General features: G+C 42.1%; 10 protein-coding genes and 2 long non-coding RNA genes across 24 annotated transcripts in view; 7 read left to right on the forward strand and 5 right to left on the reverse strand.

Annotated features, from left to right (window-relative positions):
* Positions 1 to 11,394, forward strand: part of znf318 (zinc finger protein 318) — a 12,636-nt gene extending 1,242 nt beyond the window's left edge. The window contains 11 exon segments of the mRNA XM_037782217.1: positions 574 to 683; positions 1,211 to 1,877; positions 2,010 to 2,714; positions 2,716 to 3,229; positions 3,458 to 3,558; positions 3,705 to 3,804; positions 4,400 to 4,716; positions 5,556 to 5,756; positions 5,989 to 6,082; positions 6,539 to 6,657; positions 7,746 to 11,394. Of these exon segments, the coding sequence (XP_037638145.1) occupies positions 574 to 683; positions 1,211 to 1,877; positions 2,010 to 2,714; positions 2,716 to 3,229; positions 3,458 to 3,558; positions 3,705 to 3,804; positions 4,400 to 4,716; positions 5,556 to 5,756; positions 5,989 to 6,082; positions 6,539 to 6,657; positions 7,746 to 10,700 (5,883 nt within the window). The 3' untranslated portion in view covers positions 10,701 to 11,394.
* A 409-nt stretch (positions 11,395 to 11,803) lies between these two features.
* On the forward strand, positions 11,804 to 12,540 carry LOC119495582. The gene is made up of 2 exons (XR_005208516.1): positions 11,804 to 12,420; positions 12,453 to 12,540. It is a non-coding gene; the product is annotated as an uncharacterized LOC119495582 (long non-coding RNA).
* A 137-nt stretch (positions 12,541 to 12,677) lies between these two features.
* Positions 12,678 to 17,004, reverse strand: LOC119495585. 2 transcript variants are annotated; one of them, XR_005208520.1, is made up of 3 exons: positions 16,691 to 17,004; positions 16,017 to 16,259; positions 12,678 to 12,943 (listed from the first exon to the last, which is right to left on the reverse strand). It is a non-coding gene; the product is annotated as an uncharacterized LOC119495585 (long non-coding RNA). The 2 variants fall into 2 exon arrangements; XR_005208519.1 differs by having other exon boundaries at positions 16,759 to 17,001.
* On the forward strand, positions 16,154 to 25,791 carry ppp2r5d (protein phosphatase 2, regulatory subunit B', delta). 2 transcript variants are annotated; one of them, XM_037782146.1, is made up of 17 exons: positions 16,154 to 16,294; positions 19,940 to 20,062; positions 20,146 to 20,323; positions 20,434 to 20,633; positions 20,818 to 20,928; positions 21,994 to 22,086; positions 22,177 to 22,307; positions 22,403 to 22,462; positions 22,548 to 22,656; positions 22,912 to 22,965; positions 23,073 to 23,243; positions 23,479 to 23,606; positions 24,310 to 24,411; positions 24,492 to 24,570; positions 24,689 to 24,736; positions 25,029 to 25,139; positions 25,348 to 25,791. In XM_037782146.1, the coding sequence occupies exons 1-17, from the start codon at positions 16,268 to 16,270 to the stop codon at positions 25,483 to 25,485; spliced, it is 1,863 nt and encodes a 620-aa protein (XP_037638074.1). In that variant the 5' UTR covers positions 16,154 to 16,267; the 3' UTR covers positions 25,486 to 25,791. The 2 variants fall into 2 exon arrangements, with proteins under 2 accessions (XP_037638074.1, XP_037638075.1); XM_037782147.1 differs by having other exon boundaries at positions 16,155 to 16,294; positions 24,492 to 24,564.
* A 5,927-nt stretch (positions 25,792 to 31,718) lies between these two features.
* On the reverse strand, positions 31,719 to 35,417 carry mea1 (male-enhanced antigen 1). Of its 2 annotated transcripts, XM_037782189.1 has the most exons (5): positions 35,271 to 35,417; positions 33,468 to 33,822; positions 33,167 to 33,278; positions 32,593 to 32,780; positions 31,719 to 32,553 (listed from the first exon to the last, which is right to left on the reverse strand). In XM_037782189.1, exons 2-4 carry the CDS (start codon positions 33,798 to 33,800, stop codon positions 32,599 to 32,601), a joined length of 627 nt encoding a protein of 208 aa, XP_037638117.1. In that variant the 5' UTR covers positions 33,801 to 33,822; positions 35,271 to 35,417; the 3' UTR covers positions 31,719 to 32,553; positions 32,593 to 32,598. The 2 variants fall into 2 exon arrangements, with proteins under 2 accessions (XP_037638117.1, XP_037638118.1); XM_037782190.1 differs by having other exon boundaries at positions 31,719 to 32,780; positions 33,468 to 33,819; positions 35,277 to 35,408.
* A 4,885-nt stretch (positions 35,418 to 40,302) lies between these two features.
* On the forward strand, positions 40,303 to 47,786 carry lrrc73 (leucine rich repeat containing 73). Its single transcript, XM_037782178.1, has 7 exons — positions 40,303 to 40,616; positions 41,998 to 42,316; positions 42,424 to 42,584; positions 43,663 to 43,785; positions 43,991 to 44,091; positions 44,669 to 44,915; positions 47,389 to 47,786. Exons 2-7 carry the CDS (start codon positions 42,045 to 42,047, stop codon positions 47,457 to 47,459), a joined length of 975 nt encoding a protein of 324 aa, XP_037638106.1. The 5' UTR covers positions 40,303 to 40,616; positions 41,998 to 42,044; the 3' UTR covers positions 47,460 to 47,786.
* A 1,575-nt stretch (positions 47,787 to 49,361) lies between these two features.
* On the reverse strand, positions 49,362 to 57,272 carry dlk2 (delta-like 2 homolog (Drosophila)). Of its 7 annotated transcripts, none has more exons than XM_037782159.1 (6): positions 57,057 to 57,272; positions 53,513 to 53,612; positions 52,247 to 52,304; positions 51,034 to 51,164; positions 50,791 to 50,935; positions 49,362 to 50,673 (listed from the first exon to the last, which is right to left on the reverse strand). In XM_037782159.1, the coding sequence occupies exons 1-6, from the start codon at positions 57,060 to 57,062 to the stop codon at positions 49,890 to 49,892; spliced, it is 1,224 nt and encodes a 407-aa protein (XP_037638087.1). In that variant the 5' UTR covers positions 57,063 to 57,272; the 3' UTR covers positions 49,362 to 49,889. The 7 variants fall into 7 exon arrangements, with proteins under 7 accessions (XP_037638087.1, XP_037638086.1, XP_037638092.1 ...); XM_037782158.1 differs by lacking the exon at positions 57,057 to 57,272 and adding an exon at positions 53,868 to 54,392; XM_037782164.1 differs by lacking the exon at positions 57,057 to 57,272 and adding an exon at positions 54,196 to 54,390.
* A 7,199-nt stretch (positions 57,273 to 64,471) lies between these two features.
* On the forward strand, positions 64,472 to 85,922 carry tjap1 (tight junction associated protein 1 (peripheral)). 2 transcript variants are annotated; one of them, XM_037782144.1, is made up of 12 exons: positions 64,472 to 64,771; positions 72,370 to 72,477; positions 73,525 to 73,569; positions 74,726 to 74,885; positions 77,704 to 77,732; positions 78,142 to 78,303; positions 78,916 to 78,982; positions 79,742 to 79,771; positions 80,572 to 80,679; positions 82,186 to 82,269; positions 82,424 to 83,110; positions 83,239 to 85,922. In XM_037782144.1, the coding sequence occupies exons 4-12, from the start codon at positions 74,766 to 74,768 to the stop codon at positions 83,902 to 83,904; spliced, it is 1,953 nt and encodes a 650-aa protein (XP_037638072.1). In that variant the 5' UTR covers positions 64,472 to 64,771; positions 72,370 to 72,477; positions 73,525 to 73,569; positions 74,726 to 74,765; the 3' UTR covers positions 83,905 to 85,922. The 2 variants fall into 2 exon arrangements, with proteins under 2 accessions (XP_037638072.1, XP_037638073.1); XM_037782145.1 differs by lacking the exon at positions 79,742 to 79,771.
* Positions 85,923 to 89,113: 3,191 nt separating this feature from the next.
* dnph1 (2'-deoxynucleoside 5'-phosphate N-hydrolase 1) lies at positions 89,114 to 90,492 on the reverse strand. Its single transcript, XM_037782198.1, has 4 exons — positions 90,118 to 90,492; positions 89,739 to 89,810; positions 89,489 to 89,599; positions 89,114 to 89,294 (listed from the first exon to the last, which is right to left on the reverse strand). Exons 1-4 carry the CDS (start codon positions 90,251 to 90,253, stop codon positions 89,176 to 89,178), a joined length of 438 nt encoding a protein of 145 aa, XP_037638126.1. The 5' UTR covers positions 90,254 to 90,492; the 3' UTR covers positions 89,114 to 89,175.
* A 563-nt stretch (positions 90,493 to 91,055) lies between these two features.
* Positions 91,056 to 94,709, reverse strand: yipf3 (Yip1 domain family, member 3). The gene is made up of 9 exons (XM_037782176.1): positions 94,444 to 94,709; positions 93,160 to 93,369; positions 92,891 to 92,997; positions 92,764 to 92,809; positions 92,544 to 92,636; positions 91,992 to 92,123; positions 91,732 to 91,845; positions 91,526 to 91,649; positions 91,056 to 91,336 (listed from the first exon to the last, which is right to left on the reverse strand). Exons 1-9 carry the CDS (start codon positions 94,525 to 94,527, stop codon positions 91,215 to 91,217), a joined length of 1,032 nt encoding a protein of 343 aa, XP_037638104.1. The 5' UTR covers positions 94,528 to 94,709; the 3' UTR covers positions 91,056 to 91,214.
* Positions 94,710 to 95,820: 1,111 nt separating this feature from the next.
* On the forward strand, positions 95,821 to 106,748 carry ncoa4 (nuclear receptor coactivator 4). Of its 2 annotated transcripts, XM_037782149.1 has the most exons (12): positions 95,821 to 95,892; positions 95,925 to 96,015; positions 101,624 to 101,750; positions 102,647 to 102,787; positions 102,881 to 102,972; positions 103,103 to 103,211; positions 103,304 to 103,354; positions 103,523 to 103,645; positions 103,847 to 104,578; positions 104,705 to 104,989; positions 105,134 to 105,226; positions 105,394 to 106,748. In XM_037782149.1, the coding sequence occupies exons 2-12, from the start codon at positions 95,978 to 95,980 to the stop codon at positions 105,397 to 105,399; spliced, it is 1,797 nt and encodes a 598-aa protein (XP_037638077.1). In that variant the 5' UTR covers positions 95,821 to 95,892; positions 95,925 to 95,977; the 3' UTR covers positions 105,400 to 106,748. The 2 variants fall into 2 exon arrangements, with proteins under 2 accessions (XP_037638077.1, XP_037638078.1); XM_037782150.1 differs by lacking the exons at positions 95,821 to 95,892; positions 95,925 to 96,015 and adding an exon at positions 97,496 to 97,669 and having other exon boundaries at positions 103,523 to 103,649; positions 103,842 to 104,578.
* Positions 106,749 to 107,192: 444 nt separating this feature from the next.
* LOC119495544 (zinc finger protein 135) lies at positions 107,193 to 121,676 on the forward strand. 2 transcript variants are annotated; one of them, XM_037782154.1, is made up of 3 exons: positions 107,193 to 107,584; positions 117,256 to 117,996; positions 118,428 to 121,676. In XM_037782154.1, the coding sequence occupies exons 2-3, from the start codon at positions 117,419 to 117,421 to the stop codon at positions 119,356 to 119,358; spliced, it is 1,509 nt and encodes a 502-aa protein (XP_037638082.1). In that variant the 5' UTR covers positions 107,193 to 107,584; positions 117,256 to 117,418; the 3' UTR covers positions 119,359 to 121,676. The 2 variants fall into 2 exon arrangements, with proteins under 2 accessions (XP_037638082.1, XP_037638081.1); XM_037782153.1 differs by lacking the exon at positions 107,193 to 107,584 and adding an exon at positions 111,943 to 112,080.
* Positions 121,677 to 134,792: the final 13,116 nt, after the last annotated feature.

Here is a 134,792-nt window from a genome sequence, read left to right on the forward strand (position 1 = left end):
CTATTCGTGTATGTTTAAACTTTAATAATGTAATTAAATCTTGACTATTTATGTAGTGTAGCCTAGTGTGTTTATTAGCACCTGTAAACCAAACTCCACTCAAAAAAACTCTCAATTTATCTTGGCTTTGCTCTTACTCTCTTACTCTGCAGTCAAAACATTAACCTTCACTCATGAATGTTCCTGACAAACATGTCAACTATTCGTACATGTTTAACTTTAATAATGTAACTAAATCTTAGTTATTTAGAACACATATTTCCCTTCAAACAACTCTGACAGGATCCTCAGCCATGCACATAGTTTTGGTTTACTATTGTTGTATTTATATTTTATTGTATTATTGATGAATCTGTTAGTAATAGTCCAGAAGCAGTGAATCAGATGATGTCTTCAGTTCACTAAGAGGATGCTGGTTATTGATTGATGAATGGAGGATGGACCAGCAGGTAACCAGGTGCTTCTTTTATCTCTCTGTGTGTGTGTGTGTGTGTGTGTGTGTGTGTGTGTGTGTGTGTGTGTGTGTGTGTGTGTGTGTGTGTGTGTGTGTGTGTGTGTGTGTGTGTGCTGCAGAGGTCTCCGTCACCTCGCGGGTCGGGTCCCATCGACCACAACCTTGTCATCACCGTCGGCAACGAGCTGACCGGACCATCTGGCTCGGCCCCTTCACGCCATCATGACAGGTACTCATGAAAAAAAAGAAATGTGAACACCTGTTAGTATTTAGGACATGTTTGTTTTTATACTGCTGACTTTTATTTAGTTAGCAGAGATGATGGCGGTGTATAAGGGCCACTGGTAAAGAAATACAACCGGGATCTTGTGAATAAAGTATATTAAAGTTGGATTGATTTAAAAAAAAAAAAAAAAAAAAATACCTTAAGAAAAAGTTCTGAAATTATGTCAAAATTTTACAAGAAAGTCAATATAAATTTAAATCAATTTTACAAGAAAAAGCAGATAAATTCGTCATTTCACAAGAAAACTCTTGCGATATTTCTTGTAACATTTTTCTTAAAATATTACAACCTGAAACCTACAATATGTCCACAACAGCGGCCCAAAGTTTAGTCTTTAAAGACATTTATGTCCAGGTGAGAGGAGGGACGACCGGGCCAAAGAAAGGGTTTACTTCAGAACCGATAGAACAACATTCAACATGTTCGTTATCAAGCTCTTCAGTCCAGTTAAATCCGGTTTTTCCTCACAGAGACTACCCTCCTCGACCCGAGTACGAGCGGAGCAGGAGCCGGGGCCAGAGCCGACCTCGCAGCCGGAGTCCGGACCGGAGCCGGGCCAAGAGCCAGGTGAGGAGCAAGAGCCGGCCCCGCAGCCAGAGCCGCAGTCCAGACCGGAACCGGGCCAAGAGCCGGGGCAGGAGCCGGAGTAAGAGTCGCAGTCCAGACCGGAGCCGGGCCAAGAGTCGAGGTCGGAGCCGGCCCCGCAGCCAGAGCCGCAGTCCGGACCGGAACCGGGCCAAGAGTCGAGGTCGGAGCCGGCCCCGCAGCCAGAGCCGCAGTCCGGACCGGAACCGGAACATGAGCCGGGGCCGGGGCCGGAGCAAGAGCCGCAGTCCGGACCGGAGCCGGGCTAAGAGCCGGGGCCATAGCAAGAGTCGCCCCCGCAGCAGGTCTAGGTCTAGGTCCAGGTCCAGAGGGCGGAGCCACGGGCGCAGTAAGAGCCGACAGAGGAGTCGCAGTGGGAGCAGCAGCAGCTCCAGCTCCAGCAGCGGAGACGACAGTGAAGAGAAATCCAGGAAAGAGTTCAAAGAGCTGGAGACGGCTCGGCGCAGGAAGGAGCTGGAGGAGATGCTGAGTCTGCCCACCAAATCCATCCTGAAGAAACGCAACGACTCCGAGGACTCGCCGTCAGTCAGGGTAGGACGTCAACAACCCAACACATATACAGTATATACGTGTATATATAAGATAAGCAGTTGTATTGTGTGTGATGGAGGAGATGATCTTTGGTCCGGAGGCGTCACTCTGCTGTGTTTCTGTGTGTTCCAGAGCTCAGACTCTCCCAGAGGTCCGGAAGGCTCCAACATGTCGCGGGTGGCCGACCAGCTGCTGCAGGCCGTTCGAGGCATGGAGCCTCACATGGTGGCCTCCATGCTGTCAGAGCTGCGGTCCGACCCGCAGATGGCTCGCCGTGTCGGCCTCGACGCCGAGATCACGGAGATCCTCCACCTGCTGGAGGGGACGATGGGGGCCAAGCCTCAGGAGAAGGCGGATGACATCGATGATGAGGAGAAGTTCCTGTACGGAGACTCGGAGGAGCCCAAACCTCCACCGCCGTCCGAGCCGGTCCGACACCAGGGGCTGGACCTGTACGGAGACCTGACGGAGGAGGCGCTGTACGGAGATTACCCCCCACAGAAACACACCATCTCTCAGGCGTACGGCCTTCCCTCGGGGGCCTCGCCTCGCCTTCAGGCCCATCCCACAATGGGGGAGGTTGACATGAGGTACGCGAGCCGGCCCTCCATCAGCCCTGACCAGAACATCACGGTCCAGGTGGCGAATACCTCCTTCCAGCCGGAGACGGAGCCGCTGGAGGAGGGCGAGCGTCAGGCGATGGAGGAGTACGAAAAGATCCAGGACCTGCTGAAGACCATCGGCCTGGACCTGGGCGTGACCGAAATCAGCAAGATGGCCGCCAGGACCAAAGAGCGTCTCCATGGAAACAAGCCGCCTCCAAAGACGCCCACACGCAGGCGGTACTCCTCCGGCAGCTCGGATGGCAGCCGCGGTCGCGGGAGGCGGAGCCACAGCGGCAGCTCCAGCAGCAGCAGCAGCAGCCAGAGTCGCAGCCGTGGACGGGAGGACGACCGGGGGGGGCAGCTGGAGCAGCGACGACGGCCGCAAGAAGAGCTCAGCGACGCCCAAATCTCTCAAAGAGTCGAACAACAAGCAGAGCGCCGCCGCGCCACCACCAAACAAAGAGCCGCCGCCAAAAACCCCTGACCCTAACATCCTCCCCCCTCACCCTGGGGTGCCCATACCCTCCTACCCCCCCTCACAGGTCCACGGCATGATGCCCCCCAACTTCCCCCCGCCAGGTTACGGCCAGTACGGGAATTACCTTCCCTACATGCACCAGCAGTGGCCGCCCATGTACCCGCCCCCCAACATGGCGCTGCCCCCCCAAAGCGGCCCTGAAGACTTCCCCCCCACTCTGCCCTACAAACAGCCCTACAGCAAACCGGCCCCTGAGCCGGGGGTCAAAGGTCGGTCCATTATTACAGCAATATTCTCCCGTTTATAACCTTAAATCATTATTTTAAAGAAACATTAACAAAACTACAAAGAGGCAGACATTCTGTTTTCTATCAGATGAAATTAGGTGAATAATCAACAATTAACTGAATGTAACGCCAGAGAAGACGGTTTTAAAGATGGAGGACTGATTCGACGCTGTTGGTTATTTAATGTAAATGTTGTTGTTTGGTCGTCAGGTTTGGGGAAGACTTTTGTTCAGGATGGTGAGAAGGGGAAAGTCTGCAGCCATGAGAGGAAAGTATCTGAGGAGCAGAACAACGAGAGCCAGAAACAAAAGGTGTCCCCTTCATTCATTCATTCAGTCATCCATCCATTCATCCGTCCATCCATCATGTTCAGTGGTTGCAGCAGAAACAGGTGTTGACGGTGTTGACGGTGTTGACGGTGTTGACGGTGTTGACGGTGTTGACGTGATGTTTTCAGGTTCTGGAGGAGAGAGAGAAGCTGAAGCAGGAGAGAGAGATCAGGATGAAGAAGAAAGAATATCTGATGAAGGAGCTGGAGAGACTCAGGAAGCAACAAGGTGAGGTCACACGCCGACGCCATGAAACGACACGATGCAACGAAAACATGCTGGTACCTTCGCCATCTTGGTTTTGCTTTTGTCCGTCTCCATCTTGGTTTTTGTGACACGAGAGGGTGAAGCTAAGTACAACCGAACGCTGAATAAGACATTTTCAGGCGACCAATAATTTTATAATTAACTTTGATGAAGTGAAAACACACTGTGAAAGGGTTAAAGTTGTAAGACGAAAACACGTCAACTCCCAGACCGGACAACACCGTGGTAGCGACCTGTCAATCACAAGGTAGCCCCGCCCTAAAGCATCCCCTGCTTTATGGTCTATCTGACTCTAAATGGGACCATAATTTACTAAATGAACATCATGCTGTATTGAAGAAGACTTGAAACTAGCGATTGAGACCATAAACTCATGTTCACAACGTTTACTGAGGTAATAAACCAAGAGAGAAGTAGGCTCATTTTCTCACAGACTTCTATACAACCAGAGGAGTCGCCCCCTGCTGGCTGCTTTAAGGCTTCACTTCTCAGAGCTGGAGGTTGACGCCTGGTTTGACCATAAAAACAAAGGTGAACTGTCTGCTGTGTTTTTCAGGCGAGCTGCTGAGGAAGAAGCGGCGGGAGAAGGGCGGCCATAAAGACCCTCTGCTGCAGGAGATCAGCCACCTGCAGGAGGAGGTCATGGTTCAGATCTCCAACCTGCGCAAAGAGCACGAGGCCGCCGAGAAGAAACGCAACGAGATAGAAAAGATAGCGCTCATCCTCGGCCTGATCCCGTCTGACCGGCCCCGCAGGATCGTCAAACCGGCCGAGGACCAGGAGGACGAACAGCCGCCGCCGCCAGAGAAGAAGAAACGTGAGGCGGAGATTAGTCCTGAGCGACGGCAGGAAGTCTGCACCTCCACAATAAAGGTACACACACCTGCAGAGGAGGTAAAACAGGAAATACTACTGAATCATAGCTAGGGCTCATTACTGTATTCATTCATTTATTTTCTCATTAGAAGTGAATGTTGAACATAAATGACTTGTATATTTAGCTAAATATCAGATAAAAGCTAAACATAGCAGATCTTCATTCACTCACCTGTACCGGGCAGGTAGTTGGCCTTTTATTTTATTATATTTGATTTACTGTCATCGTCTTCCTGTCTGACAGGACGCTGTGTGTTTTTACGATTTCATGTTTCCCGTCATTCAATCGGACATATGCTAAGCGTGTGGAGTCAGCAGATAGATAAATGAAAAGTTTGTCAAATATAGATTGTTTGAACTATAACGATTTTTCACCTTACACGCCTGTCAGAAAAGCCCTTTGAGCCACTGACAGGCTTTTAATGTGAAACATCTGGGCAGGAAGTGTTGCGTTGTGTTGACGGTAGTTTAACTGTGATTGATGAACAGAACTGGACGTCATTAGAGAAGTTCATTGGTAAGACGTCCAGAGAAACCGGCAAAACGAGACAAGACGGTCTGATCTTGTTGAACATAGATAGCTCAGTGATGACGACAGGAAGTTTACCACGAACATTGTGAAGTTTGATAATGAATCGGGCTCAAACATTAAAGCGAGTTAGACGTTACAGTCGATATAAAAGCGACTGGCGGATTCTCGTGTTGCCTAACGTCCTGGAGGCTGGAGCTCAGCGAAGGTAAGACAATTCTACATTTTCAGTGTTTTCGTTGGACTGAATCCTGACTGTGTCCACTTTCACCCACCATGTTGATTTTCCTCCGTCTTTGTCTCTTAGCAGACCTCAGCGGCGGCGGCGGCGGCACCGTCATCGAGAGCATCCCCGGACAAGCCGCCCGTCGAGGCTCCGCCCCCGACCCCGCCCCCGGAGCCGTTTGAATACTATGACGCTGGAAACCACTGGTGCAAAAACTGTAACGTCACCTCTGGTTCCATGTTTGATTATTTCACTCACTTGCACAGCAAAACGCATCGAAAGGTTGGTTTTTATATTGTTGTCCTTGAACGCTACTGTTGAAATGTTAATCAGCTGTTACATTCATGTTCATGTCTCTCCTTCATTAATAACTCTTCTAACAGATAAAACCACAATCATTCAGACACCAGATGTTTCATTTACATGTGAAATAGTTTTTGAATGAAATGATTCAAACTTTAGTGGATTCACATCATGAGTTCCTTCACATTTAACCCCGCCTTTCTGTCCACAGACTCTGGACCCGTACGACCGGCCCTGGGCGTCCACTCCCACCAAAATCGCCAAGAACCTGCAGTCAGAAGAGAAGCTGACGAAACCAGCCAAAGGTACTCGCACTGCACACCCGTCATTTCCCTGAGCAGTCATCAGCTCGCTGCTTTTTATCGCCATGATGTCGGTGAATGTTGTTAGCCGTCTTCTGCTTCCAGGTGGATCTCTGCTGCCGTTTCTGTGTCTCTTAATGAAAACAAAAAGACTCTGGTGGAACCACAGAGGAGACTCCCGTCCTCGTCTCTGATGTCTATTCATTAGTTTTTCATGTCTCGTCCTCCTGTGAAGGCTGCTGTAAATGAAAACATCTGTCTGCTGTAGTGTCACTGAGCAGCTAGCTCTGCTCTGTACACCATCTATTCTTTACATATTTATACTCAGACGCCACCTCTCTGACCCTCTCCTGTCCTGACAGGTACAGGAAGTGGACACGTCCGCCAGGTAAACATGATTGGCAGTTTACTTTACGGCCACCAGTGTGTTTAAAAGGTGTCGCGTGTGTTTTGCTGCAGGTTCGGAGTTCTTGCTGCCCGTCAGAGGATTCTTCTGCCTGCTGTGTAAACAGTTTTATGGAGACGCCATCTGTGCAGAAGAGCACGTCACCACACATGCTCACAACGAGAAATACAAGGTATTAACCCGAGGGAGGGTCGAGAAGCTGTCAGGTGACTTCAGGAGGTCCTCCTGGATCTTTAAAAGCCTTCTGAAGGAACATATCAAAGTGTAGCGTATCATGTGTCCGTTGTCTGTGGTTCTTCTTTTGTTTCCCGCTTTGGGTACGAGCTCCTGGAATAACTCAGGAAATGTGTTAAGTTTATTTCAGTATACAGGAGATTCAGAGTACCTACATACACTTTTTCCTACAAAACAGACCAAAACTAGGAGAGACGGAGGAACGTACATGGTACCAACCATGTCATACTATCTTGTCAAGAAGGAGGTTAAGTAACGCTCCAAACCTGCACTCACTTTTAGAAGTAGTGGCTAGTTAGCTAGCTAGCTTGCTAATTCCACTTTCATGCTACACTGGTGAGATCTTGAGCATATGGGAGAAGTCTGCCTCTGCCAGAAACCTCCTAAAGTTTAGGCAACAAATCTACTTTAGGTTAGGTTTAGGAACAGATCATAGTTTGAGTTAAAATAAACTAGGGCTAATTTCTTTAACACGCTAACACAACCTGGGATTTTTTAGGTTGTAGCGGGCTCAGTTTTAAAGCTAGAGTGAAGATACTGGTATCATATGAAACTAGAAAACCTAATGAATCCATTGGTACCAACCATGTCTGATATAATGTGACTGGCATATCCATTTCCAAAGGGGTCCCTAGACCTCTGACCTCCAGATATATGAATGAAAATGGGTTGGCTCATCTAGAGCGATACAAGTTGCAAATTCTTAGTATCGATACAATCGATTATTTACCTTGCAAAACGATTTTAGATCTAAATTGTTTTCCCCGTGAAGGACAACTTGCCGAGTACCTATCGATATAGTTGGATCGTAGGAATATAAATCGATACATCGATGTAGTAGCTGAATCTCCTATCCCACATGACATGAACGCAGCATTATCCAATGTAGATGTAAAACCATTCCCATGTTTCCAGGCACTAGTTAACATTTTTAAAATTATAAGTATTGTGTAAATGTGTTTTTTGATGTTTTGGTCGGTGGTTTTTCACTCTCTTGTCTTTGTGTTTTAATGCCTCTCTCACCAGAAACAAATCTACGAGAATCCTCTTTATGAACAGAGGAGGAACCTGGACCGCCAGGCCGGACTGGCCTCCGACGCCAGCGGGAAGAAACGCAAACATGAGGAGGAAGAGAAGGGCAACAAGGAGGACAAGTCCAAACACAAAAAGGAGAAAAAGGACAAGGAGAAAAAGAAGGAAGAGGACGACGCTGTTCTGAAGGAAGACAAAATTCTAAAGGAGGAAGCGGAGGAGGCGAAGCCGAGCAAAAAAGAGGAGGATTTTAAAAATGCCAAAAGAGAGGAGGAAGAGGAGAGGCCTTCTTCCAGCAAGAAAGAGGAGGATGAAAAGTATAAATGCAGCAAGAAGGATGATAAATACCGCTACAGCCGAGAGGAAGAGGAGAGGGGTAAATACAGGAGAGGAGAAGAGGATGACAGATACAAATACAGCAGAGAAGAAGAATATCGTTACCGCTATCGCAGGGATGAAGATGACCGATATGACAACCGTCCCAAATATGGGCCGAGAGACGAAGAGTATAAACACGGTAAATATTCAGATTTCAGACCCAAATATGACCGAGAGCGAGACGAAGGGAAGCTTAAGACTGAGAAGGAAGCTTTGAAAAAGGTTGAGTCGGGAAAACCAGCAGCGAAAACAGAAATCAACAAGCCTGAACCTCCGCCAAAGCCCTACGACCCGCCCAAAATCCTCTGTGGACCCAGTCCAGCCATGAGGGCAAAGCTCCGCAAGCAGAGCCTGGAAACCGGCAAATCGCCACCTGTGGCCGCGACCCCTTCGTTCGGAAAGTTCACATGGAAGAAGAAGGAAAATGTTCTGGCGAAGGAGGCGGAGAAAGTTGCCGCAGAGTTCATTAAGGATGACGAAGCAGCTGCAAAGCTGAACCCGGTCTCGGTGGAGGATTCTTTTGCAAAATCTATGGCTGTTGCTAAGGAGATCGCCAGCAAGCTGTCGGGCCCCCAAACCACGCCTCCCTGGGTGGCCAACCGCGCCAACCGGGGAAGAATCCGGCCTAACCTCCCTGCACCTGCTGCAGTCCTGAGGAAAGCAGCCATGATGGGTAAACCTGCACCTCTGAATACCTTCCTCTCCATTAGACCCCAAAACACCGGGTCACTAGGTCCTGCTCAAAAAGAAGAACCGTTATTCTCTGATGGTCTCACAAGGGCTTTAAATGCTCAGAACGCACTGCTGGAAACTAAACCTCAGCCACCAAGTGGTGCACCTGGGACTGCACCGGCGGTGTCAGGAGCTGCACCATTTGGGCCTAAACTTCCGCCACCAAGTGGTGCACCTGGGACTGCACTGGCGGGGTCAGGACCTGCACCATTTGGGCCTAAACTTCCGGCATCAAGCGGTGCACCTTGGACTGCACCGGCGGTTTCAGGACCTGCACCGTTTGGGCCTAAACTTCCGGCACCAAGCGGTGCACCTGGGACTGGACCGGCAGTGTCGGGACCTGCACCATTTGGGCCTAAACTTCCGCCACCAAACGGTGCACCTGGGACTGAACCGGCGGTGTCAGGACCTGCACCATTTGGGCCTAAACTTCCGCCACCAAACGGTGCACCTGGGACTGGACCGGCGGTGTCAGGACCTGCACCATTTGGGCCTAAACTTCCGCCACCGATGTCAAGACCACCACTATTTGGGCCTAAACATCCGCCACCAGTGTCAAGGCCTGCGCTGTTTGATGCTAAATGTCCGCCGCCGCCGATATCAAAACCTGCACCATTTGGGCCTAAACTTCCGTCGCCGGTGTCAACACTTGCACCATTTGAAGCTAATTGTCCGCCACCAGTGTCAAAACCTGCACCAGTTTGTAACCCTGCGCCACCAGTTTGTAACCCTGCGCCACCAGTTTCTAAACCTAAGCCTACACCATCTGAAACTACCCCTGCTCCATCCGTGGCTAAACGGGCACAACCGACAATGATAAAGATAGTGTCTGACGTGGCAGCTCCTGGCGTCCCGGAGGGGGAGCAAACTCGTACGGTTTTCGTCAAGCCTCCACCTTTCATGAACATGGCCGATGGAGCTCAGAAGTCTGACAAACTTAAGAGTAATCTGGCTGCAGCCAAAGCCCAAGACTTGTTCAACATCTTCTACAGCAAGGTCGGCCAATCAGGCACGTCCTCCATCACCAAACCAGCAACAGACGCCAGAGCTGACAGGAGCAGCACCAATAAAAGTCAACTTCCTACCACGCAAGCCCCAAAACCTCAACCTCCGCTTCTTACCCAGTCCAAACCTCCATCAGAGGTTTGTAAATCTCTACAACCAGACCCAGCACGTCCCCAAATCCAGCCAGAATCAGACATCCAAATTGCATCTGTTTGGTCCTTGCAGACCTCTCCAACTCCAACACCTGAGGTGGCTCCATCTGCAACACAAAAAACCCAGCCAAAACTGAATCCACCAGGCCAGACCGAGGCTCAGAGTGTACCCCAAAACCAGTCCTCAACTCCTAAATCTGAGGCTCAAATCGCCCCACAAACTAAGCCTGCCGAGCTGGAACCAACACCTCAAACTCAGTCCCAGCCAAAACTGGCCCCTCAAACCCAAACGGAGCCCCAACCAGAACAGGGGTTCCATCTAGAGACCCATACCGATACAGCTCCAGAACCTTCACCCAAGCCAGGCCCCAAAACTAGAGGCAAGGCGACTCTGACAAAGAGAACCCCTCCTGCCCCCCGCCCTATCCGACAGACTAGATCTCAAACCAGATACCAGACCCGGCAGCAGAAGCAGAGCCAGTCCGAGCCTGAACTCGCTTCAGGAGATTCTGACTCGGCAGCTTCGGGGCTTGACATGTCAGATCTCGGCTCTGGGTCGCAGCCGGGGGAGGGGACGCCCAGCGAGGAGGCCCCTCAGGTGATGGAGATCACCCCTGAAACCCTGGGCCTCCCCTCAGACATGACCTCTCTGAACTTTGATTACAATTTTAACTTTGAGTAGGAGTGGACCGGACTGACGGGGGTTTCTATAAAACCACTCGTATATCCAGGAAGTCTTTGATCAATAATTTACTGGACTTGAAGGCAGCTGGTGAGAAAGACCCTGACGGACTTGAGACTTTTAAAACGCGGACCTTCATCTGTTTAGAGGGCCAGTTTGACGTTTAGTGAAGCCCTCTTGTTGTCTGGTGTTTCAGATGGATATCAGTTTCAGTCCAGTACAGACACACGAGTCCTGGACGTCTCTAGACATGATAATCAATAACAAAAACTCCCCTGAAAACACAAAACAACAACATATTCATTAATATTTATTCAAGTATTGCCTTTGAGTTGTAAGTTACTTTATGAGGCCAAAAGGTCCGGGTCTGTTTCACGGTTTGGGCTGGACCCAAAAGGGTCACAAGATCATGTTAAAGGGATAGCTCAGGTGTTTCTCAGTGTGGTTGTATGAGGTTCTAATCCACAGTCAGTGTATTATTACAGTAGATGGAGTTTGGAGCAAAGCAATGTGCTGCTGTGGACGGATTTGAAACACCTACAAAAATCAATATCAGTAGAGGATTGCTGTGCGCTTCAGTGTACGCTGTATTTAGAATATTTTCACCTCTTTACCTCGCTGTCAGACAGCCCTTTTCTGACGGAGAACTGAAGCCGTTATATCGCTCTCTTCACAGCCACCAGACTCCATTCACAAAAACAGTAATTTTACCTCAGAACTCGGGACGGTTTGTTAGTTTGTTTGTGTTATTGTGTGACTTTGGTTAGTTTGGATCAGAAAGTCACACAATAACACAAACGAAACTAACCCACCAATGCAGCGGTAGACCAGCAAGTCCTCTGTTCTGAGAGGTAAAAATGCATTTTTCTGCTGCTCCACACAGCCGCTTTACCTCGCCGTCAGACGGCCGTTTCTGACGGGGAACTGACGCCGTTATATTGCTGTCTTCAGAGCCACAAGATTCCATTCACAAAAACAGAAAGTCACACAATAACACAAACAAACTAACCGATCAAGAAAGCGGTAGACCAGCAAGTCCTCTGTTCTGAGAGGTAAAATTACTGTTTTTATGAATGGAGTCTGGTGGTTGTGAAGACAGCGATATAACAGCTTCAGTTCCCCGTCAGAAAGGGCTGTCTGATGGCGAGGTATATATTCTAAATATAGCGTACACTTACACTAACATCTACTGTAGGTAATACACTGACTATGGAGAAGTAGCTCATACAACTACACTAAGAAACACCTCGACTATCCCTTTAAGGGCTTGAAAGACAATTAACAAGACAAGATTTATTTTTTCAGATGTTCCTACATACATACAATACTTCTTCTTCAGGTGTCTAAAATTACACAAATTATCACTTTTTATTTGTATCCCAAAGAAATATTAAACCGTTTTAAAGGGTCACAGATGAAAAAGGGTTTCATGAAAAATTAGAGAATGACATTTAGACCAAACTGATGTCCACCTTCTCCGCTGACTCTAAATGTGTGTGTGTGTGTGTAAACTGTTCCTTTAAAGATCACCAGGTGTCGACCCCCTGCAGGTAAAGTACTGAACACACCACCTGTTGTTTGTCTCGTTTTCTACTCACTTTAGTTTTCCCTCTTTTAAAACGAGTGAAATAAATAAAGAGTCGGACCAAAAACAGCTCAGTGGTTCCTTCACATGTTAACTGAAGATCCACGAGCTGAAACCTAGAACATCTGATCTGAGGTCAGTGTTAACGTGTGCTGCACTGATCTGAGGTCAGGTGTTAATAGAAACTAAACTGCTCGTCTCGTAAAGTCTGTCGCTTCAAGTAGAGTTTTAATAAAGGTTGGTGGAGAAACCGCAGCAGGTCTGAGTGTTGTGATTATTGTACTTCTATCAGTAGTGGAAAGCACATTTACTCAAGTACTGTTTGAAGTACTTTGGAGCTAACAGACTTGTGGAACCTCGTCTGGAATAGGGAGACCGGGCTCTAGGTACGTGGAACGTCACTTCTCTGGCGGGGAAGGAAACGGAGCTGGAGCGGCAGGTGGAGCGGTACCAACTAGATATAGTTGGGCTCACCTCTCATAGCTCTGGTTCTGGAACTAGACTCCTGGAGAGGGGCTGGACTCTCGCCTTTTCCAGAGTTATATATCTGGTCTGGCCTGGGAAACGCCTGAGGGTCCCCCAGGAAGAGCTGGAAAGCGTTGCTGGGGAGAGGGACGTCTGGGATTCCTGCTAAACCTGCTGCCCCCGCGACCCTGCCCTGAATAAGAGGAAGAAAAAGGATGTTTGAAGTAATTTACTTTCTACTTCCCCTCCACTACATCTCAGAGGTAAATATTGAAGTTTTTACTCCTTTACATTTATCTGACAGCTTTAGTTGCTTTACAGATGACAGTTTTTCTCATCCCCCTTCCTGTCAGGTGAAAATTTATGATGTAACATTCACATTAATGCAGCAGTAATATGAATCCAGAAACATCAGCTATTGAAGGAAAACACGGACAGGAACATTTTACTGATACTTCTACTACTTTAACTAAATATAGATGATAATACTGACATACTTTTACTTCAGAACGGTTTAGAATGCAAGACTTTTACTTAAATAGTGGAGTATTTTCAGTACTTTTACTGCAGTAAAGGATCTGACTACTTCCTCCATCACTGATCATGATCACAGTATAATTACTGAACGCTCACAAGGAAACTGTTGAAATGACAAATTAATAACTTGATATTTTCCAACTATTAAGGGGAAAATAAGGTGATTAATTTCCACAATCACAGCATCCTGTTTTATATGTTGTGACACGTATATTTTCTACAGAATCTGTTGAGATGATGAACGGTACCGTCTGTTTACGATTAATTCAGCAAATAAAATACCTAATAAATCAAAGTTCTTCATCTCAAGGAAGAAAAGAATTACTCAAACCAATTAATCAATTATCAAAATAGTTGGCGATTAATTTAATAGTTGGTGATTAATCGATAAATCGTTGCACTAATTAATGCCATGACTTAGTGTGTGATGAGTTTCCTGATGTTAAAGCAGTGGACATCATGGAGGATGAGTCTCCAGCAGGACGGTAAGACAATATCAGTGGTTCTTCCTCTTTATCCACATTTATATACAGTACATGTTTTAAATTGTACATATTTTACTGCATTTTATTTTGGCAGTCATTGTTCGGCTGTTTGGTGCTCACACAATGTGTTTAACTAAGATCATGATTCTGTAGTGTAATATGTTGATGCACAGCAAACTAAGATGTTTTAGGAGTGAAATGTGTTGATACACAGCAAACTACGTGTGTTGGTAATGAGCTGTGATGTTTTTTTCCCTCCAGATGAAATTAATGAATAAATAATTTTCACAGTTCGTCAGTCTGACTGAAAGACAAACATCATTTTGTTTATAGACATTTTTCCAATGTTTTATTTTGTTCGACCGAAAAACAAAGCTCTTCAGTTTAAGACCAAAACAAACAGCAAATTCTCACAATATGTATATATAGATTTGTATATATTTTTGTATTATCTCAAAGAGCAAAATCATAATTTCTCCGTTTGTATTTTTAAGTTAAACTTTACTTATTTGTATTTATATATTTTATTACAATGTCATAACGTTACACAGCTCTGTTCACCGATTTCTGTCTTCTAGTAGATCTTATTGTTGGATTTTATTTTGGGAGTGTAAACGTATGTTTCCCCAGAGAATAAAGATAAAGTCCTCTGAATAGAGACACAGAGAGCGAACGTTGTTGAATTCATGTTTAAGAACCATTGATTGTTGTATGAAATGTGATGGATAATAAAGTCAGACTGAACTGAGTGATGGAGTGTTTCTGATGTTTCATTGCCACTAATTTGTTTAACGTATTAACGCAATTTGTGATTTTTAATTTGTGGCGGGGTCAGTGAAGATACTGTTTTCATATGAAACTAAAAAACCTAAAGAATCCATCGGTACCAACCATGTCATACTAGCTCGTCAGGAAGGAGGATAAATAACGCTCCAAAGTTACACTAAATTTTGACGAAGAAAAACTGTCATGGCCATTTTCAAAGGGGTCCCTTGACCTCTGACCTCCAGATATGTGAATGACAATGGGTTCTATGGGTACCCACGAGTCTCCCCTTTACAGACATGCCCACTTTATGATAATCACATGCAGTTTTGGGGCAAGTCATAGTCAAGTCAGCACACTGACACACCTACAGCTGTTGTTGCCTGTTGGGCTGCAGTTTGCCATGTTATGATTGGAGCATATTGTTTTATGCTAAATGCAGTACCTGTGAGGGTTTCTGGACAATATCTGTCATTTATCATTGTTTAGTGTTTTTTCCAATAATAAATATACACATACATTTGTATAAAGCAGCATATTTGTCCACTCCCATGTTGATAAGAGTATTAAATACTTGAGAAATCTCCCTTTTAAAGTACATTTTGAACAGATAACAAAATGTGTGATTAATTGTGATTAATCGTGATTAAACATTTTTTAAATGATTGATAACCCGTGATATTATATATAATACATAATGCAATACATAATGTAAGTGCTTATTATAGAGTAAAACACTATAGAATTTAAATAAAGTTCTGAGAGTTTGAACAAAAGAACCTGTGCCGTTAACAAACATTTAATTGGGATTTTCTAGAGCTTTCAACAGCGTATCATGGTCTTCACCAGTGGATGGAGTTCAACTAGTCAAGAATAAACTTTAACACTCAACATGATGAGGATGAAAGTATAATAAATTAGGTTTTATTTATTATTTCTGACTTTTAATGTGAGTTACTTGTTGGGAATGAGTTGCCATTTAAATGCTCCCTCCTACCCATAACTAACCAGTACATTCCCTCCAGTACTAGATAGATAGATATATAGATAGATAGATAGTAACTTTGTTGATCCCGAGGGAAATTCAAGTTTCCAGCATCACAGTTCCATAGTGCAAAACATGTTAGTAAAAAGGCAGTAAAAAAGTTAGTAGTGCAAAGTACAAAAAAATATACCAAATATAAAAATACAAAGAGATGAAGAAAACTGTTAAAACTGAATATAGTGCAGGGTAACAGCTGTGATACACAACTATTAAAAAAGTGAGTATAGTGCAGAAGAGACTGTTAAAACGGAATATAGTGCAGGGTAACTCCAGTAGCTTAGTCTATGAAAGTGCACTGTACTGTACTATTATGAGGTAGTTGTACTTTACTTATAGTATTAGTACACTGTGGTATATATTAAATGGTATATAGTGGTTTATGAGCTGTGGATAAAGGTGTTGTGTTGCTGGGGAAGACTGTGGTCCTTCCTCACCTCCCTTCATCCCTCATCCTCAGCCTCATCACCGAACTCACAGGCAGCCAATCAGAAAATTCCCTCCAGCAGCCAATCAGAAAATTCCCTACAGCGTTGCTAGGTAGAATGTGCGCGTCAGCAGCCAATGGGATGGCCCGGGCCGGGAGCGGAGACAGACCGAGAGAAGCGTCAGAGTCCCGGGGAGCAACATCACGGAGCCTCGGTGGAGACACGGAGCCTCACTGCAACAACCCACTTGAACTGTCAAGATGCCCAACAAGACCAAGAAGGAGAAGGTGAGCCGGCGGCTTCATCACACAGGATCAGTTCACAGTTTATTATAACATTATAACATAACGGCCCTGAAGCTTTAGATGACTTTATGATTTATCAGGTAGCAGGTTAGCTAACATAGCCAGCTAATATAAGCTAACATGCTAAGCTAACATGCTAAGCTAACATGCTAAGCTAACATGCTAAGCTAACCACTAGCAGGCTAGAGAGCAAGCTAACATAGCAAGCTAACCTGCTAAGCTAACGGCTAGCAGGTTAGCTAACATAGCAAGCTAATATAAGCTAACATGCTAAGCTAACATGCTAAGCTAACCACTAGCAGGCTAGAGAGCAAGCTAACCTGCTAAGCTAACGGCTAGCAGGCTAGCTAACATAGCAAGCTAACCTGCTAAGCTAACCTCTAGCTGCAGAGTTGCTAGCTGCATTATGAATGTGTTGAATCACAGTATCCTGTTAACGAACACACCAGCAGCAGCAGCAGCCTCTCTGTGTCCAGCTGTTAGAGGAGCTGGAGGGCTGGAGGGTTAGAGGGAGGCGTTAGCTGTCAACTAGCATCATGCTAACTAACTAACTGATTAACGGGCTGCTGCTGCTGGAGCTGCTGGGAGGAACCGCCGCTCTAACGGTTAACGGTTACCGGGTAACGGTTAACGGTTAACGGGTAACGGGTCAATTATTCACCCAGTAGAGAACAGGCCGATATAAGAGGGTGACTCATTCATTCATTCATTCATTCATTCATTCATGTGTGTGTGTGTGTGTGTGTGTTCGTTTAACAGGACAGATGTGTGATGCTAACCAGCTGTTAGCTCCGATAGACTCTGATTTTATTATCATGTGAAAACCATCTGATGACCTGCTGGTGTGTTTCTGTAGCTGTGCACATGACTGTCTGTATAATACTACACACAGCTGGAGGAAGTACCCCCCATCTTTTACTGCAGTAAAAGTACTAATACCAGACTGTAAAGATAAGATAAGATAAGATAAGATATTCCTTTATTAGTCCCGCAGTGGGTAAATGTGCAGTGTACAGCAGCAAAGGGGTGCAAAAAACAAGATTGCATCAGCTAACAAAGTGTAACAAAAGCAAGATATGAACCATTTAAAATGAAGGAAGTATGAAAATAGGAGTAGTTTATACAGTACTTTATATACTGCTGGTAGTTTAATCTATAATAATACATCATCATTTATTATTATATACTGCTGGTAATTTATTCTGTAATAATACATCATCATTTATTATTATATACTGCTGGTAATTTAATCTATAATAATACATCATCATTTATTATTATATACTGCTGGTAGTTTAATCTATAATAATACATCAGAATTTATTATTATATACTGCTGGTAATTTATTCTGTAATAATACATCAGCATTTGTTATTATATACTGCTGGTAGTTTAATCTATAATAATACATCATCATTTATTTATTATATACTGCTTGTACTTTCATCTGTAATACATCATTTATTATAATATACTGCTGGTAGTTTAATTTATAATAATACATCAGAATTTATTATTATATACTGCTGGTAATTTATTCTGTAATAATACATCAGCATTTGTTATTATATACTGCTGGTAGTTTAATCTATAATAATACATCATCATTTATTTATTATATACTGCTTGTACTTTCATCTGTAATACATCATTTATTATAATATACTGCTGGTAGTTTAATTTATAATAATACATCAGAATTTATTATTATATACTGCTGGTAGTTTAATCTATAATACATAATTTATTATAATATACTGCTGGTAGTTTAATTTATAATAATACATCAGAATTTATTATTATATACTGCTGGTAGTTTAATCTATAATACTAGAAAATAATGTATTATTATATAATGATGGTAGTTTAATCTATAATAATACATCAGCATTTGTTATTATATTCTGCTGGTAGTTTAATCTATAATAATACATCAGCATTTATTAGTTTATTATATTTTATATTAATAATCTGAATCTGTAAAGTAACTAAAGCTGTCAGGTAAATGTAGTGGAGTAGAAATAGAAAGTAGCAGAACATGGAGATACTCAAGTAAAGTACAAGTACCTTCAAATTGTATTTAGGTACAGTACTTGAGTAAATGTACTTAGCTAAACTGATATTATATTATATTATGCACACAGTATTCACAGTTAGCATGTTTGATTGAATGTGTTAAATCTGTTAACTTCTTTACATTCCTGCTGATTATTTTATTATAATTATTATTTTATTATTTATTTTATTATTTTCAATCACTGTTTACATTGATTTTCTTCCTTCCATGCAGCCATTGGTTTGAGATTTTCATTTCTGATTATTCCTTCATAAACGGATTAGTTGCACTGTATAATATTTCAGAAAACAGTGAAAAATGTCCAAGATTATATCTTTAAATGTCCAAAACCCAAATATATATTCAGTTGACTTTGATATAAACAGAAAAGCTAATAAATAAATAGTTGCAGCTCTTGTTAATTTCTACAAAAATCATCTTTAATAAGCTGTTGAACGTACAGTGTTAACCTTACTGACCTTGGAAAATCTTTACTCAAGGTCCATTTACTGTCTTTTTTCAACCACATTTCACCATCTGCACCAGCTGGTTGCATCAGTTTACATTCCTGTCATTGTGTACACAATTCTAATATTTTGTTGATTACCTTTATTGTTTTTATTTAGTTTTATTTGCACTCATTCCTAACAGTTTCCCTCGGTATAAATAAAGTTGATCTGATTGTATCTGGGTGTTGGTGGATGTTTGCTCAGTTGTCATGGAGATGGATGTGTTTATATCAGCGTCAGTCACATGACAACAGACCCCATGTCTCTGCTTAAAGCTAAACGCAGCTAAAGCTAGTCAGCGTTGAGACCAGAGTTGCAGCAGTTGGTTCAGTTACTCAGGGAAAATTAATCAGATTATCGTTAAAGAGCAAAAAAAATACCAAATCTGTGTTGGTTCCAGCCTCTCAGATGTGTTAATAGTTCATATCTTTGGGTTCACTAAAAACACATTGATTTTGACAACTGATTTGACAAGTATCAAACATTTAGAGCTGAAACGATCAGTCGATTAGTCGGTTGATAAGTCGATTAGTCGATCAACAGACAGGTGCTGAATATTCTCTGGTTTCAGCTTCTCTCTGTTTTATATCTCAATGAACTGAATCTGATTGACTAAACAATGTCACCTTGGACTGAAACAATAAGTCGATTAATCCCAAAGAATAATCAGCGACTAATTGATAATTAGAGTTTAGTTAGTTGAGCCCTAATAACATTTTGTCAACGTGTCACAGATATCTGCAGGTAGAAACTAGAGAATCATTGAACTCTTTTTCAACTCTCGAATATCATTTTAAAGTGTTTCATGTTCTCTGGTTGTAGCTTCTCAGATGTGAGGATGTGTTGTTCATATCACAGTAAACTGAATATATTTGTGTTATGGACTGTTGGTCGGACAAAACAAGACAATTGAAGACGTCACCTCGGGCATTTTTCTCTGTTTTCTGACATTTTATAGACCGACTCTGCCTGGAATATCCACCAATTTCAAAATGCTAAAAAATACAGTTTTTAAAATCCTTTTAGTAAATGTTGCTTCCACTTTCCTTGTGTGTAAACAGGAAACAACCAAATGTGCTAAAAGCAGCATGAAGAACAGTAACAGCAGTGGCGGCGGAGGTGGTGGCGGTGGTGGTGTCGGCAGTGGTGGGGGAAAAGATGCTGCTGCAGAGAACTCAGACGAGGTGAGTGTTTAGATATAAAATACATGGTGAGTCTGCAGGTCCACTGAAACGGTCTTAACTTGTAAACCTGTGTTTGTGTTCAGTCCCAGCAGCAGCAGAGTGGCAGTAAGCGTCCCAGTAACAGCACGCCTCCTCCCACTCAGCTCAACAAGATCAAATACTCTGGAGGTCCTCAGCTGGTGAAGAAGGAGCGTCGCCAGAGTTCATCTCGCTTCAGCCTGACCAAGAATAGAGAGCTGCAGAAGCTACCTGCACTCAAAGGTACACTAATGATAACCCGTCACTAACAGGGCTAACTCTAACCCTGTGGCTCAGTTTTAAAGCTAGAGTGAAGATACTGGTATCATATGGTGTTGTCCCGTCTTCCCCAGACTCCCCCCTGATTGAACGCGAGGAGCTGTTTGTCCAGAAGCTGCGTCAGTGCTGCGTCCTGTTTGACTTCGTCAGCGACCCGCTCAGCGACCTCAAATACAAGGAGGTGAAGAGGGCTGGACTCAACGAGATGGTGGAGTACATCACACACAACAGTGACGTGGTGACCGAGTGCATCTACCCCGAGGCCGTCTTCATGGTGAGCACACACACATGCACACCTCTCTCTTCATTTAACCACTCACTTCCTTCACTTAACCCTTTAAACATCAACCTCCCGCAGGCGGCGGGGGGAGATCGTTTGTAGCATTCTTTCTCTGAAAAAACACAAAGATGGTAATACAACAGTACACACACATTCACCACTGTGTGTGTGTGTGTAGTTTTCAGTGAACTTGTTCCGGACTCTTCCTCCGTCCTCCAACCCGACCGGAGCTGAGTTTGATCCTGAGGAGGATGAACCCACGCTGGAGGCTGCCTGGCCTCACCTGCAGGTACACACTCCAGTACTAATACCACCCTGTCAAATACTCTGTATTTGTATCTTGCTTCACCCCTCACTTCCCACGTACACACACTCTAACGATACGATCACACCAAGTGCGAAGCAAAGTTTTTACGTGGCGTGATTACATACAAAGTCAATCCAAAGAGGCGAATAGACACAAATTTGCCACGCGAATGGCGTGAATGACATGATGCGAACATGCAAAATTGGCGTCATTCTGAGGAAATAAATCTTGTATCTGTCTGTGATCACCCAGAGCTACGATAGTACATCATATCTGTACAGATGCATGTATAAATGTATGTGTATAAACCACAGACTGTCTCTGGTAGAAACAACAACGTCGCTGCCATATTTAGGACTTTATGTTGTGTGGTGATGAAGCAGCTGTATAGTCTGGCACTGATCCATCCAAACTCCATTCAGAAAACAAGCATTTTAAAAGTTGTTTGCTTGTCGTCTTGCGGACAGACCCGACAAAGCATGAATTCAGACTTTTTACAAATCAACATCATTATGTAGTTATTTCAGCATCCTTTTGATCCGTTTATTGCAATTAAATCACAGCACAATCTGTTTATTTTGGGTTCATACGGCAGTAGCGACGTGTGGCTGCTCTATATAGTCAGTGCATTGGCACTGTGTGTGAGTACAGCTCACCGCCGGATGATGTTATGAGCCCAGACACAACGGCGTTTGGTTTTCTGACATATCTGGGACTTCTACATGTACAAAGCAGCAACAGTGGTTATTTCTTCCATGGTTGATGGAGGAAAATGAAGGAGAGAAAAGTTGTTAGTATCTATGGAAACAAGCTCCTCCTCCTCTCCGGCGCATCTAGAAGGAAAATACACAAATGATAACGGAGGTCCAACTCGCGAGAGTAGAGTGAGGCGAAAATTTGAATATTCCAGTTTTCTTCTCGTATGTTTGTGAGAGTTTAGGGCTCCATGGCCCGACCTCGCCGTCGTCCACACAGTGTCTCAGTGTTGGTACTATCAGCTGTTTCCTCTCTGAGCTTCCTGCTCTGACGTCTCCTATGTTTCCACAGCTTGTCTACGAGTTCTTCCTTCGCTTCCTGGAGTCTCCAGACTTCGGGCCAAACGTCGCCAAGAAATACATCGACCAGAAGTTTGTAATGTCGGTAAGATGTGGCGTCTGAGCTTGAAAAGCAACGAGCCTGTAGAGTGATGCAGAACATGAGCTGACGTTGGGTTTAATGTTTGCGTTGAAGCTGCTGGAGCTGTTTGACAGCGAGGACCCCAGAGAGAGGGACTTCCTGAAGACCATCCTCCACCGGATTTACGGCAAGTTCCTCGGCCTCCGCGCCTACATCCGCCGCCAGATCAACAACATCTTCTACAGGTCAGAACACCAGCAGAACCAGACCCAATGCGCTGGAGTCTTAAAGCTAACCCCAATGTTCCCAGTCTGTGTGTCTAACTGGTGCTGTTTTACAGGTTTATCTATGAGACAGAACATCACAACGGCATCGCTGAGCTGCTGGAGATCCTGGGGAGGTAACATACTCACATTTACTGATATTATTAATGTAGTGAATGAATACAGGACAGAGGACGGTGTTTAACCATCTCTGTCTCTCAGCATCATCAACGGCTTCGCTCTGCCTCTGAAAGAAGAACACAAGATGTTTCTGATCCGAGTTCTGCTGCCGCTTCATAAAGTCAAGTCTCTGAGCGTCTACCACCCACAGGTCTGTCTGACTGTCTGTCTCTCTGTCTGTCTGTCTGACTGTCTCTCTGTCTCTCTGTCTGCACAATACCTAATAAAAACTGACATTGTGATATATTTTTTTCTGCATTATATTGCGATTAGGGGTGTCACAATTTCGATTCTAAATCGGAAATCGTTTGAAATCGTCTGTCTGTCTCTCTCTCTGTCTGATGTGAACCTGTCTGTTTCTCTTTGTCTGATGTGAACCCGTCTGTCTCTCTCTGTCTGTCTACAGCTGGCCTACTGCGTGGTCCAGTTCCTTGAGAAAGACAGCAGTCTGACGGAGCCGGTGAGTCTCCCCCCCTGTTTCCATGGCAACACCGCTGGTGATGGTTTCCATATTAACGCACAGAGGTTGTCTGACTGGCTGTTGGCCGTGACCTCTGACCCCTGCAGGTGATCATAGGGCTGCTGAAGTTCTGGCCCAAGACTCACAGTCCGAAGGAGGTGATGTTCCTGAATGAGCTGGAAGAGATCCTTGACGTCATCGAGCCCTCCGAGTTCGTCAAAGTCCAGGAGCCGCTCTTCAGACAGCTCGCCAAGTGTGTGTCCAGCCCACACTTCCAGGTACCAGAACCAGGACCGCAACCAGAACCAGAACCAGAACCTAGGGCTGCACATTTAATCCAATATTAATCACCATGTTGTCTTCACACAGTGAAATGAACACGATGGACTGTGACGTTTAAAATGCTCCACTCATATCAAACTAACAGCAGCCGCCATCCAGATGTTTTATATATTATTTATATATATGTTAACCTGATGATGATGATGATGATGATGATGTATGTGTGTACAGGTGGCAGAGAGAGCTCTGTATTACTGGAATAACGAGTACATCATGAGTCTGATCAGTGACAACGCCGCCAAGATCCTCCCCATCATGTTCCCCGCCCTCTACAAGAACTCCAAGAGCCACTGGAACAAGTAACACACACACACACACACACACACACACACACACACACACACACCCCCTGATCAATAACAGGATCAATACATTTTATAATCACATTCATTTGTCTACATGGTGTTGTTGGTGTGTCTCTATTAGAGGTGTAACCATAGAAATAAAACAGGAGTAGAAGCATCATTGAGCTGTCTGCTGTGGTCATGTGACTAGTACAGAAGAAAATGCCGATTGTTGTTAGTTGTCATGCTGTCAACAGAACCCACATAAAGTGTGTGGTCGCAGCTCGCCGGGAAGGGAACGGACGCAGCTCCGGAAACAGATGGCTGGCTAGGTAGCCAGTTAACGAGGTAGCCAGTTAACTAGGTAGGTAGTTAGCTAGGTAGCCAGATAGCTAGGTAGCTAGTTAGCTAGGTAGCTTGTCCCTAGGTGGAGGGATGGTTTACACCGGCTCATCGTTCGGCTCATTTTCCGTAATCAGTGCAGCACCACGGCCTGGCGGAGCAGCCAAAGAGATACCAACCCGCTGTCCGCTAGCTAGGTATCTTGCTAATTCCACCATGCTTCAATGGGGGAACTCACGCTTGTGAACTTTGGTTCCACATTACGTGCATCAATCTACATAGTGTGTATTGTGCGTGACGGAACACCAACCCTGATATATGTGGATAACACGCTGAACGGTGTTTCTCGAATGAAACTCCTGCTCCGGTTCCTCAGGACGATCCACGGGCTGATCTACAACGCTCTGAAGCTCTTCATGGAGATGAACCAGAAACTGTTTGACGACTGCACGCAGCAGTACAAGGCCGAGAAACAAAAGTAACTCGCACAGAAGCAGCATCTGTTTTCACCCTGAAACAACAACATGAAGTATTGATCGGTTTGTTTTATGTCTACAGAGAGAAATACAAGCTGAAGGAGAGAGAGGAGATCTGGCACAAGATAGAAGAACTGGCCCGACAGAACCCACAGGTACCTGTGTGTACATACCGATTCATTTCACCACTTTATTATTTTATTATTATTTGTTTGTGATCTTTTAAATGCTCTTCTGTTTGTTTTATTGTTTTTAATAAACTGTGTTCCCTTCTTTCAGAGCAATAAGCTTCATCCCCTCCGCCCAGGACTCCACCCACAGGATGAGGTCAGTCTGTTGTTATTAGTGTTTATTTAATATTATTAGAGTTGATTTAACATGATTAGAGTCTATTTAACAGTATTAGTTAAACATTATTAGTGTTTATTTAACAGTATTAGTGTTTATTTAACAGTATTAGTTTAACATTGTTAGTGTTTATTTAACATTATTAGTGTTTATTTAACATTATTAGTGTTTATTTAACAGTATTAGTTTAACATTGTTTGTGTTTATTTTAATTTTAATATTTAAATAATATTTTCCTAATATGTGAAAACTTCTGTGTGTATATTTGCAGTACATGTTGTACAGTGATAGTACTGTGGCTGTGTACTCGATGGAAACGGAGACTCCAACAGCTGAAGACATCCAGCTGCTGAAGAAGACTGTGGAGAGCGAGGCCTCACAGGTAATCAATCAGTCGATCAATTAACCAGTCAATCAGTCAAAATACACAACAGTAGACCCTGATCTCCTGACCCTCCTCCCTGATCACCTGACCCCCCCCCCCTGATCATCTGACCCCTCTCCCTGATCATCTGACCCCCCCTCCCTGATCACCTGACACCCCTCACTGATCACCTGACCCCTCTCTGTCTCCCCCCGCCCCCCCTCAGGGTCTGAAGGACCTGAAGAAGGACAAGGTCCTGATGAGGAGGAAGTCGGAGCTGCCGCAGGACGTCTACACCATCAAAGCTCTGGAGGCTCACAAGAGGGCCGAGGAGTACCTGACAGCCAATCAGGAGGCCCTCTGACCGGGGGGAGGCGGTCCCTTCTGAGCCTGACTCTGTCCGTCTCTCTGATTGGAGGACGTTGAAAGCTGTCGTGGTCAGATCAGGACGGAGCTGACGCTGCGTTCAAAGAAAAAACGAAACAACAAACCTTCTCACCTCTGACCCCTGGTGGCCGATAACAAGTAGGACACTGTGTAGACGTCTGTCCCGCGTCCTGTTTCAAACTGTGTCAGCGGTCATGTGACGATGACATCACCTCCAACACCTGCATCTGTTTTCATCTTTACCACAAAACGTCTCCGGGTGACCTGAACGCAGCCTTGGGCACACAAAGACTTAAGGTCCCTGAACGCATCACCAACGGGTCTTTTCCACTTCGGAAACGTAACGAGCTGTGAATGCACGTGTCGTCTCTGGTTCTGTGTTGGCGTCGTTTACCTGTGGCCATCCCAACAAATAATGCTCAGGCAACCTGCGCTTTGGCTCACCTCAAGACGGTCCGAGACCAGGTCCACACCAGAGTACGATTACTGCGTTCGCAACTGCCCAAACGGACAGCACCAGAGTACGATTACTGCGTTCGCAACCGCCCAAACGGACCGCACCAGAATACGATTACTGCGTTTGCAATGCAGAACCTTGTTGGTTCTGGTCGTTATGTTCCTGCTGTGGAAAAGAGCTCCACGTCTGTCCTGTGACACCTGAACGCAGCACAGATGAGTTCACTTACTCACTCAGCAGCTTCACTCACAGAGCCCCTCCTCCTCCACCTGACCCGACCAATCACCTGTCAGCATGGATCTGTGGCGGACTCGAGACTGAAGATGACGACGAGGAGACGCAGTGAATGTAGACGTCCAATCGGCATCCAACATGAGTCATGAGATGTTTGTCCGTCAGTCATGACGTCATCGACTTTAAACCAATGAGAGAAGTCGTTTCCTGTCAGAACGTCGCTTCAGTGTTTTGTTTTTTTGTCGTTTGTCCGCTGAAACGCGTAAAGAACAAAAAACGGAACGTTCTCCGTGTTTCTGTAGCTTCTCTCATCAGGTCAAAGGTCAAACACTAAATTCCCCATGACAGTTAAGGGGTTGTGGGAAAGTATGCAAACTGTAAAATACGTGTTTCCAGCTGATGTCTGGTGTGAAACTACAACCCCAAATGTCATAAGACGAGACGTCGTAACAAAGTCACTTTATAACAAATATTAATATTAATCACATTATAGCTAAATATCAAATTTAACATTTTTAACACCAAAAAACTGAAGTTTAAGACTTTACAAATTAAAAACTACAATCATTCTTTTTTTTAATACATCAGAAACCAGCCAATAAAAACAGTGTTTCCTTAATGTTAAATCTGACGTTTTCTCGTTACACATTAATGTAACTGAAGACTCAGATTTCCATGATCCTCTGCTGTCCGATCTGTATTTCAGTTATGTGCTACGTTTGTTACAAAGATAATCATTTTAAAATCATTTTGTTATTTATAAAGTTATCATGACGTCACACAGAATTAATTAGTTTTGCACGTCGTGAAAAGAATATTTCAGTATTTCAGGAGGTTACGTCACAAAGTGTCAATCAGCTCTGTGTCAACGTGTTGCGACATTTTATTAAATACAAATTATGTCTTAATTACAGTTAATGTCACAAAAGCAGCTCCATAATATTTTGGCTTTTTGTCACAAAAAATGTACTTAATATCACTTAAAAATCTCATAATGTAAAATTAAATGGAGTAAAATTGGGAGACAAAAATGCGATAAATGTCATTAATATTTAATTAATACCAAATTAAAGTGTATTTTTGGTAACGGAAATAGTTTAATAATAGTTAAAGGTCCAGTGTGTGTATTAGCAGAAATGGAATATAATATTCATAACATTAGACGTTTTGGGACCCAACCGTTCTGGTGAGCTCCCCGCCAACAGGAACGCTGAAGCGGCGTTAGCCGGCCGTGGCCACTCGCACGCGTCTCCAGCTGGGAGATCGGCAAGCTCGCTACATTCATTACTGTGGTGGCAGTTTCTGTTAAAACAAGACACAAACCAACGTAACAACTTGTCTTTCAGTGAATTTAATAAAAAAGGTATACATTAATAACTAAAACATCTGCAGATGAACTGCAGATGGACTCACGAGCACAGCCACCTGTTGTGGACTGTGGCAAGTGAGCCCCGAATACAAAGAGTAGTCAGTATTTATACATTTAAAGCATAACACGAAGATAAGTGCAAAGAAGAGAAGGATAGAAAGTGTATCAATGCGTCAGCACACAGCAGACAACAAAGCATCACAAGACATAACAAGTATTTCAGCAATCTGTTGTTTGCAGTTACAGAGATCTAAAATGTCAGGTCACTGTCCTATGGTGACGAAGTTGAACATGTGAGGCCCTGAGATTATCTAAAGGTACAGTGCTAAACTGCAGATATGAAAATTGCCATTACATTACGTTACGTAGAAGCTATCGTTTAGCTGGATAACATGACTTTTATTCACGGAATTTTGACATACTATACTATGACTTTTCTTTACGAAGCAGACCAGAACGGACAAACCAAACACTGGCTCTAGAGAGACTTTCACGTTTTTACATTACCTGAAGGCCACTGTACTTCTCCGACATGCTGGTGAGTGTTAAACCGTGGTACCGCCAGCCGCCGTCTGACTTCCTGTTGCTAAGTAGTGTTATTATGGTATGGATGGCCTCAGAGCGAGGCCAACGGCGTTACAATGGTTTAAAACTCAGCGGCTCATATCACCTCAGTGTTGTTAACGGAGGAGTGAGAGGAGGGGGACTCAGTTGGTTGCAATCTGCAACCACACCACTAGGTGTCACTAAATCCTACACACTGGACCTATAAAGTAAATTTTTCCAACAAAAACTCCTTTAGGTGCATCTTTGCTGACAGAAATCATTTGATAATAGTTAAAGTACATTTTTCCTGAAGGAAGAAATCGCTCAGTAAAGTCTCTAAAGTGCATTTTAATATTAAATAACACTTGATAAATGCAACTTCCTTAATGAATATTCCAGAATAAATTACTCACCTCGCTGCTTCACTAAACTTTAAAGAGCAGCTGCTGCAGAAACAATCCTCCTTATTTATACAGATGGAACAAAATATGTGAAGTATTTATTCTTCATGCACTTTATGAGCCCTTATTGTTGTATGGGGGCTCATGACCACCCCCCACCACACAGGCCACGCCCCTTGTCGTGATGTTTACACCTCTTATTGTTTTATTATTATTTCCTCGTCAGATGCTTTCCGTTGAGTCGCTGGTCGTTGCAAGTCGTCTTCTTCTTGCCATTGTGTGATTCGCTGTCAATCAATCAATGACCATTCCAGTGGTGGGTTAGCCCCGCCCACCTCTCTCTCTCTCTCTCTCGCTATGAGTGAGTTATTTTGTCCCATGGCGACTCGATTTCGCTATCGACACGAAGGTGAAACATTTAGTGAAAGAACACGAAACATCACGGCGATCTCTGACACTAAAACCTGAACGCTGCTTCCCGTCATCCTGTACATGTTGTACTTTAAATAGAACATTACGTAGAATGAAAGTCTGATTTTGTACAGATGTTCATGTATGTACAGAACAAAATAAAAGAAATAAATGGACATGTTTGACAATCATAGTGTCTGACTTTTAACTATACTTTAACTATTTATGACATACTATGACTTTTTTTACAAAATGTTTCGACAAACTATACTATGACTTTTTTCACTATATTTTCTGGACGTACCAAACTATGACTTTATTTTCATGAAATTTTTCGACATACTATACTATGACAGACTATGACTGTGCCAAGATACTAAGACTAAGGCTGCAGATGGTGATCAGGGATGAAGGTCGGTTTAGTGCTGTTCTCTCTCAGACTCCTCAAACTGACACATTTAATCCCTGAAAACTAAGCAAACCGATCAGCTGCTGAACCATTTAGCATTCAAAGAAATGGTGTCTGATTTGGCACAGGGTCCAACGAAGTCTTATCAAGCCTTCAGATTATAATAAATATTTTTTGAGGACTTTTACTAATTATGTGAGAGGAGCTCTAACAGTAAACGTCACGGCGAATCTCTGACACTAAAAAAATGAACGCTGCTTCCCGTCATCCTGTACATGTTGTACTTTAATTAGATAGGACATTACGTAGAATGAAAGTCTGAATTTGTACAGATGTTCAGGTATGTACAGAACAAAATAAAAGAAATAAATGGACCAGTTTGACAACAGTTTCTCTCTTTTACACCAACAGATTCATACACTATATACATACATACATATACAGTATGTATTCATACATACACAGACACACACGATCAGATTAATTAATATACAATCATTAAAGAAATCATTAAAAACAAGATCAAATATTTCAATAAAAGGCTTTAAGGTAACTGTGACTTTATCCTAAATATTTAACTTTTTACACAAAAAGAAACCCAGGATGTTCACAAATCAACTTTTTTTTAGAGTTTCATTCATTTCTACAGAAGACGAGAGCGTCCGTGTTTAATTAATAATTAATGATTATTCTTTTTATGGATCAATCTGCCGATTGTTTTCTCAATTAGTCGATTTATCATTTAGTTTATAAACGTTTAGAAAAAAGTAAAAATGTTCCAACATGTTCGACCAACAGTCCCAAACCAAAGAGCTTCAGTTTTAAGACAAAAAAAAACATCAAATTCTCATAATTGAGACGTTTGAAAAGCGACTTAGAAATAGCCGTCGATAAATTTCCTCTCAATCGACTAACTGTATAAAGTTTCCTCTCCAAACATGCTGTGAAGGACGAACGCTTTTCAAGTTCTGCTCGCTGCTTCAAATTCCAGTTGTTGAGCTCAGATCACAACATTTAGATTCTGTAATCTCATTTAACACTTATTTATCACAGGCGTGAAACATATCTTGTTATTAGTAGAGCTGGAACGATTAGTCGACTAATCAATTAGTTGATCAACAGAAAAATAATCACTAATCATTAAATTTTTAATGCAAAAAATGGCAGAAAATGTTTTCAGCCTCTCAAATATAGTGAGATTTCCTGCTTTTCTCTGCTTTATATCATATTAAAACTGAATATCTAAAACAAGACATTTAACTTGGACTTTGAGAAACTGGGATGGACATTTTTCCCTATTTCTGACTTTTATAAAAAAAGGATCAATCAATAATAAAAATAATCATCAGTTGCAGATCTAGTTACTAGCGCCTTTAAATTGCTGAATTTGTGAACAAATAAGGAATAAAAATGTTCTCAACAAATGACGAATAACTCGAGCGGCTTCTCTTCTCTTCTGTAAATGCAGACATCAGTTGTTGACATGTTGTATTTATAATATTACCTTTCTGGACATTTTAGCTCTGTAGCATGTTAGCAAACATTTATTAGCCAACGTTAGCTATCAAATGTTTGTTGTCTTGCTAACTAGCATTGTCCGGCTGCGGTCCAGAGTCTGGCTTCGGTCCAGAGTCCAGAGTTCAGCAGCAGTCCAGAGTCTAAAGTCTGGCTGCGATCCAGAGTCCAGAGTTTGTCCAGAGTCCAGCTAGAGTCCAGCTGCAGTCCAGAGTCCGGCTAGAGTCTGGCTGCGGTTCAGAGTACGGCTGCAGTCCAGAGGCCGGCTAGAGTCCGGTGGTGGTCCACATCTGACAGAGAAGACCTAACGTGGAGGTCTAATTGTTAGCTGGGGGATTCGTTGAACCAGAACTCAGGTGTTTCTCTGTTTGTGTCCGTTCACACCTTCTATATGAAACTGATCCGAGGACAGAAACTGAAACTAAGACCCCCTTCACACCTGGCGTTAAAATGATCGGATTGCAGTCAGATAGCGCTGGACCACATGACGGTTCAGGTGTGGATGCACCAGAAACACATTGAGGACGGATTGTGATCCAGACCACCTCCGGAGGTGGTCGCGGACGCAGTGCGACCACCTCCGGAGGTGGTCGCGGACGCAGTGCGACCACGTTCAACACAACTGAAACGTGTTTTCAATCCAGTATTTTGGGCTCCAGAGCTTCGGCAGTAATAAACCAGCTCGTCCATCTGTGTGTGAGAGTGTAGACGTACCTCAAAAGTCACGTTGGCGGGCGCCCTCCTTTAAAAGAGCGGCGTTTTGAGGGTGATGATGACGGAGCGATCAGATCTCATTGTGGACACTGGAGACACATTAATACCAGGTGTAAATGTAATATGGGATATGGGAGCAGTTAATCATTGAGTCGACTCACTGCCACCAATTTAACTGTGAAGGAGAAATATTGAATCCTTTAATAATCGACTTTAAAGTAGTTCAAATAAATGATGGACTGAGTCTAAAAATACTGGAATCAGCTTCTAAATAAACTACAACCATAAATTTCCAGAACAAACCCGCCATGTCTCACGGTACGAACATCTCCCGACGGAGAAAACATTCAGTCTCAGCAGCTTCAAGTTGAATCTTAAAGAAAAAACTATTTATAAAGTCACCTTTATCCTCTGCCAGTGACCCTGAAGGGGTCGTGGTGCTTTCAGGGTCAGGAGAGGTTGAAACGGTGGTGTGTTCAGGGTCTGTTGAAGCTGCGGTGGTGCGTTAAGGGTCAGTACAAGTTAAGTGGTTGTGGTGCTTTCAGGGTCATTACAAGTTGTTGAAGCTGTGGTGGTGCGTTCAGGGTAAGTAGAAGTTGTTGAAGCGGTGGTGATGCATTCAGGGTCAGTACAGGTCGAAGCGGTGGTGCGTTCCGGGTCAGTACAAGTTAAGTGGTTGTGGTGCTTTCAGGGTCAGTAGAAGTTGCTGAAGTTGCGGCGGTGCGTTAAGGGTCTGTTGAAGCCGCTGTGGTGCTTTCCGGGTCCGTTGATGCATTCAGAGTCAGTAGAAGTTGTTGAAGTGGTCGTGGTGCATTCAGGGTCAGTTGAAGGTGGTCGTGGTGCGTTCAGGGTCAGTACAGGTTGTTAAGGTTGTGGTGGTGCGATCAGGGACCGTTGATGTTGTTGAAGCGGTCGTGGTGCATTAAGGGCCAGTAGCAGTTGTTGTTGTGGTGCGTTTAAGGTCAGTAGAGGTTGTTGAAGCGGTCGTGGTGCGTTCAGGATCAGTAAAGGCTGTTGAAGTAGTCGTGGTCCGTTCAGGGTCCGTTGATGTTGTTTCTGCGAGGCAGACGCAGGGCGGCGGTGCTCTGCCGGCTCTCCAGTGTGTTCTGGACCATGTCCTTCCACTGGTCGTCTGAGATCTCTCTGGCCCACGACGGCACGCCGAGAGACGGCAACGCCACGGCCGCCATCGTCCTCTTCACCAGCTCCACGTGGTCTGCAGGGAGACAGGAAGTGATGTCAGAGGACAGGAAGCACAGCTGTTTATTTTTCTTCTGTTAAAGTGGGAAGTATCAATGAAGATGCTTATTATTATTATTATTGTTTTTTGTTATTATTATTTTTATTATTAGTAGTATTATTATATTTCCTATTTCTTGGGGGGAAACTGTTGATCAGAGTCAAACAATAGAAACAATAGTTTATGTATGAAAATAGAAAAAGAAAAATTAAGATTTTATCTATCCATCTATCGATCAGGTAGGCGGTGCTTTATAGAGTCGATCTGTTATCTGGAGCAGGTCAGGTGTTCAGCATCAGACTCAAGTAGAGTACAAGTACCTGACGTGTACTACTACAGTGAAGTGTGTACTGAGGTCTGACCTTCGTCCATGGGGATGGAGACTCGGCTCCTCAGGGCCGCCGCCCCCTCAGGGTCTTCCTCTTCTTCTTCACTGTCTGGAGGCGGGGCTTCAGGGAGGTGCAGACCCATCACCTGCAGGACACACAGACAGGTGAGACACACAGACAGGTGAGACACACAGACAGGTGAGACAGATGTTGTCCTTCCTTTAACACTCCTGATACTGACAGAAATATATAAACAGTGATTAATAATCTCCTGGACTTCATGAGCAGATCTGATGATGATGTAACAGTAACCGTTGTTCAGGTGTGAACTCACCTGTATCCTGTTCTGCACCTGCTGCAGCTGCTCGCCGTGGGAGGCGTCGTCCTCCTCCGGTTGCTCTTCCCCACCCGGCTGCTCGCCGTTGTTCATCCCATCAGGTTCCTGGTTCAGAGGCTGGTAGTAATATCCTCCACTGTTCACCTCCTCCCCTTCCTCTTCCTCTCCGTCCAGCTCCATCTCTCCCCCCTCCTCATCTTCACCCCCTCCCTCACTCCCACTCCACACCGGCAGCAGGTTTCCGTCGGCCGGACGCTCCTCCTCCCCCAGCTCGTCCTCAGAGTTCGGTAAGACTCTCTCTGGTCCCATCGCTGAGCTCCCCACTTCCATCCACAGACACACAGCACACCTGAGAGACAGGTAGAGAGAGACAGGTAAAGAGAGAGGGGGACAGGTAAAGAGTCATGTTTGAAAATTTGGCTTTTTGGACTAAATTCCTGGGGGCTGAGGAGCGATGACCCCTGACCCTTGCGGTGGGTGATGTCACAGAAGACCCGTTACCGAATCTCACTCCAAACCAGGCGTCAACCTCCGGCTCTGAGCAGTGAAGCCTTAAAGCAGCCAGCAGGGGGCGACTCCTCTGGTTGTCTAGAAGTCTATGAGAAAATGATCCTACTTCTCACTTGATTTATTACCTCAGTCAACATTGTAAACATGAGTTTATGGTCTCAATCGCTAGTTTCAAGTCTTCTTCAACACAGCATGGTTGCAAAAACATCAACATGAAGATAGCCAAAAACCAAGAAGGCGATGGCTAAAAACCAAGAAGGCGATGGCTAAAAACCAAGATGGAGACATCCAAAAACCAAGATGGTGATGGCGAGAGCTAAACACCAAGATGACGACAGCCTAAATGCTGAACTCTGGCTCTCGTAGAAGTTGATTCCATTGCTCTGGGGACATGGTAAGATCGAGCAGATGTACCAAGAAAAGGTCAGTAAAGTATTTATAATGTGCATTATTCTGTGTTGGTATGATAAAGAAGACCTTAACATAAATGACCTCATATATCTCTCTCTTTAAGCCATTTGTTATAAATATGTGACACATTTTGAAGAAAATAAGATGAAGTGATTCATGGAGACAGAAATGACTGATTTCACTTTATGACCAGAGAGAGTCTTGTTTGGTTTCAATGAATGTAATAGGAATATTATATTATTTATTTTAGGTATACTATAACCTCATCATTCTCAGCCCCGCCCTCTGGAACTCTCTCCCTCCTGAAATAAGAAATGCTTCATCCCTGGACATTTTCAAAAAACACCTCAAACACCACCTGTTCACCAAGGCCTCTGATCTCAGCTCTTCCTACACATCACTCTTTTAACTACTTAGCTATAGTTTCTCCTCTGTGTTAATTATTAGTAGGATTTTGTGTGTCCCCTTTGTAAAGCGTCCTTGGGTTTAAGTCCAATTTATTATTATTATTATTATTATAATACACTCATCTTTATATTTTAAAATGAAACCAAACAATACATGAAAACTATTTTCTCCTCCACACTCAACTGACTCAACCAGTCCATCAGTAACTTTGAGCTAACACTCTGCTAACACTCTTCTAACATCACATCTACAGTCTGCTAACGTTATAGTAACAGTGTTTTAGTCCGCAGGTAGCTCACGTTGGCTGAGTGATGAAGATGATGATGATGGAAACACCTGGAGCAGATAGCTGCTAACTCAGCTAGCTGAGTAAGCATTTAACCCTGCTCTCTAGTGATGTTAAACTCTGCTTCTTCTGCTTGTTTTGTGACCAAGAGAAGAATAACCCCTCCCCAGGTGAAGTGTTGAGTTTCTTACCTGTCTGTCTGTCTGTCTGTTCACCTGTCTGTCAGTTCAGAGCTTCAGCCTGCTGTTGTTTAGCTGTTAGCTGTTAGCTGCTGCTGCTGGTCGGGACACTTCCGGGTACGTCACGACGCAACACAACTGACGCCTGACGCAAAATCGGTTGTTTTTTTAATAAAGAACTTTATTAACCCAGTGAAACATTTCTTAGAAAAGTTAAAAAGTGACATATAGATGTAAATTGTCTCTTCGGCGAATCACTTCCTGAAACTTGCTCTCATTTATTCTGGTCTTGTAAAAATTGTGGAAAGATGTCAATAATTTTGTACTTGTTAACATTTTCTCAGATTTTGCACTGTACTGTAGAAATATTATATTTGGTTGCTATGGTTACGGTGACAAAGACAGAAATGCATTTTTTCTTATTAATTTAATTTTAATTCACACGAAGTTCCACATTCACAAGTGTAAATTTACCAAAAACAAAACGCCTAATTTCTTTGTATTTATGAATAAAATGGAATTATATCTGTCAACAATTTCTTCCTCACAAAACAAAAAAAGCAATGAAAACAATGAATTTATGCAACATCTTTAAAGTTTTTAAGTGAAATTATTGTCATACTCTCGTGTGGTCTTTTTTTTATTACTATTATTATTATTTATTTTTTTATTGTGTTTATTTTTTTTATTTTATGTTGGTTTTGTTTCATTTCTGTTGTCCTTTTATGTTTGGCACAGCTCTTTGTTTATGTTGTCGCTATGCTTCTTTTGTATGTAAATGTTTTTAATGTTTTCTGCTGTTACTATGGATACTGTAATAAAAAAAAAAGAACTTTATTAAACAATTTACAATTTACATCAAGAACGACAGAGTAAAATGTAATTATATTAACAATAAATCAATAAAATACAGAAACAAATCCATGACAAAATATACTGATGGATACATACATTATATTTTATTACGTAACATTAAACAATACGTAAATTTAATTAAGTCAATCTCTATTTTCACTTTATTTTTGGTTTCCAATTCTATTTTTCTTTTTTTTGCAGACATGTCATAAAATCAAATGCAGAATATAACTGAGTGTCCGTGATATGAAATATAAACATATTTTTTCATTATATTTCTATATTCTATTTTGTCTGTTTTAGGTATTGTATATCATTTGGCCTTTTCGTGCTTTTAATAAGTTGTTGTTTCTCATATTATTCATTTGTTTTTGTGATTTATGTGAAGGAGCTGTCGGTCTATCTATCTAAATAAATACAGAATTAATTAAATACATACCTAAATATAAAAATGAAACAGACCTAAACATGGTCAGATTCAAGAATGGTTTGATATTATTTCTTCATAAATTTCAAGAATAAAAGGGAAATAATCCTGAATCTTTTCTGGTGCAAAAATAATCTACAAAGTATAAAACAACATTTACGATAATTTCATCTCCTTTTTCTTTTCATGGTGAAAACAACAATGATGATAATAATGATCAATATCTCTTCTGCAGATCAATAAAGTAAGATGTTCAGGGCTGATTATTTTAAGGTCAAACTTTCAGAATTAGTCCTACCTGTTTTAATATCACTGCTAATCCACCACCAGGTGGCGCTGTTGATCTCATTATATCATTTTATTTATCATTTTATATATATATAATTATATATGTTATATATATTGAAAGTTTCAGGTGTTTTTTTTTATATAAAAAAAACACCTGAGACTTTAAATTGTTTCTGGTCCAAGATTAAAAAATATATTATCTTTAATCCAAATATAATGGAAAAGTTTTTACACTAAATAATTAAAATGACAGCAGGAATGTAGACTGGATTGTAAATACTAACAAGACAGTAGTTTGATAAGCTCCTAAACTAGTTTTATTGATGTATTTATTTATATTTGTATGTTATATTTTCTGTAAATTTGATATCCCAACACAAAAATACTGTTTTAAATCCTTCACCACTCTGCCAATTAAAAAGACACACTAAAGCTAATTATTCATAATATTTACTCCTTAAAACAGTCACATTTAAATATAATATAATATAATATAACATAATATGACATAATATGATATAATATAATATAACATAATATAACATTATATAATATAATATAACATAATATAACATTATATAATATAATATAACATAATATAACATAATATAATATAACGTAATATAATATAACACAATATAATATAATATAATATAACATAATATATTATAACATAATATAATATAACATAATATAACATAATATAATATAATGTAATGTAATGTAATATAATATAATGTAATATAATATAATATAATATAATATAATATAATATAATATTTAAGTTTAACAGGAAAGTGGAGGTGCAGCACATAAAACATAAAATTGAGCATACAAAATAAATCAATTAACATAACAAGGAATATAAAAAAAATATATAAATAAAACTGATAACAGAAAGCACAGGCTCTTATTTTGAAAACCGGACCGGAAGTTGTATTGGGTGATTGGGTCAGGATTGTTGGTGTTATCGGGACGGTCACTGAGCTGATCGATCAGCAGCAGCCTCTGAGTGATCAGTAATCAATTATAGGTGTTTTTAATCAACCGTCATAATCATCTTTCTCTGCGCGTGACGTCACAGACCGAGTAGGATTAAAAGGACGTGACGTGTAAAGATCGTCTGTTGGAGGAGAGAGGAGAGAAGTGTCACTCTGATCAGAGTCTGAATCACGACCTCAACTATTTTATTACCGAATATATTTAAATCCAAAATTAAACAAGGTAAATAAAAAAATAAAAAAATAGCCAAATAAGATAATAATAATAATAATAATAATAATAATAATAATAATAATAATAATAATAATAGTAATAATAATAATAGTAATAATAATAATAATTATAATAATAATAATAAAACATAAAAAAATCTATTTGTTATTATCCTGCTCTATATACAAACATGGATAATTAAAAAAAATAAGTTAATAAATATTAAATATTTTATTATTTCATTACATAAACATAAATGTACATTTGATGGGACAGATTCAAGTTGTTTGCCTTTATAGTAATTGATTTTTCTGCTAAATGGATTAAGTATACTTATTATTACATAAATATTAAAATATATGTGTCTTCAAATGTAAATCACCTTTTGTCACCAATTTTCATACACACACTCTTTAAATTAGTCTTTGATTCATTTTAATCCATTTAGCAGAAAAATCAATTACCATAAAGGACGAACAGCTCAAATCTGTCCCATCAAATGTACATTTATGTTTATGTAATTTCCCTAATAAGATAATTAAATATTTAATATTCATTTATTTACAATTTTTCTCGATTGTTTACACACATTTTCTGAAAGCATGCCTCATACTCTCAGAACTCTACACACAAATAAAAAAACACACACACAATGGGCAAAACCCCTCAATTCTCCTGCAAAATGAAACTTTACATTCAAAACAATGTTATTTCTTCTCAAAATGGTATTTTGTTTTCAAATGACACACACACACCATCATATGAATAGACATTTATAAGAACCAGTTGAACACTGATGTGCTCAATGTAAAACACTATGATGAATGGAAAACACTTCTTCTCCATTCATCATAATGACTTAGGCCTTTTTTTTGTTCAGTGTTACACTTACTACAGACAGTGCATACATAAGTGTGTTGTAAAATATTTTAGAATATTGTTTTTATACTCAGAACACACAAATACACGGTAACAAATATATTTTATTTTCCCCACAAAAACAATGTACACAGTGTACATCCCAACCAACACAGAGTTGCACATACAGTGGTCTACATACAAAACAACAGAAGAATTTACTGTATACAGTTACAGTAAAAAAAAACTATGCTGCATCCTCTCTTCTGTTTCGGTCTGGCCACAGCACCTCATCCACATCACAAGCAATGTTTGCCCTTTTATGCTAAAGCTCTGATTGCTAATTGTAACACTGTGTGACAGGTGTTTGCCCATGTGATGAGTCAGTGTGCATAGTAGGGCAATTGACTTTAGAATTTTGATTGACAGTGTGTTCCTTGTGAAAACGAGATTTTCTTCATGAAAATTGTGCCAAATGCAGAGAATTGTGTGTAGTGTTTTGAAAAAAGTGTGTTTTAGAACTGCAATTTGAGTGTAAAGCAGGAATTGTGCTTGTAGTTTAGCAGAATTGGTTCAGGGGGTTGGTGCATGAGTTACATGTTGTGGTCATTGTGTGTCAAGTACCAGTATTTGTGTGTAAACAATTGAGAAAAAATGTATTAACTTATTTTCGAAATTATCCATGTTTTTAAATAAGATAAGATAAGATAAGATAAGATGAACCTTTTTCAATCCCCAGAGGGAAATTCAGGTGTCAAAGCAGCAACATCAGCAAACAGAGTGAAACACAGGAGAGGTAAAGGTATACAAAAATTATAAAAACAATAAACAGAGATATAAAATATACAGAGTGAATGGATGAACATAGTGTGTGCAGTGCGTCAATAAATAAATGTAGTATGTGCAATAAATAAATGTAATATGTACATATGTGCAGTCTATAATTGGTATATAGGATATATAGTGTAATATAATATAGAGCAGGATAATAAATATAGATGTATATATATATATATATATATAATTTTTCTTTCTAAAACATTTCAGGAGCTTTCAGCCACATATTGCTTCATAGTTACTTACAACTTTAATTCAATAATAATGTATGGGACATTATAAATATTTTAATATAATATTAACAGTACTTTATAGGCCTGTGTGAGTTTGTATTTCATCATCTTATTATTTAAATTCAGTCCATTTAATGAGTTTGTATTTTTTTTCACTGATGCTAATAAACGTTAGATTATTACATCTTATAACTCAACATTATTATTTATATTATACATCTTTATTATAGTTAAATAAAAGGTGAGTAAAGTGAGCGTAGAGTGCGCCCTCTCTGTGGTCCCGGTAAACAGAGTCAGAGTGAGTCCTCCTGCTCTGTCTCTCCTCTCTCTGTGTCTCATAGTAACGGTCACCTGCAGCAACGCACCGGGACAACCGGAGCTCTCATCACACCGCGCGACACACCGACCTGCTGCCGCCTCCTCGACACCGACCCCCCGCTGCGCCGCTCCGCCGCTCTGCTGCTCATCAACCCGATTAATCGATACCGGAATCGATCGATCTGATGTCCACCGCGGTGGATCAGAACCGGCGCGTGGCCTGCGGCGGGATCAGCGGCACCGGAGCAGAGAACGATGACATCACCGAGTGACGGTCCAGATCCTCCACGAGCACGAGAGAGCTGATCGATCATCTATCAGGTTAATTGATCTCCTTCAGCAGCACCAATCAGAGCCTGAGCTCAGGATAGATCAGCTGATCAGCTCCAGCTGCTGCTCATCAATACTTTAGATTCATTAATTATTGATCAGCTGATCAGGTCCACCTGCTGCTCATCAATACTTTAGATTCATTAATTATTGATCAGCTGATCAGGTCCAGCTGCTGCTCATCAATACTGATTATTGATCAGCTGATCAGGTCCAGCTGCTGCTCATCAATACTGATTATTGATCAGCTGATCAGGTCCAGCTGCTGCTCATCAATACTTTAGATTCATTGATTATTGATCAGCTGATCGACTCCAGCTGCTGCTCATAGATACTTAAGATTCACTGATTATTGATCAGCTGATCAGGTCCAACTGCTGCTCATCAATACTGATTATTGATCAGCTGATCAGGTCCAGTTGCTGCTCATCGATACTGATTATTGATCAGCTGATCAGGTCCAGCTGCTGCTCATCAATACTGATTATTGATCAGCTGATCAGGTCCAGCTGCTGCTCATCGTTACTGATTATTGATCAGCTGATCAGGTCCAGCTGCTGCTCATCCATACTTTAGATTCATTGATTATTGATCAGCTGATCGGGTCCAACTGCTGCTCAAAGATATTTTAGATTAATTGATTATTGATCAGTTGATGGGGTCCAGCTGTTGCTCATCAATACTTTAGATCCACTGATTATTGATCAGCTGATCGTCTCCAGCTGCTGCTCATTGATACTTTAGATTCACTGATTATTGATCAACTGATCGGCTCCAACTGTTGCTCATCATATACTTTAGATTCACTGATTATTGATCAGCTCCGGTGTGTGTGTGTGTGTACTTTACCAAGGATCGATCACTGATTAAGAGTACAAGTACACAGTATGATGAAGTATAATGAGGTGTAATACACAGACTTGGTGCAGAAGAGCTTCATGGGAGATGTAGTTTTTAAATAGCTAACTAGTTAACGCTTCTTTAATTTACAATAATTCCCATTGAATTGAGTCAGTGGAGCGGAGGATAGACAGGAAGTGATGTCACAGTGATGCACCGACCAATGGGAGATAGTCAGTCCAGGACCTGCTCTTCACCAGTAGAGGTCACACTTCCTGTTTTGTCTCATGCTACGTGTCCACGTGGGCGTTTCTGGACGCTTAATGGGAGGCCAAACACACTTTGGCGAACTATTTTTGTAATATATGAGAGAAAAGTTTCCAAACGAGCCGCCATGTTGGTTCCAGTTTGAAACCCGGGAGCCGCAGCCTGTGAGGAAAAGCGTTCGTCCAATCAGGTGTCTAGTAGCAGCCCATCAAGCGTCCAGAAACGCCCCTGTAGACAAGTAGCGTTAGACTGTTTTTCACTCCAGGTGTCCCAGTGCTCCCAGTGCTCCCAGTGCTCGCGGTCCTGTCCAGGATGCTGCCGGCCTCCATCCAGATCACGGGAGAGCTGCTGTCGGCGGCCGAGGTTCAGGACATATGCGAGAGCCTGAAGGAGGACAGCGTCCGGCTGCTGTCCGTCCGAGGCTGCCAGCTCTCCGACCGTGATTTCGGACGCGTCTGCCGCAGCGTCGCAGAGTCACGCTCGCTCGCTCAGCTCAACCTCAACCTGGGCGTCGTCGCCAGCATCAGCCGGACGCGACACCTGGCCGACGCCCTGAAGACCAACCGGTCGCTGCAGACGCTGTTGTAAGTACGGACAGGTGTCCTCTTGACCGCATCACACGCTCACTATGATAGAGGAATATTAGTCAATGTGATTGGTTGGTAAGACTCTGTCCCCGCCCCCCCTCCAGTCTCCATGGCAACCCGCTGCTGGACGCCGGCCTGGTGACCTTGAACTCGGCCCTGACGACCCACCCGGCGCTGGTCTGTCTGGATCTGGGAGACTGCATGCTGGGAGATGAGGCGCTGGGTCTGATCTGTGGGATGCTGCCGCCCGACGGAGCAAAGTCAGGTAACCAACAACAACAACAACAAACACACCGTGGTAACCATGGAAACCACCCAGTCACATGACATGGTGACGTGGAACATAGCTAAGTTAGCTAGCTAAAATTGAATGCATAAAAATCAAGTAAAATACAACTTTTTAAAAGAGTTATTCTGCGTTCACACCAAGAGCGAAGTGAATTTTCGCCTCGCGTTACTCGTGCTAGTTGGACTGCGGGTATCATTTGTGTTCATTAGTTTAAATATTTCAACTCCGCAAATTTGCGAAAAGTTTGCTTTGCTTTTGGTGTGAATGCACAGTTACAGCAGTGAGAGCTTCAGGAACAAACAGAATACAGTGATGTGTCGTGTGACGTTCAGGGACCAGGTTGAATGTAAGAAAAAATTAAAACTAGTCCAAACAGGTTTGATGTGTAACTTCTGAGGTTTTTACTCCTCATGAAAAGTCTCTTCACCACAGCAAGAAGATCATTAAATACATGAATTAATAAATTAATTAATACATGAAGTAATAAATGAATGAATTCATAAGCTCAGATTTGATGACCTGAGGAGTAATATTGAACCATATTAGTATAAATCCGATGTGTTTGAACTGTCAGTGAGCAGCAGGTCTGATGAAACGTCTCACAGTTATTCAGTAAAGCTCAGAGGACATTTTGTCTCCCGGTTATTTCAGGCTCAAACAGCCTGAATTCAGTAGCCCTGGACGTCCACATGGCGTCAGCTCACACTGGGCGATTAACTCTTCACTGTCAGACATGCACAACCAGGCTCATAAAGAATAGTTTCAGTATATACAGTGTGTATATATGTATATATATATATACATACATACAGTATATATCAGAGTTGTCAGATTCAGATTTAAGTACCCAATATTCAACAACTATAGAATCAGACTTCTGTTCTTTGTAAAGTATCACATTATCAACATTTAACTTATCATGTTAGAGGTTAAAGGTCATCATCAATGTAGAGCAAACGTGTGTTGTTGAACCGACGTGTTGGGATGTAATAATACCAGACGTGATGAAGGTGATGATGCGTGCTGAGCTCGTTGTGTTGCTGGTCGTCTGCAGGTCTGAGGGAGCTGACGCTGAGCGCCAACACAGGAATCAGCTCTAAAGGCTGGTCTCGCCTCGCCATCGCTGTGGCTCACAGCTCCCAGCTCCGAGTGCTCAACCTGGACTACAACCCGCTGGGTACCAGCACCGCTGCTCAACGCTACACATTACACTGCGCTTACACCACATGCTGCACATTATACTACAGGCTGCACATTACCCTGCACATTACATTGCACATTACTCTACAGGCTGCACATTACACTACAGGCTGCACATTACCCAGTTAACTGGTCGGAGCTGCTGTGAGTTATGGTTGTAAATGTTCTGGTTCTGTTTCCAGGTGATCAGATCGCAGGGATGCTGGCGGTTGCCGTGGCGTCCAGCAGAACGCTGGAGGTTCTGGACCTGGAGGGAACCGGACTGACCAACCAATCAGCACAGGTCGACCAGTCACACGGCACATTTCTCTTCTTCTTCTTCTACTGCTCTTCTTCTTCTCGTGTCAGAGTTTCTCAGACATCCAGCTGTTTGTCCAGCAGAGGGAGACACTGATCTGAACATCCTACAACACACACACACACACACACATTCATGTTGTAGGAATGATGTCATCATGTTTCCAGTGGTCTGATTGGTCAGTTAGCCTCCTCTGGAGTTCCTTACATGTTACCTGAACTACTTCCTTTAATTTAATTTAGTTTAATTAACTATGACGAGTTGAAGGTGAGTTTAGAATATTTCACCACTGACGTGTGAAGAATAAATCTGGTGCTCAAACATTTCAATCAAGGAATTCCAGATGTTCTTCATGGAACGGATCCAGCTGCCCAGCCAGCTGTGATGTCGCTCTGCACTATGGTACCATGTGACATCACAGCTGGGTATGGCCACAGCAGACCTATCAACCATGTTGTTCGCCCTTAATCCCAACTGTAGCGCGGCGTTCCTCGTTGATGTTTGAGCCAGTGTGTACAAATAAAGTTGAGTCTGATTGAATGACGGCGGTCTCTGTGTCCAGGTGTTCCTGGACATGGTGGAGAACTACCCGACCAGTCTGCGGGTTCTGGTTCTGGCGGAGAACGACATCAGTCCGGAGCTGCAGCAGCAGATCTGTGACCTGCTGTCTGAAGGGGAGGAGGACGACGACAGAGAGGCCCCGCCCCTGCAGCCAGGCCACGCCTCCAGCGGCGCCCTGCTGCCAATCAGAGACAAGTACCAGCCAATCAGAGACAAGTACCAGCCGCCCGCCTGGCTCCCCCACAGCAGTAAGGGCTGAACACTCCCCCTTCTCCTCACCCCCGACTGTCCCAGTTTACTCTCCATACTGGTCCCCCAAAGACAGCAACACTGGCTCAGACAAACCAGTGCACAACCAGTACAGAACCAGTACAGAACCAGTACAGAACAAGTACTGAACTGGGAGATTGAGTTTACTTTTCCACTTTGTCATACTGGTTCCAGTGGTGTAGTTTACCATTCTGGTAATCCTGGTGCAGGATACCATACTGGTTCTACTGGTATAGTTTGCCGTACTGTTCTATTGGGACAGCCCATCATACTGGTTCTACTGGTGTAGTTTACCGTACTGGTTCTACTGGGACAGCCCATCATGTTGGTTCTAATGGTGTAGTTTACCATTCTGGTTCTCCTGCAGCAGGATACCATACTGGTTCTACTGGGACAGCCCATCATGTTGGTTCTAATGGTGTAGTTTACCATTCTGGTTCTCGTGGTACAGGATACCATACTGGTTTTACTGGTACCGCTTATACTGGTTCTTCTGAAGTAGTTTATCATACTGGTTCCACTGGTGTAATTTACCATACTGGTATTAGTATTGTAGTTTTAGCTGAACTAATGCTGCCTTCACATCAGCCTGGTTCTGTCCCAGTTAAGCCCAGTTTACCTGAAGGTATCGCAGTTGTCCCAGTATTAGACTGGTTCTGTCCCAGCTGACCCAGTATTAGCTGGTTCTGTGGTGTTAGGTGTCCTCAGTGACAGTAGGAGGTTCTGTGTTCTGTATAATTGAGGTCTAAGTGTGAATCTGGTTTAACTGGGTTTTAATCCCAGTTAATAAAGAACATTCTGTATTCCCATTCCTAATAATAATGAATATACCTATCGAAGAACTGCTCTTCTTCTGTGGTTCCTCTGGTCCTGGTCCGTATCCTGGTTCTGGTCCAGAGTAGGTTATAGAACAGAATAAGGCCCTGTCACACCAGCATTTAAAACGGCAACATTATTTGTTGAATCACTTTAACTGCGATGATTTGATTAGCTCGATCAGCGCGATAGCTCCGTCCATTTTGAGGAAGCGATCGTAGCTTATTAGCTGTCAGAGTAAACGGGTTGTTGATAAACGCTGGAGACTAACTAGCTTGCTAAATGTCAGAGCTCTTTTTCCCCCTGTTCAATATATCTTTATTGAATGAAATGTACAATCATTGATGTACAAACAAACACAGGGGAAATAAAGCTAACAAGCATGGTGGGTCAGTTAGCAAGCTTTATAGAGAGTTCATAAACCCTTTTAGTGTGGACGATATTTGTTTTTAAACGCTGGTGTGACGGAGTCTTTACGACGGCATTCCTTTATGAAAACAGAGGAAACACAGAAACATCTGGGTTTTAAATGTTTAGCCAATGTATTAGAAATCATGTATATATATATTTACCGGTAAACATTTTCCAAATCAGTTTTTAGATGGATTTCCTTTAAAGGAACAGTTTAACATTTAGTGAAATCCTTATTGATACCACTCACATGCAGGTAGCAACCTCCGGGTCGGACAAATGTTCACAAATGTGAAAAACTGCAGTTCTTCTAATGACCACTAGAGGCTCCAGAAGGAGTCAATACCCATAGACCTCCATGTTAAAATGCCAGGAGTCAGTCTCCATAGACCTCCATGTTAAAATGCCAGGAGTCAGTCCCCATAGACCTCCATGTTAAAATGACAGGAGTCAGTCCTCATTGACCTCCACGTTAAAATGACAGGAGTCAGTCCCCATTGACCTCCATGTTAAAATGACAGGAATCAGTCCCCATTCACCTCCATGTTAAAATGACAGGAGTCAGTCTCCATAGACCTCCATGTTAAAATGACAGGAGTCAATCCCCATAGACCTCCATGTTAAAATGACAGGAGTCAATCCATCCCCACAGACCTCCATGTTAAAATGACAGGAGTCAATCCCCATAGACCTCCATGTTAAAATGAGAGGAGTCAATCCAATCCCCATAGACCTCCATGTTAAAATGACAGGAGTCAATCCCCATAGACCTCCATGTTAAAATGAGAGGAGTCAATCCAATCCCCATAGACCTCCATGTTAAAATGACAGGAGTCAGTCCCCATAGACCTCAATGTTAAAATGACAGGAGTCGATCCCCATAGACCTCCATGTTAAAATGAGAGGAGTCAATCCAATCCCCATAGACCTCCATGTTAAAATGACAGTAGTCAGTCTCCATAGACCTCCATGTTAAAGTAACAGGAGTCAATCCCCATAGACCGCCATGTTAAAATGACAGGAGTCAATCCCCATAGACCTCCATGTTAAAATGACAGGAGTCGGTCCCCATAGAACTGAAGTGGAACCAGCGGCTCCCTGCTGAAAGGAAATCAATCTAAAAACGATCAATCATTTGGAAAGTGATCATCAGGATGTGAAGTCACAGAGTTAACGGTGTTGAACATGCAGACCCTCTGAATGTGTCGTTCTTTAACCCTACAGACTCCAGCCCCCAGATGGTCTTGCTGACATCAGGTCTAGGTGAGAGCTTATTGGCTGAGACTGAGATGTGACCCCTCCCACTCACAGACACACCCACACACACACTTCCTGTTAAACTATTTTCACTTTATTCTGATTTGTTTGGTTTGAATGTTCCCGGTTTGTTTCTCTGCACTGCACTTCTCTGGGTTGTCAGATCACCTGATGGCTAGCAGCCAATCACATGCTCTGCATGGTTTGATGTAGCACCTGTACATAGAGACGCGAACAGAGCGAGTGGCGGCACAAAACCTTAACGCACCAAGTGACTTACAGACGGTGTTTCAGTGTGTTTCTGATGAATGTACTTCTGCTGCTCTGATGTCACAATAATTAAACTGTTTACAGCTTCGTAAGAACAACGACTCCGATTCGTTATTCTGCAGCAAGCTATGGCTGCTAACGACGTTAGCTTAAGCACAATAGAGTGCTACAGGAATGAGTCCTAAAACCTGCATGACGTCACTTCCAGTTCCCTTGTCTAGAAGTCAATGGGTTTTTAGTTAGATGTCTGAAATAAGGTCAGTGGTTAACACAAGCTGAAGACACTTAGAACAAAACACGTATATATAAATATATATAATAATAATAATGAAAATGATCTTAAAGGTCCCATATCATGCTCATTTTCAGGATCATACTTGTATTTTATATTTCTACTTGAACATGTTTACATGCTGTAGTGTTAAAAAAAACTTTATTTTCCTCGTACTGGCTGCCTGAATATACCTGTATTCATGCTCTGTCTGAAACGCTCTGTTTTAGCGCATTTCAACTGAATTGCAATGGAATTGCGTTGCTAGGCAACAGTTTGGATCCATGTTTACTTCCTGTCAGGTGAGGTTATTCACATACACTGCAACAGGAAATAAACGTGGGCCACATTTAGAATGTTTACATTTAAAACCAGTAATGGTCTAAATATCGCATATTTGTGACATCACAAATGGACAGAAATTCTAACGGCTTATTTTAAATGCACAACTTCTGAATACGCGCTGTGTGTATTTCTCCGTATATTGAGCTTTTTGATAGTTTAACAGTATTTAGAAAGCACTTAAACCTGCTTTATAATATATGACATGAAAAGCTCACTTTTTACAATATGGGACCTTTAAATCTGTACTTTTTAAAAATGTAATTTAATTAAATGTTGTTGTTTTTTTACCTAACAACAATGTAAAGATATTTAGTCTAAATATGACAGCTTTAAATGTGTAACTTATGTGTATTTGTAAAATATAAACACAAGGACATGAAGTCTGCAGCCCTGAATAATTTTCTCATATTATATATTTCATATCTGCTGTCGGTACATAAAAACACCAGCTGACAGCTTTCAGAGCTCATCAGTCACTTTATTGCACAAAAACTCAAGCTTCTCTACTATACTCAACAATGAATAACAATCTATACTGTATATATACATATATACATATATATAGATATATATATATACAGTATATATATATATATACTGTGTGTATATATATATATACACACAGTATATATGAGTTTATATATATATATATATATATATAGTGTTAGGATTGAGAAAAACAAGTCACATTTTTGCCACAATATCTCATCCTTTTACTTACCACTAGTGTTATATAGAAGATAGAAAGTCACAGTTATGATTTTTAAGTCACCATTATGATGCGGTAAGTCAGACTTATGAGATATAGTATATCATAGCTTTACCAGTATATCCTCACCACCAGTATTCTGATTTAAGATTTTACCAGTTTGAGTTGTTTTCTGGCAGAAATCAGCAGCGGTGGAAGAAGTACTCTTATCTGTTACTGCAGTAAAAGTACTAATACCACAGTGTAGAAATAAAAATAAAAAGTCCTGCATTCAAAATTAAGTAAAAAGTACAAAAGTATTAACATCAAAATATACTTAAAGTACCAGAAGTAAAAGTACTCATTGTGCAGAATAATCTATATTATATTATAGTATTCTAATGATTGATGCATTAATGTGTTCATCACTTTAATGTTGCTGCTGGTAAATGTGGAGCTACTTTTAATCACTTTATATACTGCTGGTAGTTCCCAGGTGTTTCATAAAGCCTTCAGTGTCTCCAGATGTCTCCAGATGTCTCCAGCTGTCTCCAGATGTCTGTAGATGTCTCCAGGTGTCTCCAGGTGTTTTTAAATCATCTCCGCTGCAGGCTACATTAGCTGCTGCTAGCATAACGAACCACAATCTACCACATCACTGACAGAGGGAGAGGGGCATTGTGGGTAATGTAGGCAGCAGGCTTTGACCAGGAAGAAGAATGTGTGGAATAAAACTCTGGTTCTTTTAGTTTCAGACTGACCATCATGGTTCAACACTGGGAGAACCCGACCACATCCTGTTGAACTGGATCCCAGTTCTGACCTCTGACCTCTGACCCTGCGGTGGTGGATGAGAGAGGATGTCCTCCTCTCTCTCTCTCTTTCTCTCTCAGTCTATATGATCTCAGTGTTCAGTTTCTTCTTCTCTGGTTCTGCTACGTTCAGGAAGCTGATCTGACACTCTGGCTCATCCTGCCTTGCTCGCCAGCCGCTCTGCTGTCCTCGCTGCTGTAATGATGATGATGATGATGGTGATGATGTCAGCAGCCAGCAGGGGGCGTGGCCACAGTTCCTGCAGTGACGCTGCAACACAAGGGCGGCGGTCAGCACGACCACGGCCAGCGTCACCCCTGCCAGCACCAGCAGCACGATGAGCTGGACCTCCGACAGGCCGGCGGCGCTGCGCTCGCTCACCGTCACCTTAAACAGCCTGTCGCCATGACGACTGCTGTTCCCGCTGCTGGTGGTGCTGCTCCGCTGATTCTTACCCCCGGTGGTCAGCTGAGGTCTGACCCCGCCTCCTCCCCCCTCCCACCCCAGCATCGTCCAGCCGGGTTCGTGGCTACTCAGCTCGCAGGTGGCTCCGGTGTAGCCGGGCCGGCAGATGCAGTGGAAGTCTCCGGCGCGGTCCAGGCAGCGGCCTGCGTTAAGGCAGGGCTGGCTGGCGCAGTCATCCAGGTTGACGGTGCAGAAGCGCCCGGTGAAGCCGGCAGGGCAGAGGCACGAGAAGCGGTTGACGGCATCCAGGCAGGTTGCGCCGTTGGCACACGGCCTCATCAAGCAGTCGTCCACGTCGGTCTCACAGCGCGGTCCTGTGAAGCCAGCCAGGCAGCGGCACGTCAACTCCGCCGCGAAGCCGTCAGCGTCCTCACACAGACCGCCATTTTTACACGGAGACCTAGAGACAAAACACAAAAAGAAGAAGAGAACATTGTGAGACTGATAATGTGCTGGACCTGAGTCTAGAAAAAGACCTGAACACTGGACCTGAGTCTAGAAGAAGACCTGCACAGACCTCCTCTGGTGACAGGGTCCCATCTTCAGTTGACAGTCTCTGCCGTGAAAGCCTTCCGGACACAGACAGGCGTATTCCCCGCTGTCCTCGGTCACGCAGGTCGCCCCGTTCTGACACGGCGGCCGCTCCGAGCACACGAAGAGGTCTGAAACAGGAAACAAGACCTGAAACATCCAGTACGGAGGTCTGACAGCAGAATGATGAGAGGAAAACATAAAATAAATGAGGGATAAAAGTTGAGACCTTTGTCACAGAAGCGCCCCCCCCAGCCCGGCTCACAGCTGCACTGCCACGGCTGCTGACAGGAACCATGAAGACAGCCGGGCATCGGCACGCAGTGGTCGCACCGCTCACCGTCCCAACCAGGGTCACATCTGGAGACACACAGAGACAGATGTTAGAGTCTGAGATATACAGTATAATCTCTACCCCGGGGTCTCCTGCCAGCTGGACGTGCCCAGAAAACCTCCAAAGGGAGGCGTCTAGGACGATCCTCATCAGATGTTGAACCGGCGGCTAAAGTCCGAGCTCCCTCACCCGCCCGGTCTCTGAGGATCAGCCCAGACACCCTGCAGAGGATCTCATTGTTTCGGTCTCTAGCCAAAGTTCAGGACCGCAGGTGAGGGTTAGACTAGAAATCAAGAGCTTCAGGCTCAGCTACCTCTGAACCACAACAATCCGGTACAATAAAGGGATCATTGCTGATGCCCAGAGCCGCGAACACCGGGTCAGTGGTCCCGGGCCTGCTAACCTTTAAATAACCTGCTGGGGGGGCTTTGGAGATCATCTTGTCCTGGACTAGAGCAAGACACGCGGCAGCCTGCTGACGCCGCACGAAGATACTTGAACTCCTTCACGAAGAACTCACTCTCGACCAGAGGAGTAATCTACCGCTTCAAGGCAGAGGAGCAAGAACTCGGAGGTGCTGACTCTCACCCCGGTGGACAGGTGTGACTAATGTCTCTTTCACACCTGTGGTTCGGTTAATTCGGGGTAGGACTAAAGTAAAAACTGATCCTTCGTCTCCTTTTCAGTTCTGGTCTGTTTCTGATCGGATCAACGTGACGTCATACAGACGGACAGGCAGCTCGCTGTTTGATTGACAGCTTTCACACCTGAACAGTACTAAACAGGTGTGAAAGCAGCCTGTGTTCACACCTGGAGCACAGAATTAAACAAACGGGGGTGGGACTTAATGCTCGCTGTGCCCTCTCTCCCCGCAGGGAGGAACGGTGCTCCCGGCATGATTGTCAATCAGGGCGGACTGTCTTCAGTGCGTCAGGGGTCTGCTGCGATGTCGACATCCCACCCGACACGTCTTGTTCACCGCGCTTTTTCGTGTCATCGCCATTCATATCTATAAAACCACCCCAGTCCCGTCCCAGTCCTGGCCCTGGTAGAACAGGATGATTGATCAGTGGATGATTGATTAGTGGATGAATGATGGACGTCTCACCTGCAGACTCCGGACTCATCACAGCGGCTGTTGGTGACGTTACAGCTGCAGTTACTTTCTGCAGAGAAGAAGAAGAAGAACTACTATTACTATTCAAGTGTTCATACTGGTAAAAAAAATATCCGCTAAGTTACAGATGTCTCTTTCCCGATTTAAGTCTATAGGAAAAAGTATTTTTGGGCCCAATGACATCGTCATATTTCTGTGGGCGTGGCCTGTTTGTCATGTTAACTGTGAGTGACTGTCTGTATGATCGTCTGAGATGGGATTTAAACCAGTAACCCTCCCCAGTGTTCCCAGTGTGCGTGTGTGTCCCAGTGCTTCAGGTCTCTGGTGAGACATTAGCAGCAGACGGTTTGACCTCTGACCTCTGGCGTTGGGTGAGCCACGTGTCTGTGTGTCTGTCAGAGAGACAGCTGGACAAACAGTAGAAACCTGAGTTCCTGCTGCCGGTCAGAATAAGGCGCCGTCACCCCGAGCTTGACTGTGATAGCTGACCGGAGTCCTACAGTCTCTGGTGAGCGTCCTCGTCTGTCCCACGACATGTTTGGTTAGGAATAAACAGTGAACACATCACATGTGGCTTCTTGTCCGCAGGTGTTTATTAGATCCAGGTTTTTGATTTCCCCTCAGCAGGAATATTTAGACCAGCAGCTGTGACCTCTGACCTCTGACCTCTGAACGCAGGTGAAGTGATGCCGACGGTGGATTGAGTGTCTGCTGGAATTTGGGAGGATTGTTTTCAAAGGGGATTCCTGACGGAGAGACACCAGGCTCGTCCTCGGGGGGGGGGGGCTAAGTGTTATCTGAGAAGAGCCGCGTTAATCTGACAGCTGGGAGAACAATAAGCTACCGAGCGCCTCTGAGCGCGCTCAGCGAGGATCCACAACAACCAAGATTTACTGCCGGCTTCAGCGACTCTTTAAAACAACAATACTGAGATTTATATTTGGCTCAGCTGGTCTGAAGTACAACGAGGGGCCTACGGTGACCTACAGGGACCTAAAGGGGCCTACGGGGACCATCAGGGACCTAGAGGGGCCTAAAGGGGCCTACGGGGACATACATGGACCTACAGAGGCCTACGGGGACCATCTGGGACCTAGAGGGGCCTACAGGGACATACAGGGACCCACAGGAGCTAGCAAGGATGACAGACAAACACAGTGAATAATGTCCCACTACAGCTCTGCCTGAATCCTTAAATTAGCAGTTTTTTGAATGAGGTTTGGTTACAGCAGTAAACGTGTGACCAGCTGACCTTACCTTGACCTCTGCAGGGCGGGACGATGAAGACGATGAAGACGATGAAGACGCAGCAGCTCAGCTGGACGGCTGCAGCTCTTACTGAAGACATGCTGGAGACCTGGAGGACGAAGACCTGGCATTAACATCCGATCACAAGTGGACAGCTCTGAGTTCGTCAGTTCACACGTGGTATTAACACGCGTCTCAGTACGTGTGATCAGATCTCATTTCCCGCTCTGAATGCAAATAAATTCGTCATTTCTGTTTGCAAAGACCAAATGCGTTGTTGTTTTTAAGTGGCGGGAGGCAGCGATGCACTTCCTGTGTCTAGTCTGCTAGAAGTTAAACGAAGAAGAAAAAATTAAAACCATACAGACGGGGTCTGTTCCTTGGCGTGTTCCTTGGCGTGTTCCTTGGCGTGTTCCTTGGCGTGTTCCAGGCGAACCAAATCAGCCAACATGTTTGACGCACTTGTACCACATCAGACCAGCTGACCACAACGAGTCCATCAAACTTTCTTTGGATGAAGCTAGGCTAGCAGTTTCCCCCTGCTTCCAGTCTTTGAGCCAAGCTAAGCTAACCACATCCTGGACTTGTCTGCACAGGAGAACCATGGGACCCACAACAGTCCCAGAACACCTGGACCTGCAGTGGCGAGGAGGACTTTTCAGCTTCCTGTTTCTTCTTCTTCTTCCGCTGACCTGATGTCTTCAGATCTGCTGCTGGTGTCTCCTGTCACATCTCTTCTTCTTCTTCTTCTTCCTGCTCTGTTCAGCCTGTTGCTGTAGTGACAGACCTTCAGGGCGCTCTGCCCACACACTCGACTGGCAGGCGGCGGGATATAACCAGCGGGATCATTTTTCCAGAGAAGACAGGAACTGACATGTCTGTGTGTTTGAGTGTGTGTGTGTGTGTGTGTGTTTCTGTGTGTTTGTATGTATGTGTGTGTGTGTGTGTGTGTGTGTGTGTGTGTGTGTGTGTGTGTGTGTGTGTGCGTGTGTGTGTGTGTGTGTGTGTGTGCTGTGGTATGTGAGTCACACACACATATCTTCTCTTTCAGTGTTTGCTGGAGAAAGAACAGAATGGAGTGTGTGTTTGAGAACGGAGAGCAACAGGTGGTCGATTTAATGCTTCGAAATGAACACACACACACACACACACACACACACACACACACACAAACACAGAGCTGCCGTATAAAAGAGTGTAAAACCTGAGTAGAAACCAGTGGTAGAAAGTAACTAAGTAAAGTAACTGATTGCGATATGTCAGAGCTGTGGTCGGGGCCATAGATTCTAACTTACTGATATTTCAGAGCCATGGTCGGGGCCATAGATTCTAACTTACTGATATTTCAGAGTCATGGTCGGGGCCATAGATTCTAACTTACTGATATTTCAGAGCCATGGTCGGGGCCATAGATTCTAACTTACTGATATTTCAGAGTCATGGTCAGGACCATAGATTCTATCTTACTGATATTTCAGAGCCGTGGTCGGGGCCATAGATTCTAACTTACTGATATTTCAGAGCCATGGTCAGGACCATAGATTCTAACTTACTGATATCTCAGAGCCATGGTCGGGGCCATAGATTCTAACTTACTGATATTTCAGAGCCGTGGTCGGGGCCATAGATTCTATCTTACTGATATTTCAGAGTCATGGTCGGGGCCATAGATTCTAACTTACTGATATTTCAGAGCCATGGTCGGGGCCATAGATTCTATCTTACTGATATTTCAGAGCCATGGTCGGGACCATAGATTCTAACTTAGCAAGAGTAAAATGACATTATTATGCTATGATGACACACAATGTCTATCTTGTCTCTTTCAAAGGAATGAGGTAAACCAACAGACCACTGATGGAGGATGACGGACGTTAAACAGGATCTGCAGCTCAAACAAGCAGAAATGTGTTTGTGAAGTTCCTGAAGTTATATGAAATAAATGCAAACCGTCAGAAGAAGGTTTTACTGTGTGAAACTGAAACTGTTTGAGTGGAAGGACGAAGGAAACCTTTTAACGTGTCTTTGTTGTTTGTCAGGCTGACAGGTTGGACTTTAAAACTCCAGGAGGAGAATAATCCATTTACAGGAGCACCTAGGAGGAGGCCCTGTGGGGGGTGGGGCAGCTGCTGCCATGGCAACAGGAGGAGGAGGAGGCCGGTCGCCGCGGACACGTGCAGGATGTGTGATGTTTCTGAGAGTTTCATCAGAGTGAAACTGAAACGTCCTTCAGTGTTTCATGTGTTTTCATCATGGAGCTCCTCACAGCCTTTAACAGGGGTCAAAGGTCAAACACCTAACAGTCAGTACTCTGTGAGTGTGATGTCACAATGACCCAGAAACCAAAGAGACACCTGCACAGGACTTGTTTAGTCCAACCAACAGTCCATATTACTAACATTATCACTAATTAACATTATTTACATCATTAACATTATTACTAATTAACATTATTTATACATTAACAATATCAACATTATTATTAATTAACATTATTAACATTATTAACATTATTAATAATACATTATTAACATTATTAATACATTAACAATATCAACAATTATTACTAATTAACATTATTAACATCACTAATTCATATTATTAACATTATTACTAATACATTAACATTAATATCATTATTACTATTAACATTATTAACATTATCACTAATTAACATTATTAACATTATTAATACATTAACATTATCAACATTATTACTAATTAACATTAGTAACATTATTAACATGAACATCATTACTATTAAATTAACATTATTATCATTAACATTATTACAAATTAAAATTATTATGAATTAACATTATTAATAAAACATTAACATTATTAACATTATTATTAATTAACATTAGTAACATTAACATTATTACTATTAACATTAACATGATTATCATTATTACTATTAACATTATTGACATTATTACTAATTAACATTATTAATAAAACATTTACATTATTAATAAAACATTAACATTATTAACATGATATCTGGAACCATCAAATGTTTTTACATGAAACCATCAGAATAGTTTCAGCCTCTGTTATCCTGCTACAGCGTTTTCCCGTTTCTAGACGTATGTGACATCTTTCCCCCAAAAGGGGGCGTGGCCTCGGCGATGCCGGTCTGACGTAAAGATGAGTTTTCCGATTACGAACAAATAACGTTTGATGTTTCCTCTCTGAAACATTATACATTTAACAATGTGATGTATTTTCTATTGAAGCCGTCGGCACTGAAACTATTAACATCAAACTTTTGATTCCATTTTTATGAGGAATTTAAAAACATACAAAGATCATCGTGACACAAAACTTCCAGAGGACGGGACATAGACGTACTACTGAAAACAAACAAACACACCATGAAGCTGCTGGTAGTACCATGAACCATCAACACTCCCACAGATTCAAAGTATTGATCAGAGAGTCACAGGAACTATGAGAGTGATTAAAGTATCTAAAGTAAAAGTACTGCTAGAATGACACAGCATTACTTGTGAGGAGTACACTAACAGAAACAAACAACAGCAGTTCTTACCTTCATGTGACAGCTTCCTGCTGCTGTAATGTCACAAACCTCCTTAATATTCAGCTCATTGTGTTGGCTGTCCACCGCCCTTCAACACACAACAACAACACACGCTAACACACACACACACACACACACACACTAACCCACACACTCTGTGTTGGTCTGCAGGTTATTTTAAAGACTGTTTGAAGCTGCAGACGGACGACAAGGAGACCCGTCCTCCACCCGTCCTCCCTCCTCATTTAACACACTCCCTCTCTGACCTCGACACACACACACACACACACTTCAGTATGTGTGTGTGTGTGTGTGTGTGCTGTTTGTCAGATAACTGTGGTGTTAAATTAAATCTAACCATAGGAGAATCAGCACACTAACACACTGAGTACACACTGAGTACACACTGAGTACACACTCTGTGTACAGATACACAGTCAGGTGTTAATAAGTGTTGATTGGACTCATAAACGCTGTCAGCGCCAGTTTTAACACTTTCACAGTTAAAGTAGAAGACGTGTGATGTTGAGAACAGAGCTGCAGCTCTCTCTCTCTCTCTCTCTATATATATATATACTGTATATAATATATAATATATAATACTGTGCCAGTCTAACTATGGAAGTCTTTATCTTGAGGCTGAAACGGCAACTAGAACAAAGACTGTAACAGGCAAGATCAGGGGACAAGACCAGACAAGTTTGAGTCAAATTATTCACGATACAGAAACAAGTCCGATTCAAAACAGCCATCAGACTGAGATGAGTCCGAGTCAAAACAGCCATCGGTCTAAGACGAGTCAGAGTCAAAACAATCATCAGTCTGAGACGACTCAGAGTCAGAACAGCCATCAGACTTAGACGAATCCGGGTCAAAACAGCCATCAGTCTGAGACGAGTCAGAGTCAAAACAGCCATCAGACTGAGACGAGTCCGAGTCAAAACAGCAATCAGTCTGAGATGAGTCTGAGTCAAAACAGCCATCAGACTTAGACGAATCCGGGTCAAAACAGCCATCAGTCTGAGACGAGTCAGAGTCAAAACAGCCATCAGTCTGAGACGAGTCAGAGTCAAAACAGCCATCAGACTGAGATAAGTCAGAGTCAAAACAGCCATCAGACTTAAACGAGTCCGAGTCAAAACAGCAATCAGACTGAGTCGAGTCAGAGTCCCAGGAAACTAAAACAAGTCTGCATCAATGACCCCAAGAGACAGAAACAAGTCTGAGTCAAAAACATCCACCAGATCGAGTCGTCCGAGTCCGAACACCTAGAAGACTCTAAGAATAGTTTGTTCGTGTAGAGTCTTTGATGAACACTGCAGCCTGTAGGGGGCGTAGCAGCACTTTCGTCTCATTGTTTTATCACGTTATTGAGGATCTGGATAGAAAACTTCTGTCTGATTCCTGCAGGAAGTGTCTGTCCTCGAGGAGACTCACTTCTATCTGATAATAATCCACACAGATCTGTTATGTCTGAACTGTATCTCTCGGCTCCCAGCAGGCCGAGCGTGCCGGCATCAGACGCCTCTCGAGCCTGGCAGGCTGAGACTCGTCCTCACCTGAACGAGGTGCAGCTCCTTTAATGTCTTCAGGTGAGAGTGGAGAGACAGTTCAGAGACTGACAGGCGGCATGCTGGGAGACGAGATGAACTCCTCAGGAAACACTTCAGAGAAAATGTCCTGATATTCTTTCTGTCTGCGCGCCTCATTGATACATATGTTGATGTGAATACCACCACCACCACCACCTCCACCACCTCCACCTCCACCTCCACCACCACCACCACCACCTCCACCACCTCCACCTCCAACTCTACCTCCACCTCCATCACCACCTCCACCACCAGCTCAACCATCTCCACCTCCACTACCTCCACCACCACCATTTTCACCCCCACCTCCACCTCCACCTCTACATCTGCTATCTCCACCTCTACCTCTACCTCTACCTCTACCTCCACCACCTCCGAATCCACCTCTACCTCTACCTCCTCCACCACCTCCACCTCTACCTCCAGCTCTACCTCCACCTCCACCTCTACCTCTACCTCTACCTCTACCTCCTCCACCACCTCCACCTCCACCTCTGCCTCTACCTCGACCTCCACCTCCACCATCTCCACTTCAGGACCTCCATCAGTCTGGTTTAGTGTTCTGGTTGGTGGGTCCTCAGCTGTAACTGGATCTTTCTGTGACGGCGTTTGGAAGCTAAATGTGACGGCCGGCCGTCGTTGGAGCGGCGCTCAGACGGTGGGTGGTGGTTGGTTGGTGGTGGTTGTGTGTGTGTGGGGGGGGGGGGTGTTGAGGGCTTGATGAGGGTCTAACCTGCTGAATGAACTGTAGCAGGAGCAGCTGGTGGATTCCTCTCCGCTCTAAACTGTGTGTCAAACCACCTGCCTCACAATGCCTCTCTGTTTATACAGGGACAAGAATGGAGGGGGGGGCGGCGGGGGCGGGGGGGTAGCCTTGACCCCTCCCTCACCACAGCAGCTGAGCCCCCCCCCCCCCCCCCCCGTCCCTCACACCTCCACCCCCCCCCCCTCATCCCTGATTTAATATCGGATGAAGTTTGAATGATTCAGGAGTCACACATTTTATTACTTCCATTGTTCTTTTATGTCCTTCCCTACCTCCTTGTTTCCTTCACTGCTCCATTGTTTCCTTCCCTAGCTCCTTCTTTCCTTTCTTTCTTTCCACAGTTCCTTGTTCCCTTTCTTTTACATTTCCTTCCCCTGCTTTCCTCAACATAACTGTTGCTGTTATACCTTTTTGTTTTTGTCCTTTACCATCTCCTTCTTTCCTTCCTACCTCCTTCCTTCCTTCCTTCACCAACATACTGTCTCTTAGTACCAAACAAGGAGCCAGCAGTGTGATAGATGATGGATGTGACCTTTGACCTCGGGGACAAACACACAGTGTTAGTCAGTGTTTCAGTGTTTTAAAGGACGACAGACGTCTAAAGACAAACATATTAAAAGGATTTTACTGTCTCATCTCAATCATGTCAAACTTTATTAGACATTATTTTATTTTGAACAAATGAAGACTTTTTTACTGCCTGTGCCGTCTGACCTTTGACATTCGACAGGTTGACACCATAGCCTGTATATCAGAAGTGTACGTAGACACCGTGACGTCACCTACTGCGTGTGGACCATCTTGGTTTTTGGTCGTTGCCATTTTGGTTTATGGCCGTCTTCATCTTGGTCTTTGACCGTCTCCATCTTGGTTTTTGACCGTCTCCATCTTGGTGTTTGACCGTCTCCATCTTGGTCTTTGACGGTCTCCATCTTGGTTTTTTTGACCGTCTCATCTTGGTTTTTGGCCGTCACCCTCTTGGTTTTTTGACCGTCTCCATCTTGGTTTTTTGACCGTCTCCATCTTGGTTTTTTGACCGTCTCCATCTTGGTTTTTGGCCGTCACCATCTTGGTTTTTGGCCGTCACCATCTTGGTTTTTGACCGTCTCATCTTGGTTTTTGGCCGTCACCCTCTTGGTTTTTTGACCGTCTCCATCTTGTTTTTTTGACCGTCTCCATCTTGGTTTTTGACCGTCTCCATCTTGGTTTTTGTCCGTCTCCATCTTGGTTTTTGGCCGTCACCATCTTGGTTTTTGTCCATCTCCATCTTGGTTTTTGGCCGTCACCATCTTGGTTTTTGGCCATCACCCTCTTGGTTTTTGACCGTCTCCATCTTGGTTTTTGTCTGTCTCCATCTTGGTTTTTGGCCGTCTCCATCTTGGTCTTTGACCGTCTCCATCTTGGTTTTTGACCGTCTCCATCTTGGTTTTTGGCCGTCACCCTCTTGGTTTTTTGACCGTCTCCATCTTGGTTTTTGACCATCTCATCTTGGTTTTTGGCCATCACCCTCTTGGTTTTTTGACCGTCTCCATCTTGGTTTTTTGACCGTCTCCATCTTGGTTTTTGGCCGTCTCCATCTTGGTTTTTGGCCGTCACCATCTTGGTTTTTGACCGTCTCATCTTGGTTTTTGGCCGTCACCCTCTTGGTTTTTTGACCGTCTCCATCTTGTTTTTTTGACCGTCTCCATCTTGGTTTTTGACCGTCTCCATCTTGGTTTTTGTCCGTCTCCATCTTGGTTTTTGGCCGTCACCATCTTGGTTTTTGTCCATCTCCATCTTGGTTTTTGGCCGTCACCATCTTGGTTTTTGGCCATCACCCTCTTGGTTTTTGACCGTCTCCATCTTGGTTTTTGTCTGTCTCCATCTTGGTTTTTGGCCGTCTCCATCTTGGTCTTTGACCGTCTCCATCTTGGTTTTTGGCCGTCACCATCTTGGTTTTTTGACCGTCTCCATCTTGGTCTTTGACCGTCTCCATCTTGGTTTTTTGACCGTCTCCATCTTGGTTTTTGGCCGTCACCATCTTGGTTTTTGGCCATCACAATCTTGGTTTTTTGACCGTCTCCATCTTGGTTTTTGTTTAACAACAGGAACCAGTCGGTCGTCAATAGATCATATTCAGATCAGATGAAGTTATTGATCAGTATTGATCAGCTCTGAGGAGTCTGACTACAGCTTCTTCTCTCTGACTTTCTCTATCAAGTTTTTGATTCTGGTTTTGAAACACGTCAGAGAGACAACGGCAGCTGCTGGGACTCCAACCAGTGACATGTTCTCCATACCTCCCATTACTCCCATTACTCCCATTACTCCCATAGCTCTCATATCAGAGGACAGAGGGGGGATCTGCATTGTTGTGGGGCAGCTGGACATTGTTTTTGTCTTTCCGCTATGCAGGGAGACGATAATCTGCTCAACAGCTGTGTGTGTGTGTGTGTGTGTGTTCAGTGTGAATACAATCTGATTGGTTGAATAAAGACATGGGAGGACAGACAGGTCATTATTTCTCAGGTTTCCCATCATGCAACTTTCATACAGTAGAGAGATGACAGGAAATGAGGGGAGGATTTTATATGCTCTTTATTTAAATCCTATGTTGATGTTTTTCCTTTACTTTCTGTGTCCTCAGTCAGTCACTTCTTTTGTGTTGACACATAAAACCTCAGTGTATCTCTGAGTATCATCAGTGTTTTGGTGTAAACAGAGACAAGTTCAGAATGAAACAGTCTGTGGACACAACAAAACCGCCTGCATATCTCTATAGAGAGCTACAGGAATGAGCAACGCACGACCACAGCTTCAGTTACTCTGTGCATGCGTTATACCCGTACCCCAAGACCCATGTCCGCCCGTGACCCAGCCTCCTTTCCATAGGCCTTGTCTAAAACCAGGAAACTAGTCAGCATGATGTCACTTCCTGTTCCCTTGTCTGGAAGTGAATGGGTTTTTAGTAAGATGTCTGAAATAAGGTCTGTGGTTAACACAAGCTGAAGAGATTTTAACGTTAGGGTTCTGGGGGGTTGAACCCGAACCCTAGAGAGGTGCTCTTGGGTCTTTGGTTTTTGGCCGTCTCCATCGTGGTTTTTAAATTCTTTTAATAATTAATTATTAGGACCCGAGCACCGACAACGTCGGGCAGCGAAGGTCCTATTGAAACTATAGGAATTCTTATTTTTCTCTCAAATTAATCACATTTTTGAGGGCTCAAAAAGTTGTTAAACTTTGCACACTTTAAAATGTATTATTTTAAGGGTCTCGGGCTTGGGTGTTTCAAAATGCCTTGCTAGCACCTCCTACAAAGCTGGAAAAATGAGCCCCTCGCTATGGTTTCACCTACATGTATGAAATTTAGTAGGCAGATGTAACATGTGGAGATGCATAAGATAGCCTCTTGGAGGTATTCCCAAAACCCAACAGGAAGTCAGCCATTTTTAATTCAATAAGCCGTTTTCGCGAATTTTTAGCATTTTACAGGCACTTTACACTTTAACGAACTCCTCCTACAGATTTAATCAGATCGACTTGAAATTTGGTCAGGACCACCTTAAGACCTTAAGGATGCCAGTATGGGAAGGTGCGGGGGCCCGTTCAAGTTGTTAAACTTTTGCACACTTATCGGATGTGGTGTGAAATGTATTATTTTAAGGGTCTCGGGCTTGGGTGTGTCCAAATGGCTCGCTAGCGCCCCCTACAAAGTTGGAAAAATTGAGCACCTCGCTCAGGTTAAAGGTTAAACAGAAACTATTCATCAATAACTGATCAATAACTGATCAATAACTGAAACACCAACATTCATGAAGAGGATGAGGTGAAACACGTGTTTGTAGTTGTATAATAATAATAAACAGTCATAAATCTCCTGTTTATGGATGTTACCTTTTTTTTTCTTCTTTTTTTAAGTTTTTTTTTTATTATTTCAAAATGGCAGTATACATAGTAACAACAGAAAACATTAAAATCATTTACATACAGAAGAAGCAAAGCGAAAATGTAAACAAAGAGCTGTGCCAAACATAAAAGGACAACATAAATGAAACAAAACCAACATAAAATTAAAAAGAGACCACGCGAGAGTATGACAATAATTTCACTTAATAACTTTAAAGATATTGCATACATTCATTGTTTTCATTGCTTTTTTGTTTTGTGAGGAAGAAATTGTTGACAGATATTGATCCATTTCTTTCATAAATACAAAGAAATTAGGCTTGTTTTGGGGTAAATTTACACTTGTGAATGTGGAACTTCGCGAGAATTAAAATTAAATTAATAAGAAAAAATGCATTACTGTCTTTGTCACTGTAATCGTAGCAACCAAATATAATATTTCTATAGTTTTTTTATTTGTTTTATTTCAAAATGGCAGTATACATAGTAACAGCAGAAAACATTAAAAACATTTACATACAGAAGAAGCATAGCGAAAATATAAACAAAGAGCTGTGCCGAACATAAAAGGACAACATAAATGAAACAAAACCAACATAAAATTTAAAAAAAAGAGAACACGCGAGAGTATGACAATAATTTCACTTAAAAACTTTAAAAATATTGCATACATTCATTGTTTTCATTAGTTACCTTTTTTTAAATTTTTTTATTGCTTTTATTTCACAAACTGGTCATACAGGTGCAATTACAAAGACGTGTACAACTGTAAAAGGATTTACATTTAGATAAATATATTAAAGGAGGTGCATAAAGTTACCGTCCTAATTGCTTTTTTGTTTTCGGAGGAGAGAATCAATTTAATGTATTGTTTGGTTTCATGTTCAAATACAAAAAGATGAAGGTTTAGATTTACTAAATTCTGTTTATATCATGTTTATTTTGGTTTATAGTTTATATTGTATATTGGTAGAATTTATTTTTATTCTTATTTTATTCTAACGTTTTTATCTATTCTTTTGTTATTATACTGCTTATTTGCACCAACAAAACCAAAGCAAATTTGTAGTGTATACCTCTTACACATGGCAATAAACATGATTCTGATTCTGATTATGGATGTTACCTGTTATTCCAGGGATTAAGGTGTGTGACGTCAGCACGCAGGACGTGTGACGGGGGGGGTCGGGATTCCTAAGGATTACCCGTCATGCCCCGCGGGTAAAGATGGCGACAGCTGAGCGGAGCAGCAGATGAACTTTCTCTCTGATCGGAGAGGGACTCTGAGTAGAAGCTCTGCCGGACACGGAGCCTCTCAGGCGGCTGCTGGTCGCTGCTCCTCCCGCTGATCCTCCACCAGCTCCTCCTGGTCCTCCTTCAGCCGGACCTCAGCGCTCCTCCCCGGCCTACAGACCCACCGGAGCTCCGGTAAAGTTTCCTCTCCGCCCTCCGGGACCGAGCCGCGCTGCCCGGCCTCACAGGTAAGCTCTGACCCGGTTAGCTGCAGGTCCGGTCCGGTTCGGTCCGGTGTGAGACAGTTTGGGTGGTGAGGTGAAGTGGGCCACAGTCAGACCCGCAGCAGGTCTTATAGGTTTATAACGGACCGGTGTTAGGGTGGTGTCGGGGTGGTGTTCAGGCCCGGTTCGGCCCGGTGTCAGGTGGACCCAGTTGGACCCAGTCCCGCTGTGTGTTGGTCGTGTTTGTCCCGCGTTAGCCTGTCAGACAGCGCTGAGGGCTGCAGGTTCTAGTTGGAGGATCAGAGGATCAGCGTGTCCGTGCGTGCACGCGCCTACGTGAGTGCTGTGTTTTTACAGACAACCTGCTCTTCAAACAGCCAATCAGAGGGCAGGACTACTACTGACCCCCCAGACCCCCAGGTCCTCAGACCACCAGATCCTCAGACCACCAGATCCTCAGACCACCAGACCACCAGATCCTCAGACCACCAGATCCTCAGACCACTAGACGTGCAGACCTGCAGACCCTCAGACCCCCAGACCCTCAGACCCCCAGACCTGCAGACCCTCAGACCACCAGACCTGCAGACCCTCAGACCTGCAGACCTTCAGACCCCCATACCCTCAGGCCCCGAGAGCCTCATTCCCGCAGACCCTCAGACCTGCAAACCCTCACACCCTCAGACCCCGAGAGCCTCAGACCCTCAGACCACCAGACCTGCATACCTGCAGACCCTCAGGCCCCCAGACCCACAGACCCTCAGTCCCCGAGCGCCTCATTCCCGCAGACCCTCAGACCACCAGACCTGCAGAACCACCAGACCCCCAGACACTCAGACCACCAGGGCCCCCAAAGCCTTCAGATTCCCGTCCTGTCAGGTGTAGTTTTATTACCTGCAGAGTTACAGCAGAACCAAACTCCATGTTGTTTTTATGGTTTTTAAAGGTCCCACATCGTGCTCATTTTCAGGTTCATACTTGTATTTTGTGTTTCTACTAGAACATGTTTACATGCTGTAATGTTCAAATAAAACTTTATTTTCCTCATTCTGTCTGTCTGAATATACCTGTATTCACTCTCTGTCTGAAACGCTCCGTTTTAGTGCATTTCAATGGAATTGCGTTGCTAGGCAACAGCTTGGGTCCATGTTTACTTCCTGTCAGCTGATGTTATTTACATACACTGCAACAGGAAATAAACTGGGACACATTTAGAATGTTTACGTTTAAAACTGTGTAAAGATCTATATATTGTATGTTTGTGACATCACAAATGGACAGAAATCCTAATGGCTTGTTTCGAACGCACAATTTCTGAATACGGGCTGTGTGTATTTCTCTGTATATTGAGCGTTTTGATAGTTTAACAGTATTTATATAGCACTTAAACCTGCTTTATAATATAAAAGACATGAAAATCTAACTTTTTTACAATATGAGACCTTTAAAGGAAACTGTTCCATCCATTATATTTGTCTTAAATCTGCGTCCATTAAACCTCTTTAAATTAATTAGCAGGTAAAATATTCACCTTAAAGAACACCTTAAATCATCATTAATGTGGAAGTTTAGAGGGAAGTTGTGAATGTGTTAATTCAGGGATTTTTAAGTAGTTTGTCAGGTTAATAGACACATGAAGGATCTGTGTACCAGGTTCAGGTGTTCAGGGGCTGCAACAGTTGTTGTTGTAGTAGTTGTTGTTGTTGTCGTTGTTGTTGTCGTTGCGGTCATTGTTGTCGTCGTTGTAGACGTTGTTGTTGAAGTCGTTGTCTTCGTTGTTGTTGTTGTAGTCGTTGTTGTTGTTGTTGAAGTCGTTGTCTTCGTTGTTGTAGTCGTTTTAGTCGTTGTTGTTGTAGTCGTTGTAGTCGTTGTCGTCGTTGTTGTTGTTGTTATTGTTGTCGTTGTTGTTTCATAGTGAGCTGATAATTAAGCGTTAATGTCTGCTCCGTCCCATTGTATCATTAGCGGTTGTATTAACATTGTTGATGCTGCTGTTGCCATGGAAACTCAGATCAGATCAGATACAAATGATCGGATTAATTGAGGACTCGATCAGTAAATTAAAGAGTCTCTGTGGACGTGTTAATCATCAATAAATCCCTCGAGTTGATCAGACGTGTAGGACATCTCAGTGAACTGAACATCGCTGACTGTTAATGAAACTATGACGATGACTGATTGAGCTCACCTGTCCTCCAGGTATCTGTTCTCAGGTGTTTCTCTGTTATCAGGTTTGAACTCTGAGCTGAACTCTGCTGATTCACAGTTCAGGTGTGTCTACTTGTAAGAGGTCAAAGTTCAGCAGACCTGAACAGGGTTGGTAGTTAGCACCAACCAAATGCTGGCTGCTAGATTTGCTTCACTCACCAGCCAAAGAAACAGTAGTGATCTACTGAGTGATGGATTCTGGAGTCCACAAATAACGTATATCGCCAGGAAGTGAAAGTCAATAGTTTGCTCCATTGCAACATCAGCGCCCAGCAGCAGAGCTACGTTTCCGCAATTTTGGACTGAAAGTGACTACTGGACGCCAGTAAAACATCCGCCTACAAAGTGGCGTACAAAAGTAAAACTAAATTATTTCTATTCTATTTACATACTTAATGTCTCTACTGAAATGTCCTGTGTTGAACAATAAAATATTAATATGCATACTATTATAACTATTTACTTATTAAACTTTTTGTCCGGCTGCTTCCCAGAGGAGCATAAAGTGAGCGATGGACATAAGTGGAAGTTAGAAAAATCCAGCAAACTGATTTTGAGAGCAATCTCACACTTTTTCATGTCAAGGATCCAAAATGGATGTCCAATTGACCACAGACAATGGATGTATAAGAGGTAGTTTCCTGTGCTTTTGCCCTGTGTGTTAGTAAATAGCCTACAACTCCATTAAATTCTGTTGATGTCATGCTACTAGCGCTACTAGCTGCTGGCCGATAGCCGGTCGTTTGGGAACAGAGACGTTAATACATCTACCTCAGTATAGGCTTAACAGCATACAGCCCATGGGTGTATTAGAAGATAATAAAAGCGATGACTTACTGCCAATATATCCATTATTACAGCGGCATACAGCTAGCAGGAAGCTGGCAGAACCGGATATGTCTATATGAGCGTGCAGGGCGGTGCAGCCCCGTGGGTCTGATGACCGTTGAGGGAAATAACTCTGGATTCAGCTGTCAGTTCATTGATGGTCGATGGTGATGAAGGAACAACAGTGAGGATCACTGATGTGTTTTAATGAAGAGGAGAAACACAGAACTAGTTATTAATATGATATATACAGTATATTATATATTAGTATTAATATCAATGATTTGTCTCTGATTGTGTGTGTATGATATTGATTTCATTTATACCACCTGGCCCTCAGTCTGACTCCTATAGAGCTGTACTGTACTGTTGCTAGGAAACAGTCCGAGTCTGTGTTTTCTTTGTGATGTCAGCAAACAGTGACAGGAAGTGAGGTCGGAGCCACTGTGAGGGAATCTGATTCTGACTGATGGTGGTGATGCTTCGTCTAACTGAATGACACCTCTGGTTAAAAATAACTTTCTTTTTCATAACTTTGATGTGGATTTGTCTAGACTGCTGGTCTGGACTCTGCTGGTCTGGACTCTGCTGGTCTGGACTCTGCTGGCCTGGACTCTGCTGGCCTGGACTCAGCTGGTCTAGGCTCAGCCGGTCTGGACTCTGCCAGTTTGGGCACTGCTGGTCTGGACTCTGCTGGTCTGGACTCTGCTGTTCTTGTTTTATGAGGGGGAGCTGATGAATGTCGTGTGTTAAGCGCTGTGTTTGGAGGGTTAATGAAGAGTTCACGGCTGACTGAGAGACACCATCTGTCAGTGTGTTTGTGTGTGTGTGTTTGTGTGTGTCGCAGCGGGAATCTGAGCTGTGTTCACCTGCTCAGGTGTGTGTTTCAGTTTGGTTTCATGTTCAGGTGGGTCACATGTAATTCATACGAGCTCAGCTTATCAAGAAACTGTGAAGGTGACTTCAGACTGAAGCTGCGTCCAAGTTCCTCTCCAGACCCTGATTCTCAGTAGAGACGGACTCAAAACACAGAAAGCAGTCACTTAATTAAGAAGGACAGTAGTCGCGCCTAAAAGGGCACTAGTTGTCCCGACCAATAAAGTATCCACCCTAAGGACAGTGGTCACCTCAAGAAGGGCAGTGGTCGCCACCGGAAGGGCGGTGGTTGCCTCTGGAAAAGCGGTGGTCGCCTCTGGAAGGGCGGTAGTCGCTCCCGGAAGGGCGGTGGTTGTCTCTGGAAAGGCGGTGGTCGCCTCTGGAAGGGCGGTAGTCGCTCCCGGAAGGGCGGTGGTTGCGTCTGAAAGGGCGGTAGTCGCCCCCGGAAGGGCGGTGGTTGCTTCTGAAAGGGCGGTAGTCGCCCCCGGAAGGGCGGTGGTTGCCTCTGGAAGGGCGGTAGTCGCCCCCGTAAAGGTGGTAGTCACCTCAGGAAGGGCGGTAGTCGCCCCCTAAAGGGCGATAGTCACCTCCAGAAGGGCAGTAGTCGCCCCCGTAAGGGTGGTAGTCATCTCCAGAAGGGCAGTAGTCGCCTCAAGAAGGGCAGTAGTCGCCCCAATGGTTGCAAGCTGATCTTTATTAGCATGACGGTGTAGAAACAACTGTACCACAGTGATGAGAGCAGAGCAGTAAACATATCATTAACATAATGAAACCTTGTATGTCTTAAACAACAACAGAATGAAAACATGAAGCTGAAGGTGAGAGGATGAAGAGCAGTTTATGTTCACATGGTTTTATTCTCAGACTCTGATGTGTTGGGAGGTTTTTGTGTGAGAGATGGTACACATTTATATTTTATTAAATTGAAGGCGTCTCTTTGTGTTTGCTTCAGTGGAGCAGAAATGTTCCTCTGTCTGCAGAGCTGAGTCAGCAGAGTCCAGCTGGATCCACTGATCCAGATCCTGGACCTTGAAGGTCCTTCAGACCGGCTACACCTGTCAAGTAAAGGGTGATTGAAGCTGGGAAGAGGAAGTGAAGAAAACAATTCATTACATGAAGGAAGGGGCGAATAGAAAAGACTGAAGCTCAGACAGAAAGGAAAAAGGAAGCAAAAAGAGGAGGCAGTGGACAAAAAAAGAAATGAGCTGGAGGGACCACAAGGAGGCAATGAAGGAAAGAAGGAGGTAGTGTGGAGGAAAGAAAATGATGTAGGAGGAAGAGAAGGAAACAGGAAAATGGAGCACATAAAGGCAACGAGGTGGAAGTGAAGGAAAGATGAGGTAGCGATGGAGAAGTGGCTGATGTTAAAGAAGGGAAAAAGGAGGACGTGAAGGAAATGAAGGAGAGGGGGGAATAAAGAAAGGAACTAAGGAGGCAGTGAAGGAAGCATGGAAATGGTGAGGAAAGGAGGAGAGTTGTCAACATGAAGTAAACAGCAATGAAGGTCGTTGAGCGTTTCTTCAGTGTTTGACTGAAGGTGAAGATCTGGGTCAGCTCTTTATTTCAGAAAACACCAAATGTTCATGTTTTATTCATGCGTTGGACAGAAGAGACGTCTCCGTGTGTCCTTGACTCGTCCTCTCTGTCTCTGTTTCATGTTGTCTCACTGTGAACACAGCTCATCTATAAATACTTTAAACTGAATTCAGCTTCTGCAAAGATCCACGTAAACGTCTCTGAGAACAGAGAAGAGTGTTCTGGGTAACGTGTTTGATTCTGCTCAAACGTCTCGTTCTGTTCGACCAGCGGCCCAGAATGCATCTGGACCGATAGACACTTGTGATCTTAACACAGATATATGTCCGCCGGTAAGTTCGGAAATCCCAAACTAGGGCGTTATTATACTTCCTCTCCGGGTCATCGAGGTACTCCATCATGGAGGAAGTTCTGATCTCTGATATGTGTCTCAGAGATGGACCACTGGTGGACCACAGGTAGACTACAGGTGGACCACTGAAAGACCACTGGTGGACCACTGGAGGACCACAGGTGGACCACTGGTGGACCAAGGGTGGACCACTGGAGGACCAGTGGTGGACCACTGAAGGACCACTGGAGGTCCTAAGGAGGACCACAGGTGGACCACTGGTAAACCACAGGTGGACCACAGGTGGACCACAGGTGGACCACTGGTGGACATTAATTCAGTCCAGTTTGTGATCCATTGATGGATTGATTGATTGATCGATTGACTGTTTGAGCTGTTGCTGGTCTAATATTCCTTTTATTGTGTGCGTGGATGGGATTACATGGCCCAGGGGTTTATCTCCGCTCAGAGAGGATTATGGGTAGGATGAGCTGCTGTTCTCTGATTGGCTGATGTCAGTCGCTCTCTCTGTTGTGTGGAAAGACAAACTGATGAAATCTGAACTGGAGTCAGTTTATGACTAATCAATGACTGGTGATATTTAAAGAGCAGGGCAGTGATTGATGTATACTGTATGTGTGTGAAATAATTCATTAATCAGAAGGAATTGTTAAAACTCACATTTGTCAAGTATGGCTTTGGCTTATTTTCCTTGCTTAAAGTTAATACATGTAGAGAGGTCCCTGTATAATGTAATATAATATAATATAATATGATATGATATGATATGATATAATGTAGTACAATGTAATATAAATATGATATAATCGAATATAATGTAATATAATATGATATAATATAACATATTAAAATACAATATAATGTAATATGATATGATATGATTTAATGTAATATGATGTTATATAATTTTATATAGTATAATATAATATAATATGATATAATATAACATAATATAATGTAATATAAATATAATATAATGTAATATAATATAATGTAATACAATGTAATATAAATATAATGTAATATAATATGATATAATATAACAAAATATAATATAATGTAATATAAATGTAATATAATGTAATATAATATAACTTAATATAATATAATATAACATAATATAATGTAAAACATTCCTGTATTGTGTTGTTAATTGTACTACTCTACGAGCCTCTACAATTGCCCCTCTGGGACAAATGAAGTGATTTGAATTGAATTGAATTAATATGATATAATATAATGTACAATAAAATTATTTCCTCCGTTTTAGCGATCATGATTTCAATCTATAGGCTACCGCTAACACTGCTACAGCAATTACTATGATGTACTTACTAATAAGAGCAATCAGAATAACAGGCAAATAATAGTACATAAATAAATAATGGTAACAATAAATACTAGTATAATAATATTAGTTATGATCTGAATTTATTGAAATAATGGTGATAATACAGTATTTACAAAAAAATAAATCTAATAGCGTTAATTGTTAACCAAGACATGCCATCAGTTTAATTGTTTACAATATAATTTAATACGTATTGTACATTTCATGTTTTAAACACGATATCATGTTAGATATGAAAATCAATAAGCTGTTAAAGAAGCAAACGTTTGGTAAAGATGTAACGTGAACTTGAAGAGTTGATAATGTGAAAAATGCTTAAAGGAAAATATGATAGTATTAGTTTTTAATAATTACAGACATTCCCATAAAGTGAGCATGAACCCGTCTCCGTGCTGTGATACCTGTCAGGTGTGCTGCAGACTGACGGCAGGTATTGATGGTGTTTTTCCACCTGGCCGTCTTGTGTTTCAGGTTGTCCCGAGGACGAGGCTCACATGCTCAGAGGAGGAGGAAGACGACCGAGTGAGTGAGGACGGACGCTGCAGAGACGATGAAGAGTTTCCTGTGCTGACGTACAAGGTGAGGAAGTATTCTCACAGTGGCCTTGGCTCTTTTCTATCCTTTCAACAGTTAATTATTCGTCCTCCATGTTGTTTCTCTCCTGTGTGTTGGAGTTATAATGATGTGTTGACCTTTGTGATGAAGGTGATTCTGATGTGGATTTCATTAATGAAGTGGTCTGACTCACATTATTATCTGTCACACTGACGCATGCTCTATTATAGTGTGTCATTATGTGTCTTAATACTGAGTGTCTGTTTGAAACCGCTCCGTCAAAGAGATGTACAGCAGCTGCTCTCAGCTTCTCATCATGACTTCTAATCCACACAGTTTTAATTTCGGCTAATTTATACAGAAGAACACCTCATCTAAACTGTAAACTGTTTATTTATTTCTTATCATATCCCTCCGTGCTGTCTTGTCTCCTGTATGAAGTGTATGAAGTGTCACTGTGCTCTTTATTTCTGTTTCTGAAATGTCTAATTAAATCCATATAATACTAAAGTACCAACACAAAAGTACCTGAGACTGATGACGAGCTCAGGTGAAACAAAAAGGGTCCAGCTCATAGAAATAGAATGAGAGTAGAACGGACATCGAACTATTTGCGGTGGTCATGTGACTAATTTAAAAGAAAATGGCGGTTGTCGTTAGTTGTTATGGTGACGGCACACGTCAGTGGCGCCGTAAAGTGTGTCACACTCACTAGTTTGCCGTTTTCCTTTTGTCTGTGTCTTATTGATGCTCATCATGTAGCCTGGACCTATAATCACATTCATAATGTTAACATGTTAATATTATATTGCTAATGTTAATATTTTAGTAAAATGCTAATTTTAAAATGTTAATGTTATATTGCTAATGTTAAAATGTTGATGTTAACATGCTAGTGTTAATATGTGAGTTAAAAAGCTGATGTTAACATGCTAGTGTTAATATGTGAGTTAAAAAGCTGATGTTAACATGCTAGTGTCAACAGACGTCTTTATAACAGACTGCAGATAAAGTTTTTCTGTTTGAATGGTGAGAACATGAACAGCTGATCTCGTGTGTTTGTTGTTTCAGGTGTTTCTGTGGATGAAGTCAGCTGTGGAGCAGCTCACCTTTCAGGTACTAATGCTTTAATGGCTTTGTCTCCATGGCAACAGCAGCTGAGGCTCATGGGTACTGTAGTCTTTAGAGACAGAAATGATGCGTTGAAACGTCATCAGATGATCAATGTTTTCACTCTGAGGACTGTGTGTGTGTGTGTGTGTGTGTGTGTGTGTGTGTGTGTGTGTGTGTGTGTGTGTGTGTGTGTGTGTGTGTGTGTGTGTGTGTGTGTGTGTGTATGTGTGTGTGTGTGTGTGTGTGTGTGTGTGTGTGTGTGTGTGAGACGCAGGAAGTCACACAGTGATCGATGGCTCGTCATCGGGCCCCTCAGGGCAGGACGTGATCATGTGATGTGGACAAACTCTAAATGGAGCAGAAACAGACCGTTCGGTAGAGGCAGTAGAACACAGTAGAAACCAGAAGAACACTAAAGACATCAAACCAGTAGAAACTACTAGGACACTGAGCTCATCAGACCAGTAGTAGTGGTTGTAGTCGTAGTATCAGTAGCAGTAGTCGTAGTCGTACTATCAGAAGCAGTATTAGTAATATCAGTAGTGTGCTGTTGTCAGCATGTTAGCTTTTGTTAGCTTGCATTAGCTCTGCTCTGTGTCAGTCACATTAACAGGCTAATGCTGACATGCTAACGTTGGCCTCATTCAGATCAATGGAGCTGCACTTCCTGTTCTAGAAACTAACTGAGATCAATGAGTCGCCTGAGGCACACACACACACACACACACACACACACACAGACACACACATAGACACACACATAGACAGACAGTACATGTATTGAGATACTTGTGAGGTCCACCGTTCATTTATGTTGTAGTTTTGGACCTACAGAGTGAAGATGCTACACCTGGTCTTCACAGAGATAGACTAGTCGGACTGTCCACCTGCACAGTGCAGGTCAGAGCCTCCAGTCTGGTCCTCACAGAGATACAAAGAGACATACACATGCAGGTGTGAGCAGAGAGGAGGCGTGTTTGATGTTGATGAGGGGCGACCGAGCATTGATCTGCACACACAGAGAGAGAGAGAGCGAGAGGGAGGGAAACAGCTGTCAGAGTCCAGTTGTGGTTGAGGCGTTGTGGTCGGAGGTTGGCGGGCAGTTGGCGGGCAGTTGGCGGGTGTCTGTGTCGTTCTCTAACTCTTCTTCTGCTGGCAGGACTGACAGACCGACAGCGAGGAAGGAAGTAGGGCCCAGGATGACGAGCGCGGCCCCGGCCAGGAAGCCGTACCGTAAGGCTCCGCCACAGCACCGCGAGACGCGCCACGCCCTGCCCGTTGCTCAGCCTCCACCTGCGCCGCAGCCCGACATCAATCAGGTAAACCAACACACCCTAAACACACCTCTAACCTCCCTGCAGCACCTCACCCACATCACCGCTGCCGCCGCCTCGCAGAGCATCAGGTCACGGTATGGTGTCCCTACCTCTCCGCCCCCACTCTCTGACAGCGAGCTGGATATCTCTAGTCTGTCCAGCTTGGAGCTCTGCATCCCTCCGCCACCTCGCTTCAGCAGCCACCGGCACAACCGAACCAGAACCATGGCGGTGGGCGTCACCACAAGTCCTCGCCATGCAACAAGTCACTTCTTCAGCGAGGGTTTTCCAGCACATCAAAGTCCTGCCGCTGCCAGGAAACCCTGCCCCGCCCGCGTCCCCAGAGGAGCGCGCCACCACCAGACTCACCGGACGCAGACCGCCACGCCTCCGAAGGGCATCCTGAAGCAGCCAGCCTCGCTGGGGTTGGAGCATGCCTACGACATCATCAGGAAGTCTAAGTCAGCGGAGCTGCTGGATGAGGGCAGGGGGCGGGGCGGCACCACCCTCCACCCGCCCACTCGCTCTCTGGACCGTTCGAATCAGCGGGCGCCGGACTCGCGGCGGTCCTCGGACTCGCGGCGGTCCTCGGACCCGCCCTCCCCCTGCAGGACCGACTGGAACTGGAGGATGCACGCTCTGGAGGAGAAGGTCCGCTTTTCCAACTTCCTGGACGAGATCACCAGTCGGGTCATGAGCCCTGCCAACCTCACGCTGCTCGGCAGAAGGCCTTCCAGCGAGCAAGGAAGCCCCGCCCCCCAGCGCCACAGCCGCCCCGCCCACAGGAAGCAGCCGGCGGAGGTGACGTCTGTGGACCGAACTCGGCGCTGGGACGACTGGGGTGGCGGCGGTTGCAGCGGCCCGGCAGCCGGTACCAGCCCCTGCAGGAGGAGCGGGCGATGCAGGAGACCCCGCGCCAGCAGGGTGACATCACAGAGAGGGTGCAGCGGCCCGGCAGCCGGTACCAGCCCCTGCAGGAGGAGCGGGCGATGCATGAGACCCCGCGCCAGCTTGGTGACATCACAGAGAGGGCGGGGCCTAAAGAGGAAGTGTTTAGAGGAGTAAAGATGGAGGTTCAGGAGACGCACAAACACAGACTTCCTGTTTCTAATCAGTCTCTACTGACACACATCAAGGTAGGTCGAAGGAGGAGGAGCAGGAGGAGGAGAGAGGGGGAAGAAGAGAGGAACAGAAGGAGGAGGAGGGTGTGCCCTCCCTCTCCTCCTGCTCCTTGTCTTCCTCCTCTCTCCTCGTCTTCCTCCTCCTCTCTAGTCTCTAGTCCCGGGGTCAGGACTGACTCACCAAACTCCATTCAAAAATTGTCAATTTAAGTGTTGTTGTTTGAGGACAAACATAGGAGGTGCGTTTAAAGTAATAAATCAAGTTTAAAGGCGTTTTCAGACCACAGCGTTAAACCCTGAAATACCCAGAATGCAACAGTACAAAGGTGAGGAGATGAAACCTGAGTTTATCATAATGCGACCAGCCACAGGCGTTTACTCTCTACATGCTCTGATATTGATCAGCAATAATGATGCTTTAGGAAACTGATAAAGTGTCTATAACATATCATCGGAGCGGCAGATCGCAGCCGAGTCATTGATTTTACGGCTCTGCAGGGGATCGAACAGCTGACAGCATCCGTCGTGTAAAAACCCCACTGCATGCTGGGAGAGGACATGTTTCCATATGTCGACAGAGATCAATGAAGGAACAGGAAACATGTGGCCGTCTCTGTGACGTCGTCTCATTGATGTTTACTGATTCCAGTCAGGTTGTTGGAACTTCCCTCAGTGGGGTTAAAATCAATCAATCAATCAATACTCACGGTGTTAGCTGGAGGCTAAACAAAGGAAAGACTGGAGGCTAACACTAGCAGTGGACTAAAGTTACACATCTAAAATGTCATCTTGCTGTGTTGTTGGGTGCCAGAATCCAGATATCACAAACATTTGAGATGACAAACTGTGATTCGAGGCTCTAGTGAGCTACAATATCAGAGAAACATCTCAGAGATGGAGAGTGAATGTTGCTAATATTTAGCCTTCTGCTAACAGGAGCCGTGAGCCGTTGGCTGCTGTTAGCAGAAGGTTAAACTATTAGCAACCCTTCTCTCCATCTCTGAAATGCTTCACCGAGGAGGAGAGCAGGCGTTAGCTAGCCAGCTTGTCAGACTCCGGACAAGCTAGGTAGTTAACTAACGTTAGTCAGCCGTCTACTCCTCCTGAAGTAGTCTAAAACTACAGATTGAGCTGCAGTAACTAGATGACCCTGTCTCACTGTATTAACCACCCTGTCTCACTGTGTCAACCACCCTGTCTCACTGTCTTAACCCCCCTGTCTCACTGTGTTAACCCCCCTGTCTCACTATGTTAACCACCCTGTCTCACTGTGTCAACCACCTTGTCTCACTGTATTAACCACCCTGTCTCACTGTATTAACCACCCTGTCTCACTGTATTAACCACCCTGTCTCACTGTGTTAACCACCCTGTCTCACTGTGTCAACCACCCTGTCTCACTGTATTAACCACCCTGTCTCACTGTATTAACCACCCTGTCTCACTGTGTCAACCACCCTGTCTCACTGTATTAACCACCCTGTCTCACTGTATTAACCACCCTGTCTCACTGTGTCAACCACCCTGTCTCACTATGTTAACCACCCTGTCTCACTGTGTTAACCACCCTGTCTCACTGTGTCAACCACCCTGTCTCACTGTGTTAACCACCCTGTCTCACTATGTCAACCACCCTGTCTCACTATGTTAACCACCCTATCACCACCCAGACTGTACTGACCCTGTTTGTTGTGTTTCAGGAGGCGTTATCGGACTCTGAGCGGATCAGGTGAGACTCTGTTTTACGCTCTCACTCATCTGATCACACTGATAGATTTACAGACGCAGCATGAACACAAAACTGGATGAATATCAGTACAATTATTAGTTATTAATAATAATTTAATCAGCACTGATCCATCACTTCTGTCATCCACATTTTCGTTCAGATAAATGTAGTGGAATAGAAAGTACAATATTTACTCTGAGATGTAGTGGAGTAGAAGTAGAAAGTAGCAGAACACAGAAATACTCAAGTAAAGTACAAGTATCTCAGAATAGTAAGTACAGTAGTTTATAAATGTTATGGTGGATAAATGTTGAAGCAATGTAAAGACAGTGTTGGAGACATTAAAGATTGTTGATATGAAACTAAGAGACCCTCTCTGACCTCTGACCTCTGACTTCTCGTTACCCAGAATCCTCCAGCAGCAGAATGAGGACCTGCAGCGCCGCCTCTCTCTCTCCAACCACAAGATGGAGGCCATGGAGGCGGAGTTTGACGGCAGCCGTCACTACATGGAGGCGGAGCTCAGCCGGACCAGAGACGACCTGGACAAGATGAGGGATAAGTTCCGCAGGTGAGGACTCTGATGATCTGGATCAGACTCTGGTGATCCGGATCAGACTCTGATGATCAGGATCAGACTCTGATGATCTGGATGAGACTGATTTGGATCAGACTGATCTGGATCAGACTCTGATGATCCGGATCAGACTAATCTGGATCAGACTCTGATCTCTGTACTGCATAATGTGTTCGTCAGTACTATGTATTATGTACTGTGTACTGCGTTCCTCAGTAGTAGTATGTACTGTATACTGTGTACTGCATTGGTCAGTAGTATGTAGTAGTCAGTAGTAGTATGTAGTAGTCAGTAGTAGTATGTAGTAGTCAGTAGTATGTAGTAGTCAGTAGTAGTATGTACTGTATACTGTGTACTGCGTTGGTCAGTAGTATGTAGTAGTCAGTAGTAGTATGTAGTAGTCAGTAGTAGTATGTAGTAGTCAGTAGTATGTAGTAGTCAGTAGTATGTAGTAGTCAGTAGTAGTCAGTAGTAGTCAGTAGTAGGTGGTTGTGAACATACAGCCATAATGACAGTAAATGAAGAAGAGTCGGTCTTGTTAGCATGCTCAGTAACACCTTCCTCTTCCTCTTCCTCCTCCTCCTCTTCCTCTCTGTCTCTCTACAGACTCCAGAACAGCTACACGGCGTCTCAGAGAGCCAATCAGGACCTGGAGGAGAAGCTCCACGCTCTGGTAACCTTTGACGTCCCTCACATCACATGACCTTTGACTTCCGCCTGAAACACTGAAAGTCTGAGTTGTGCGTGTGCGTGCATGTGCGTGTGTGTGTGTCATTGATCAGTGACTGATCGACCACTAAATGAGGCGCTGTATTGATTAACTGTGGAAAAGTGCAGTTGACAGACAGCAGGATGGTTGCCATGGGCGACCAGAGCAGTAGGTCAGAGGTCACTGAGAGTCAGTTTACCTTGTTACCATGGTTACGGTCTGTCTCCCTCCTCAGCTGACTCACTGACGATATATATATATCGTATATATATCTTATATATTTATAAGATATATACGGTGAGTATATATAACTGTGTGAGTGTATATATATACTGTATATCATTAGGAACCAGCGTAAGGACAATAATTTCCTTCAGGAACTACATCGTCCTTATTTAACGCAGAGTGTTGACCGTCTGACGTCCACCGCTGGAGGAGAACCAACCTCGTTACGTATGATGTAATGACGTCACTGCAACATGGCGACTCGCTAGATAGAAAGCGAGGTAGAAATTACAAAATAGTCAGTCATATCTGTAAAATCAGACTGAATGCTAATATATCTGAGCTCTACTCTTTAAACGTAGCAGATTTAACACTTCCTGTTTGTCTGTCCTCTTCTGTTTGATGTCTTCATCTTCTCTCTCTTTTTTCTCCTCGCTGCTCTCTGATGGATTGACTCATCTTCATCTTCATCTTCATGATCATCTTCATCCTCATCAGGCGGCCGTCAGTCAGACATGGGTTCATGCAGTTGCGTTTCATTCATGTTCTTCCTCCTCCTCAGTTCTCTTCTGTGGTGTCTGTTTCCTGTCATGTTGAGGAGTCTTTTAGTTTCATCTGTAGAAATGTTGATTTTATGAATGAAGTTCTGCTGGAGGAGAAACACAACTCACTGATAACACCTCATATTCTATATTATTATTATCATATTATTCTATCAGTGAAATGTTTGCGAGGGTAGATATATAAATATTCAAAGTTTATATAATAACATATTTGAACTTTATTTATATTTATTTAAAATCAAGTTTAAAGTTATGAGACGTAGTAAAAAGTTTTTCTGACTTAAATTATTTGTACTTCTTTCATAATTTAAATAGTTTTAACTTTGATTCATAGTTTTGGTTCAAAAAGTTTTAATTTAGACTGTGTTCATTTATTCTATATTATTATAACCTTCAGATATTGATTGATTGGCAGTAGTCACTGGACTCTATTTGTCTCATCAGTTATTGATCTTAGTTCTGTCTTGTAGATGAGAGTTAAAGTGATGACGTGTAGCTGATTTATTAATTAATTATTTTAAAAATTATATTATTTATTATTTATTTATTATTATTATTATTAATAATCAAAATAATAATAATCAAATATATCAATAATAATTAATTATTATTTATTATTAATTGTTAATAAAACATGAAGGATCTTCTGATTGTGGCCCCTTTAGTTTATCTGAATGTAGGCCTGCCTCCTGTCACCTCTGGCTCCTGATTGGCTGCCTAAGCTGTGATTAACAATTGATGATATCACATGATCTGGTCCCACAGCTACGGAAAGTGGAGAGGGACAAAAAGACGATGGACCAGGAGATCGTCGAGCTCACCAACAAGCTGCTGGACGCCAAGAACGCCATTGACCGGCTGGAGGAGCTCAACGTGAGTACTACTACTGCCAGTACTACTACTACTACAAATACAAGTACTTATATGCATTCACAGGTACAGATACTTGATATAAGTACTGCTACACATTCACTAGTACAAGTATTGCCACATATTAACTAGTACAAGTCCAACAGACACTGTGTACTGACTGTGATGCTTCATACTGAGCATGATCAGACCTAATGGGGCTCATCGGAGGAACATATTGATTGATGATCACACTGGCTGTATTCGAAACCGCCTACTACATACTACTGAACGCAGTACGCAGTATACAGTACATACTGCGTTCCTCTGTAATATGCAGTATGTGACGGTTAAAGCGATGTATTTAGCAGTATGTTAGACGAGGCTTTAGCCTTTAAACCAGCTGTTAAAGCACTGGACAAAAAAACAAACTCGTACCACTATTATAATATTACGGAAAAATACAACTTTGATTTTGTGGTTTATGTTGTTTGTTTACTTTATAAGAGACTGCAGGTTTAATCTATTTATTCTAACAGCTCATAGTGAAGTGAGACGAACAGGATCATCAACGAGGGGAGACGGGAAACATAAAATATTGATCCACAACATTTACTCAAACTGCTTTTTCAGTTACAGCAACTAAACAGTGGACTGCTCTCCCTCCAGATATTAGAGTGATGTTAAAAAGGGTCATGTTGTCTCAGCAGGTATCTCTCTGCCCCGTCAGAGGCTGCTCTTTCCCCTCGTCACTCTGCTGCTCTGTAGCCGGCTCTTGAGCGAGCTACGCCTGCGGGCGATTGTGGAGCTTTTCAACTCCAAAAAGGCAGATTAACACAGGTTCCTGTTAATTTATAATGGACATTTGTGTTGTGATCTTTAAACAAACTGTCTGCCAACAGGGAAATAAAAGCCTCTTGTCTACGAGACCGGTCTCTAGTGAGCTCCAGCCAGCTCATAGCGGTCTCTGAGCGTGACTACCCGGCTGGCTGGCAGCGACTCCGGCAGGCGCTAGCTAGCTGTCACGGCAGTTTGTGGAGCTTCTAAACTCCGACAACGGTGGAACAAATGTTCGATTCGCCATCTAACTTCTTAAAACTGCCAATATACAAAATCTACACAGTTGATTTCTCGCTTCAAAAACTTTCAGAAGTGAATTTAGTGATGAAATAGCTACGAAAAATTTAAAAAAACGAGCCGTTTTTGGCTGCTGCTGTTGTTGTAACCGTAGCCTATAGCGGTCCAGTGCTTTGCATTGTGGGATATAGTAGGTGAGATAGACTGGTCCGATTCATACTGGAGATTTTTGTCAAATCAGTACGACATTCGGGTATTTTTGGCATACTGTAGATTTTACTTTTGTTCACATACTACATACTACATTTTGGCCAAATCAGTACGTACTACTAGTATAGTATGAGGTTTCGAATACAGCCACTGATTGATTTCTCTTTTATCAGAGGGTCTCCGTGCTGCGCTCTGATTGGCTGACATCATCTTCTTCTTCTGTGTATCTGTTTGTGTCTTCAGGAGCGTTACAGACAGGACTGTAATCTCGCCGTCCAGCTGCTCAAATGCAACAAGTCGCATTTCAGGAACCACAAGTTCGCTGATGTGAGTAACAAACAGAGAGTGTGTGTGTTGTGGTTCAATTAGAGTTTATAGAGATTCAGCTGATCCAGTCTGTGTGTCTCTTTGTGTGTCTCTCTGTGTGTCTCTCTGTGTGTCTCTCTGTGTGTCTCTCTGTGTGTCTCTCTGTGTGTGTCAGCTGCCCTCTGAGCTGCAGGACATGCTGAACAAACACATGAAGAACAGCCTGCCGGAGCGAGGCCCCGCCTCCGGCCCTCAGGACCCGGACACACTCAGTCTGACGCCTGCGGACGTCGTGCCGACCTCCGTCATCGCCCGCGTCCTGGAGAAACCCGAGCCGCTGGTCTTGAATTCGGCCCAGTCCAGCAGCTGCAGCCGACCTGTCGCCGAGGACGTCTTCGTGCACGTGGACATGACGGGCCCCTCTAGCGCCGAGGCCCGCGGCCGGGAGAACGGCGGTCAGGAGGCGGCGCAGCAGAACGGTTCCTGTCGCAGTCAGAGCAGTATGGACGGGCATTCGGGCGGCGAGGAGGTGGTGGGGGCTCAGTCCTTCGAAAAGCTGAACCCGTACCCGGCGCCGCCGCCCCCCCACCCGCTCTACCCCGGCCGCAAGGTCATCGAGTTCTCGTCAGACGACAAAGTGAAGATCCCCAAAAACTCGCCGCTGCCGAACTGCACCTACGCCACACGGCAGGCCATCTCTCTGAGCCTCGTCCAGAATGACGATGAGCGCCTGGCCCCCGGCAGCCCCGCCCCCTCCTCCTCTTCCGGCGGGGGGGTCCCCCATCGCACGCCACCGTCACAGCGGGACGCCACCAGCGAGCCGCTGTCCAGCCAGTCAAGCCCGTTCAGCAGCCCGCCACAGGTAATGCACGCACCCACACATTCATTCATCTGGTTGGTTTCCTCAGAGGTCAGAGGTTAGAGGTCAGGGGAAGGGGCTTGTTTGTTGTTCTTAACGTCTGAATATACTTAATGCCCTGCCCCCCCCAGGCCCTCAGCGTCCTGGCGAGCTCCGGCAGCTCCGAGGAGGACCTGCTGGCCAACTGGCAGCGCATGTTTGTGGAGAAAATGGCGCCGACGGACGGCTCACTTGCTCACCGCACGTCATTCAGCAGTCAGACGGCTCAGGAGCTGCAGAGGAGGAGGCCCACGCCGGGGGGCGGGGCTTCGTCCTCCTCCGACCGCCACAGAGCGGCGTACTCGGACGGCGAGGAGGGCTCGTCGGCGCGGAGCTGGACGCCGAGCCGCGGGTCCAGCCTCGACACCGACACCGACACTGAGCCTCGGTCCGGCAGGAGGGGGCGCTACGGCGGCGACGGCTCCACGGACGATGGCGAGAGGCTGCTGATGAACCTGGAGGACGACGGCGGCAGCGGGGACACGGCGGTCACCGTGGCGACCAGCCCTGCCGAGGCCCGCAGGAAGGAGCTGGAGGAGGAAGATGAGGAGGAGGAGAGCTCTGCCGAGGAGAGAGACGTCCTCCCCCACGACCTCCCCGTCATCTCGCCACGCCTCATGGACTTCGACCCCGCCCTCGCTGCCGCCGCTGCTCCCCAACAGCGTCCGCAGAGGAGCCCGAAGAGGATGGGCGTGCACCACCTACACCGCAAAGACAGCCTGACCCGAGCCCAGGAGCAAGGCACGCTGCTGGACTGACACCCGCCGCTGCCGCTGTCTGTTCCCACGGCAACCAAGTCAGAGGTCACGCCCATCCAGGATATAGCCATGCTCTACCGTATGCTGCCGCGGCGTGCACGTGTATGTGTGTGTGTGTGTGTGTGATATTATAACATCAACTGTAATTATTAGTAAATAAAAACTTTATTTTTCTGTAATCAGATTAAATTCTAACAGTATTTTTTAAAGATTAATGAGAATCAGAAAACAAATTTTCTTCCATTTGTCACATTTGTATTGATTATTAATAATCTAAATTAATCTAAAAATCACAGAGAACACGATGTGGACTGCCGCCATCATCTGAGACCCGAAAAAAAACAAGTAACACTAAAGAGATTAATGTTCTTCACCAGAGTTACATATTAATAAATGTGGAAAATTTCACTAAATCCTCAGAAAATCCAGAGTCTGGTTGGTGGTGTCCAACATAAACTACATCACGTTGATTATTGGAGATTAAAAGATCAATAATCAGTATTATAATCAATATTAAAGCGTAGTGTGTGTGTGTGTGTGTGTGTATGTATGTGTGTGTGTGTGTGTATCGGGTTGTTTGTCAGAGAAGAAGAAAAAGAAGAAGAAAAGAATAGAAACTAAAACAAAGTCAAAACTTTTCGGACGTCTTTGCCTTGATTCCCGACGGGAAGCTTTTATTTTGAAGAGAACCGATGAGACACACCTGGATGAACACACTCTCACCCTCTCAGTGCCTATCACTCCCTCACTCTCTCTCTCTCTCTGGAAGGTTGTGAGTACGACGCCGGGCCTGCTGAAGGTCAGACTTTTATTTTCTCGTCTCTACTAGTTGATTTCCTGTGATGTCATAATTTAGTCACCTGACTGGTTTTGTTTTCTTCATCTGGAGTATGAATCCATTATTATTATTGTTGTTATTATTATTATTATTATTATTATTATTATTATTAACAGATAGTTTTATCATTTCTCTGTTGGTTGTTTTGTTGTTTTGTTTTTCTGTTGACGTGTAGTCACGCTGCTACGGAAGCCTGTTAGTGCCACAAACACCTGAAGATGATGATTTCAATCGGGACAAATCAATATTTTTTAAATCTGATCAGTTATTAGATGTCAGTGAACGAGGAACATGAAGATGAAGAAGTGAATCATGATGAATTTAATACGACCCCGTTTACACTCTGTTAACGTGCTGAATGTCAAAAATCAAACTAATCAGGAAATATTGATGTGTGTATGTTTTACAGAGTTTTACAGGAAAGCTGCCAGATTAGATGATTTAAGACCAAGTTTGATTGATTTATGATCGAGTCAACTGAGACACTTCAGGTGTAAACGGGGTCAGAGTTAATAATATACATTAATAATAATAATATATAATAATCATCTCTAGTGTTTTTGGCCTTCCTGAGCTTCCGTACTTTAACCTCACTTAGTTGTTGTCTGCGGTCGTTGTCGCTGGTTGAATGTTGGCTCGTTGCCTTCCTCTCAGCTCTGATTGTGACGCTCACCGACGACCAATGATCACTGATTGATCCACTGATTGATTGATTCACTGACCGATTGATTGATTGACTGTCAGAGTCATTAGATTTCAAACCTGAACACTGAACTGTTTTTCTTTGTTTTCTCAGCAGTGTTTCATGTTTTTTCACAGGAAGTAGAAGTATTGATTGTATATTGATCAGCCCTGTTGGAATGTCAAGAGTTTGTATTAAAGCGTCAGTCTGTGATCAGTATTGATCTCAACTGGTTTCATCATTACTTAATTGATTAATTAGTCTTTAAAGCATAAGAATTATATTTTAAATCAAATTAATAACCTATCAAAGTAGTATTGAGTATTGATCCGGTTTATCACAAGCACCAATCACAGACTGAAGCTTCATGACCATCACTTCTGGTGCATTATGGGATGTACGTGCTGTTAGAGTGCATGATGGGACACAGACGACGATAAAACTTTATTCACACGTTTACAGCTTAGCAGGAAACAAATATTAAATGCATCAAAATAAGAGAATATTTCATCATATTTGCCATCTTGGGTTTTGGCCGTCTCCATCTTGTTTTTTTACAACCAGAAGTGACACGAGAGGGTGTTACCAAGTACAACAGAACACTGAATAAGACATTATTAGTCGACCAAAATGCTATAATTAACTCTGATGAAGTGAAAACACACTGTGAAAGGGTTAAAGTTGTAAGACGAAAACACGGACAACTCCCAGACCGGACAACGCCGTGGTAGCGACCTGTCAATCACAAGGTAGCCCCGCCCTAAAGCATCCCCTGCTTTATGGTCTATCTGACTCTAAATGGAAACATAATTTACTAAATGAACATCATGCTGTATTGAAGAAGACTTGAAACTAGAGATTGAGACCATAAACTCATGTTTATAATGTTTACTGAGGTAATAAATCAAGTGGCTCATTTTCTAATAGACTTTTATACAATCAGACTTCTTTCTGCAACCAGAGGAGTCGCCCCCTGCTGGCTGCTTTAAGGCTTCACTGCTCACAGCAGGAGGTTTCGTCCACTTCTTTTCTTCAGTCTGTTTTACTAGATGTGACTCCTCATCCTCCTCCTCCTCTTCCTCTGCTTCTCCTAGATGTGACTGTAGTGAATAAAACATGTAAAACAGCGGTTCGGTCCTTTAACTGCAGCCCGCTGAATTATTTAAACAACATTTTCATCTGCGTGGCGGCTGCAAATCCCACAAACACATGAACACACAAACACACCGTCCTCCTCCTCCTCCATCTCGCCCTCCATTCCCTCTTCCTCCTCTTCAGCTGTAGTTATTAGCAGAACGAGTGGCTGCTGTTAAATTATTAACGTTTTATTACCGTCAGAAATGGGTCGCTAATACTTCACAGCGTGCGTGAGAGAGAGAGTGATGCATTCTGGGTATAAATAGACTTTACATCTGGACTCGTGAAACTTTAATGACTCTTTTTCTTCTTCATGAATATAATAGGAGACGTCCTCTCAGCCAAGGTCGCCCTCCAACACTCCTCTTCCTCTTCCTCATCATCATCATCTTCATCCCATCTTTTCACTTCCACCATGTCTTGGCATCTTCCTCCTCTTCTGTTTCTCTTGTCATACTCATCTCATGTCCCTCCTCTTCTTCCTCTTCTTCCTCTTTCAGTATTTCCCAGCTCCAGATGTTCCAGAGCTTTTCGCAAAGCCACTTGCTCTTCATCAGTTTACTCTGTTCCGTTGTCATGGAGATGAATTATGCTTTATTAATGTCTTAACATTTATAACAGCAGTCTTTTTGGCTTATTAATGATAACGTAGTGCTTATTAACGGTTTATAACGGCTCTATGAAGCATTAGAAACATTAATAAAGCCAGGCGTATTAAAATGTAAAACGCTGATTATGAAACTATATTTACTTTCAGAATAAAAGACAGGAAGTGAGTGTAGAAATAAAAGCACTCAGCTCTGTAACATTATTGTGACCGTACAGATCTGAGGTCAGTTTACAGTCAGTCTCTGTGTCCCAGCATGCATCAGGAGGATGTTCTTTTTCACGTGTCTTTTCTAAACCAACAGTTCATTTGTGTTTTTGTCAGCTGCTGCGTTCACGTTCACACGTTTAAAACCACGTTCAACATTTAATCACAACTCCGACGTTTCTGAGTTTAGCTCAAGTATGTGTGGGGGGGTTAATGAGCACTAAATGTAGTGTACAATATTCTAAATATGGAATATTTAGTGCTACGCCACATGTTAGCATCAGTTTAAATATGGACTTAAGCTAACACGAGGTATGCTACATGTTAGTTTAAGTCAGTTGTTAAAGGTCATTACACGGCTTTGTTGAATACTGGATTCTGATTGGTCAACCACGGCCTTCTACAGTCTGTTATTTCTTTATAGCAGACCGTTGCTATGTATAACAGACCGTTGCTATGGGCGGAGTTCTGATGTCGGACTCTTTCTGACCATGTTGTGTGAGATTATTGATTTCTTCAGTAAGTAGCCGTGTAATAAGCGTGATAATGTACAGCTAGCGGGTCATTGTAGTGGAATAATCCCCTTCAGGGCGATGCAGCATCACTCTTCACAGTGCAACACGATTCACTCACATTTATTTTGAAAAGTCTCGACCATCCATCCTACATGACCTGAACGCAGCGTTAGCATCTGTATTTAATGTTCTTCTTCTGAAACTCAAAACACAAACAGCTGAGGACTCCACATGGCCGCCGCGGATGGCTGGGTTTTTATTCAGGACGTGGACTCACCTGAGGTCGCCTGAGGTCACCTGAGGACAAATTAAATGAAGTGAGAACTGGAACCAGAGGAACGATTGTTGGACGTTCGGAGCTGAACTTTGATTGTAACCCCGCCTCCACAGGTGCTGTCACTCACTCTCGTTGACCTCTGACCCCAGCTCACTCTCAGCTCGTTGACCTCTGACCCCAGCTGTGGTGTTTTTCCTGGTCTGATTGTTTCACTTCCTGTTGGGGAAATAAAACTACAAAAAAAAAAGAGACTGTTAAAACTCTACTAACGATTTTATTTTCTGAATTTGTAAACGATGTATATTTTAAAACAAATAAAATATTTTAAACGTAGCTCAGTCTGTCGGTTTATTTCTATAACGAGGTTCAAATGTGACAGCAAATCAATTTAGCATTTTATTTTGGAGTCACACTTCCTGTTGATAAAAATGTTTCAATGATACTTTTATTTTGTAAAGATTTGTTTGTTCCTGCTGAAGCTCTCAGGTCACCTGATCAGCTGCTGATTAAATGACATCATTAATACTGATGAACGCACACACACACACCTGCTCATCAGAGTTAATGAAGCAGCTTCATTAAGGTGTGTGTGTCCTGTTGCCTAGCGACAGCTGATAGTGATCGAACTGCTCTGTGAATTATTTATGATTAATGTATAATTAATCAGCTCTTTCTTCCGTCTTTGTGTTCAGCAGCCGCTTTGTCAGAGGGCACCGCCCCCTTCTGATGATGTCACACCACCTGTCAATCACCTGCACGACAGGAAACATCAAGAACCTTGAAGAACCCTCAAGAACCCTGCTGGTTCAGATCCTCTGGGTTAATCAGGGGTTCTGTGGAGGGTTCGTCGGGAACCTTAAATCACCTCGCTGGTTCATTTAATATTTTTAATTATATTAATTAATATTTTTAACCAGTAATTAAATTCCTTAAATGATTAAACAGGAAGTGAGAAACAGATTTAATTTATTGAGATTATTCTGTCCAACATGGACCAGCTGATGTTCTTCAGGTTCTCTTCAGTTTGTTGAAGAACTCTTCTACAACGTTCTCCACTTCGTCTTCGCTGTAATCTTTCACCACGAAGAGCTCGCCGTCCTCGGCGCCGCGAATCATCGCCGACAGACCTGAGACAGGAAGTGGAGTTTATATCAAAGAGGACAAACAACAGAACCTCCTCAGGTAGATAACTCTGAAGTGTGTATATATACTATATATGTATATATATATATATATATATATACACACACACACTGTATATATGTATGTATGTATGTATGTATATGTATTGCTAACAACAGGAAACAGGAAGTGTCCTCACTGCGTCCTGACGAAGGTCTGAACAGACAGAAGATTTTCTTCTTCATGTCGACGGCTCGGCCGAGTTCGTAGCCGACGCCCAGAGACGGCTGAGTCACCTCCGCCACGACCACTGCACACAGGTCAGAGGTCAGAGGTCACACACAACTGCAGACACTGCTCAGGGCCAAATCACACGTTGGTCACTTTATTGATTCATTGATCAGTTTTATTAATTCATTGATCAGTTTATTGATGGTTGTCTGTCTCACCGTCAGACTGTCGCAGCCAGTCCACGTCTCGGTCATGAATGAATCGTTCACTTGCTGCTGTGGCGTCCTCTCCTGTCCAATCAGAGCACAGCACCTCAGTGACATCACACACACACACACACCTGTCTTCTTCTTCTGTGGTAAATCTAGTAAACTGATTCTGATCAGAGGATCAATCATACTATGAATAATTAATAATTATTATGGTTATTGTGTGAGTGTGTGAGTGAGTGAGTGAGTGAGTGAGTGAGTGAGTGTGTGTGAGTGAGTGAGTGAGTGAGTGTGTGTGAGTGAGTGTGTAAGTATGAGAGTGAGTGACTGAGTGTGAGTGAGTGTGTGGGTGCAGGGGTGCGTGCATGTGTGCGTGCATGTGTCAGACCTCTGTCGGTGAGCTCGGAGCTGCTCACGTGCTCGGTCAGCACGCTCCCGTAACTCTGCAGCTTCTCAACGATCCTCCGGTAAAGGTGCACATCATCCCTACCGCCGCGAATACTACCGCAGAAATACACCTTCATCCTCTCTACTGTCTCTCTCTACTGTCTCTATATAGTGTCTCCCTCTACTGTCTCTATCTGCTGTCTCTCTACTGTCTATCTCTGTCTGCACAGCGTCTTTCTGCAGCCGCTTCCCGCGCTGTATGTAAATGACGCTCTGCGCGGTGACGTCCAACTGTACGTAACTTGAAACGTTTTGTTCTTTATGCCCTGATCACGGTCTCGCCATGAGTCTCGCAGGCAAAACGCTGCCAACACATTCTTCTTTCCCCGCTCAGATTGGCTGAATCTCAGCTGCCTCTTATTGGTGCCATGGATGTATTAAAGAGATTGGTGCAGACTGGAGGCGGAACCCAGTTGGGGGGGGAGGAACTACCTGACAGACTGCCCATAGGGCAAATAAACACATTTTTCAATATAATTTCAAAGTAAAGGTTTAGTTTGCAGTCATGATTGGTGATCATTAAAATAAATCTATAATAATAAAGGTTATTATAACAGACAGTTGATCCAGCTGATATAATAATAAATAAAATATAATTTTGAAAGTAAATGTTTAGTTTGCAGTTATGATTGGTGAGCATTAAAATAAATCTATAATAATAATAGTTATAATAAAAGACAGTTGATCCAGCCTAAATAATAATAAATAATAAATAAAATAAAATTTCAAAGTAAATGTTTAATTTGCAGCTATGATTGCTGACTGTTAAAATAAATCTTTATAATAGGGATGAGCGTTTTATGTAATTTCCATATTTGAGTAATCACATTAAATTATTATTGAGTACTCAATAATAAAAACAAAAAATACAAAACAAAATTAGTGTTAAAGCTCATAAAGTTTATTTGAGTCTCTGTACAGAAACTATAAATACATCTGAACATGAAAATAACCCCAAAACATTACAGACAGAAAGAATACAAAATGTACAAACAGAGAAAGTTTAACATGAAGAGATGTTTGTCTGTGCGGGGGGCCTCATTGGGCCCTCGGCAGGGTCCCCAGACTCCTCATTGTAGCGTTCAGGATCAGCTCAGGCACGTCTCTGGCCACCCGCTGCATGGGAGCCAGGTTGGGTCCTTCCAGAGAGTCCAGCAGCCCTGAAAACAAAACGACAGGAGGTCTCACTCTGACACCAAACCACAGGAGGTCTCACTCTGACACCAAACCTTCTTTCTATCTGAAACTCTGAACATAAACTGGTCCGGACCAGTGTAGCATCAGTAACCATGGCGATCTAGCCATTCAGGTGAACACAGGTCACATGACCTCAGGACACGATGACTGACCTTCTACGATCTTGTGGTAGGCGAAGTGGAGGTAGAGCAGGAAGAGCATGTGGAGGAGCGACAGAGTCCCACAGAGGAGGAGGCGAGGAGTCTGACCAACCGTACGAGACAGCAGAGCCGCTACCTGACAGGGGACGAGACACACGAGCAAGGTTAGTGCCCAGCTGAGGAACAACAGAGGGGCTGATGGGAAACGTAGTCCTCACCATGCGCAGAGTGGACAGTCCTCCACACAGCAGCCAGAGGACGTAGAACAGGAAGTGGAAGTGGATGTTGTAGGTGATGAAGAGGACGACGCAGTGACCAAACAGACCGTAACCCTGATGACAGGAGACAGGAAGTGTTGTCACTCAGCATCACAGTAATCAGTAATCAAGCATGGTTATCTTCCAAACTCACAGAACTTTAAAATCCCTGATGTACTGTGTGTGTACTGTGTGTGTACTGTGTGTGTACTGTCACTGACCAGCAGGGAGAGCATCTGCAGCATGGTGATCTGAGCGTTGACCAGGTACGCCAGGAAGTAGATGAAGGAGGAAACGCCGAGCCAGTAACCAAAACATGTTCCTATCGCTGTTCCCATCAGGGTACCCTCCCTCTGTAGAGACAGTCAGACAGACAGACAGACAGACAGGAAGTGGAGATAGTGTTTAGTGTTCTCATGTGTATCACAGCGTGAGCAGTAGTGATACGAGGGTCAGACAGACGAGGCCTGAACGCCGGGGCGTTCGCCGTGTGTGCTGTAAAGCTCACGGTGGAGCCGCGAGCCACCTTCACCCCGGGCCTTTCCGTGCTGACCTAGAACCGGTCGCGGCGCACATAGAGGCAATGCGCCCGGCGAGGGCCAGCCAGCACCGGGGAGAGACTCCTCCCACACCGCACTGCCGAGTTGAACCCCCCGGCAGACTGATCGGACCCACCCGTTGAGAAATATATGAAAATATAGGCGGCTGATTCTGAAAGTGTGGCGGGACAGATGAATTATGGGAAACAGTGGCGTGTGTGTGCGTGTTCTTACGATGACGGTGTCTGACGTCTTCATGCCGTGCAGCAGTATCGCCACCAGAGTGAAGACCAGCATCAGAGGGCCGTACAGCTCACCTGCGATCTTCTACACACAGGAAGTACGAACTGTCAGAGGACTGAACCTCAACATGAAGCTCTTATTGTGAAAATCCTGTCTTGAATGAGTTTGAGTAGATGAAACATGTTGAGAGACAGGAAGTAGCAGTGTGTACCTGGGGGAAGTTGATCATGCGGACAGGTATCATGGACTCCATCAGCCTGAGAGGAGACAGTTAGCAGCAGTTAGCGTCTCACTGAGCAGGAAACAGCTGACAGTAAACAGGAAGAGGAAGTTCCTACCTGCTGCGGACCTGCACCGGCTCCACGTCGAAGTAGGGCCTCAGGATGTCGATGTTGGCGTACAGGTTGAAGGCTTTGGAGGCCTGACGCTTCCCCGCTTGCCACACCTAAATGCATCACACAGGTGAGTGACACTGACTTGCTGCCATCCCTCCAAGTCACGCACGCTTGCCGTTATCTAGGCTACAGCGTGTGACGTGTCCTGCGTGTGTTACTATAGATCTGAAGCTTTAAAGTCAGGTGACCTCTGACCTCACATCTGGACTCACCTCGTCTGCCACCTGCCGGCCCAGCTGGCCCTTTATCCCCTTCATGCCCAGGAACTCTCCGTCCTCGGTGTTTTCGTCCTCGGTGGCGGCGGCCTCAGCGGTCACCTCCTCCTCCTCCTTCATCCTCTGGTGCATCTCTCCCATGTCCTCGAAGCTGGAGCCGGACGTGTCGTCCATGTTCTCCATGTCAATGACGGCCGAGCCGCCACCCTGAACGCAACACGGGGTTAAAGGCCATTTAAACCACGTGTTTACAACAATCAATTCATTCTTTTATTAGTTCACTGTGTTTCTGTGTGTAGTGCAGCTGGTCTGGTGTTAGCTCAGGTTCGTGGATCTGTGTTAGTCTCCATGTAGCCAGAGTAATGACTGATCTGTGATCAGCTCCTGTCTACCATCACTGATCACTGTGAGACTGAAGACATGTCTGAGTGGATTTCTGGACGTTTATTGCGATGACAAAGGAGATGATAATATCCTGAGGAAGAGGAAGTCACTCTGAATGATGTAAACATGTGTTTCATGTTTCACTGAGTGATGAAGAGGAGGAGGAGAGGTTTCACTCTACTCTAGTATTAGTAGTAGTGGTAGTAGTAGTCTAGTATTACTAGTAGTGGTAGTAGTAGTCTAGTATTAGTAGTAGTAGTAGTCTAATATTTGTATTAATATAAATATTATTAGTATAGTATTGATAGTAATATTAGTAGTCTAGTATTAATAATAGTATTAGCAGTCTAGTATTAGTAGTAGTCTAGTATTAGTATTATTAGTAGTAGTCTAGTATTAGTATTATTAGTAGTAGTCTAGTATTAGTATTATTAGTAGTAGTCTAGTATTAGTATCATTAGGAGTAGTCTAGAATTAGTAATAGTAATAGTAATCTAGTATTAGTAGTAGTCTAGTACTTGGAGTAGTCTAGTACTTGTAGTAGTGGTAGTATTAGAAGTAGTCTAGTATTTGTAGGGTGTTACCATTAAAAGAGGTGCACAGACGTGACGTCACTCAGGTATGTTTACCTGTCCAGCTGCCTGTCAGAGAGCCTGTTGGTTAGCTTCTCCTAGCTTCTCTTAGCTAACATGCTAGTCGACACATCTGACAGGTTAGCTAGCCTGTTGCTTCGTTAGCTCGGCCTCCTCTCCCCGGTGAGCAGGTTAACCGGGTGGTTATCGTTCCTGTTAGCAGGCTGCTTCTCTGGTTAGTGAGGCCGTCAGCGGTGTGGTTAGCATGTTAGCATGTTAGCATGTTGTTATGTTAGCATGTTAGCCTGTTAGCCTGTTAGCTCACCTGGATGAGGTTATCATCGAAGCTGCCCCACGGTTCCGTGTTCGGTTCCGTGTTCGTGTTTCTGCTCCCGGAGCCCGCAGACATCGTTCACCGGGTAGTTTACCGTGTTAATCCCGGGTCGGTGGCGGTGTGACCGCTCCCTCAGCTGCCTGACGGACGTGATGTTAATAAAGAAACGATGGAAAGCGACGTTTCTGTCTCTAAACTCTAAACTCTACATTACAACACCACAGGCTGCACGCAGGGAGCGTGATGACGTCACCGCTGCTGAGGCGACGTGGAGGCATGGACGTAAAATAATATTTAAATCATTTTTATTTAAATAACTCTGTGATTTACATCCTGAAACTTGCTCTCATATTTACATATGAGCTGTGGAAAGATGTTACAATTTTTATATTTGACAACATTTTCTCAGATTTTGCACTATACTATAGAAATATTATACATATATGTATATTATTTTATTAATATTATTATATATATATGTGTATATGTATATACATAACAGTTTTAACATCTCCTGGTATTTTTATATCTGGTATATTTATTATACTTTTTACTACTTACTTGTGCCTCTTTACTAACATGTTCGCACTATGGAACTGTGACTCTGGAAACTTGAATTTCCCTCGGGATCAATAAAGTTACTATCTATCTATCTATCTATCTATCTATCTATCTATCTTTCTTTATATATATTTTTTTATCTGGACCTTGAGTCTGCAATAAAGTTTGAATTGAATTGAATTGAATATTTGGTTGCTGTGATTATAGTGACAAAGACAGAAATGCATTGTTTTCTTATTAATCTTAAATCTTATTTCATGTTGATTTTCTTTCATTTCTGTTGTCCTTTTTATGTTTGGCACTGCTCTTTGTTTATGTTTTGGCTATGCTTCTGTATGTGAGTGATATCAATGTTTTCTGCTTACTTTGTGTACTGTCATTTTGAAACAAAAAACTATATATATATATATATATATATATATATATATATATATATATATTTATTCACAGATTCAGATTATTAAACAAAATCCAATCACCTAATAAATTATGATTATTATAGATTAAATATAATATATATATATATATACTGTATATAACTATATATAGATATAGATATAACTATATCTATATCTATATATCTATATATATTTAATCTATAATAATCGTCATTTATTAGTTGATTAGATTTTGTTTTTATTAATATGAATCTGTGAATAAATGTAGTAGTAGTACAGTATAAAGTACAGCACTGAATGTAATGCAGTAGCAGCATAATGAGCCCTCTGCAGTTACAGCAGCGTCACCAGCAGGGGGCAGTAACGGGATCCAACGGGATGTTGCTCTCAGTTATCGCGAGGCTCCTCCTCCGCCCCTTTCCTTGACGTGGTTGTGAAATTAGGGGTCGCAGCTGGTGGTAACGGAAACACCGGCATCTACCTACCGGAGCTCTGTTCAACGTTAACGCGTCTCTACCGGAGCTCTGTTTAACGTTAACGTGTCTCCGAACTAACACGGATTATTCATGACATCGAAGTCGAGAGTCCAGACTAAAGGCACCCGGTGAGTTCAACCGTCTGCGGCTCACAAAAACGCCTCTTCTCACATCGAGAGAGTCGACTAGCCTGTTAGCTTAGCCGAGCTAACGTTAGCATAGCTGAGCTAACGTTAGCTAACTTACTTTAGCTAGAAAAACGCTGTGACCTCTAGTCGCTGCTAGATAATAGACAAACATTTATAATATCTACGTGTTGTTGGTTCTTTTAAAAGGCTTTTATCATCCCATCCCAGTAGTTATAAAGGTTTATAGTGATTTTAATGTGGTACTTAGTCCACGTGTTGTGACACCAAACTCGCTACAAAAACATCTCAATTTAAGCGTTTCCATTGATAAATAAGGTTTTAAACTCTGTAATATTAGTTTTTAATTGTTGTACATATTACTTATTATCCAATCTGTAATTCGGCATACTCATAACTCGCCGATGAATATCACCTGTAACACGATGTTGTATTTTACACGTGATTCCTCCAGTAAAACTCCCATCCGAGGGCTGATTGTGAGTGCTGGGCTCCGACTGTAAAAGTATATATTTTATTATATTGTAGTGCTGCTGGGTGGATTATCTGTAAGCCGATTTATGAGTTGACCTTTGATACTTGGAGAAAGTGTGAAGTTGTTTTGCCAGCTGTGTTCTGCCAGCTGTGCAAACCGGACTAAAGTAAACATGCAGTGTTTTTCAATGGAGTCTGGCGAGCTGACCTCTGAGACCGCTGCTTGTCTGTCTGTCTCTCTACTGTCTGTTTCTGTCTGAACAGCGTCTTTCAGCAGCCGCTTCCCGCGCTGTATGTAAATAACATCCCATCCCAGTAGTTATCAAGGTTTATATTGATCTTAATGTGGTACTTAGTCCACGTGTTGTGACACCAAACTCGCTCCAAAAACATCTCGATTTAAGCGTTTCCATTGATAAGTAAGGTTTTACGCGCTGTAACATTAGTTTTTAATTGTTATACACATTACTTAATATCCAATCTATAATTCGGCATACTCATAACTCGTCTATCAATGTCACCTGTAACACGATGTTGTATTTTATGATTCCTCATAGTCTCCCTCTCCAGTAAAACTCCCAGCTGAGGGCTGTTAGTTAGTGCTGGGCTGAGTCTGTAAAAGTAGATATTTTATTATATTGTAGTGCTGCTGGGTGGATTATCTGTAAGCCGATTTACGAGTTGACCTTTGATACTGGGAGAAAGTGTGAAGTTGTTTGCACAGCTGTGTTCTGCCAGCTGTGCAAACCGGACTAACGTAAACATGCAGTGTTTTTCAATGGAGTCTGACGAGCTGAACTCTGAGACCGCTGCTCGTCACGTTCACTTCTGGGTTAATATGAAACCGAGTTATCAGCTGTGTACAGTGGCCTCTGTCACATCCTAGTTAATCACTAATGAGTGCAATAAGTGTGTTTATGTGAGATAACAGCCGGCTGTTCCCTCCTCGAGGCCGTCCCTCCCCACGCTGTGTGTACGTGCGAGCCGAGCCGCAGTGATGGCGGAGACAGGAGGAGACTGCTTCCTTGTTCCGCTCTGAGACTCTAAACTAAACAATAGCCGGTTGTATGTCGCCGTCAGAGGCTAAGCTCACAGCTGAGGACGCGGCGTGTTTAACGGATCTTTCTCAGGTGTTTTACCAGCAGTGAGTCAGAAACAAGAGGTAGGACAACAGATAATTAACTTAACGCTTTATTCTCCACCTGAGCCTCCACATGGATCTGTTCTGCTATTATCGATTATATAAATAGTATTAGTGGTCTAGTATTAGTATTAGAAGTGGTAGTAGTAATAGTAATATTAGTAGTCTATTATTAATAGTAGTATTAGTAGCCTAGTATTGGTAGTAGTCCAGTATTATTATTATTATTATTATTATATTATTGTTATTAGTAGTCTAGTATTAGTAGTAGTTTATTATTATTATTATTATTATTATTATTATTATTGTTATTAGTAGTAGTCTAGAATTAGTAGTCTAGTATTATTCTTATTATTAGTGGTCTAGTATTATTATTATTAGTCTAGTATTATTATGATTAGTAGTAGTAGTCTAGTATTATTATTAGTAGTAGTAGTCTAGTATTATTAAGTAGTCTAGTATTATTATTATTAGTAGTTGTCTAGTATTGCTAGTATTAGTAGTAGTCTAGTATTTGTAGTAGTGGTACTAACCATTTTTATTAACCAAAAGTTAATCATTGGAACACATTAAGATGCTAATATTCAGTGGTGAGCACCATAATATAAATATACTCTTTTACAAGGTAAACTTAAGTAAAAGTACAGTACATCAGAATGTACTTAAATATCCAAAGTAAAGTACTTGTTATGCATAGAACTGGCCCCAGATAGTGTTATAACAGTATATATTATCTTATTACACATTTTTAAAGTACAGTTGTATTTTAATGTCAGGATGGAAGTACTTTATATATAGTTGAGTATAATTAGGAAACTTTGTTAGATTAATATAGACATTTTAAGTAACATCAAATGAAGATAGATGGATAGAAGTACTTAAAATGTGTACTTTTCTATTTTCCACCACTGTGAATATTCAGATAAAAGTTAGGGATGCACCGATCCGACTCTTTCAGTCCCGATATCAATATCTAGGTTTTGGTATCGGCTGATACTGAGTACCGATCCGATACCAGTGTTTAATTAATCAGCTGTATTCCTCACTGTGTGGAAGTGACTGGATCATTCTGTTGTGTGTAAGGCAACATCAGACTCGACTTAAACATTGCTTTCCTTTCGTAAAACCTGTGATCATACTGTATATAAAGTACTTCAGTTCTCCATCCTGACAGTCAGCTACTACTGTACTTAATACATGTGTAATAAGATAATATATATTGTTATAACACTAGCCCGTTCTATGCATAACAAGTACTTTTACTTTGGATATTCAAGTACATTCTGATGTACTGTAATGTTACTTATAGCTCAGTTTTATTGTCCAACTCTGTCAGTGGTTCTCAACCTTTTTTGGGCTAGCGCCCCCCTATCCGTTATCCAGGTCCCTTACTGCCCCGACCAAACAAATAAAATGTAGGCTAATTGTCTTCCTAAATATTAATGTTCCAACAGAAATGACAAACAATTCATATTAATATTTCCAACGGAAAACAAGAGCAGCCTACCAAGGAACCGAGGAAAACGTTTGAGGCTACTGAAAAAAAAAGTAGAACGAAGCTAAATTGGGTAGATCTTCGTAAGGTGCTCCTTGAGACGTGAGGGTTTCATGGTCTCATTTGAAAACACTTGTTCACACAATAAACACATTGGAAGTTGTGCCTTGGTAGGAGAAAGTACGAATCCATAACTAAGATATTCAACGGAATACCGGCGGCATTTTTTCTTGTTCTGTGCCATTTTGCTGCTATATTTTCTGCTGATAAGTTGCCGCGCAAAAGTCATCATTTTATTTTTAAAATGCACTGATTGGTGGACTGTATATTTTTGGACTGACTTGTGACTAAATGTCAGGTGGCAGGTGTCATGTGTCTAGTTTGTGTGTTGCCCACAGTGTGGCTGGACTCTAAGGTGCTTTCACTGAAAGTCCGACAGCGGAATATCCCTCTGTTAAATTTGGAGAAATGGATGCTTTCAAGAGGAAGAAACTCTTAATTTCCTCCACGGGTAATACCGGGGAAGAGAGTGTCCCTTTCTCTGACTTGACACAGTAAACCCCATGTTGGTAAAAAAAAGATGATGCTCTGACGTCCCGTTCCAGTGAAGTCAGCATGTGGAGCAGCGCTACAGAAAGCTGACAGAAACACGGAAGTAAAGAATCGTTTCTGTGGAAATGATACACCGTCTCAAGTAGTTGCATCGGTGTAAACTGGCATGTTTTCTAACTTTGCAGACCACATTCTTCTGCAAGTAGTTGCAAGTTTCAACTCGTCTTGTCTTGAATCTTTGGTGTGAAGTTCAAATGCCCTCCCAGAACACCTCAACGCCCCCCTTACAAAAATATTGCTTCCAGCGCCCCCCCCGATGTCCTCTGAACGCTCCCGTTGACAAAACGCTGAGCTATGTGAACACATACAAGGACTTTGACTCTGGTTTATGTACTCAGACAGAAATGCACATACAGTTGAAACAAGGACAACACAGCTGGGGACAGTAGGACAATAAATGTGTGTAGCATGTTTAAAAACAAGGACAACACAGCTGGAGACATTAGGACAATAAATATGTATTATGTTTGAAAACAAGGACAATACAGCTGGAGACATTAGGACAATAAATATGTAGTATGTTTAAAAACAAGGACAACATAGCTGGAGACATTATGACAATAAATATGTATTATGTTTAAAAACAAGGACAACACAGCTGGAGACATTAGGACAATAAATATGTAGTATGTTTAAAAACAAGGACAACACAGCTGGAGACATTAGGACAATAAATATGTAGTATGTTTAAAAACAAGGACAACACAGCTGGTTACATTAGGACAATAAATGTGTAGTATGTTTAAAAACAAGGACAACACAGCTGGAGACAGTAGGACAATAAATGTGTGTAGTATGTTTAAAAACAAGGACAGACGTGACCGCAGAGACGGTGGGCTAAAATGAGCCAGAATGTAGCAGGACTCTGCTCAGTAAACACAGCAGAGTGTGAATGTCAAACGTCACGTCTGATGTTTTTCCTCAGCATGGTTCTGATCAGCTGATCGACTGTTAACAGCTGATAGCGAAGCAGCGCCGCGCCCTGAGGCCACGCTCACTCTCACCACTCTCACAACTCTCACCTCCGCCAACGCTGAGAGACAGAAATATCATGTGACCACTGATTCGATGCGTTTGATCAGCTTTATATCGGAGCACCTTTCTCCCCCCCACCCTGTCCAGCTGGGTCTGAAAATAGTTTAGTGGTGTGACTGGTTTAATCCCAGTGGATCCTGGTGACCCACCAGCCCTCTGACCAGTCGGTGGCCTTCACCACAACACAGCCGGCTGGATCATTGACTGATCTGCAATCAGCTGAGTCAGTCACAGTGTGAACAGAAGAATAGAAACTCCCGAACAAACAGATGCTGCAGTAAACCCTTCTTCTGTCAGGACTCACCTGTGTGGTCAGGACTCATCTGTGTGGTCAGGTCTCTGTCTAACGTGGCCGTTGATGGTGATGGATAATACATTTGTTTTTGATTTTTATGGTTTCTTTTAGGGTAAGAATGAAACCAGTTCCACCACCTGATGAATGTAAATATTATTCTGAAGGAGAATTAATGAAATATTTAAAAACAAAACAAAAATACACACTAAAGGATGTCCTCTGACCTCACTGTAGCAGACTTAGGTAAATAAAATCAAATCTAAATGAGTCTTAACAGTGTTTAATTCATATTTAACATAGAAACAGCAATAATATATTGATGGGAGTAAAGTGAAAAGCAGAAGTGAAGAAAACAGAAGAGACAGTTTCACCATCAGTGTTGAAATTAAAATAACCTGAACAGGAAACTACCTCGCTGCTGATAAATGAGAATAACCTGAAGAGGAATCTACCTCGCTGCTGACCTTTATCTGTCAGTCCAGATCCAGTTTCACCGTTTTTATTTTGACGCTGTGTTCTTCCTGTTTCCTGTCCACAGGATGCCGTCGGCAGAGATGGCAACAGCGGGCGGACTGAAGCAGTGCCGGCAGGCCCAAGATCAGCTGGAGGACGCCATCAGCGGCGTGATGAAGGCCGAGCAGCAGCTGAGAGAAAACACCAGAGAGGTTAGGACCTTCATCCTCCTCATCCTCGTCTGTCTGTCTGTTTAAACATTGATCTGTCGTCATGTTAACGGGTAACGTTGGCATCTTTCAACCTGAGAGAATGCTGTAACCGCCAGTTGACAAATGAGCTGCGAGGGCGAGTGAGCAGCATCAGTGTACCGTTATGTCCAGTGTTGGGCAGTAGTGGCGCTACAATAGTTGCGTTACTAGTCTAACGACATGGACGTACGGCCACAGACCAGGGCGGCGTGTTACTGACGGACCCCATCATCATGATGGCTGTAAACATAGAAACACGGCAGAGACGCTGGTCCTGTGGCTGGTGGATGAACTGGATCTCCTCACCCACCAGCTCCTCCTCCTCTTCTGGGAGGTGCTGGTGGTTACCATACCGTGGTTATCTCCTCCTAATTGCCATGATTCACCGTACAATGTGTGTGTGTGGTCTGAAACTCCACAAACACTTTAAGTCCACCTGTTGTTCGGTCCTGCACCTGCGGTTGCCGCGGTAACCCAGACTCAATTAACCATCGACAGGTTAGGTCATGTGGGTGGTAGAGTCAGCATATAAAACACTGAAGAGAGAGAGTCGAGTTCATATCACTGACAGACTGAGGACAGCTTCATCTACCGTACTCTGCTGTAGTCTGCTGGACTCTAGTGAACTCTACTGTAGTCTGCTGGACTTTACTGTAGTCTAGCGCACTCTACTCCACCTCTCTGAACCTCTTCAGGTAAATCTGACTTGTCATTTCTGTGAAGTTCTGTAATATTTGCAGTGACTTAAGCCGGGTTTTCCTATGACTTTTAGTCCCTGGAACGAAAAGGTTCCTTCAGCCCACTGTTGTCTGTGTTACCACTGCGTCTCATCTGTATGTCTCACCTGTGTGTCTCAGGTGCGTGCGGAGCTGCAGAGCTGTGTGAGCCGTCAGCAGGAAGCGCTGCGCTGCAGGGAGGTGTGGCTGTTGGGGCAGATCGAGCTGCTGGAACAAGTGAAGACTGAAACTCTGCAGCAGCAGCTGCACCAGCTGCACCGGGTACCTGCTCCCTCTCTAATGGTCATACTGGTCTTACTGGTCATACTGGTCATACTGGTTACTGACTGTGTTTACGTGGTGTTTGTATTTCAGCTCAGAGGTCAGTTTGATGTGATCGTCCATCAGCTGCAGAACTCAAACAGCAGCAAAGACCTGAACAACCAGCTGACCAGCTGCATGGAGAAGTAAGTACACGCACGCACGCACACACGCACACGCACACGCAGACGCACACGCACACACTATGGTGAAGGTGATGAAGGTGAGTGTGGTGTAACGGCTGGGTGTGCTTGTTTTCTCCTCCTGTGTGTGCAGGTTATCCTCTCTGAGTTTGACGCCAGAGGAAACACCTGAGATGAGTTTCCGCGCCGACACTCGCTCTCTGAGGCTCGCCATCACCTCGTTCGGCAGCATCACGGCTCAGGTGACACACCCACACACATGCACAAACACACACAGGTGTTGCGTTTGAGGAAGTGATGATGACCAGGTGTTTTCTGTACTTCCTGTTTGCAGCTGGTGGAGGGCGTGTCCTCTCAGAGCTGTCCAATCGCTGCCAAGAAACAGGTAACTGCACCCAGCAGGTAGACACAGAGACTAACCTGTAACATTCAGTCAGTTCAGCACATGAACCCTCCGAGTACACCAGACTCCAGTTGAAAACAGGACGATTTAAGGGGATCGACGGGGATAGAAGCCGGAAGGTGACATGTTGTTTGATGTGTTTCTGATCAGAAGATGGAGGTTGGAGCTCTGGGTGACTGGCTGATGGGAACTCCTCCATCAAGCAGCGCTCCTATTGGTTACCAGGGCAGCAAGGACCCTCAGGATTGGCTGATTGCACAGAAGGAGAGCAAGGTGAGGGAGGAGCCCAACTAAGGCCCACTCAGTGGTGTCTGATGCTCCAGACCATCATGGTGGAGCCCCTCTTCAGTCATTCACATGTTTCCATGGTTACCGTATTAATGATCACTGCTCTGGTGCTGTTTAACCACAGACACCAGACAGCTCCATGTTGTTCCTGTTGGTCACATGTCACTTCCTGTGTGTTTGTGTCAGATTTCCTGTCCTGTGCTGGCCTCAATGGACTTCCTGCAGGCCTGGGGTCAGCTCAGGGACCTGGAGGCTTGGGTCCTCCAGGACCAGACCGCCGCCAGCAGGGAGCGGACCTACAGCAGCTCCAGCTCCTCCTTCTCCATCGAGAAGATCGACGAATCAGAGCTCGCCGTCGCTCCCGAGGAGGTGGAGGAGGAGGAGGAGATGAGCGACTGGCTCATCACCCCGCCCACTGTTGCCATGGAGACCATGTCAGACGCCGAGCGGTGGCGGCGGGTGTTGAAGCCGTTCGAGGATGGCTGGTCGTCCAGCGATTGGCTGCTGGGGTCGAGGCCCCCCGCCGCTGACTGCTCCTCCTGCTGCCAGACCACCAAGGCCCTGGAGATCGAGAACCTGGGCCAGCTCAAGTGCCTAAAGACCCCGCCTGCCTCCCCCGAGTCCCCGCCCACGCCGGCGGCTCTGGAGGCATGGCTACAGCAGGTGGTGCCGGTGCAGCAGAACTGCAGGGGCAACGAGGTCTGCTCCTCCTACGCCGACTGTGTCTGTGACGAGAACTGTGGGAGGGACGCTCTGAGCCACTGGCTCCTCCAGCAGGACGGACGGGACAAAAACGGGGTCCCAGTAGACCAGCACGCCAACATGGACACCACGCCAACCACCAAGCATGCCACGGCCACCACGCCTGCCTCAAAGAACGCCACGCCCACCCTGCACCACCGGGAGCAGGAACAGAAGGTGAGTTTTGATCTGGATTCATTCAGTTCAGCTTCAACATCCGTCAACCAATCAGATTATTAGATCAATAGAACTATTACATTCATTATTGATTATTGATTAGTTGTTGTTGTGTTGTGTCCTCAGGTCCAGGCCATCCTGGAGGCCTGGCTCCACCCCTCCAACACCACCTCCCTCTCTGGCTGGGTGGTTCCTGAGGAGGAGAAGGCCAGCAGGGAGGAGCACAGCTCCCAGTTCAAGCCTTCTTCCTCTTCCTTCTACTCCTCCTCTTCCTCCTGCTTGTCCCCGTTCCAGAGCCCTCTGGATCCAGATCTCTGGGTGATTCCAGGACAAACTCGGGAGTCAGGAGGTCAGCCCAGCGCAGCAGCAGAGGAGGACAAATGGCTGCTGAAGAAGAGGAGTCAAGCTCAGGTAACAGGACCACTAAGACCAGTACAGACCACTGGGACCAGTACGGATCACTAAGACCAGTACAGACCACTGAGACCAGTACAGATGTGTGATGTGTTGGATCAGGTTAGTGTTGTTGACCTGGCTGTGCTCACTTCCTGTCAGGAGCGTCTTGCGATGCCGTCCGTCTGTGACCTGTTCTCCTGTATGAAGGTGGGCGGAGACAAAGAGAAGTGGCTGCACAGAGCTGCTGAACAGGTGAGGCCACGTCACTCCGTTAGTTTCTATAGATTTAGATCCTCCTGTTTCCTCCCAGTGGTTCCTGGAACCATCTGCATGATGACGCTGCTACATCTACATTATATATACATCCTTATAGTCAGAGTATAACGCTCATTTAATGTCCGTCTCTGTTTTCCCTCCAGATGTGACGACGATGAAGATGCTTCTTCTTCTTCTTCTTCTCTCTTCTGGGAGTCACTTTATCGCTGATCAGCGCACACGACCGCAACAATCTAACCAACGCCGCCGCCGCTGCCGCCGCCTTCTTTCGCTGAGCTCTCCTCCAATCATGATCAAGTACCCACCGATCAATGTTTCTCCAAACTCTCTCAAGTTAGTGTGACTCACGGGTCGTAGAGCTTTCAGCTGCGTCTCACTGGCTTCATCAGCTCAGGTGTTAATTTAACAATACATGAAACATGAGACAGAAGAGAGCGGCTGGAATCAGACGATACCGAATTAGTTTCACTAAAATGAATGAAACTATTAATCGATTATCAAACAAGTTGATTGATAAGCTTCATTATCGTCAACATGTCCCAGAATGCATTTCATCAGCTGATCCTGACTGGAGGAGACGGGGCGGAGCTTGAGGGGACAGGGTGAGGTTGAAGGGGCGGGGCTAAACATGTGGTGGGCGGGGTTAAAATTAGACATAAAGTAGCTTTTATTTTAATGGAGCTTGTTTTTATGATTTCACTTTATTTCTTCATTTAACAGAATAATGTTGTTTTTATTCTTCTCTTGTTTTTCTGTCAAACTGCTCCACTGCAAAGATCTACTTCCTGTCCAGACTGCACGCTGCTCGCATCACGACTGACGCTGTGCTCTGCACATGCTCAGTAGGGATTCTGACGCACTTTAAAGTCTCTTTTCATAAATATATAAGCTTCAAAGATTAAAACTTAATAACTCAAAGATTTATAACGGAGTCAGAATGAGCTGCAGTACTGCAAGTGACCTCCAGCTGAGTGGAGGCGCTGCAGTACTATTCTGTTAATACATTTATTAATAGGTGTATTAATAGATTTATTAATTCTGGTCCTCCGACCATCAGTTCTCCCACAATGTTTGATTAATATTATTGTTATTATTATTTTAAAGCGTGTATAAAGTGTAAACAGTGTGAGAGGAAACAGCTGTTGGATCTTTCAAATTAAAAGCTTCTGTTTCTATGCCCTGAGTTGAGTCTGCAGGCAGACCTCTCATTTGATTGGTGGAACCTGTCATATGTCGTAACACCACATTGAAGACTCAGTTCAGGGCAGAAAACACATTTCTAAAATCTACAGAATAAATAACTGTTTCCCAGAATGCCGTCTGGTGGAAGCGTCCTGCAGTCTGTTCGGTCACATGACTCTGCAGTCAGCAGTGATTGGTGCTTTTTATTGAAGCTCTAGTGTGATGATTTTGTGGGGGCGGGGCTTCTGTCATATAGAGCTGTGATGTCATCAGTAATCTCTGTGATTCTCTACAGTAATAAAACATGCTGACATCATCTCTGTGTTTGTGACATCACTTTTACTGAGGGGATTTTATTGTGAAAGTTTCCAGTTTAACTTTAACTGGGGGGATTTTATTCTGAAAGTTTCCAGTTTAACTTGAATTGAGGGGATTTTATTCTGAAAGTTTCCAGGTTCACTTTAACTGAGGGGATTTTATTCTGAAAATTTCCAGTTTAACATGAGCTGACACACACACACGTACACAAACACACACACACACACACACACACAGAGATAACACACTGATAAACTTCCTGTTTACTGCAGCTGATGAGGTCACACCCACCAGCAGGAGGACACTGATAGACAGAGCTGTGACATCACTATGACATCACTGAACACGCCAATATCTCAGGGTCAGAGTAACTTACATGTACTGAGGGTACTTTTACTACACTGTACTTTATGGTACTTTATATGTGAAGTACTACTGCTAATATACTGCACTACATTTATCTGACAGCTGCCGTTACTGTTACTTCTATTGATTACTGACGGGGTCTACCAGGTCCTGGACCAGGGGGGGCCCTTGGTTCAGAGGGTTTGGACCTGGTCAGACTCTGACAGACTGTTTACCTGCAGCTGTCAGTCAAACACGTTCAGGTGAGTCTGGAGGTCAAAGATCTTCAACACAGACGGATGATCCACACGTGACGAACGGCTGTTACTGAGAATCATCAGCTGACCCCAGAACAGTTTACTGAACTCTGTCCACAGATCAGTTTATGATCCGCAGGAGCCTCCGGTTAGTGGAGACGAGTCCAAATCTGGTCTTCATCTGGTCAACAAGTCTCAAGTCCACCGAGTCAACGTGCAGGTCCAGTTTCAGGTGAGACAAGTCCAAGGCTGCAGTCCTTTCCTAACCACTTCTCCTTGACTTTGCAGAGTTTCATTCACTTCACTTCCCAGAATTCATATTCATTCATTCATTGCACATCTTATTCCTCTGTGGTGTTGTGCTGAGGTGAAGGCAGAGGGCGCCGCCTGCTGGTGACTCACTAACCGACATGTTGGAGTCATCTATTATTATACATTATTACACGGCTATGTTGAATACTCAATTCTGATTGGTTAATCACGGTGTTCTAAGGTCTGTTATTTCTTTATAACAGACCGTTACTATGGGCGCAGTTCTGATGTCAGACTCTGGAGGACCGCTTTTGTGTCAAATTATTGATTTCTTCAGTAAGTAGACGTGTAATAAGTGGGATAAGTTACAGCGAGCCGGTCATTATTGTTTATTGTATAATGATGATTGGCTCGCTGTACATTATCCCTTACTTATCTAGCATACACTCAGTGGCCACTTTATTAGGTACCTGTACAATCTAATGCAGCTCAGTACATCAGCTCTAACAGATGTTAAAGGGACTGTTTGTAACTTCTTACACGTATAAATCCATCCGGGTCGGTGTGCCATGCGCGCTAGCGTGTGGCTATTCAAACTCCAACACAAACTACACGGAAGCACCAAAACTGCAAAGTTATATCTAGTGAAGCCCGTCTCTTAAACAGTGTTGGCCGCGGTCGGAGGACGTGGGGGAGACCGTAGCTTTGGTCTCCAGGGCCGGAGTCTCTGCTTTACTCTGCTCCTCTGCTTGCCTTCACTCACACGCCGCGGTCGTTCGCGCTATTTCGCGCTATTTCGCTCCACTCTCACGTTTATGCGCGTACACTCCACACTGCAGTAGAGTTAGTTTAGCTCTGAGAAAATCTAGTGGATGTACAATGGACGTTTGTGCATAAATAAATGCTGCAGCTCCTCCAGACCGACAGAGGTTTCCCGTGTCTTGTGAAGTGACAGGGCTCCGCAGCGAGAAACGTTATCGTCTCCGACCAGGTGCCGGTGTCTCTCCTGTTCCCTCCGGCCGCGGTCGGGAGGCTGAAGCAGGAAAAGCCAACACTAGAATCAGCAGTGACTCATGGAGAGACCTTCGTCTGGTCAGCTAACATTACTGCCAAGCAGCTGAAATATAGAGTGATATTGTGGTTTTAGCTGACGTGTGTCGCCTCACTGTTTTGAGCGATGCTCGTTCATGTGTATGTAGAGTGACTTTCGTTGACTTAACGGCCACAGGTGTCGCTGTTAACAAGCATTTCTGATTCTTACAAACAGTCCCTTTAACAGACTGATGGGATTATTTGTTTGTTTTATGTGTTAGGTATTTATTTTATGGTTTATGTAAACTGATCTGAGATGTGACTAAAATGACTTTTTTATTTCAGCTTAATGAAGAAACATCTATCTGTACCTTTCAGTTCCATTGAAGGGTTAACTGAGACCCAGAATGTTGTTTGAGCTCCATATTTGTGTCTTGTAGTCTCGGATTGTGTCACAGTTTGATTCCAAAGTTAAGACAGAACTTCCATTCACAAATCGATCATTTCCATTCGGCTACACAGCAGGCAGTGAATGGCGGGAACCTCAGGCAGCCCTGTGACTGTATTATTAAAACTTTGAATTCTGTCAAACTGAATCGATAAGTATTGTGCTATTTTAGTGCCGAATTTACCAGAAGCCTATGGGGACTGTAAATGTCTGCTGATATGATCATTAGTTGTGTGTAGAGTAGATTATGATGCAAGATTATATAAAAATCAGTGATTTTTCAATGGAGTTCAACATGCGCTACGAAAACGTTACTTATCTCAGTTATTCTTCAATGAAACAAACCAGAGATGAATAGACTGATACTATACATTCATGACTCAGAGTGGAATTAAAAAAAAATACTGATTATAATCATAAAACACGAGTTTTATTCGTTAGAAACCGCTCACTCTCCATCCTGTTAGATACACGGCTCACATGCAGCATGTTCTGATGTAATGTGTTGATCACGAACGAGCCGGTTCAAAGAGCCGGCTCTTTTAAGTGAACGATAAGAGCCGGCTCCCGTCCGAGAGCCGTTTTTTTATTTTTATTTTTTATTAATGTGTGAAAAATGAAAATTGTGATAAACGTTATAAAAATATAAAAAAAATTATCTGTAAAATATGTGAAGAAAATAGTGAAAGATTTAAGGAAAAGTAATTGTTAAATATGTGAATTAGCAGAATAGCAGACAAGATGAGTAACAGTCAGAAAACGAAGCAGCACGTAAAATTATGATATTCTGGAAATTATTACTTATTATTATTAAAGTAAAAAATGTGACAAATATTAGAAAAGTATCCAAAATTATTTGTAAAACATGTGAAAAAATGTCTGAAAATTATGTGATAAACGTTAGAAAAATATCCCAAAATTATCTGTAAAATATGTGAAGAAAATAGTGAAAAATGTCAGAAAAATATTAGAAAAATGTCCAAAAAGTATTTGTTAAATATGTGAAGAAACTAGTGAAAAATATTAGAAAAATATCTAAAATTATTTGTAAAATATGTGAAAGAAATAGTGAAAAATATCAGAAAAATGTTAGAAAAATGTCCAAAAAGTATTTGTAAAATATGTGAAAAATGTCTGAAAATTATGTGATAAACGTTAGAAAAATATCCCAAAATTATCTGTAAAATATGTGAAGAAAATAGTGAAAAATGTCAGAAAAATATTAGAGAAATGTCCAAAAAGTATTTATTAAATATGTGAAGAAACTAGTGAAAAATATTAGAAAAATATCCAAAATTATCTGTAAAATATGTGAAGAAAATAGTGAAAAATGTCAGAAAAATATTAGAGAAATGTCCAAAAAGTATTTGTAAAATATGTGAAAAAAATAGTGAAAAATATTAGAAAAATATCCCAAAATTATCTGTAAAATATGTGAAGAAACTAGTGAAAAATGTCAGAAAAATATTGGAAAAATGTCCAGAGTTTTAATAAAATATGTGAAAAAATAGTGAAAAATGTCAGAAAATATTAGAAAAATGTCCAAAAAGTACTTGCAAAATATGTGAAACAAATAGTGAAAAATATGTGAAAAATATCCAAAATTATTTTTTTAAATATATGTGGGAATAGTGAAAAATGTCAGAAAAATATTAGAAAAATATCCCAAAATTATTTGTAAAATAAGTGAAAAATGTCTGAAAATTGTGATAAACGTTAGAAAAATATGCAAAAATTATCTGTAAAATATGTGAAGAAAATAGTGAAAAATGTCAGAAAAATATTAGAAAAATGTCCAAAAAGTATTTGTAAAATATGTGAAAAAAATAGTGAAAAATATTAGAAAAATATCCCCAAATTATCTGTAAAATATGTGAAGTAGCTAGTGAAAAATGTCAGAAAAATATTAGAAAAATGTCCAAAAAGTTTTTATAAAATATGTGAAAAAATAGTGAAAAATGTCAGAAAATATTAGAAAAATGTCCAAAAAGTATTTGTAAAATATGTGAAATAGCAGAATAGCAGACAAGATGAGTGACAGTCGGAAACGAAGCAGCATGTAAAATTATGATATTCAGGAAATTCTAAGGTTTAGTATAATTATATTAAATAATTTAATTGATATATGTGCACACACACTAATCATAGGTCAAAACAGCTAAAGCTAAATTTGGCTGAATTATAAAAGGCAGAAGTGGTAAAACAAATAGCCGTTTGGGAGCCGAAAGAGCCGGAGATATATATTTTTTCATAGAACTTTATTCCAATGCCTTATATTGCTGGGCAAGATAATGATACTTATCATCAAAACGATATAACAATGTCTATCGTATATATTTTTCTAAATTGTTTCTATCACGATATAAATTAGAACTGTATTTAAATAACTAATTTAGTGGGTGGCATTCAATTTGATCTTGTCTCTGGAATCACAAGTTAGTCAATACTTGTGTAAAATGTAGTTATTCTCAGGTTGGGGGTGAGTTTGAAGGATCTGAGAGCAGCTGAATTGTCATTCAGTGTGTTGTTAGAAATCTGTCCCTTCACTTGGTGGTCTTGCTCTTCTTTGGTGAGCTGAGCTAAATGATCTGGCTCACTAAAAAGAGCCGGAATTCCCATCACTAATGTTGTCAAGCTTCACGACACCTCGCGATATTTAGGCACAATTTATGGGATTTTAGTCCGCCAGCCAATCAGATTCGATGCGCAGCAGCTCAACCAATCACAGAGCGGAGAGGATCCGGACGCTCCGCCGCCTGCTGCCGCTAAGCAGCCGCAACGTCCCATCCACTCTGCCGGGCGACCTGCCGCTCTGCCGCTCCGTGCCGCGCCGCGCCGCTCCGTTAGGCTCGTTCCAGCAGCGGTTGCTAGCCGACGGGCTGCCGCTGCTCTCCGGTTGGGATGTGACGGAGCTGCGGCGGAGAGAACCGACTCATTCTCACCGAGGGCCGAACCGGAACCAGCAGCACCGTTACGTGACCGTTACGGGTTGAACCGTAAGTGTTCGGTCTGGAAACGATCTTCGTGATTTGACCGGAAAACGGAGTGTGTATGTGTGTTTGTGTGTGTGCGTGCGTGTGCGTGAGTGTGTATGCGTGAGTGTGTATGCGTGTGTGTATGCGTGTGTGTATGCGTGTGTGTGTGTGTGTGTGTGTGTGTGTGTGTAGAATACCGGGATAAAGCCGGTAAAGCTGACAGACGCGGTGACGCTGCTGCGGTGACAGCAGAGAACCAGAGAGGAGAAGAGGCCTCTATATTTACTGATGCTCCTCTTCATCCTCCTCTCTCTCTCCTCTCCTCTTCTCTCTCTCTCCTCCTCCTCCTCCTCCTCCTCCTCCTCCTCCTCCTCCTGTTCTTCATCCTCTTCCTCTCTCTCCTCCTCCTCTTCTTCCTCCTCTTCCTCCTCCTCCTTCCTCCTCCTCATCCTCCTCTTCCTCCTAGTCCTTCTCTTTATCCTCCTCTCTCTCCTCTCCTCATCCTCTTCTTCCTCATCCTCTTCTTCCTCTTCTACATCCTCCTCTTCCTCCTCCTCCTCTCTCTCTCCTCCTAGTCCTCCTCTTCATCCTCTTATCCCTCTTTTCTCTCTCTTCCTCTCTATCCTCCTCTTTCTCTCCTCCTTCTTTATCCTCCTCCTCTCCCTCCTCCTCCTCTTCCTCCTCCTCCTCCTCCTCCTATCCCTCCTTTCTCTCTCCTCTCCCTGCTCCTCCTCTTCTTCATCCTCCTCTTCCTCATCTCCCTCTTCCTTCTCCTATCCCTCCTTTCTCTCTCCTCCTCTTCTTCATCCTCCTCTTCCTCCTCCTCTTCTAAATCTTCTTCCTCCTCCTCTTCCTCCTCCTCCTCCCTCTCTCCTCCTCGTCCTCTTCTTCCTCTTCCTCCTCCTCTCTCCTCCTCTTCTTCATCCTCTTCCTCCTCCTCTTCTTCATCCTGCTCCTCCTCTTCCTCCTCTTCTTCCTCCTTTTCTTTCTCCTCCTCTTCCTCCTCCTCTCTCTCTCCTCCTCTCCTCCTCGTCCTCCTCTCTCTCCTCCTCCTCTTCCTCATCCTCCTCCTTCTCTTCCTCCTCTCTCTCCTCCTCCTCTTCTTCATCCTGCTCCTCCTCTTCCTCCTCTTGTTCTTCCTTCTTTTCTTCCTCCTCTTACTCCTCTCTCTCTCCTCCTCCTCTCTCTTCTCCTCTTCCTCCACCTCCTCCTCCTTTCTCTCTCCTCCGCTTCCTCCTCCTCCTCCTCCTCCTCTCTTACTCGTCCTCCTCCTCCCTCTCTCCTCCTCGTCCTCTTCTTCATCCTCCTCCTCGTCCTCCTCCTCCTCTTCTTCATTTTCTTCCTCTTCCTCCTCCTCCTCTCTCCTCCTCTTCTTCATCCTCCTCCTCTTCATCCCCCTATACCTCCATCTTCATCATCTTCATCAGACTCTAATATCCCCAAATAAATATCTAGAATACAGTTTTAACTTTAATTTTGTTTTATATTTTATTCAGTTGTATTATATAAATATATTACATATACATTATAATGTACATTTTATTTAACCGTTTAGTTTACTTATAATTATTTTATTTTTTATTTAACCGTTTACTTTATTTATATTTAATATATTTTATTTAACCGTTTACTTTATTTATATTTATTTTACTACTAGTACTTTTTTACTGTATATGTCTAGGGCTGCAACTAACCATCATTTTCATTGTTGATTAATCTGTTGATTATTTTCTCGATTAATCGATTATTTGGTTTGGTCTATCCATTGGTCTATTCATTTCATATATTTTTATTTAACTGTTTACTTTATTTATATTTAATATATTTTTATTTAACCGTTTACTTTATTTATATTTAATATATTTTTATTTAACCGTTTACTTTATTTCTATTTCTATTTATTTTTTATTTTACCGTTTACTTTATTTCTATTTATTTTTTATTTAACCGTTTACTTTATTTTATATTCCTTTTTATTCAACCGTTTACTTCATTTACATTTATTTTATTTTTTTATTTAACCGTTTACTTTATTTTATATTACTTTTTATTCAACCGTTTACTTCATTTATATTTATTTTATTTTTTTATTTAACCGTTTACTTTATTTACATTTATTTTATTTTTTTTATTTAACCGTTTACTTTATTTATATTTATTTCATATTATTTTATGTTATTTTGATCTGACCATGTTTTTTTATTTTGAAGGACAATCCCGCGTACTTCCGTTCTTCGCAACCATTTAATCCTTTTCCCACAATGCTTTGTGTCCACGTCCGCTGCTTCCTGTTTATTGTGACCGTCTCCGCCGGTAGAACCGAACCGTTTTCTGCCTCCGCGCCGCCGCCGAAGGCTCGGTGAGTAACCGAATCCCGACCCGGTCCACCTCACTGCTCCGGTTCGCGGGTTTTTAATCCGCTGGCTGCTCTTTTATTCTGACAGTTTTAGTTTGAAGGAGGAGAGAGAGAACCGTCCGGAGCTTCCTCATCATCACTGAACCTGAGCTCCGGCCGAGCCCCGGAACTCCACTCACAAAACACGCTATTTGAGCCCTCCCTGCTCTACCACAAACACAACATGGTTAATAACACCATATGAGACATTTTACCAAACAAAATAACCTATTAATAAATTCGGCTATAAAAAAAAACAAGAAAAATAAGTAAAAATTAGTAAAATATCATGTTTTGTTAATGGATGCGCTGTCTGCAGCCGCCCTCCTCCGCGGGATGCGAGCTGGGCATTAATGAGCATATATGTCATATATATGAGCAAATATCTCACATATATGTTGAAATTAGATATTAGTGAAGTGCTGCAGGTTTTATTGAATGCATGCTGGACTGAACCGGGTCAGAACCGGTTCGTCTCTGTGTCACCTCGGCAGAGATCCCGGCCGGATGGGAGACACTGAAAATGACCGTTTTTTTGAACGGAGTTCGGCGAGGCGGTCTGGCTCGGTTCATGTCGCAGAGCGCCCTGATGTTGGTATGAACATCTGGGGAGCTCACGTGACGTCACGAAGCTCATATTCACCCTTTTATTAATCTGAAGATTTCTCTCAGGAGGTCAAAGGTCACCTGTCTTTATTATTATTGACAGTGACATCACTGACCTTATATGTTCAATAATAATTCATATAACATATCCAGTGATTCTGACTTTTACATTTGTTCTTCATGAATCTCTAAATGTCCAAATAAGGTATAAAAGCACATTATTTTATTATTATATTATATAACAGGTGATTAGTTTCCTGTAAATTGATTGATCAATTAACGGGCTGAACGATTTCAATATTAGCTCTGATATGATGATGGTGATGAGACAGAAACACAATATTCTTTCCTTGTATATTTATTTATATTTATTAATTTGTGACATCACTGACCTTATATGTTCAGTGTGTTTTCTGAATGTCTAATAATTCATATAACAGTGATTCTGACTTTTTTTTGACCGGTCTCGGCAGATGGTCGCCCACCCAGAGCCCAGTTCTGCTCCAGCTTTCTTCCCACTAAACAGAGAGTTTTTCCTGGCCACAGCGCGTTTGGTGGATCTTGTTGGGTCTCTAAACTATGGTGTACGGTCTAAGACCTGCACTATATATAAAGCGTCTCAAGATAACTTCTGTTATGATTTGACGCTATACAAAAATAAATTGAATTGAATTGAATTGAATTTTGCATTTGTTCTTCATGAATCTCTAAATGTCCAAATAAGGTATAAAAACACAGATTATTTTATTATTATATTATTTAACAGGTGATTAGTTTCCTGTGAATTGACTGATCAATTAACGGGCTGAATGATTTCAATAATAGCTCTGATATGATGATGAGACAGAAACACAATATTCTTTCCTTGTACATTAATTTTTATTTATTAATTTATTTATATATATAATATTCTGAGTGTAGCTGGCACACAGACGGGTGGCAGGTTCTGTAGACGTTGTTCTGTAAATGGAGTCAACAGAATATTGATCGGTGATCGGTAATCAATCAGTGCTTCTACGTGTTAGTTACAGATATTAAAGTGAAAATCATTTATATCAATATATAAACTTCTTTATACTATTATACGTCTTTATACTACTATATACTATTAGCTCATTAAGTATTAGCTGATTAATATATTCATATTATATCTGATTAATATAATATCACAATATACCTGTAGTAAAACTATCATTATAATATATATCACAATATATATATATATACATATATATATATATACAGTATCATAATATACCTGTAATACAACTACCACTGTCCCCTAGTGATTGTCCCGTATTGATCTTCCCTTAGTGATCGTCCCGTAGTGATCGTCCATATTGATCGTCCCGTAGTAATCGTGCCATATTGATCGTCCCGTAGTGATCGTCCCGTAGTGATCGTCCCGTAGTGGTCATCCCATATTGATCATCCCGTAGTGATTGTACCGTATTGATCGTCCCGTAGTGATCGACTCGTATTGGTCGTCCCTCAGTGATCGTCCATATTGATCGTCCCGTAGTGATCGACCCGTATTGGTCGTCCCTCAGTGATCGTCCCGTATTGATTGTCCCGTATTGATCGTCCCGTAATGATTGTCCTGTATTGATCGTCCCGTAGTGATCGTCCTGTATTGATCGTCCTGTATTGATCGTCCCGTAGTGATCGTCCCGTATTGAGCGTCCCGTATTGATCGTCCCGTAGTGATCGTCCCGTAGTGATCGACCCGTATTGGTTGTCCCGCAGTGATCGTCCCGTGTTGATTGTCCTGTATTGATCGTCCCGTAGTGATCGTCCTGTATTGATCGTCCCGTAGTGATCGTCCCGTATTGAGCGTCCCGTATTGATCGTCCCGTAGTGATCGTCCCGTAGTGATCGACCCGTATTGGTTGTCCCGCAGTGATCGTCCCGTGTTGATCGTCCCGTATTGATCGTCCCGTATTGATCATCTCATAGTGATCGTCCTGTAGTGATCGTCCTGTAGTGATCGTCCTGTAGTGATCGTCTCGTAGTGATCGTCCTGTAGTGATCGTCCTGTATTGATCATCTTGTAGTGATCGTCCTGTATTGATCATCCTGTAGTGATCTGCTAATGAACTGATAACAACAACATCTGTATATTTATAAATCTGAGACCTGTGAGGGCACATGCTAACATCTTCGTCTTCCTCGTCTTCCTCCACCCCACCCCCCAGGGCTGTAGTTGCTCCTCTCCCCCCCCCCCCCCCCCCCTCCCCAGGGCTGTAGCTGCTCCTCTTCCTCCCCCTCTTCAGGGCGGTAGCTGCTCCTCCTCCTCCCCCTCCCCAGGGCAGTAGCTGCTCCTCTTCCTCCTCCCCGCCCGGCCTCCTTCAATTCAGGATGGAGGACTCGGAGACGGAGCTGGCGGTGTCGGAGTCGGACACCCTGGGTGCAGACTTCATCACGGTGGAGCTGGACACGCAGCCCATCGAGTACGTGGTGAAGTGGGCGGAGGTCGGCTCCAAGTTCACCATCTCCTGCGTGAAAAAGGACTCGGATGACCCGTCGGACCTGACGGCCGAGCAGCTGAAGATCGAGACGGATGAGGCCTTCTTCGCTCCATACGAGGAGGTGTACCCCTGCGAGGTGACGGAGCAGAGCGTGGAGATAAAGACAGACTCTGATGAAGACGAGGAGGACACCGAGGAGGAGCAGGAGGTGCTGGTGGAGGCGGGGAGCAGCCAGCTGGACGGTGACGTGGACTCGGACCAGGCCGACTACGAGCCGACCGAGCGGCAGTACCGTTGCAGCTACTGTGGGAAGTGTTACAGCCACGCCTCCAGCCTCTACCGCCACCAGCAGACGCACACCGGGAAGAGCGTAGGGGGGCTGCCGCCCACCAAACGGGCGCTGGAGCCGACGCATCAGGAGGCACGCTATACCTGCCCCCACTGTGGGATGAGCTTCAAAGGCAGCAGGTGGGTAGAAGCACAAACTCATGACTGAACCATCGATAACGAATCAGTTATTTAGAATTATATTTCACAACATACACAAACATTTACTAACTTTTCTTTAATGATGACGTCCTTGTTATTTCCTCGTTGTGTCCGCGTTGTACCCTCGTCTTGTCTTTGTTGTTTCGTCGTCATTTCCTCGTCGTTTCCTCGTTGTGTCCTTGTCGTGTCCTTGTCGTTTCCTCATTGTGTCCTTGTCATGTCCTGGTTGTTTGCTGGTTGTTTCCTGCTTGTTTCCTGGTTGTGTCCTCGTTTCCTTGTTGTTTCCTCGTTGTGTCTTCGTCGTTTCCTCGTCGTTTCCTGGTTGTTTCCTGCTTGTTTCCTGGTTGTTTCCTCGTTGTTTCCTCGTTGTGTCCTCACTCTGCTCGCGGTGTGTTTGTGTTTCCTGTCAGGATGCTGGGGAGTCACCTGAGGCTGCACGGGAAGCGGCGGATCCACCCGTGTAACATCTGTGGGAAGGAGTTCAACCACAGCTCCAGCCTGTCACGCCACCGCCTCATCCACAAGAAAGGAAAAGGCGACTCCAAGGATGCCGCCGTCGGCCCTAACGCGGGCGCCCTGCGCCGCTCGCTGAAGGCCGGCGGCAAGAACAAGAAGACCAAGAGGCAGCAGCAGAGGCAGAAGCAGCAGCAGCAGCAGCAACAGCAGCAGCAGCAGCAGGAGCAGCAGCACGTGGCGACCGCCATCATTCAGAGTCATGGCGGCGATAAGTTCTATGCCTGTCCGCAGTGCGACATGAGCTTCAGGACGTCCACGCAGCTGTCCAAACACCAGGTGACCCACGTCAAGGAGCTGCTGGACAACTACACGCCCGGCAAGGAGAACCTCGGCGAGACCTCGTCAGACCTCAAGATCCGGCTCAAGCTCTGCTCCCGAGACAAGCCAAACTTCTACACTCTCTGCAAGAAGAACCGCCGCCGCCGGGCGGGGCGGGCCGCCAAACGGGTCTCTGCCCCCTCCGAGGAGGAGGATGGGGGCGGAGCCGTTCGCCACATCTGCACGCAGTGCGGGAAGCGGTTCAGCCACGCTTCAAGCCTGGCAAGGCACCAGCAGACCCACAGGGCGGGGGACGGCGGCGGCCGGGGGAAGTTGCAACAGCACCACCAGCAGAAGCAGCTCCACGTCAAGACTGAACTCCCTGCCGCCAAGACCAAGACCTACACTTGCGCCGCCTGCAACAAGACCTTCATGCACTCGTCCAGCTTCTCCCGCCACAAGAAGGCCCACCTGGAGGAGGAGCAGCGGGCCCGGGTCACCACTGCCAAGCGCCGGAAGAGAGTCGTCTTAGACGAGACCGCTCCGCTGGAGTCTGACTCCGAGTGACGTCCCCCGGCTTTGGACTGGGGTCTGGACCTGTTCTGGGTTGGCTCTGAATCAGCACTTACTGGTTCTGAACTGGTTTGGGGCCAGTTCTGGAAAAGTTCTAATTTGGAAAAGTTCTGGACCAGTTCTCCTCCAGCTCTGGACCAGTTAGGGACAGATTCTGGGCAGGTTTTGGGAACTGGACCCGGTTGATTCTTCTCTGGTGTAGATAGCAGCAGGACATCCATATATGGTCGTATGGCGGGGGGATCTCCACATATGGTCATATCCATATTTGGTCATAACTGGCCGTTAGCTCTTAAGGATGGGATTAGATTTAAAGTGTTACCCTAGCCCCGCCCCTCCTCCACCTGTCCGTCAGGTTGCACACAGACGCTGTTCGCTGTCATTCTGCCCACTTTGCACTCCATTTCCCATCAGCCCCGGGACCTGTCAGTGTGATCGCTGCCTGTCAGGATCATAGAAATAGAGTGAGAGTAGAACGGACGGTCCGTTCCACTCTCACTCTATTCCTACGGTCGGAACTCAGAACGCAGAGCATTATGGGAAACTGAGTCTCCACAGATAAGATTCATAACAACAATAACAGCTGTGGATCCAGTTTATTTACGACTGTACGGAAGTTTATTAACGACAAAAAAACAAACCCCGCCCCTCTGCTCCTCCAATCAGATCACAGCGTCTCTCTGTCGTCATTATAATTAAATTCATTCATTATTATTTATATTAATATTTATTATAATTATTAAAAAAGTGTCAGCTGATAAAAGCTGGAGTTATTTTTGTCGTTACTAAACCTCCATACAGGTCTGATTTTGTGCAGGTCTTATCTGGTTCAGGTCTGATCTGGTGCAGGACTGATCTAGGTGCAGGTCTGATCTGGTTCAGGTCTGATCTGGTTCAGGTCTGATCTGGATCGGCTCGTCTCCAGGTTTGTTTTCTTTCCTCTGTTACATCACTGCTCAGAGTGATTGTGATTGGCTGAAGTTCTTCTTGGTGCAGCGCTCTGATTGGTCAGATTTTTCCTCCACATTAACGTTTGCATGTAGACTATGACCTGCAGCTGGTCGGCCATGTTTGTAGTTTTTTGGCGGTGTTGTGGAGGTCGAAGGGGAAACTGCACTACTTATTTATGAATTTGGAACAATGTTGTAATATATAAATATAAATATTTAAATGTGACTCACGAGTAAAAAACAAAAACCAGAGGGTCGAGCTGCCCTCGTTACCGTAGCAACACCGCCGCCACCTTCATTGTTTAGCGTCGTCATCATCAAGCAGACAGGAAGCGACTCCAGCAGACGTCCAGTTTTTCAAAGTTAAAGCCTCCAGACGAGCTTATTAAAAAGACAAAACAATCCTGTGAAGTAAAATCTGAAATTCAGAAAAACAAAAGAATTGAAATGCAAAACGACGTCTGTCTGAGAAAAATAATAATTGATTTAAAAAAACAAACACAAAGCAGCTGTGTCCTCAAACGTACTTCTGAAGAAATCTGGAATCTAACGTTGTTTTTAATGACCAATTAACAGACATTGAATTATTTAAAGACTCTAACGGACGTCCTGGACCAACCGTGGACCTCCCCAGCTTCACCTCCTGTTCCTCGCGAGCCGTCTGACGGCGGTGGACACTTTGACTTTGTGAATAACATTTTACTGTGTGATTGGATTTGACTTAATTTAATGGTGACTATTGTGTGTGTAGGAGGCAGACCGTCACTACGAAGCTCCCGTAGCAAATACAAAGAAGTTCCTCCTCCTCCTCCTCGTCCTGCCCTTCATCCTTCTCCTCCTCTTCCTCCTCATCCTCCTCCTCCTCCTGCCCTTCATCCTCCTGCTAGTCTTCCTGCCCTTCATTCTTCTCCTCCTCTCCTCTCCTCTCCTCTCTTCTTCTTCCTCCTCCTCCTCATCCTGCTGCTGCTCCTCCTCCTCCTCCTCCTCTCCTCTTCATCCTATTCCTGCTCCTGCTCCTGCTCCTCCTCCTCCTGCCCTTCATCCTTTTCCTCCTCCTCCTCTCCTCCTCCTCTCCTCTCCTCTTCATCCTATTCCTATTCCTGCTCCTGCTCCTGCTCCTCCTCCTGCACTTCATCCTCCTGGTTTCTGTTGTTTCAGTTTCGGGCCTTAAAGCTGCCGTTCTCCTCTTTTCCTCCCAGCTGTTTGCATCTGGATCCACGTTGTGTTTGTTTCTCTTCGGTTGGTGGTTTTCAGCTTCAGCTGCAGATAGAAGGTCGTTCATCGTTGTATCGTGTTTGCCAATAGAATAAAAACCCAGTTGACATGTTTTGTCTTGCGTTTTGTAATAAACCTTTAAAAGAAGTTTCCTCCGTGTGCCTTCACTCAGTCAACCTGCTTCACATCTATATGGAAGTCCAGCTCTGCCAGTTAGTATGTCAAAAAAGGTCGAGGTATAGTATGTCGAAATATTTTACCAAAAAAAGTCATAGAATAACATGTCGAAAAATATGATAGAGTATACGATAATATTTTATGATTTTGTTTGACACACTATACTATGACTTTTTAATGAAATATGATTTTTTTTTTACATGTTATACTATTAATTTTTTTTCAACAGACTATGACTTTTACTGTTTTGTACTCTTTCTTTGAATTTTAATATTATGACTTGTGGAATAGCTCAGGGCGGTAGATATCTGCTTTGTATACTGGAGGTTGTGAGTTCGATCCTTATGCGACACAGTGAGTTTTGAGGACTAACTTCAAATGAAGAAGTCAAATACAAAAAGAAAATACTTCCATGTATCTGGTCAGATAGCTCAGTGTGGTAGATATCTGGTTGGAGTACTGGAGGTTGTGGGTTTGATCCTTATGTGGCACAGTCTGTTGTCAGGTCTAACTTCTAATGACGAAGTCAAATAAACCAAGAGAACAGACCAGAGTGCGTGTGGCATTGGTGGCTTGGTTGCTAAGTTCGAACCCCGCTCTGCCGCAGCCAGAACCGGGGTTCGATCCCCACCCTCACATCGATACCCGGTGCCCGACAGTGGAGTGAGACGAGCGTCTCCTCCCAGGAGGTAACTCCTGGGAGGAGACGCTCGTCTCACTCCACTGTCGGGCCCTGTGCATTGATGTGAGTGGGGATCGAACCCCGCTCTGCCGCAGCCAGAACCGGGAACTTAGCAACCAAGCCAACAATACCACACGCACTCTGGTCTGTTCTCTTGGTATATTTGACTTCGTCATTAGAAGTTAGACCTGAAAACAGACTGTGCCACATAAGGATCGAACCCACAACCTCCAGTACTCCAACCAGTTGACTACCACAATGAGCTATCTGACCGTTTACCCTTATGTAGAGTTTCTTTTTGTATTTGACTTCTTCATTTGAAGTTAGCCCTCAAAACTCACTGTGTCACATAAGGATCGAACTCACAACCTCCAGTATTCCTAGAATATATGTACTGCACTGAACTACTTCACAAGTCCTAACATATCATGTCAAAAGAAGATTACAAAACAGTCATAGTTGTATGTTGAAAAAAAAGTCGTAGTATAGCATGTCAAAAAATGTCACAAAAAAAAAGATTTATTTCGACATACAATGGACATATTTCGACATATGACTTTTTTTTCATTAACTTTTTCGAAATGCTATACTTTTTTTCATGAAATTTTTCGACATACTATATCATGACTTTTTTCCTGAAATTTTTCGACCTATACTATGACTTCTTTTTCATTAAATTTTTCGAAATGCTATACTAGGACTTTCTTTTCATGAAATTTTTCGACATACTATATTATGACTTTTTCATGAAATTTTTCGACATACTTTTTTTCATGAAATTTTTTGACATACTAAACCATGACTTTCTTTTCATGAACTTTTTCGACAAACTAAACTATGACTTTTTTTCATGAACTTTTTCGACATTCAATACTATGACTTTTTTTCATGAACTTTTTCGACATACTAAATTATGACTTTTTTCATGAACTTTTTCGACATACTAAACCATGACTTTCTTTTCATGAAATTTTTCGACAAACTAAACTATGACTTTTTTTCATGACATTTTTCAACATACTATATTGTGACTTTTTTCATGAAATTTTTCGACATACTAAATTATGACTTTTTCATGAACTTTTTCGACATACTAAACCATGACTTTCTTTTCATGAAATTTTTCGACAAACTAAACTATGACTTTCTTTTCATGAACTTTTTCGACATACTAAACCATGACTTTCTTTTCATGAAATTTTTCGACAAACTAAACTATGACTTTTTTTCATGAAATTTTTCGACATACTATATTATGATTTTTTTCATGAAATTTTTCGACAAACTAAACTATGGCTTTTTTTCATGAACTTTTTCGACATTCAATACTATGACTTTTTTTCATGAACTTTTTCGACATTCAATACTATGACTTTTTTCATGAACTTTTTCGACATTCAATAATATGACTTTTTTCATGAACTTTTTCGACATTCAATAATATGACTTTTTTCATGAAATTTTTCGACATACTAAACCATGACTTTCTTTTCATGAACTTTTTCGACATACTAAACTATGACTTTTTTTCATGAAATTTTTCGACATACTAAATTATGACTTTATTCATGAACTTTTTCGACATACTAAACCATAACTTTCTTTTCATGAAATTTTTCGACAAACTAAACTATGGCTTTTTTTCATGAACTTTTTCGACATTCAATACTATGACTTTTTTCATGAACTTTTTCGACATTCAATAATATGACTTTTTTTCATGAACTTTTTCGACATTCAATACTATGACTTTTTTTCATGAACTTTTTCGACATACTAAATTATGACTTTTTTCATGAACTTTTTCGACATTCAATACTATGACTTTTTTTCATGAACTTTTTCGACATTCAATACTATGACTTTTTTTCATGAACTTTTTCGACATACTAAATTATGACTTTTTTCATGAACTTTTTCGACATACTAAACCATGACTTTCTTTTCATGAACTTTTTCGACAAACTAAACTATGACTTTTTTTCATGACATTTTTCAACATACTATATGACTTTTTTCATGAAATTTTACGACATACTTTTTTTCATGAAATTTTTCGACATACTAAATTATGACTTTTTTCATGAACTTTTTCGACATACTAAATTATGACTTTTTTCATGAACTTTTTCGACATACTAAACTATGACTTTCTTTTCATGAAATTTTTCGACAAACTAAACTATGACTTTTTTCATGAAATTTTTCGACATACTTTTTTTCATTAAATTTTTCGACATTCAATACTATGACTTTTTTTCATGAACTTTTTCGACATACTAAATTATGACTTTTTTCATGAACTTTTTCGACATTCAATACTATGACTTTTTTTCATGAACTTTTTCGACATTCAATACTATGACTTTTTTTCATGAACTTTTTCGACATACTAAATTATGACTTTTTTCATGAACTTTTTCGACATACTAAACCATGACTTTCTTTTCATGAAATTTTTCGACAAACTAAACTGACTTTTTTTCATGAAATTTTTCGACATACTATATTATGACTTTTTTCATGAAATTTTTCGACATACTTTTTTTCATGAACTTTTTCGACAAACTAAACTATGACTTTTTTCATGAAATTTTTCGACATACTTTTTTTCATGAACTTTTTCGACATACTTAAACCATGACTTTCTTTTCATGAACTTTTTCGACATTCAATACTATGACTTTTTTTCATGAACTTTTTCGACATACTAAATTATGACTTTTTCATGAACTTTTTCGACATTCAATACTATGACTTTTTTTCATGAACTTTTTCGACATTCAATACTATGACTTTTTTTCATGAACTTTTTCGACATACTAAATTATGACTTTTTTCATGAAATTTTTCGACAAACTAAACTATGACTTTTTTCATGAAATTTTTCGACATACTTTTTTTCATTAAATTTTTCGACATTCAATACTATGACTTTCTTTTCATGAAATTTTTCGACAAACTAAACTATGACTTTTTTTCATGAAATTTTTCGACATATTATATTATGACTTTTTTCATGAAATTTTTCGACATACTTTTTTTCATGAACTTTTTCGACAAACTAAACTATGACTTTTTTCATGAAATTTTTCGACATACTTTTTTTCATGAACTTTTTCGACATACTTAAACCATGACTTTCTTTTCATGAACTTTTTCGACATTCAATACTATGACTTTTTTTCATGAACTTTTTCGACATTCAATACTATGACTTTTTTTCATGAACTTTTTCGACATACTAAATTATGACTTTTTTCATGAACTTTTTCGACATTCAATACTATGACTTTTTTTCATGAACATTTTCGACATTCAATACTATGACTTTTTTTCATGAACTTTTTCGACATACTAAATTATGACTTTTTTCATGAACTTTTTCGACATACTAAACCATGACTTTCTTTTCATGAAATTTTTCGACAAACTAAACTATGACTTTTTTCATGAAATTTTTCAACATACTTTTTTTCATGAAATTTTTTGACATACTAAACTATGACTTTTTTTCACGAACTTTTTCGACATACTAAATTATGACTTTTTTCATGAACTTTTTCGACATACTAAACCATGACTTTCTTTTCATGAAATTTTTCGACATTCAATACTATGACTTTTTTTCATGAAATTTTTCGACATACTATATTATGACTTTTTTCATGAAATTTTTCGACATACTATATTATGACTTTTTTCATGAAATTTTTCGACATACTAAATTATGACTTTTTTCATGAACTTTTTCGACATACTAAACCATGACTTTCTTTTCATGAAATTTTTCGACAAACTAAGCTATGACTTTTTTTCATGAAATTTTTCGACATACTATATTATGATTTTTTTCATGAAATTTTTCGACATACTTTTTTTCATGAACTTTTTCGACATACTTAAACCATGACTTTCTTTTCATGAACTTTTTCGACATTCAATACTATGACTTTTTTTCATGAACTTTTTCGACATACTAAATTATGACTTTTTTCATGAACTTTTTCGACATTCAATACTATGACTTTTTTTCATGAACTTTTTCGACATACTAAATTATGACTTTTTTCATGAACTTTTTCGACATTCAATACTATGACTTTTTTTCATGAACTTTTTCGACATTCAATACTATGACTTTTTTTCATGAACTTTTTCGACATACTAAATTATGACTTTTTTCATGAACTTTTTCGACATACTAAACCATGACTTTCTTTTCATGAAATTTTTCGACATTCAATACTATGACTTTTTTTCATGAAATTTTTCGACATACTATATTATGACTTTTTTCATGAAATTTTTCGACATACTATATTATGACTTTTTTCATGAAATTTTTCGACATACTTTTTTTCATGAACTTTTTCGACATACTAAATTATGACTTTTTTCATGAACTTTTTCGACATACTAAACCATGACTTTCTTTTCATGAAATTTTTCGACAAACTAAGCTATGACTTTTTTTCATGAAATTTTTCGACATACTATATTATGATTTTTTTCATGAAATTTTTCGACATACTTTTTTTCATGAACTTTTTCGACATACTTAAACCATGACTTTCTTTCATGAACTTTTTCGACATTCAATACTATGACTTTTTTCATGAACTTTTTCGACATACTAAATTATGACTTTTTTCATGAACTTTTTCGACATTCAATACTATGACTTTTTTTCATGAACTTTTTCGACATTCAATACTATGACTTTTTTTCATGAACTTTTTTGACATACTAAATTATGACTTTTTTCATGAACTTTTTCGACATACTAAACCATGACTTTCTTTTCATGAACTTTTTCGACAAACTAAACTATGACTTTTTTTCATGACATTTTTCAACATACTATATGACTTTTTTCATGAAATTTTACGACATACTTTTTTTCATGAAATTTTTCGACATACTAAATTATGACTTTTTTCATGAACTTTTTCGACATACTAAATTATGACTTTTTTCATGAACTTTTTCGACATACTAAACCATGACTTTCTTTTCATGAACTTTTTCGACATTCAATACTATGACTTTTTTTCATGAACTTTTTCGACATACTAAATTATGACTTTTTTCATGAACTTTTTCGACATTCAATACTATGACTTTTTTTCATGAACTTTTTCGACATACTAAATTATGACTTTTTTCATGAACTTTTTCGACATTCAATACTATGACTTTTTTTCATGAACTTTTTCGACATTCAATACTATGACTTTTTTTCATGAACTTTTTCGACATACTAAATTATGACTTTTTTCATGAACTTTTTCGACATACTAAACCATGACTTTCTTTTCATGAAATTTTTCGACATTCAATACTATGACTTTTTTTCATGAAATTTTTCGACATACTATATTATGACTTTTTTCATGAAATTTTTCGACATACTATATTATGACTTTTTTCATGAAATTTTTCGACATACTTTTTTCATGAACTTTTTCGACATACTAAATTATGACTTTTTTCATGAACTTTTTCGACATACTAAACCATGACTTTCTTTTCATGAAATTTTTCGACAAACTAAGCTATGACTTTTTTTCATGAAATTTTTCGACATACTATATTATGATTTTTTTCATGAAATTTTTCGACATACTTTTTTTCATGAACTTTTTCGACATACTTAAACCATGACTTTCTTTTCATGAACTTTTTCGACATTCAATACTATGACTTTTTTTCATGAACTTTTTCGACATACTAAATTATGACTTTTTTCATGAACTTTTTCGACATTCAATACTATGACTTTTTTTCATGAACTTTTTCGACATTCAATACTATGACTTTTTTTCATGAACTTTTTTGACATACTAAATTATGACTTTTTTCATGAACTTTTTCGACATACTAAACCATGACTTTCTTTTCATGAACTTTTTCGACAAACTAAACTATGACTTTTTTTCATGACATTTTTCAACATACTATATGACTTTTTTCATGAAATTTTACGACATACTTTTTTTCATGAAATTTTTCGACATACTAAATTATGACTTTTTTCATGAACTTTTTCGACATACTAAATTATGACTTTTTTCATGAACTTTTTCGACATACTAAACTATGACTTTCTTTTCATGAAATTTTTCGACAAACTAAACTATGACTTTTTTCATGAAATTTTTCGACATACTTTTTTTCATTAAATTTTTCGACATTCAATACTATGACTTTTTTTCATGAACTTTTTCGACATACTAAATTATGACTTTTTTCATGAACTTTTTCGACATTCAATACTATGACTTTTTTTCATGAACTTTTTCGACATTCAATACTATGACTTTTTTTCATGAACTTTTTCGACATACTAAATTATGACTTTTTTCATGAACTTTTTCGACATACTAAACCATGACTTTCTTTTCATGAAATTTTTCGACAAACTAAAACTGACTTTTTTTCATGAAATTTTTCGACATACTATATTATGACTTTTTTCATGAAATTTTTCGACATACTTTTTTTCATGAACTTTTTCGACAAACTAAACTATGACTTTTTTCATGAAATTTTTCGACATACTTTTTTTCATGAACTTTTTCGACATACTTAAACCATGACTTTCTTTTCATGAACTTTTTCGACATTCAATACTATGACTTTTTTTCATGAACTTTTTCGACATACTAAATTATGACTTTTTTCATGAACTTTTTCGACATTCAATACTATGACTTTTTTTCATGAACTTTTTCGACATTCAATACTATGACTTTTTTTCATGAACTTTTTCGACATACTAAATTATGACTTTTTTCATGAACTTTTTCGACATACTAAACCATGACTTTCTTTTCATGAAATTTTTCGACAAACTAAACTATGACTTTTTTCATGAACTTTTTCGACATTCAATACTATGACTTTTTTTCATGAACTTTTTCGACATACTAAATTATGACTTTTTTCATGAACTTTTTCGACATACTAAACCATGACTTTCTTTTCATGAAATTTTTCGACAAACTAAACTATGACTTTTTTTCATGAAATTTTTCGACATATTATATTATGACTTTTTTCATGAAATTTTTCGACATACTTTTTTTCATGAACTTTTTCGACAAACTAAACTATGACTTTTTTCATGAAATTTTTCGACATACTTTTTTTCATGAACTTTTTCGACATACTTAAACCATGACTTTCTTTTCATGAACTTTTTCGACATTCAATACTATGACTTTTTTTCATGAACTTTTTCGACATTCAATACTATGACTTTTTTTCATGAACTTTTTCGACATACTAAATTATGACTTTTTTCATGAACTTTTTCGACATTCAATACTATGACTTTTTTTCATGAACATTTTCGACATTCAATACTATGACTTTTTTTCATGAACTTTTTCGACATACTAAATTATGACTTTTGTCATGAACTTTTTCGACATACTAAATTATGACTTTTTTCATGAACTTTTTCGACATACTAAACCATGACTTTCTTTTCATGAAATTTTTCGACAAACTAAACTATGACTTTTTTTCATGAAATTTTTCGACATACTTTTTTTCATTAAATTTTTCGACATTCAATACTATGACTTTTTTTCATGAACTTTTTCGACATACTAAGTTATGACTTTTTTCATGAACTTTTTCGACATACTTAAACCATGACTTTCTTTTCATGAACTTTTTCGACATTCAATACTATGACTTTTTTTCATGAACTTTTTCGACATACTAAATTATGACTTTTTTCATGAACTTTTTCGACATACTAAACCATGACTTTCTTTTCATGAACTTTTTCGACATACTAAGTTATGACTTTTTTCATGAACTTTTTCGACATACTTAAACCATGACTTTCTTTTCATGAACTTTTTCGACATTCAATACTATGACTTTTTTTCATGAACTTTTTCGACATACTAAATTATGACTTTCTTTTCATGAACTTTTTCGACATTCAATACTATGACTTTTTTTCATGAACTTTTTCGACATTCAATACTATGACTTTTTTTCATGAACTTTTTCGACATACTAAATTATGACTTTTTTCATGAACTTTTTCGACATACTAAACCATGACTTTCTTTTCATGAAATTTTTCGACAAACTAAACTATGACTTTTTTTCATGAAATTTTTCGACATACTATATTATGACTTTTTTCATGAAATTTTTCAACATACTTTTTTTCATGAAATTTTTTGACATACTAAACTATGACTTTTTTTCATGAACTTTTTCGACATTCAATACTATGACTTTTTTTCATGAAATTTTTCGACATACTATATTATGACTTTTTTCATGAAATTTTTCGACATACTATATTATGACTTTTTTCATGAAATTTTTCGACATACTTTTTTTCATGAACTTTTTCGACATACTAAATTATGACTTTTTTCATGAACTTTTTCGACATACTAAACCATGACTTTCTTTTCATGAAATTTTTCGACAAACTAAACTATGACTTTTTTCATGAAATTTTTCGACATACTTTTTTCATTAAATTTTTCGACATTCAATACTATGACTTTTTTTCATGAACTTTTTCGACATACTAAGTTATGACTTTTTTCATGAACTTTTTCAACATACTTAAACCATGACTTTCTTTTCATGAACTTTTTCGACATTCAATACTATGACTTTTTTTCATGAACTTTTTCGACATACTAAATTATGACTTTTTTCATGAACTTTTTCGACATACTAAACCATGACTTTCTTTTCATGAACTTTTTCGACAAACTAAACTATGACTTTTTTCATGAAATTTTTCGACATACTTTTTTTCATGACATTTTTCGACAAACTAAACTATGACTTTTTTTCATGAACTTTTTCGACATTCAATACTATGACTTTTTTTTCATTAACTTTTTCGAAATGCTATACTTTTTTTCATGAACTTTTTCGACATTCAATACTACTATATCTTTTTTCATGAGATCTTTCAAAATACTATACTATGACTTATTTAGTGAAATTTTAAGACATGCTTTACTATGACTTTTTTTCCATGAAATTTATTTAGATTCTGTAATGACTTTTTTTTTTCATTAAATCTTTTGACATACTATTCTAAGACTTTTTGTGGTAACATTTTTTGACATGCTATACTTTCAAAACTATTGAAAAATCTAATGAAAAAAATTCATAGTATAGCATGTTGAAAAATTTCACCAAAAAAGTCATAGTTTCATGAAAAAAAGTCATGGTATAGCATGTTGTGTGTTTTAAATAATAAGATTTTCGTGGAGATGCATATGTTTGGGAAGTAGTGAGGATACGATTGAATCAAGGACGACTGGATTATATTGCACGATTTGTGTGAGAGTTTGTAAACGGATGCCTTGCTGAGAGATAAAAAAGAATAACCATTCATTCTGCACCCCACGTGTCATTATTGCAACTATATCGTGCTTTTACTATGTAATCTGTATGAGTATTACTATAATGCATTGCTAAAATATAGTTATAATGTGATGTAGTTCTGTTTTCACCCAGTAGAGTGCACCACAGGATCAGCAGTCTATTTCATGCTCCAGACTGGAGTCCAGTTGAAAGGATGATAGAAGGCTGCTGTAGTTTATTTGAATAAGATTATTTCACAGTTATTAAGCATTGAATATGTTCACAATGCTCTATGATCTAGCTCTCAACAAACACAAAGGTACATAATCCTTTTTGTAGGTCTCCAGGCATGGGCAATGCAGAGCCTGGCAAATTCCCATTAAGATAATTTATTGTACTTATTTTAATGATTTTTTGTGATGTACTATTTAGTTTTGCAGCGTGAATTAAAAGGCTAATTAATTATATGTGGAAATCGCTTTTGTGGTCCTTTCCAGCAGAGGTCACGTTACCAAAGTATTGTTCATCCTTTCAGAGTAGGCTACAAAATAACTTCACATTCTACAACAATATCAAGCTAACGTTCAGTTTCATAGCTGCTGTTCATTGTTGACTACACAACCTAATGAATTTATCAGTCTCAAACACTCAATCCACAAGCAAATACACACAGCCCGTATTCAGAAACTCTGAATTTGAAACAAGCTGTTAGGATTTGTGCCCATTCGTGATGTCACAAATATACAATATTATTAGACCCTTGACATAATTTGAAACGTAAACATTCTAAATGTGTCCCAGTTTATTTCCTGTTGCAGTGTATGTGAATAACATCAGCTGACAGGAAGTACACATGGACCCAAGCTGTTGCCTAGCAACGCAATTCTGTTGCAATTCCGTTGAAATACACTAAAATGGAGCGTTTCAGACAGAGGATAAATACAGGTATATTCAGGCTGACAGAATGAGGAAAATAAAGTTTTTTTTGAACATTACAGCATGTAAACATGTTCTAATAGAAACACAAACTACAAGTTTGAACCTGAAAATGAGCATGGTATGGGACCTTTAAAGTAACTTATTCAGTCATTCAGCTTATAATGAGAAATAACAGCACAAACACAGGATCTCAGTTTCAACCTTGTATTAATTGAATGCAGGTATTTCACTTATAACATACAGGACCACACAATATGAAACATAAAATAGAAAACAGGAGAAAGAGGAATCTAGTCTTTAGTCTGGGTTAAACTGAGTGCACTCTTTGTTTTAGTTTGTTCTTTAAACAAGCTTTGCATTAAGGTCTGTTGGAGCTCATGAAGAAACAAACAGCAGTGATGTTACCTCCTGTTGTTGTTGTAGTCTGAACTCACGTTTCATTCAGTAAACATCACAAACTCACCCAGGTCCGAGCAAAACAGTTCACCGTCTAATAAACTGTATAAAACACCACAGAAACTCACCTGGTCTATCACACCTGTGTTTCTCTCTGCTCTAGGACACTTCTTCTCCGTCTTTGCTCTCAATTAAATCACCAAACTCAGATCTCCACATGGAGGAAGGAAGCAGCCATGTTTGTTTACACTTTTTTTTTTTTTTTTAACAATTTTTATTTTATATTTGTGAACAATACAAAGATACAAAGAACAATTCAATCAATACCAAAACATAGATAAACAATACATATAAAGGGAAAAATAAATAAAAAAAACAACTAAAATAAATAAATATATAATAATAATAATAATTATATAATTATTATAATAATAATAAAATAACAAAACATGCGAGGGGTTAATATAAATAAAATAATAGTAATTTAAAGATTCATATACTGTGATATATATATGTAGTTGAATGATAATTCTTATTACAAATGCACAAAGCATTTCAATATATACAGTGCACCTTAACAGAATAAGAGTCATGCATCTTATCAATAATTGGCACATATTTGAGATGATTACATATGTCATTAAAGTTAATTTGTTCTACATCACGATAATACTGATTTTTTTCAACCAGCGATACATTGCCCTCCATGCCTGGAGACATAACACAAAGGATTATTACCTTTGTGTCCGTTGAGAGCTACATCATAGAGCATTGTGAACATATTCAATGGGTATTAACTGTGAAATAATGTAATTCAAATAAGCTGCAGTAGCCTTCTATCATCCTTTCAATGCATCTGACTCCAACTGGACTCCAGTCTGGAGCATGAAATAGACTGCTGATCCTGTGGTGCACTCTACTGGGTGAAAACAGAACTACATCACATTAACTATATTTCAGCAATGCATTATAGTAATACTCATACAGATTACATAGTAAAAGCACCATATAGTTGCAATAATGACAGTTATTCTCTTTTATCTCTGTCTGGATAGGCTAAAAAACATCCCATATTAAGGGTGTGAGAGAGAAAAGTGCCAATTATGTGAGAGTTCTGTATAACATCTGTAGAGACCCTCCCTGTAATTTATCACACACTTTTAGGATAAAAGATATTCTTGTGTTAATGAAAAGAACAAAACAAAAAAATATCTATTTATGTAGCTATGTATGTATTTATTTATGTATTTATCTGGCCTATTTATCTTTTACCGTTCCCCCGATCCTGTGCTTAAATAATGTTACACTTTTAAAGAATGACCAAAACTATCTTCTTGGCTTTTATTTTGACATGTTTGCTTCTACTTCCGGGTCACTTGACTGCCGTTCTTCGCTCTCTTCGATTCAAAAGGAAAAATAACAAAAAGAAACTTGCAAAAGAACAAAATTGGATCGTTTTTTGAATTTGTTTTTCGTTTGGAAACAAAACAAAATACGTAAAAACGTCTGTTCTTTCGTTTTTGGGTTAAAACGAAAATTTACGGAGTATTTACGTTTTCTTTTTTGGGTTTTTAAATTACAAATGAATTACGAATTATTCGATGTTCCCCATTTCCAGGAGTCTCTGGATAAAACACATTAGGTCAGATAACGTTTCATTTGTGTGTGGTACATAGCTACGTTAGATAGGTAGCTATAGT

Source organism: Sebastes umbrosus, chromosome 10, assembly GCF_015220745.1.
Source record: "Sebastes umbrosus isolate fSebUmb1 chromosome 10, fSebUmb1.pri, whole genome shotgun sequence".
Taxonomy (NCBI): domain Eukaryota; kingdom Metazoa; phylum Chordata; class Actinopteri; order Perciformes; family Sebastidae; genus Sebastes; species Sebastes umbrosus.

Bases quoted from the DNA above. Each gene is read 5' to 3' on its own strand.
- yipf3 (XM_037782176.1), bottom strand. From the start codon at position 94,527: ATGTCTGCGGGCTCCGGGAGCAGAAACACGAACACGGAACCGAACACG. The intron at 92,810-92,890 runs GTAGGAACTTCC...GTCTCCTCTCAG, and splicing joins CCGGTGCAGGTCCGCAGCAG to GCTGATGGAGTCCATGATAC. The intron at 92,124-92,543 runs GTAAGAACACGC...CTGTCTCTACAG, and splicing joins AGACGTCAGACACCGTCATC to AGGGAGGGTACCCTGATGGG.
- lrrc73 (XM_037782178.1), top strand. From the start codon at position 42,045: ATGCTGCCGGCCTCCATCCAGATCACGGGAGAGCTGCTGTCGGCGGCC. The intron at 43,786-43,990 runs GTACCAGCACCG...TTCTGTTTCCAG, and splicing joins CCTGGACTACAACCCGCTGG to GTGATCAGATCGCAGGGATG. The intron at 44,916-47,388 runs GTAAGGGCTGAA...TTAACCCTACAG, and splicing joins CGCCTGGCTCCCCCACAGCA to ACTCCAGCCCCCAGATGGTC.
- dnph1 (XM_037782198.1), bottom strand. From the start codon at position 90,253: ATGAAGGTGTATTTCTGCGGTAGTATTCGCGGCGGTAGGGATGATGTG. The intron at 89,811-90,117 runs GTCTGACACATG...CTGATTGGACAG, and splicing joins CTCCGAGCTCACCGACAGAG to GAGAGGACGCCACAGCAGCA. The intron at 89,600-89,738 runs GTGAGACAGACA...ACCTGTGTGCAG, and splicing joins CTGGCTGCGACAGTCTGACG to TGGTCGTGGCGGAGGTGACT.
- tjap1 (XM_037782144.1), top strand. From the start codon at position 74,766: ATGACGAGCGCGGCCCCGGCCAGGAAGCCGTACCGTAAGGCTCCGCCA. The intron at 74,886-77,703 runs GTAAACCAACAC...GTTGTGTTTCAG, and splicing joins CGCAGCCCGACATCAATCAG to GAGGCGTTATCGGACTCTGA. The intron at 78,304-78,915 runs GTGAGGACTCTG...GTCTCTCTACAG, and splicing joins ATGAGGGATAAGTTCCGCAG to ACTCCAGAACAGCTACACGG.
- ncoa4 (XM_037782149.1), top strand. From the start codon at position 95,978: ATGACATCGAAGTCGAGAGTCCAGACTAAAGGCACCCG. The intron at 103,355-103,522 runs GTAACTGCACCC...GTTTCTGATCAG, and splicing joins CAATCGCTGCCAAGAAACAG to AAGATGGAGGTTGGAGCTCT. The intron at 103,646-103,846 runs GTGAGGGAGGAG...TGTTTGTGTCAG, and splicing joins TTGCACAGAAGGAGAGCAAG to ATTTCCTGTCCTGTGCTGGC.
- LOC119495544 (XM_037782154.1), top strand. From the start codon at position 117,419: ATGGAGGACTCGGAGACGGAGCTGGCGGTGTCGGAGTCGGACACCCTG. The intron at 117,997-118,427 runs GTGGGTAGAAGC...GTTTCCTGTCAG, and splicing joins ATGAGCTTCAAAGGCAGCAG to GATGCTGGGGAGTCACCTGA.
- mea1 (XM_037782189.1), bottom strand. From the start codon at position 33,800: ATGGAAGTGGGGAGCTCAGCGATGGGACCAGAGAGAGTCTTACCGAAC. The intron at 33,279-33,467 runs GTGAGTTCACAC...TGTGTCCTGCAG, and splicing joins AGGTGCAGAACAGGATACAG to GTGATGGGTCTGCACCTCCC. The intron at 32,781-33,166 runs GTCAGACCTCAG...GTCTCCCTGCAG, and splicing joins CTCCATCCCCATGGACGAAG to ACCACGTGGAGCTGGTGAAG.
- ppp2r5d (XM_037782146.1), top strand. From the start codon at position 16,268: ATGCCCAACAAGACCAAGAAGGAGAAG. The intron at 22,463-22,547 runs GTAACATACTCA...TCTGTCTCTCAG, and splicing joins CTGCTGGAGATCCTGGGGAG to CATCATCAACGGCTTCGCTC. The intron at 23,244-23,478 runs GTACCAGAACCA...ATGTGTGTACAG, and splicing joins TGTCCAGCCCACACTTCCAG to GTGGCAGAGAGAGCTCTGTA.
- dlk2 (XM_037782158.1), bottom strand. From the start codon at position 53,954: ATGTTGGCTGATTTGGTTCGCCTGGAACACGCCAAGGAACACGCCAAG. The intron at 52,305-53,512 runs GTAAGGTCAGCT...TCTTCTCTGCAG, and splicing joins CCCGCCCTGCAGAGGTCAAG to AAAGTAACTGCAGCTGTAAC. The intron at 50,936-51,033 runs GTCTCAACTTTT...TTCCTGTTTCAG, and splicing joins GGGGCGCTTCTGTGACAAAG to ACCTCTTCGTGTGCTCGGAG.